Genomic DNA, 144,179 nt, shown 5'->3' on the forward strand with positions numbered 1-144,179 from the left:
GAAGAATATCTGCTAGTGGAAACTAGCTAAAGAAAAGTAGTCAATTTAGCAAGCTCATAGTATACATAATAAAAACAAAACACCAACCAACCAAAATCCCTACAAGAACTGCTGGTGACTCTTCCTGTTTTTTGTCACGTAGAGTTTCTTTCTCATCGCACAGGTGACAGCCTGGTGATTAAGAATTAGGAACAGTGTGAAAAAGTGACAGGAAAGTTTGGTTTGTAGCTTTATATTAAATGACAAGCACCTACCATATTCCTTTTTCCAATCAATAAATACAAATGCAAGTGGCTCTCCTATAACATTCTGAACTGTAAGTTTTGATATGCCATGTGATCACAAATTCAATACACTGTTTTGTTAAACATATTTTACTACTATTGAATGTTGACAAACACCATAAAAAGTGAAGCGCTTTATACAATATTTAGAAAGCTGATTCAAAGAACTAGGAGACATTTTATAGCTAAACAGTTTTATTGACTTTTGTTTCAAAATAAAAAAACAAATAACCACCAAGATTAAAGGCCATAGACGGCATTAACCAAATGAACCAGCCACTTGGTTATAGTAGCTGACAACTAATACAACTGGATATTATTGCATATACCCCCAGGTTCATTTATCTATCCATTACAGTTTGGCAAAATTACAATCATACAGAAGCTTTGGTTATGTAAAACCTAGTAGCAATACTTATTAAACATGATCTGTTAACATTTTATGACTGAACAGATATTAATTCCATCCTAGTCTTGATATTTATTCTCTCATTTTTTCATCCCTCCACAATTTACAATACTACTGGCCAGGAATTAATGCGGATACACTTGCAGCCATCCTTTCTCTATAGCCCTTCTTTATCACTGTACAGTGATAAATCTTGTAGGTGATGGAGTCTGTCACCTGTTTTCTTTACAGGAGTCTCTTCAGCACCCATGCTAAGCAGCTTCTACCACCCTAGGGTGGCATCTCCCAAGAACAAGCTCTGACTTGAAGCTGAGTATTTGGAAGTGTGTATGGCTTTCAGTCTGAAACCTTTCCTGACTCGCAGCACTGGGGTTTGAACTTACTGCCTTGTCTATGAATACAGGAAAAATAAAAATCAAAAGCTTTTCACATTAGTATGCTGAGCTGCCTGCAGAAAACAGCATTAACAAAACTGATAACATAATACTACCTCAATTACAGAACGGTGCCTGAGACACTTCATAGGCCTGCATATGCTCTATAGTATAATTTTAGAAGTGTTTTAGTTTGGTCTTTTCAAAGCACACCCAGCCTTATATTTTTCTAATGCAACACTGCAAGTTCAGAGTGACAGTTATTAGAAAATCATAAACCCAAAGGAAATTTCAAAACACTGGAGGTTTTTTCCCCTCCTACCATTTAAACAATGCTGGGATTTTTATTCACTGAGACTCCAGCTTTGTGCTTTCTTGGATATCTGCTTCCAGAAGGAATGTATAATCTAATTTAAAATATCATTCTTCATTTGCAAGCTGCTACATCAACAATAGAGGAATGTATCTATTTGTTTCAGCAACCTTTCATTTGCATAACTCCTGTAGAAGCAAAAAGGAGTTTTGAAAGAGGACTGACTGCAGAATTAGGCCCTCAAAGAGTAACCAACTATAATACAGTAATTCCAATACTACCAGCATGTCTGTTTTTTGAATTCAGATCCATACTGAGTTTGCCCTGGATAAAGATATAAATTAATAAGCCCTTCTGATGATTTTAAAATTATCCTCTTCAATCTAGACCTTTAAAACCTCTGAATACTTAGAATCACTAGATTTCACATGGCCCATATAACCAAAATTATATGCACTGACATGGCAAATATTAGAAATACATGTTCCTGCAGCTGAACAGGTAATTATACTGCCTATTATTCAGCTGAACAAAGATTAAATGCTCTATAACTTGCAGTTATTTGATCTTATTATAACCCTTTACTTTAGAAAGAAGGAATAGCCATCTATATATGTTATGAGTGCATGGAATGTAGGGACAAAAACTGGTTTCCTAGTAGAAGCTTTTTTTAATTAAGATGATAATTTTCATGGGGTAGTTTTAAACCGGTCACTTAAGACAGAAGGTTATCTATTACGAGGGGGTGTTAGTTTATATTTCACTTTCCACACATAAGAAAAATAGTTAAAATCTAATTACAAAGCTGCTATGTGGTTATTTTGTGGTTTGTAAAATAAAGTTATACCCAGAATTTTTATTTAAACAAAATACACAAGACAGTATAAAAATATTTCCCAATTTGGAGTTTGAAACATTAATGCTGGATTTGTTTTTGTATAAAAAGAAATGTAATAATGGTAGATGCTGATTTTGCTTACTAAGCAAAAATATACATATCAGTTTAAGGAACTATTCCAGGCTCACTATAGCTGAGCTTGTGCTTTTGACCCTAACAATGATAAATGCAAAACATGGAATAAAATCAGTGTCGGGGACCTGAACTACATCTTATTTCTAACAATAAGACTAATTTTAGAGCAGTGTTATAATTACACCGTTGAAGTGTTTACATGTATTTGCTTTGCTCAGGCAACTAGAGCGGAGGAATTCCAGAAGCACCACTTCCGTTTTGAATGATGTTTATTCAGTGCAATATCTTCCTTTTCTCTTTCCTTTTTAGCACGCTGGTAGTGATCTTCTTCCTTTAAGTACCATACAGGAGGCCAGCGATGTCTCTCAAAATATTCTTGATTATCTGATTAAAAAAAAAGTAGTAATAAGATACTTAGATACTAAAACTGCAACACAAATAAAGTAGGGCATGTCAGACATTTATTTACCCTGGTAAACTCACTATCCTTTCTGTGCCTCAGTTTAACCACCAACAAAATGGACAGAAGGACACTCACCTGTCTCAATGCAATAATGTTATGGATTAACTAAATGTTTGTAAAGTGCCTAGAGGCTCAAATGACAGCAATTTAAGCAAAGCACACTGATTATTGTTCTATGACAAAATAATGTAAAATACATTCAGACACCAAATACATTTTTCGAGGTGAAGCATGGAGAGTCATTCACGCCATTCTTAGTTCAGTTGATAGGAGTTATATATGTAACTCTTGGTCCATGAGGCAGAGGGAGAATTCTAACTCTTTGGTTATCTGATCAGAAGAACTCAGGATGGAGAGAACACTGGGTTTCCATCATAGTTTAGTTGAGCTAATTCGCTTGTTCATGTTCAAAGGACAGAAAGAAAAAAGGTCAGGAAAAGATGGGGGGAAAGTTGAAGATGGTCTTACCTGAAGACTTAGCTTTTATTTCTTTGCGGAATTTGGAGCAAACACTGTTGTAGTTGGTGCAGATGTAGTGCAAGCACCACGCTGCCAGCTGATTAGCATTGTGAAACTACAAGCAAAGACAGTCAGTTTACATTTCCTGATACTACTGGTCATCTTGCACAAAAGCTAAAAGTTAAGGCAAGCGTGATCCCTAAATGAATCTATCCTGTCATGCTTTCAGCATTGGGGATTATTGCATAACACTCAGCAGAGACTGAGCAGCTGCTCAGAGGAAGCTTCTAGCTGCACCACGTGGATTTAGAGTTACTGTTCCTTTTACACAAAAATCCACTGGCACACTCAGTGGCCAAAATGGGATTGTCAGTGGGAGTAGCCGAGTTAGGGTTCTTACTCTTTCTGCAATGTGCTGAGCACCTCCTGAGAGGTGTGAACAGCTCCAACTTTATTTCACTTCAATGGGAGTTTAAGGCCCTTACCAACTGGCAGGAGGGGAGAGATAGCTCAGTGGTTTGAGCATTGGCCTGCGAAACCCAGGGTTTGAGTTCAATCCTTGAGGGGGCCATTTAGGGATCTGAGGCAAAAATTGGGGATTGGTCCTGCTTTGAGCAGGGGGTTGGACTAGATGACCTCCTGAGGTCCCTTCGAACCCTGATATTCTATGATTCATAGGATTGGGCTCTAACTGTGATCCTATGCACTTAAATCTAGGTTTGCAGCTGCCATCAAGTTACTACAAATCCTACCCTGTAGTAACTCACTCCCCAGAGAAGTGTTCTCAATGAAAGAGCTAAGGCACTGTTGAAAGCATAGTACAAAACCTGGGACAGGCAGTCTGCTCAGAGGAAAGTATAGCTATAATGTGAGTCAGATTGGTAAAGTATGTGCATCTATTTGGCATTCTGATTGTTTAAAACCTTAACAGGACACAGATCAAATCATAACAGGATTTGAACTTATGACTTCTGTACCCAACCACCACCCCAACAACCCCCACAGTTTAGCAGAACTAGCATTCTTTTATCGGAAGAGATTCAGAACTGGGTTAGTAAGGGTGTTATGGGTCCAGACAGAGCTGAAAGCAGATGATGGGAAGCTTGCAGTGGACAGTAGGCGCTACATGCCAGTCATGAAAGCAAGGGTCTAATAGCACAGGCAGAAGCCAGACCTAGTCATTAGGGTGTTTTGAAGAATCATTTGTGGACTGTAATATTTTTTCTAACTTTGGCTAGGTGGTGTTAGTGGCCTGTGATATACAGGAGGTCAGCCTAGATGATCTGATGGTCCCTTCTGGCCTTAAACTCTATAACTCAATTTCTCATATAACAAGCAAAATATCTTGTACTACCGCATCCCTAAAGAAACCATATTGTAACATTCCTTTAGGAAAACTCAATCACATATTTAAAAACAAAGAGTCAACTTTGGACTCCGTCTCTCAGGGTCTCTGGAGCTCAGACAGAAAAGTGATGTGCATGAAAGTAAGGTAGCATGATAGGCAATTCACTCAGAGTCACAAAGGAATGGCTGGGTGTTGCAGAGATGTCCTCCTTGAGGGTGGCCAATTAGGCCATGTCTACACTGCACTTTTGTCGTTCAAACTTTTGTCATTCAGGCGTGTGAAAAAAAAAAAAACCCTCTGAATGACAAAAGTTTTGACGACGAAAAACACCGGTGTAGACAGTGCTTTGTCGGTTCCCGCTGACAAAGCTTCCACTCCTTGTTGGAGGTGGTTTTATTTTGTCAGCGGGAGAGCTTTCTCCAGCTGACAAAGAGCAGCTACACTGCGCATGTTACAATGGCATGACTGCAGCGGCACAGCCACACTGCTGTAAGGTGCGCAGTGTAGACATAGCCTAACTCTGCCCTCCCAATGCTGGACAGGTACTACTTCATTCCTAGCAACCTAATGGAGAAAGATTTAAGGGGCATAAAATGGTGACACCCACTGAGAATGCCCGAGGGTGAGAAAGCTAAAGAACTTTACTTCATGGCATTAGACACAAGGCTGGAGGTGCTAGGCTCTGCCACCTTACAGAAGCTTCCCCACAAGTAAAAACTGAAATATGTATTTGATAGACACAAAACTAAGCCTCAATATATAGAGCCTGATTTCTCAACTGATATGGAGAAGATAAATCTGTTCTACAAAGGACATTAAACATTTTAAAATATAGTGTTATTATCACAGCAATTAAGTTTTAAAAATTAAGATGCAGAAGCCTTAGTACAGTATGATAACTGTGGTCCCTCAATTCTTTGCAGTGGAAACAAGGGGTCCTTTGTTTGAAAGGCTTTATTCATGCAGGTATAATGCTCAACACCATCATTTTTCAGAGTACTGCAGTTGGGCAGAACGCCTTTAAAAAGGTTAAAAATCAGTCACTACTAACCTGGGCCAATTCCAAATAGGAGAGTACTTCACCATCTATGCCAACGCCATTCCCTGAGGCTTTAGTCAGCTCCTGCACAGCATGCTGCTCTGTTAAAGTAGAAAACTAATAACCGACACTGTAAAAATACATATTTCAGGGTAACATTTATAAATGCAGTTCATTTAGGGAATCAAGAACCAAAAAATGTGTGTGTTAGCATGAAAGATAAATACAGAAACTACTGCACCAGCAGCAGATCCATTCAGACTTCTGATCAGAGTCAGAGCTGGTGTAAGCAAGTGCAGCTTCATTATGGTCTCTGGAGTTGCCCTCATACATCTAGGAGCAGATCCCCAGCCAAGAGCGCTAGGACAGTTTACACTAGCTGAGGATCTGCCCCCTATGTGTTAATATGTCCCTTTGTACACACAGATCTTGCATGTGCTTATGTTTATGCAATAATCACTCCTGATTCCCTAGTAGTCACAACCCTTGGATTCCCTACAATGGATACCTCTGAGTAAGTGTTGTTCCCAACCTGCTCTAGAACAGAGTCCAGGTACTACACAGAATCAAAACCTTGCCACCATCTCCATTGTTATGGTTTGGCTCTATTAATGAAGAAATTAATAATGACAGCAAAGTTCACTTTGAGTCTTCTCAGGAGTGGCTGCTCCTATGGTTCCCCCCTTAGGGATGCTCAGCCTCCAGAATACACCCTCTCTCCTCAGAGAGAGCCACCCCTGGTTTCTTGTATCTAGGTGAGGTAAGCCACCTGCCTCGGTAAGTCAGCAGAACTCACTTACCCCTTTCCTAGAAGGATCAACATCGATAACAGGATGGAGTGTGCAACAGGCCCCTCTAAGATATATCGGGGTCCAGTGCACCATTAATGAGAGGTGCCTAGGCCTTATAAAAGGGTATGGGTACAGCTGCAGGTGGTTCTTGGCAGATGCCTGCAGACACTGCAGGGAGTAAGAAGGCTCCTTCTGGCCCTGAATTAGCAGGGGAAAGGGCTGTGGGAAAGGCCAAACTCCAGGCAAGAGGTGCTGGGAGAGCAGGAAGACAGACCCTTAGGAGAAGGGGGTATGCCCAGCATGGGACTGGGTTGAAAGAAAGGAACTTTAAGGAGAGGACTGACCCGGGGGTGAGGGGGGAGAGGACTGGGCGCTCTGTGATGAAACTGTGTTGATGACTTTGTAAGTTTGAATTCTGTTTTGAAAGACTTTGTGCAGGACTTAATAAATGAGACCCCAGAAGGGGGAGTGGTTTGAATATCTCAACAATGTGGACTTCTAAAAGGAGCCTGAGTGAACAGGGAACTGAGACAGGCCTCAGCAGAGCCACACTTGGCCAGAAGACAGTGCAACAGAGCAGACATTCCTTTTGACAGAATGTTAGAGACAACCAAAGGTGGCCTGATTCAACTCCATTATGTGCAATCATAGCAATGGGACAAAAAGTAGCCTTTGAGTTCACAATAAATATTTCACTAAATGAGACAGAATAAGATGTTCTTACCATTAAAAGCACATTTGTTCCACAAATGCTGAGAAGGATATCTGTACAAGGCCCCACAAAAACTTTGGTTGGAGCAGGGCCTAAGTTAGTTCTGTAATGCTGTCAACAATCGAATGTCTTGTTGCACAACTTAAAGCTACCTGAGGGCTTGGGTAAATGACAGTCAAGGAAATGACTAAAATTTATCTTGTGAATTTGTTCAACTTGGTCGTCCCATCTCTCAGAATCTCCACCCTACAGTATTTTGGTACGATACTAGGAAACAGAAAAAACCCACTATCTAGAAGTTTGTGCGTGTGGATTTAGTATTAAAGTATCCCATGCTGCTGTTCTGGTCTAACTTAAAGATGGAAAAGTTGATTTTCTTGAAATTATGCACGTGAGAGCCCCCCACATCTACAGCAGAATAACTAATGGACTCTAGTTTGGGCAATAAAAATAGATCTGAACAGCACTTCTACAAAGAGTTTGAATCAGATCAATTTTAAATTGGCTCAGTTATTATGCTCTCTAAATGGATTTTATCATGGAAAGCCTAGTTCATTATAATTGAAAGCTTAGTGTCCCTACTGTTTTGCTGTAAGTTAAGAATAATCGAATGGACATTATGAATTGTGACATTATATTAATGCTGAAGAGAAGGTTTTCACTTCCTATTTCTAAAGTATGGAACATTTTAAAAGAACTGCATTAATTTAGCACAAGTCCTAGAGAGTGGAAAGAAAAAGGCAAGTACATTTTTTAAAATTGAAAATACCACATTGTAATACAATTTGGCTTTATATAAAGGAATGGCATTTCTTTCCCTCAGCATTCACGGCAAAAAAATTGTATATGTTAAAAAAAAAATCACTAAGAAGTAATACAGCAGTCCATGAAAGCATTGCACCTGCAAAGAGTCAGAATCCTTACCTGCCAGTGTAACCAAGTGTGGGAGGCAAAATCTGTTTGCCAGTGCAATTAATTCAAGCATGTCCAACTCCTGACTTGATGATAATTGCTTGGTATACAAATAATCCAGAACTGCCTGCATAGAAGTCTTGTTTATGTTGGGAAGAACAACCTGAAAAAAGGTATTTTAAAAAATGTGCTCTAGTGAAAGATATGTAGTCAAGCACTTAACGCAGGCCATATGCTTCCTCTCCCACCTTGCTATCCTTTCCCCTTCTGTCATGTTTTAGCAATATAGTAAAATGTTAAAGAGAGTCTCCACATTAAATCTAAAAAGCTCAAGAGCTACCAACAAATCTGTCAGATTCTAGTTATGTATGTACATGAACTCAGCCAGTTTAAAATGTATGCAGCTCTACCTAAATTAATGTAAGTGCAATATAAATTGAACCAGCAGATGATCTGGGCCACACTTTTAAAAAGTGGGACTGTTTGATGTCGGAGCAGTTACCAGTAAAGATCAATGGCTGGTATGGTAATATTTCATGGCTATCAATAAAGCAACCACTTTTTCCTTTGTAAACAGTGCAGCTGGCACTGCTGTTTTGAATACTGTTTGGAATATCAGAATTGTTTCTTACTTGTATAGACTCAAGTGTTCAGGGGCAGGCAGTGGGTTATGGCCAAATAAGTCCCAGAGCTGCATCCCCATAGTTGATTGTGAAAACACATACACCTTGAATAATGAAGCCTAACTCTCCTTTCAATAGCAATCAGATAATAGCACTAAGAAAAGAAATGCCAATGCTTTCGGCAGACATATTTTGGAGAACATGCAGTAAGTCAACTAACAGATAGAAAAAAATCAGTAATACAAAAAATAGTTACAAACAGGCATTAATGTACTTCAGTCTGATTGATCAGAAGTGATCCTGGCTTATGGTTATATTTGTATAATCAACAGTGGTTAAAGCTTTCTATTTTCCTGTCCAAAGTCACATACGCCGAGGCACTCCATAAAAGACTCAAATATTGGTTAGCCTAGAGGATGGACAAAAATACACAGAAGCCTTATGAGTAGGTTGTTCCTTTATGGCTTTGTACCACTTGTCAGTATTAGCTAATTGGTGCTCCTAATATAAATACTATTGAGCTAAAAACAATTCAGAAAATATTCTTCTACTGCTAATTATTTTTCAGTAGCTAGCAGTACTTCTTTTTCTACAGGGATTGCTTTCGATAGCTCTAATTTGCATCTCCATTGCTCTTAACACTTTCAGTTAATTAGTAATGAATGAAAGCAGAGAACAGCAAGGGTGTGGCTGATGCAATACCGATGAATGTAGCCATAGCAGGTATCAAAAAGGAAGAAAGCCCAATTCCTCCCCCAATTAACATAAACATAGGCTGGAATTTTTAAGGGTTTAAGTGATTTGGGTGCCCAATTCCCTATCAAGTCAATGGGAGTTGGGTGCCTAATTCCCTTACTTTCCTTTAAAAGTCCCAGCAGTACTCTTAAACAGGCATTGAGAATTGTGTTTACTATTCCAACCTTTGTTAGTGATGGCATCCAAACCTTCTCACATAAAAGGGACTAAGATAAATGATAGAATAGGGCAAAGATTTTCACAAAATGACTAGTGATTTTGGGCACCTCAATTTTTAAGAGCTCCACTTGCAACACTTTAAGGGATCTGGTTTTCAGAAGGTGAGTGATGAGCATTTTCTGAAATTCAGGTACCTTTAAGGGTGTCTTAAGTTAGGCAACCAAAATGACACACACACAGAATCACTAGTTACCTGGAAAACATTAGTCCATGATTTTTTGTTTTTAAAGTAGCAAAACAAAATTAAATTCCCTTGTTTTGCTGTAGGTGAAGAAGAAAATACTCCTTTTCTATTTACTGGAGTAGATTATTTTGTGTACTTGTGGCACCTTAGAGACTAAATTTATTTGAGCATAAACTTTCGTGAGCTACAGCTCACTTCATCGGATGCATAGTGAGCTGTAGCTCACGAAAGCTTATGCTCAAATAAATTTGTTAGTCTCTGAGGTGCCACAAGTACTGCTTTTCTTTTTGCGAATACAGACTAACATGGCTGCTACTCTTACAATAGTGACAAACTTAATATGTCTGACCCTGCAGCCACTGGATCCAAAATTCACTGAAGTCAGCTGCAGCCTTTCAATAATTTCAATAGGGTTTGGATCAGACCCTTTATCATGTGTCATTTGACGAAGCAGCTGCAACATTGGATCTACAGTACTCACTTGTCAGTCCAAATGCAAGTTACACTAAGAAGAGTTGGTTTTGTAACATTGATGATTTTTTTGTTGTTAGCTTGCATATTGACCATTTAGTGCTTATCTTATAAAAATCTGTGTTCTACCTACAGAATTCAGGCAAATTTCATTGAGAAGCAAATCATTATGTTTCTGTAAACTAGACTGAGGTAATATGCTATATACACACATTCCAATTTATACTTTTAAAGTTCTCAGATCTAAGTACTGTATTTCACAAACTCCAGAAAACTAAAAGTTTAGTACATTTAAAATATTAAATTGCAAAAGATGAGCTAAGACTATTACATTTATCATTAGAAATAGGCTTGTGTAAAATGAATATATATTCTTATTGCTATGTATTGCTTACTACAATGGAGGTATGTATTTTTAATGACCAACTTGCTGAGTGTGCCTCTGGGGAGGGAACTGTGCTTATTGCTATATTAAAAGTAATGAGAACAATTTAAATAGGACACGGTCTTCTAGAATATTAAATACAAAAAAGTACAGTTATAACAACACTAAGGGGCATATTTTCCCCTTGACGTTAATGCAAGTCCCATTAATATTAAGACGACAACAACATGACAAAAATCAGGAAATCAATACATTTGAAAAAAGAACTCTGCAAAGACTGATCCAAACAATCAGCTTAATGCACACACAGCCCTTCCCACGTTACTGGACCGCCTAAAAGAGGCCTTTGCCATGATCTACTCCACTGTTGAGACAGTTTACACAGCATCTCATACATGCCCTACACAAGAGAACAAGGAGACTGCGTCAGTATTAAGTCCCTAGTTTTTGTTGATGTACTGTACGCCAGGTCCATTCTATTAGTTTAACACATTGGGTTGCATATATAGTCTTGTGACACTGACAGACCAGCCGAACTGTGTATGACCCATAACAACTTAACAGGCAGTATTACAATTGTAATCAAGACAATTTACTTGAATGTGAAAGATGCTAAAAGTATTTCTCTGTGTTTACAAATATCCTGTTAGAAGTTTAACAATGTAACCAAATTAGCTTGTAGATACTAATTCACTTTACTGTCTTAATTGCCTTATGTTAACGTATGCAAATGGTTCAGTTAACCTTAATATCAAAAATGTGAGATACTGCAGGAAAACTAATCATATCATCTACATTGTCTTCAGCTTAACTATCTACATTATAATGGAGGACCTGCTAATTGCCTTATGTGAATAAGTGTACTAGTTTAGCTGTGTATGCATAGGAAATAGAAGGTTAGCTTCAAAGCAAAGGTGATCTGCATTGCCTATTCCTCCTTGGGGAAAGGCACTACTATTAGGAATGTAATTAACTGGTAAGCATTAGTCTTACCAGTTAACCTGCCTTAACTGTTAACCCCCGGGCTGGCCGGCTATGCTGGCCCCAGCCGGATTGGCCCCAGCCCCGGCCGCACTGGCCCTTTAATCGGTTAACCGTTTAAATGAAATATTTTTAATCGTTTAAATGGTTAACTTTTTAAATGATATTTACATCCCTACCCGCTATGACAATTTCTGTGAGGAGCCTTGTCAGCCTGCTAGAGAGCTATAAAAGAGAAGCCTCAGGCCAGATCCTGTCATCTCAAGTCTGCTGAACTTTGAACAGGGAAAGTTTATGCCTTGAGACTGAGATCTTCCAAATAGTTATTTGGAATATTCTGGAAAATACATGGAAAGGCTTTACATCTTAGCTGCCTTTGGATTCTGACTTGTTGGGATGATTCCAGAGAGACTGTTATAAGCCAGCAGTTTATTCTATCATTGCTATGATCCTGAACTATGAACACCGACAATCACTTGTATGTATATGATCCTTTAACCATTCAATAACTCTCTTCTTTTCTTTCTTTTTTATATTATTAAACCTTTAGTTTTTAGTTACTTAAGGATTGGCATCAGCGTGATTATTGGGTAGGATCTAAGACTCTCATTAACCTGTGGATAAGTGCCCGGTCCTTTGAGTTTGGTGAGCTTCACATATGGTGAATCAGGTTTTCAGTAACCTCTCACTGTATTAGACTTGGCTGTCTAGATGGGAGCCAAGGGCTGGAATGCCTAAAGGGGACTGTGCTTGGTTCCTTGTTAACCAGTGTGGGATTGCAGAAGATCCTTTGTGACTGGCTTGGTGAATCTAATTATAGAAGAAACCACCAGTTTGGGGGAATTGTCTGCCCTATTTCTTGCAGTCTGCTCTGACTGTGGCATTCTCAGTGTGGCCCATCCAGGCACCCGGTCACAAGTCTATTGCCTTTTTTTAAACCCAAACCCACAAACCCTCTCAAAGGGCTAGCAGAATGATTTAATTTGTAATGGCCCTGATTATGCAAATATATATTTACCCAACTTTTTGAAACACTTTTAAAGAAACCCACAACACTGACTACTTGGGAGCTGTTATGCTGTCATATAAACACTTAGACAGTTTGGAGAAAAATATTCCTCCTGAAAAGCAGTTATGTGGGCCCAGGAGTTGTTCCTTAATTGGCAATGAAACACTTTTTTGAAGGGAGGCACTGAAGGAAAGATGGAGCAAACCCATTTAAAACAGAGCAACCAGATAGAACTTTTGCTTGGGGTGGGAGGGGAGGGAGATAAAGGCTTATATTTAAGTCGTTTCCCTCTCTTATAAGTTGACCTAAATTTATCTCCCCCCCCTTTTTAAAAATACTAGAAGTGATTAGATCATGGAAAAATAACTTAAAAATTTAATTTTGAACTCAAAGTTGTTTTCAGGTAACTGGATATAAGTCAAGAAGCCTCAAGACAATTTTTTACATGCCTAACTTTTAAAAAAAAGTTTTAATAAAAGTAGAGATCCATAAAACATTTTGAAGTTGCTGACACAGCAAGCAGTGGTGGCAACGTAACAGTACTGCTGAGGACAAGCTATTGTTCTACGTATTCTAACTTAATGTCCCAATAAATAAAGAACACTTCTGGTCTAAACATAAACACACAAAAGACTGCTAAGTCTTGAATAAATAATTGTTTCAGGAAATACCACAATGCTTAAAATAGCGACCCCTAAAACATACATGAAATACAATGATCAGAGTGGACAAATACCTCACTGTTTGAGCTTTCAACAAATGATCCTCCAAACATTGCAGACATCCATTCACAGCTACAAATCAGCAGTGGCTTGTGGGCATTTATGCTTCCATCATCCACCTTAAATGTCACATCTGCCATGGAATCAAGAAACAATCATAACTACAATAGTCAGTGCTTGAAGTGGAACCTATTACTAGTTCAAGACACAGAAAGCAGCACATACTTGTTAGTAAGGAATTGCTTCCTTTATGTTTCTCAGATTTTACAGAGGTAAGTGAAGAGCAATTATGAAAGCTCATAGGAGACGATGGGAGCTCAGCACTTTTGAGAATCTGGCCCCTTATTTAGCAGTCTAAATGTGGATTTTAGGAGCCTAACTTTAGGTTGCCATTGTCGAAAATGTTGGCCTTCAGTTTATAGTAAACTTTGGGCCCACTGCCCCTCTCACACTGACTTAAGTCAGGAATAACTATTGAAGTGGGTGGAGTTACACTGGCATAAGTGAGAGGAGAATTGTGGCCTTTTCTATGAGAGTTTATTTACTCACCAGAAAATGTCCCTTTGCAAAGACACTCTTTTATCCGGTTAGCTTTCCTGACATGAAAGGCTTTAGTAATCTCTTGATTCATGAAGGCTTCTTTATTCATAATATTTTCCACCATCATCCGCAAGTCAAATACCTCCAAGATTTCAGCAATCTGTGCTAATCTTGTCAAATCTTTTTCATTTTCATCCAGTTGCCCAGCATATAGAAATTGTAAAACAGTTTTAAAAGGCCCAGGCTGAACAGAGGAATCCATTTTGACCACAGTTACAGGACATTTCCTATTAGATACAGGGTTGATTTGTATTTCCTTATGCATACTAACAAACCCTTTGCCCAAGGAGGACAAAGCTCCCCTTGTAGAACTAGTTTCTTCAGTTTCAAGTTCTAGCATCTTTAAAGTCCCATCAGTTTCTAGTGTTGGAAGTTTGGCATCAGAGGTTTTTAAATTTGCTTCATCACTGTCACCATCTGTTTCAAGTTGACTTGATCTAGACAGGAAGTCCCTACTGGTCTTTTCTGTACTACACTGTATTTCACTGAAGTCTGGAGATTCTTCACATTCCATTAAAAAAAGGTCATAAAACTTTGAAGAGGAGGTAGCTAGGTAAATCTTGTGAGCAAAAATGTGATTCTGCTCCTGAAGAACAAACATAACATCTGCACACAATGGATTGTCTAACAAATATTCAGCCTCATTCATACTGGTTACAGGACACTCTGGGATTTTAATAACTGGAGGAGGTGCCTTTGGAGGTAGGAATGGAGCCTGAAGTAAAGGTTTTTGGACCTTCTTTAAATGTGACTTCCAGAACTGCAGGTGTCTCCTGGATATTAGTGCAGCCCTGATCGCATTATCAAAAACATCCTTAATTCCAAACTGGTCAAATACACTAGTTTCATAATATGGTAACCCAAGCTCCTTGGCAACCTCTCTGCCTCTTTCTGGTGGTAAAATATCTCCCCTTTTTATAGGCCTAGGATTAAAATAAAATAAAATACAATTCAAACAAACAACAAAAACAAAAAATCACACACAAAGCAGGGCTGTCATTAACCACAGTCCAGAAAATCTAGAGCACAAAGAAGAACATGTATTATCCATATTATTCAGTTCATAAAAATAAAAATGGTAGCTGGCATGGCTCATGGAGACCCCTAAAAATCTGCAACCATTGTACTAGACACTTCAAAAATATTACCTAATAGATGGGCTGGTAATAATGTTTATATTTGGTAGATACTTTGTAATATAACCCTATTACTTAAATATAGGTAGGCAATATTTCACAATGTGAAGCAAACCTTCAAATCCCATTCACATTTATCTGAATTATGAACTGTGTAGAAATCACTGTTCCCCTTCTGTCACTTATGCTTCACAAAAAAACCTGGCAGCCTGCTAAAATAATAGCTGAACATGTACATTCTGAGGAGCCAGGCCCATGACATTGCCAAAAACAGCAGCATCAGCATATACATTGACTGCCTGAGAACTGGCCGCGCAGCTACAGGAAAGGGTGGGAGGGAAAAAGAGAAGAAAGCTGGGCTTGGGTCCACTCCACCTGGCCGCATCCCCTTTCCCCAGACTCAGCATACAATACTAGCAGGTTACTCCCATTCCCGTGGGGCACATGGGGCAGGAGTGAACTGGACCACTCAAATGACCCAGGGGCTCATTCCCACTCTGGTTAAAGAGCCTTCTCCTGTTACCAGCTAATGTAGTTAGCTCCATAAGTCACGCAGTAAAAGTCTGTGCTACAGGTTCAGGGTTCAAATCTGTTGATGATGCAATGGTGACGGAGGACTGTTATACTTTAAAAAAAATCCTTTAAAAAAATCAGATTATTAGGAAATAATATTACAGATGTGAAAAGGATATTGTTTAGATTGGACAGTCAAGCATTTGAAAGTTAGGTAATGCCAGGATTTACAGGTGTTCATGAAACCTTAATTCAGACCCCCATGCATTATGGGACACTCAAAGTTACATGATCATATAGTATTTTTTCTACAGGTCCCAAAAATAATTCAATGCACAGATTGGATGCACAAAAGGGAGAGAATTAAAGTAGTATGGGCAACAGTAGACATGTACGTTCCTAACTTTTGCGTGCTTGACTTCGCAATAACTTTCTTTTAATGTGTTTTTTTCCCCATGTAAAATATATACCCACTTTGCTCTGTGCCGTGCTCTAGGGTTACATTTCCAAAAACCAAACTAACCCCCAAATGCCAAAGTTATGGTGTGTCTGGCTAAAGTGACAATTGGCAGGAATAATACATTATGGCATGATGCATATGTGTTTTGCCACTGGAATCAATGTCAAATCTCTGCTGCTCACTATTTAAATATTACTGTAATGCCCAGATGGCTCAACCAATATCAGGCTCTATTGTACTAGGCACTGTAAAAAATGCATTGTCAAACAGCATTTCACTTATTAAGAGCTTACAGTATGAACAGACAAGAGAACAGACAGGATGTGAAACAGTGTTATTTATCTTCATTTTATAAGATGGAAAACTAAGGCAAACAGACCATACTGGGTGATAATATTTCTTTTCAGAAAAATAGTATATTTGATTAAAACCCAGAACCTTTTAAAATGTGAATTTTTTTTAAAACTTTACCTTGCTAAAGGCCGTCTGGCTCGATTAACAGCTTCAAGATCAGCGTAACGAAGATCCAGCTGGCAGCCAACCAAAATAACAGGTGTGCGAGGACAAAAGTGCTTGATTTCTTGATACCACATTGTTTTCACATGATTCAAGGAATTAGGATTAGCAATTGAAAAACACAGAACAACTACATCAGACCTAAAATGAAATCAAGAAGAAAAAAAATATATATATATACATACACACACAATCAAAATTAATCTTTCCATTGTAGCTTCATGTATTTTCATTAATACTAACCGACACTGCTCAACCACACTTTCAAAAACACACTAAATCCCTGATATTAGGATACATCTTATTCATAAGATTGATAAAAGTTACACAGTCAATCACAACCGCATGTGAACACAAAATATCAGACACAGAAAGCTTCTTAATTCCAGATTCAATGTAAGTTATGTGCATGTACAAGCAGAGTGTTCGTCTATTCTGCAGAAGTTTACAGTAGCTAGAGTTTGCTATTCTCTATTTTGACTCTGCGGGATTGTCAACACCTGCAAAAACATTTCTGGTCACTGACACCAAAATTTCATATTATCAGGTCACTGTCACCCTAAGGGCATCCCAATGCCAGTTGGCACACTGTGGTCTTGATATATACTCAAAAGCTGGCATGTGATATACCACTAGAAAACTAATAGTTCACTGATCATTAATCTTCTTCCATGATGTATGTATGGTAAACCCACAAAATGACTTCACAGATATGTAATGGAAATATGTTCTTAACATGTATTTGTCAACAAGTGCCTAAGCCATGCCTGTTCCAGATAAAGGAATGTTGCTCCACCTGCTTGAATGTGTCTCCAATGTAAATTAAGCAAGGTATGACCAAGGACAAAGAAAAGCACATTTACACGCAAGGTAAGCAAAGCCCACAGGAGAGCACAGGGGAAATATGACCACTTAATCTTGATTGGGTGGTGGAGACTGCATCCTCAGGAAGCCTTCCTGACTCTTGAAGCAGGATCAGCAAACTTTGGCAGATATAAGCAGAGAGAAGAAAAAGCCATTTTGGCATCCTTCACCTAAAGAGATGAAGGAACCAAGCACTTTGAGCTTTGTGCAGGGTCCAGGCCAGAAAGTCTGGTCAGCCATGTTGGAAAAGAGACTTGGTGAAAAACACTTTGAACAACAGACTGTAATCTGTTAAGTCATGCTGTGAGAGCATACTGCTGGTGTCAGGCACTTGATACCAGTCAGCTCTGTATTTTTAGGGAACCAGGGCGCAGTATCTAGTCTGTCTGACTCATGAAAGACACCCCCCCACCACCAATCTCTGCTTGAACCAAAACTGATCAAAGAAAAGGCTTGCAGAGAGCAGTGAAGGGCGTTGGGAGACATACATAGACCCTTCCTGACAAGGGTGACAAGATTAAGACATCTCCATTAGCATAGAGAACGAAGAATAGAGACAACTCCCCTAGCCTCATCTGCATGAAAGATGGGACAGGGATTAGCATAAAGAATGAAGAACAGAGAACCGCACTGAACTCTGGGACCAGAAAAGCAGGGACGCACTGCATCATGGGAATCTCTGCTCCAGATGTTAATGAACCTATGCCTGCACACACCCAGCTCAGCAATTATCAGACCAATTCTAGTAATAAATTCTTGATAGATATCCAAAATACTGAAGGAGCCTAATTGCATTGTGAGCTCCCTGGAACACCACCCATAGCCAAGAGTGATCAGCTCCTATTTTCTAGCCTAAAGAAAACCCTTAAGCCATCAGTTTACCCATAAACAAATCTAGTGTTCTCCCTTGAAGCACTGTATTTTCTCTACAAAAACCCCTACCTATGCCCAAGTAAGTGTTCTGATGCATAGACTCAAACTCTGCATCAGTGCCACTGGGACTCCATCTTCTGACTGATCGTGTTGGGGTCTCTGCCTGTCTCCTGCACTCAGGACCCAGAGCTACCACCATCACCTGGGAATCCCGACCAGTTCATGCTTCAGGGCATGGTGAGATCCTTTTTTTCCCTCTCTCTCTGTTTTCCTTTCTACCTCAGGTATTAACTTTTAAAAATGTATGTTATGTTGGTTTAGGCTCTCCTTGTGTAGTTATCACTATTATTCAATAAATAACTTTTATGGTTAAGCTGGTTGCTTCTTTCTCTCTCTCTCTGAACTTTACTCTTTTGTGTTTTTAGCTTCCCCCATTTACTCTGCAGCAACACTTCTTTTATCTAAGCTAAAGATCCCTGTAGTGCCCAAAAATACTGTGGGGTTTGCTCATCAAGTGGGTTACTACCAGTACAATTGTGATGTGAAAGTGGGATAGGGACGTGTTAAACCTGTGGCACATCGGGGGGTGGGCGGGGAGGAGGGGGGGCAGCTGAAAGTGCTGCTCAGCCCAGCCTACTGAGACCAGGGGCACATAAGGGTGACAGCTTGAAGGTTCTGCTTAACCCAGCCCATTGAGTACAGGGACATATGAGGGGATCAGCTTGAGAGTGCTGATTGACCCGGTCCACTCAGACTTGCTCTGTTAGTGTGTGTGCGCGCACACGCTCATCGAGTTCTAGGGCTGGAGGAACCCAGTCCTGGGGAACCTAGGTCCTGCAGGATAGCCCCATTGGGAGGGGACTTGCAGAAGGAAGGAGTAGAGATCCATATGAACACACAAGTGACATAAGCAGTACATTAATAGAATTACAGAACCCCCTCTCCCCCACAGAAGAGTAACCCTAATAAATGAGCATACCCCAAAGTAACGGGCATATTTGGTAACACTCTGAAACAAGGTTGCACAGCATAGAGATGCCAGGGGTACAGGGCACAGCCCCTTACTGGTTTGGGTTGAACCCCAAAGCATCACCTAGCAGTTGAGTAAAAATGCGAAAGGCTTCAGGATAGCCAAATGAGCACACAGGTCACATTTCTGAAACTGTAATGAAGAAATACAACTACCACACACCTCTATACAATGATAAAATATTTGTTGTGTGGAGTGACTGCAAGGCAGTACCTCCAAGATCTTAAAGTCTTCAAAATTGTAATTGATGAAGAATTTCCAGTATTGACCATTTCTTTAATATGGACTAAACACCTCTCACCCCCCAAACGATATAATGGAACAGGTAAAAAAAAACCAAAACAAAAAACAACAGTGTTGGGAAACAATTAACAACTAAAATGAGATCTGATAAAATTCACTGACATTTGTAGCTATGAGGAAAAATACTTTATCATAAGACATTAAATTAGGCTTGAATAAAGACTGGGAGTGGATGGGTCATTACACAAACTAAAACTATTTCCCCATGCTTATTCCCTCTCCCCCCCACCCCCCGTTACTCTCACCTTCCTGTCAACTGTTGGAAATGGGACATCCTGATCATCATTACAAAAGTTTTTTTTCCTCCTGCTGATTATAGCCCACCTTAATTGATCACACATTAGAGTGTGTAATGGGTGGGAAACACCCATTTTTTCATGTTCTCTGTGTGTATATCTATCTATCTACCTACTGTATTTTCCACAGCATGCATCCGATGAAGTGGATTTCAGCCCACGAAAGCTTATGCTCAAATAAATTTGTTAGTCTCTACGGTGCCACAAGTACTCCTCATTCTTTTATCATAAGAGATTGTCAGTGTGTGTGTATGGGTCCATGAGCATGCAATTGTAAGGATCAAGATAATTTTTGGTAGCAAACAATTATCTATACAACTGTTTTGTTTCATGTACCACTCTTCTGCCAAAAACTAGGGGACCAATTCAGGAAAACATGTAAAGCACAATTTTAAGTATGCACTTACGTGTTTTCCTGAATTGGGCCTCAATCATTGTTCTGTTATTTGAGAGAGTGCTATTAAAAACTGGCTCCCAGCTCTTGGTCCCTCAGCTGACAGATGCTTGAAGCATCATGAATGTAATATAAGTTGCATACCCCTCTTAGGGAAAGGAAAGTGCTGAATAATAGCTTTAAGAAGAATTGAGAAAAAGGGGACTCATTTTTTTAAAAACTAGAGTTATCCCTAAAGAGTCATCAACAGAATAGTAGCAGCTAAACTCAGCAATAAGCTACTTGTCTCATTTCTATTAAACTTTAATTTAGCACAAATTTATTGTGTATGCAGTTTGTGTAATGAATAGATAAAGCAAGACCTGTGAATCTCAGCACTGGCCTTTTAAATCATTAATGAAACTGTTCAGTACTGCTGCTTTCTTCATTTCATTGAGGACACATATCTAGCAAGACTTACAGTTTCTAAAAATAGCCACATGCAATGCAGATACTGCTGAGAGCTTACATTTAATACAACAGAAGTGCTCTTGCTCTGAATTTATACCTTATATAAACTACAGCATATCCATAATATCTAGAGGAAAGGCATTTTACATTTTTTTAAAAAGTTATCAGTTAAACGAAGAGGGGTAGGTGGCATATACTCTACCTTTCCATATACTTTTGGGCGCTTGCTCCAAATTCAGATGGTCTCACGTGCAATAAGTTTGACAGAGCTAACCTAGTCTGTAGTGGGCATTTGTCCAGGTCACAAAACCATCACACAATTTGGCAGTTGACAATGAAAATAGTCAGGTGAAGTGATGGGGGCTGAGGAACATTGACAAAGTGAGAGAAAGGGGGAAAACTGTGTAGTGCGTACTCATGAAATGCCTGGCTTCAATCTCTGCTATTACTGTTTAAATTCAAATTCATTAGTGTTGCCAGAAAGAAAAGTGTATCTTACTGTATGAATATCTGACAGTTGAATCATGCTAACTGTAACTAAACATCTAACAGATTTTATAGTGAAACAGGACAGAACGTAAAGTCAGTCTCGGCTTGATGATCAGAGGTTACTAGGGCTGTCGATTAATTGCAGTTAACTCGCGATTAACTAAAAAAATTAATCGCAATTAATCACAGTTTTAATCTCACTGTTAAACAATAGAATACCAATTGAAATGTATTAATATTTTTGCACGTTTTTCTACATTTTCAAATACATTGATTTCACTTACAACACAGTATACAAAGTTGACAGTGCTCACTTTATATTATTGTTTTTGATTACAAATATTTGCACTGTAAAAATGATAAACAAAAATAGTATTTTTTAAATTCACCTCATACAAGTACTGTAGTGCATCTCTTTATTGTGTAAGTGCTCCTTACAAATGTAGCTTTTTTTTGTTACATAACTGCACTCAAAAACAAAACAATGTAAACATTTAGGAGCCTACAAGTCCACTCAGTCCTACTTGTTTGTCTGAGTGACTGGCTGACCAAGAAGTTCATTTACATTTACGGGAGATTATGCTGCCTGCTTCTTATTTACAGTGTCACCTAAAAGTGAGAAGAGACGTTCGCATGGCATTTTTGTAGCCAGCATTGCAATGCATTTATGTGCCAGTTATGCTAAACATTTGTATGCCCCTTCATGCTTCGGCCACCATTCCAGAGGATATGCTTCCATGCTGATACAGCATGTAGACCTGAGGTTGAAAAGGATTCTAAAGGGAGCAGGAAAGAATCCCCTAATTATCCTTCATGTGGGAACAAATGATACGGCTAGATTCTCGCTGGAAAGTATTAAGGGAGACTATGCTAGGCTGGGGAAGACGCTTAAAGATATAGAGGCTCAGGTGATCTTTAGTGGGATTCTGTCTGTTCCTAGAGAAGGGCAACAAAAGGTGTGACAAGATTATGACTATCAACAGATGGCTTAGGCAGTGGTGCTATAAGGAGGGCTTTGGGATGTATGGCCACTGGGAGGCATTCATGGACAGAGGACAGTTCTCTCGGGATGGACTTCATCTGAGTAGGGAAGGAAATAGACTTCTAGGATGGAGGCTGGCACAACTGATTAAGAGAGCTTTAAACTAGGAATTTGGGGGAGATGGTTGGGAGCTGTCCAGGTAATCTCCACGCCAGATTCTAGCATTGAGAGGAAAGAAAACGAAGTAAGAGAAGACACAGCCATGGGTAGGAGGAAGGGCAGCGTAGATACCAGTCTAATAGGTTATATACTGGCTGCAGAATGACCGTGCCTAATAGGGTACAGAATGTGAGCGAGGCCAAACAGCAAAAATTAAGATGTTTGTACACTAATGCAAGGAGCCTAGGTAACAAAATGGAGGAACTAGAGCTGCTGGTGCAGGAAGTGAAACCAGATATTATAGGGATAATGGAAACATGGTGGAATAGTAGTCATGACTGGACTACAGGTATTGAGGGGTATGTGCTGTTTAGGAAAGACAGAAATAAAGGTAAACGTGGTGGAGTAGCATTGTATATCAATGATGAGGTAGAATGTAAAGAAATAAGAAGCAATGAAATGGACATGACTAAGTCTGTTTGGGCAAAAATTACATTGGGGAAGAAAACTATTAGAGCCTCCCCTGGGACAGTGCTTGGGGTGTGCTATAGACTGCCAGGATCTAATTTGGATATGGATAGAGCCCTCTTTAATATTTTTAATAAAGTAAATACTAATGGAAACTGTGTGATCATGGGAGACTTTAACTTCCCAGATATAGACTGGAGGACGAGTGCGATTCCTAGATGCGATAGCTGATGGATTCCTTCAGCAAGTAGTTGCTGAAGCGACAAGAGGGGATGCCATTTTAGATTTGGTTTTGGTGAGTAGTGAGGACCTCATAGAAGAAATGGTTGTAGGGGACAGTCTTGGCTCAAGTGATCATGAGCTAATTCAGTTCAAACTAAACGGAAGGATTAACAAAAATAAATCTGCAACTAGGGTTTTTGATTTCAAAAGGGCTGACTTTCAAAAATTAAGGAAATTAGTTAGGGAAGTGGATTGGACTGAAGAACTTCTGGATCTAAAGGAAGAGAAGGCCTGGGATTATTTTAAATCAAAGTTGCAGAAGCTATCGGAAGCCTGCATCCCAAGAAAGGGGAAAAAATTCATAGGCAGGAGTTGTAGACCAAGATGGATGAGCAAGCATCTCAGAGAGGTGATTAAGAAAAAGCAGAAAGCATACAGGGAGTGGAAGAAGGGAGGGATCAGCATGGAAAGCTACCTTATTGAGGTCAGAACATGTAGGGATAAAGTGAGACAGGCTAAAAGTCAAGTAGAGTTGGACCTTGCAAAGGGAATTAAAACCAATAGTAAAAGGTTCTATAGTCATATAAATAAGAAGAAAACAGAAAGAAGAAGTGGGACTGCTAAACACTGAGGATGGAGTGGAGGTCAAGGATAATCTAGGCATGGCCCAATATCTAAACAAATACTTTGCCTCAGTCTTTAATAAGACTCAAGAGGATCTTAGGGATAATGGTAGCAAGACAAATGGGAATGAGGATATGGAGGTAGACATTACCATATGTGAGGTATAAGCAAAACTCAAACAGCTTAATGGGACTAAATCGGGGGGCCCAGATAATCCTCATCCAAGAATATTAAAGGAATTGGCACATGAAATTGCAAGCCCATTAGCAAGAATTTTTAATGAATCTGTAAACTCAGGGCATTGTACCGTATGATTGGAGAATTGCTAACATAGTTCCTATTTTTAAGAAAGGGAAAAAAAAGTGATCCGGGTAATACAGGCCTGTTAGTTTGACATCTGTAGCATGCAAGGTCTTGGAAAAAATTTTGAAGGAGAAGGTAGTTCAGGACATTGAAGTCAATGGTAAATGGGACAAAATACAACATGGTTTTACAAAAGGTAGATCGTGCCAAACCAACCTGATCTCCTTCTTTGAGAAAGTAACAGATGTTTTAGACAAAGGAAACGCAGTGGATCTAATTTACCTAGATTTTAGTAAGGCATTTGATACCGTGCCACATGGGGAATTATTAGTCAAATTGGATAAGATGGGGATCAATAGGAAAATTGAAAGGTGGATAAGGAATTGGTTAAAGGGGAGACTACAACGGGTCCTACTGAAAGGTGAACTGTCAGGCTGGAGGGAGGTTACCAGTGGAGTTCCTCAAGGATCCGTTTTGGGACCAATCTTATTTAATCTTTTTATAACTGACCTTGGCACAAAAAGTGGGAGTGTGCTAATAAAGTTTGCGGATGACACAAAGCTGGGAGGTATTGCCAATTTAGAGAAGGACAGGGATATCTTACAGGAGGATCTGGATGACCTTGTAAACTGGAGTAATAGTAATAGGATGAAATTTAATAGTGAAGTGTAAGGTTATGCATTTAGGGATTAATAACAAGAATTTTAGTTATAAGCTAGGGACGCATCAATTAGAAGTAACGGAGGAGCAGAAGGACCTTGGAGTATTGGTTGATCATAGGATGACTATGAGCTGCCAATGTGATATGGCCGTGAAAAAAGCTAATGCAGTCTTGGGATGCATCAGGTGAGGTATTTCCAGTAGGGATAAGGAGGTTTTAGTACCGTTATACAAGGCACTGGTGAGACCTCACCTGGAGTACTGTGTGCAGTTCTGGTCTCCCATGTTTAAGAAGGATGAATTCAAACTGGAACAGGTACAGAGAAGGGCTACTAGGATGATCCAAGGAATGGAAAACTTGTCTTATGAAGGGAGACTCAAGGAGCTTGGCTTGTTTAGCCTAACCAAAAGAGATTAGGTTGAGGGGAGATATGATTGCTCTCTATAAATATATCAGAGGGATAAATACCGGAGAGGGAGAGGAATTATTTCAGCTCAGTACCAATGTGGACACAAGAACAAATGGATATAAACTGGCCACCAGGAAATTTAGACTAGAAATTAGATGAAGGTTTTTAACCATCAGAGGAGTGAAGTTTTGGAATAGCCTTCCAAGGGAAGCAGTAGGGGCAAAAGATCTATCTGGCTTTAAGATTAAACTCGATAAGTTTATGGAGGAGATGGTATGATGGGATAAGATGATTTTGGTAATTAAATATTCAGGGTAAATAGGCCCAATGGCCTGTGATGGGATATTAGATGGGGTGGGATCCTAGTTACCCAGGAAAGAATTTTCTGTAGTATCTGGCTGATGAATCTTGCCCATATGCTCAGGGTTTAGCTGATCGCCATATTTGGGGTCGGGAAGGAATTTTCCTCCAGGGCAGATTGGAAGAGGCCCTGGAGGTTTTTTGCCTTCCTCTGTAGCATGGGGCACGGGTCACTTGCTGGAGGATTCTCTGCTCCTTGAAGTCTTTAAACTATGATTTGAGGACTTCAATAGCACAGATATAGGTGTGAGGTTTTTTGCAGGAGTGGTGGGTGAAATTCTGTGGCCTGCGTTGTGCAGGAGGTCAGACTAGATGATCATAATGGTCCCTTCTGACCTAAATATCTATGAATCTATGATGATGCTCGTTAAAAAAAAAAAGCATTAATTAAATTTATGACTGAACTCCTTGAGGGAGAACTGTATGTCTCCTACTCTGTTTTACTCACATTCTGCCATATGTTTCATGTTGCAGCAGTCTTGGATGATGACCCAGCATGCTGTTCGTTTTAAAAATACTTTCACTGCAGATTTGAAAAAAACCAAAGAAGGTACCAATGTGAGATTTCTAAAGATAGCTACAGCACTTGACCCAAGGTTTAAGAATCTGAAGTGCTGTCCAAAATCTGAGAGGGAAGGAGGTGCGGAGCATGCTTTCAGAAGTCTTAAAAGAGCATTACTCCAATGCGGAAACTACAGAACTCCAGCCACCAAAAAAGAAAATCAACCTTCTGTTGGTGGCATCTGACTCAGATAATGAAAATGAACATGCATCGGTCTGCATTGTTTTGGATTGCTACCGAGCAGAACCCATCATCAGCATGGATGCATGTCCCCTGGAATGGTGGTTGAAACATGAAGGGACATATGAATCTTTAGCACATCTGGCACGTAAGTATCTTGCAATGCCGGCTACAACAGTGCCATGTGAACACCTGTTCTCACTTTCAGGTGATATTGTAAACAAGAAGCTGGCAGCATGATCTCCTGCAAATGTAAACAAACTTGTTTGTCTGAGTGATTGGCTGACCAAGAAGTAGGACTGAGTGGACTTGTAGGCGCTAAATGTTTACATTGTTTTGTTTTTGAGTGTAGTTATTTTTTGTACATAATTCTATATTTGTAAGTTTAACTTTCATGATAAAGAGACTGCACTACAGTACTTTTATTAGGTGAATTGAAAAATATTATTTCTTTTGTTTCTTTTTTATAGTACAAATATTGTAATCAAAAACAACAATATAAAGTGAGCACTGTACACTTAGTATTCTGTGCTGTAGTTGAAATCAATATATTTGAAAATGTAGGAAACATACAAAAATATTTAAATAAATGGCATTCTATTATTAATTGTTCTATTAATCTTTTTAATCGCATGATTAATCTTTTTTAATCACTTGACAGCCCCAGAGGTTACCATTTAAAACTTAATATATAGCTGGATGAACCACCCAAGTAGTACAAGCATAATGTTGAGGTGTGGGGGAAGTTGGTTCCTTCAACTATATCAGTATGATACTGTGTTTGTTGGGAATTATGGGATCTAACATTTTCTGTTGTATTTCTAATGGAGTGCAAAAAAAGCATGAAGGAAAATACATATGTTACAGATTTATTCTTTATATTGCCTTACGGGCTAGCGTCACCAAGACTGGATCCCTGTTGTGCTTGGTACTGTGCAAACACACAGTAAAAAACAGTCCTTGTTATAAAGAGCTTAAAAGCTAAACATACAAGATAGATAAAGGACAGGAACAGAAACAGAGGCACAAGAGAGTTGCTCATGCCACACAACAGGCCAGTGGTGGTAGAGCTGGGAATAGGACTCAGGTCTGCTGGTTCCCAAGTAGACAGACAAATCTTGCTTACCATACTCATATGCAAGCAGCTTCACGGAAGTCAGTAAGGCTGGGAGGATTTCGACCACCAAAATAGATTTGTTGGGGTAAAATGCAGGGAAGAGGAATTGTCAACATAAGCAGAACATTGTTTGGGCACTTATTTTAAATGGGCAACTTTTCTTGTAACATAGGGGCTACACAAATTTACTCATTTATTTATACACTGAAGTACAACAGACACTTTTTTATTTTTGTTAATTAAAAGGGAAACTGGTTGAAAGCCATGCATTAACATTCCCAAACATTAAAATCCTTACCAAAGTTATTAAAACCACCTCAGACAATTAAAATGGAAAAAAAACATTTCCAAAGAGAAGTTAGATTTTATGTGGTTTGTTTACTTTGGCATCACTCTCAGCTTGGACAAAGAAAAAGGACTAGTCAGTTCCACTTTTATTTACAATCAAGTTTTATTCTACTTTCTATTGATGCAGCAGTGTGTGGATTTTAAACATTGTAAGTAAAATTTTATTTAAGACAAATAAGAGGGAAAATCTTTCAACTTTAATTTAAGAATTATAAATAGAAGCATTTCTATTTCCTTTAGCATTAAGGGCTAGTTTAGAACTTCTATTATGGAGCATTCTTCAAAGTGCATCATAAAATTTAGCTGGGTAACAAGTAACCAGATTTTTGTCAACTACTAATGATGGTGTATAATTAGACTTATTACATATACTGAGATTCAGTGGCAAAGACCACGGGATACAAAGTTAAGTGATGTCATTGACTCAAATATGAAATCCTTATTTTCTGGTGCTGTGGATATATCAAAAGTAAGAGTTAATTATTAATAAAAACCAAAACTATGTTAAATATGGATCTGAAATCCTTATCTGCCTTATGGTTTGGAATGTCTCAACCACATTAAATATTAGCCCAAACCATCCACACTGGCTATGGGTAGCACTAATAATTGCAAAATAACTGACATACTATGGTTGAAGGAAGGATTTTATACCTCAAAAAGAGGCAAAACAACTTATTTCCGCCCAACTCAGGCTGTTGGACAGGAGAGAATGGAACATAAATCTGAAAAAATTGATAGATCGAAATTATGAACATTTCTTTTAGATGGAGATCCAGCTACCATGTCACCTCCTCACTGGATGACTGCAAGGCATGCTACATGAGGCAACACATTAAAATTCTCTCTTCCTCTCCAGTCCCCTCAGTCTGAAATATCCCAATTTGTTGATCATTAGGGCATGCTGAAAGGCCCATCTCTTTCCCCTGACTTGGGGGGTGGGGGAGAAGAGGGGCATGCTAAAAACTATCTGTGGATTAGACAGGCTGCTGTTTAGGTTTGATTTCATCATGTTAGTTACTTTGTTTTTTAAGTGTGGGCTGCTGCTTTATTTTTTAAAGTTACTGTACTTTTAATTTTGTCAGAGGCAACTAGAGCTCTGGATAGGAGCTTTTCAAATACTGACTATGAAACGAGAGAAATAATTTTTAAGAGCAAAATGGGCATGTCTTAGCCTGTCTTTCTGACCCTAACCACAATCATGGACACACAAGATGTTGCCATGGACAAAGAATATACTTACTGAACTTTTAAAATACAAAATCCACTAATTTACATGGTTATTATATCAGTGTGTTTAGTGACAAAAGCACAGTATTATTTCTGGAGAACAATTTGCTCTTTCTAGAATGCAAAGAAGTTTTTCCTTCGACAATCCAACAGGTCCCGCAGCTATAAAATACTGTTATGGCGCCAGATGGTGCTGTTACACAGTCTTACAAGTTGTTCTCAGCATGCAAGCCATGTTCAGTCTTAGGGTAGATCTATAGTTCAAGCTGGGAGTGTGATTCCCAGTTCAGGGAGACGTACTTGTGCTAGCCCTCATTCGGCTAGTGCGATAAAAATAGAGTGTGGTTGCAGCCATGTGAGGGCTAGCTGCCTCAAGTATGCACCTAGAGTCTCAGTTTGGCACACACTCAGGGCCCCAGCCCCTCCCGTTGTCTGTGCTGACACTTCTACGCTGCATTTTTCGCTTGCTACGGCTTCAAGTGCAGGCCTACCCTTAAAAGAAATGCTGTACTGTTATTCTGTGATGTGTATTATTTCAGGGGGAGGTACTGCAAGTAGAAGAGCGTCCTCTTTGTATTAATCTAACTAGAGTCCATCCCTGAGGCAGAGTTGCCTCTGTAAAACTGGGCATTATTTTTGGGACTCAGATTTTTTAAAGAGGCATTTGCTTGCATGCCATTTGTGACCACCTCTGTTCATGCACTGGCATAACAACTTGTACTAAAAATATACCCGGACTCTCCATCACTGATTTCTCTTCCAAAGGGAAACCAACTGCAAGGCCCAGACATCTGCTAGTGACACAGAGGCAACACTATCCCCATTTGAGGCAGAATTTCAAGAAAACAGAGACATTCAATAATTTGTCATTAGACACTGTCATAAATATAAAGGGAAGGGTAAACACCTTTAAAATCCCTCCTGGCCAGAGGAAAACCCTTTCACCTGTAAAGGGTTAAGAAGATAGGATAACCTCACTGGCACCTGACCAAAATGACCCATGAGGAGACAAGATACTTTCAAAGCTGGAGGGGGGGAGAAACAAAGGTTCTCGGTCTGTGTGTTGCTTTTGCCAGGAACAGAAAAGGAATGGAGTCTTAGAACTTAGTAAGTAATCTAGTTAGATATGCGTTAGATTCTGTTTTGTTTAAATGGCTGAGAAAATATGCTGTGCTGAATGGAATGTATATTCCTGTTTTTGTGTCTTTTTGTAACTTAAGGTTTTGCCTAGAGGGATTCTCTGTGTTTTGAATCTGATTACCCTGTAAGGTATTTACCATCCTGATTTTACAGAGGTGATTCTTTTTACTTTTTCCTTTTATTAAAATTCTTCTTTTAAGAACCTGATTGTTTTTTCATTGTTCTTAAGATCCAAGGGTTTGGATCTGTGTTCACCTATGCAAATTGGTGAGGATTTTTATCAAGCCTTCCCCAGGAAAGGGGGTATAGGGTTTGGGAGGATTTTGGTGGGGGGGAAAAGACGTTTCCAAGCAGGCTCTTTCCCTGTTATATATTTGTTAGACGCCTGGTGGTGGCAGCAATAAAGTCCAAGGGCAAAAGGTAAAATAGTTTGTACCTTGAGGAAGTTTTAACCTAAGCTGGTAAAAATAAGCTTAGGGGGTTTTTCATGCAGGTCCCCACATCTGTACCCTAGAGTTCAGAGTGGGGAAGGAACCTTGACAGACACACTGCATGGAGACTTTGTCAAAGGGCTAAAACTGTACATGACTCTCAACTGCAAGGTCTGGGTCCCGTAGGTCAGACCTTTCCTAATGTTTGTAGATGCTTTGATTTGGGTCAATTTCTACCTAAAAGACTGGCTGAATTTGGAAATATACCTGTTGTAGAAATTAAAATAAAAACATGTTTAAGTATTTCTGCTTCATCACTTCAGCATTTAATTTATGGTCTCAAGACATTTTGGGGGGAATAAATGAAAGTGGTACATGCAAGACTTTGTTCACCTTGACAAAGCCCGGGCTGGGATCATTTAGTTGGGGATTGGTCCTGCTTTGAGCAGGGGGTTGGACTAGATGACCTCCTGAGGTCTCTTCCAACCCTCATCTTCTATGATTCTAGGTGATTTAGCCCCAAGCAAGGGGGCCTTGTATTGCTCTCTAGAGTCACCTGCCAACCAACCAAAAAGAAATATTGATGGGTTTGGAAGGGAGTCCTTTCAAGCAGAAGGCAGAGCTCTGATGCAGGAAAGGGGCAGAGAACTTGCAAGGCAGTAAAACGAGGAGGATCTGCCTGAGAAAAAGTCCTGCCTCTGTGGTACTCACTGATCTGGAAATCAATGCTGAACCACACTGGTGAAAAAAAAAAAAGAGAAAAAGTCTAGCACTACTGTCCTATTATCTTCTTTCCTTTTAGAAGGACAAGCCAAAAATACCAATTGTTTTTAGATGGCTTATAAAGAGATCCAAAAGCCAAATCTGACAGAATAATTTTATGGGTAGCTGAACTAAATCAGAAACATTTCAGTTTAACACAAAAAGTTATTGCACAAATTTACCCACAGCAAATGTTTTTTAGACTACATTTGACAAAAAGTTCAGGTAATTTCCCTCCTTTTATTTTTTTAAATTTAATTATTTATTTAAATTTCCCTACTTCTGAGCTTTCCCTGCAAGCAGACACAGAAATGCCAGATTTCAGTGAGGGAGGATGTTTTGTGAAACAGAGAATTCTGAATAATTTCAAACAAACATTCACATTCCTTAGAATTTATCTGAACTACTGAACCCTTTGAAGTCCATTAATCACCAATAGTTTTCCTTCCATTCCCTGGATCATTTTAGTGCCATATATAGAAATATCCCCACAAACGTCCCCCTCAGTTTTACCACATCCTTTGAAACCTGCATGTCAGCTGCAATTCTTCTGGCTGAAGTGGGACTGGAGGAGAATTATCCAAATAACACAACCATCTGAAAGGGACTCGTCTTAATTCAAATTAAGTCTATTCCTCAGCCCGGATTTAGCACACTAGCTGTACAAGACTCCCAAGCCCTGTCAGTTCATGCACTGACAGACTGAATACAAGAATTAAACCCAAGATCTCCTTTGTGGCAGCATAAAACATACTGCTATCAACTCAACTATGTAAAAGAAATTTTCATTCAGTTATAAAGGTATCTTTCATGCATGCATTTCAAAGAGCTGGAAAAAAACCCCAGCAGATAGATATAAGCAAGGCAGAGTTTTAAGTGGATTCAGAGTTTAGTAAATGCAATAGCAGCCTTCATATGAGATGGAAAGGAATTATAAGTGACAAGTAAGCATAACAAAATGACCCAAAGATGAAGGATCTGTGTGCACACGGACAACAGATGGAAGGCCTGATGAACTAAAATACAAGGAGTGCCCTGACGTGAAGAACTAAAGGTTTCCAAGTAAGGTAGGGCAAGACAATGCAGTGTCTTACAGGGGAGTGGGAGAATCAATTAATTCTATACTTTACTGATAGCAGTGAAGCTTCTTAAGTACACGTGTTATGTGCGAAACTGTCAAAATACCCTGAAATATATTCACAATTTGTAGTGAGTAGCACGCAGACCTATTTCTAAAAATTCTGTAACTTCAGGTTTTGTACAACACACCACCACCAAAAGAGTATCAACTATCTTTTTAAAAATTATAATGATCACATATTTCAAGACTATGTTTAAAAAGTGGAAAGAGCTTTTTTGCTCATTCCTTACCAACTATGAACACCACTTCATAAAATTACATGTTTTAAGCCTTTTCTATGTTTCTTCTGATGTACTCACGGTACATATAGAGAGAACCAAAGAGGACTGCAGTATCATAAAAATGACAAAAATATCTCATTTCCCACTGTAAAAGCTTGGAGATCTATTCTCCCTGCAGTACAAATAACCAACCAGATACAGCACTAATGGCAACTGGAAAGTTGTCTGGAACAAAATATCAAGGCAAAGCTATTTCTTAAAGTTTAAATAGACTGCTTACATAGTCATGGTATATGGTTAATTTTACTTCTGACTCTAAGAATTAGGTTTACTCATTATTACATCTTAGTCATTTACATAAGGATGAGATCATTTTAGCACCGAACACAGAGCATAGAAATGAACCAATTCACCTGGAAACTGCTTTAACTTTTCTCTCGGGCTGAATTCTACAGCCCTGAATTGAGTAAACTTCCACTGAAGTCAGTGGGCATTTTGCACAATTCAGTTCCACAGAACTGGGCTCAATCTATCTTTCTGTTTAAGGAACACAGAGCTTGTGTGGTCCGTTCCTAATTTACAAACAGAGATGCTGTGCTACATATAATTCCATTTAGTAGGAGTGCTTTGACACTAAAGAATATTTACAGGTTCTGTACACCATGCAGAAAGAAAGATTGGGCCTTCTGTTTCAACACAGAACGAAAAGGTGAGGAACCAAGAACAAATGGCATCCAGGAAGACAGTGGTTTCAGCTCTTGATGTAACAGACCATCTGAGCAACTTAGAGCAAACTCCAAAACTCAGGATGTGGTGGGAAGAGTCTGGTAAGTAATCAGATAATGTTTGTTTAAAGGTGTATTGTAATGGGGTGGCTTGTTCACTTTAAACAGGAGTGGGGCATAAAGCCTTGGACCGGCTAGCCCTGTTTCATGACACATCCCCTTTAAGGAAACAAGTGTTCGAAAGAGCAACAGACAACCTTGGAAATGGGACCAGGTATTAGTCTGGGAGCTACTTCCTGAGCATGATAAAAACCAGCAGTTGGGGAACTCCCAAAAGAAGAGAGGGCAGACAGCCTGGTGAATGAGCACTTTTAGACTAATTTTGTTACTTTTGCAAGCGGTTGATTCATGGATAGGAACAATATTTCAAAAGTCTCTCTCTAGATTTAATAGACTTTAATCAAATGCACAGGAGGAAGAGTAACAGAAAGACTCAGCAATAAATACACCAAAAAACCCAAGTCCACAAGCAGTGATCCACAGTAAACAAAATATTCATTTTTAAAGAGATGAAGAAGAGATTAAATGTCAAATCATTTGAAGCAACAGTATTAAGAAAGGGAAAATAACATTTTAAGATAGGGTCTGCAATGATGAGGAAAGTCAGGGAAGCAAAGAGAAACAGGAGTTCCAAAGATGTGGGAGTACAACAGAGTAAAGCATGATTTTTGTAAATGGCAACAGAATAATGAATTACATAGCTAGCCACAGTAGGAAGATTGTGAGAAGACAAAGAGGCCAGGATGTTGGAGATTAAAGGGAATAATGACTGGCTTCGGCACAATCACTGAGTGCAAGAGTGTGATTTTTACACAGGGATAGGAAGCCATTAAAAATGAAATTGGGGAAGACTTGAAAGCAAAGCAAAGCAAAATCAGATGAATTTAGTGGTAAGAAACCCTCATGTGACTGCATCACAGAACTTTATCTTTCTTCAGTAATGAAAAATCTTATTGTCTGGGCTATTGCCAACAATAGCTTTCTGAATCATTTATGACAGCTGAAGCCTTGAAATTTCAAATGGTGCACTGGTATCAAATAGCAATGGACATGTGCACTCAGTCTGAGGTGGATAGTTGTGTCCATATATATTTCTACTACCCTATACACCTCTGAGGAAATCTTGACCCAGAATCTTGGAGTCTTAGATGTCTAGTGGGTTTAACAGATCCTAATATTGCATCTTATCAATTCAGAGCTACTTATGGTGGCCAAAGTCATCTCTGATGTCCCTTCTCCGGTTTAGCATATTCAAAAGATATTTTTATCTCTGCTATAAATGAAGGCTTTTAGAATAAACCACTTTTATAAGAGCAAGAATGGAAGAGATGTACTAGCATAAACAAAGAAGGGCGTGTGTATGTGTGTGTATTTTATGTATATAAACATTTTCATTGCAGTCAAAGAAGCCCTGCACTATTGCAACAGAGCCTCTCTATTTTAGCTATGTTATACAAATCTCAAGATAAGCCACATCATACACTACTGACATTCATTTGGCACCAGGTCTTTTAAAAGGAGAAAGAATTGCTGATCTCTAATAGAAATTCCATAACAGATTTTCATAAAAATTCACTACTTACAGTAAGATAAGATACAGGTGTAATGTGGGGAGGACAAATAACTGGACTTCACCAATTTGAATGGTCTAGGTATTCAAACATTTCAGTGGACAGGTTGAGAGCCTCCAATTCTAATACATATGATGACAGAAAAGACTTTAATGAGTGTGTGCTTGTATGTACACACACAATATTAGACACAAAGACATAAATGAAAAATAAAATTTGATTTCAGAAGCTCATTTGAATGTCATCACCACTAAGCTTGATCTGTCTACTATGCAATCTTCCTTGGGTCCAAACTGAGCCCAATTAAAATAGTACAAAAAAGGATGACTGTCTCAAATGTTAAACACTTCTCCGTAGGTCTCCTACAAGACTACCTGATGAAGAACTTGAATGGCCTATAAAACACAGCCCTTTATATTTGGGTATTTTTAGTTTTTAAAATAGATTAAAGTAGAAGGGGAAGTTCACCAATTTTGTTGGCTGTCATCACATCTTAACATGATACAGTGATGCTGCGCAACATCATTTGTGGTGACGAGACATAGCAAGAGGAAAACAATGGGAACAAGAGATTAAATAGATCTAAAAGTAGTTTCTGTCCCCAGTAGCTGGCCCACTGCCAGACGAGCAAAAGAGTATCTGCTTGTGTGAAGCATTTACTGCTTTGAAGATGATCCCCAATTCCTCTAAAAAGACATATGGTATGTATACCTGTATGTAGTGTACTTTTAGCCATGTTGGTCCCAGGATATTAGAGAGACAAGGTGTGTGAGGTAATATCTTTTATTGGACCAAATTCTGTTGGTGAAAGAGACAAGCTTTAATAGCTCTGTGTGGCTTGAAACCTTCTCTCTCTCACCAACAAAAGTTGGTCCAATAAACGATATTACCTCACACACCTCGTCTCTCACATTTATACTTGATCAGAAGGAGAATCTGTACTGACGCAGAAATAAATATAGCTGGTCTGAGGTGCAGGAAGAGGCCTTAGCTCAGAGCATCTGAGAAACTCTGATAAAACTTCTCAGACTGCAGGCTGTTGCAAGACATTTTAAAACACACAGTAGAGTTTTAAGCAAAGTATCGATTTGTGGATCTGTCTTTCTTCCCCCTGAAAGGTGAAAGGGAGCTGGTGGCAGGGTTTCCCTCTTCCACCTTCCTCTGTGGGGGATAAGGAGCCAGAAGGAAGGATGTGAGACAGAGCTTCCTTCAGAGGAGGTGGAAGATGTGAACTCCCAGCTGGTCATTCACTCTTCTCAGGTGCTGCTACTGCTCTATTTACAGCTGGGAAGGCAGAGGGCCCCAGAAGCAACTCAGCCAGTCACCAGGTCTTGCTCACCTCACCAGCCAAGGTGGAGGGGATGCTGTAAGAGAGTAGTATGTATTAAAACAAGGAAATTGAGGTGATGTTGAGCCCTCCATCTCCTTGAAGCAGAGACAATGGAGCTGCTCTCCCTCTGACTTTAAGCATGGATAGGATATAATAGAGGGCAGTGATCAAACTAAAACACTCTGAACCAACATTCTGTGAAGGTGTTGGAGTGTTTATGGCAGGAACCTTTGCTCATTGCATGGGCGTGAAAAATTGTGGATTTGATAGCAACCACCACCACTTCCTTTATTTAAAGTCCCTCAGAACTAAAGAGATTGTTGGTGATGAATTCATCTGCCAAGGAATGCAGACTTACAATGCCAAGGAGATATGTTTCTATGGATTCAATTATGTTGAACTTAGTGGTAAAGGGAATCTTAGGCACCTAAGAGTTGAGTGAATGTGCTCCTATGACTGACTACATTCCAGACTTGGAAGACAGATGAAATCAGGTCACAGAAGAGGCAATATTGTCAACATATGTTTAAAAAGGTCCTGTCAGCAGCCTTGTAGTGGCCCATCCACATGTTCATAAATAAGTGGTGTGGGAAAAGATGATTTCCCACCATATGGTTTGAACAGATTTTGTTTGGTCTAGAACTTATACTTAAGTTTCATTAAATAAATTATCATGATTGAACTAGTTTACAGACCACATACTCATATGAAAGTAAATATCTGATTGAAATGGAATTAACTCCTTGCAGATGTGCATGTGCATACATGCTTTAGTGTTGTTTACATCAAATAACTGCAGGAAATTAATTGAATTTTAGTCAAATATATGTTTCTCTCTCACCTAAAAAAAAAAAAAAATCTGGCAAACCAATTCTTTTTCCATTTTCACTTCCAGCACTCTTTTTCAAAACTAGACTAGATAAGATGCTATAGAGTTATGAATGATGCCAAATTAAAAACAGTGTAAATTACTTTATTGTTATGCCTACATAAAATGAGTTAGGTATGTTTTAGGGACATTTGTACGTGGTTGCAGCTTGAGCTTTATCCATTTCTCCCATCCAGGCTGCAATCTTAAGTGACAGTACAGTACTGAGACAGAATCATTGTTGTTGGATGAAAAAGTGACAGATCTGGATATCAGAGTTTCTATGTTTATACCACACCTGGTATGGTCTGCTTATACCTCAGACCATACCATCTTACCATTTCTTCACCGGATTTTGCATAAAATTGAATCCTTCAGGACAATAGGAATTAATGAGTATCCATCACCACAAACTGGAACCTACTTGAAATGAAAGAACAGAAGCACCCCAGAGAAAACCCACCTATCCAGAGTTAAGAAATAAAGAACATTTTTAGAAATCTTTCCAACCAAGTTTTGTTCTCAGTCTTTTTTTCTTAATATTTCTATCGGTTTCCCTTTCCCCCTCCCAATGTCCTGTATGATTCTGATCTGTAATTAAACAACATGCAGTAAAATACAGGCTAGGATTGATACTCTGCCCCCCGACCCCTCATCTTTATAAAAAAAAAAAAAAGGATTAATTGTTCCATCTTTTTACTCATCTCAATGAAAAATGAAGAAGCAGGAAGAAATTCTCCCCAAGATAAATCCTATCACTTGTTCATCATGTCACCTACAACATAACCTATTTATATATAATTCTGCAAAATTAATGGAGCAGTCTTCCCCAAAGAGAGGCAGATACTTTGAGAACTTGATAGCGCTTGTTATGCCACAGTTAGGACAATTAAAGGTCTTGGCTGACAGACTCAGACCTCTCCATGCACCACGAGCATAACAGGATCTACTTTGCATAAAACAACAACAATTTTGAAGGGTATTTGAAGGGACATCTCATTAAACAATCTTCCAGGCAGAGAAGACTGGACACTTGTAGGTTTAGTATTAAGCGTTCTAGAACTAGCCAGCTTTTCACTGTTCTGCAAGATTTGACTTAATTATGAGAACACACTTCAAAGTACAGAAGATAATTTGAAAACAAATTCTGTAAATGAATATAAGCAATAAACTCACCTGAATTTATAAAGGCTCCTAGTTGTAAAAAATATTAAAAGAAACATACTAAATATGTTAACACTGTATTAAATCATTTTAGAACAGAATAGAAATGAACAGGGTAAGCAGACCCTGCTATTATAAAATTTGACCAGTGAAATTCCATTAATAAAATGGATCCTAAATGGTTTCCTTAAGATACACCAGTTTGCTATTACACACAAATGCATTAAGAGACTTGGCAGAAGGAGCGCTACTGCCAGCATGATAGGTTTCTAAGGCCTTGTCTACACTACAGGGAAAAGTCGATATAAGCTACGCAATTTGAGTTACATGAATAGTGTAACTCAAGTCAACGTAGTTTAGATCTACTTACTGCGGGGTCCACACTACGCGATATCAACAGGAGACGCTCTCCCGTCTATTCCTGTTACTCTTCTTGATCCGGTGGAGTACAGGAGTCGATGGGAGAGGGATCTGCGGTTGATTTAGTAGGTCTTCACTAGACCCGATAAATTGACCGCCAGTGTATCGATTGCCATGCATCGATCCCCCGTTAAATGTAGACAAGCCCTAAAACAGTTTCTTTCGGAGCTAAACTCTTTTCAGCAAACCTTGTTCCCATGTGTCTCACACGACGGGCCCAATCCTGCAAACATATGTGAGAGTCACTTTACTCATGTAACTAGCCCCACTGAACTCAAGGTCCCTTTGTGTGTGAAAGATTAGAAGTTAAGTATGTGGTTTTCCCCATTCACTCAGTAAATGTTGGATCAGAGTTCAGAAGATGCCTGATTTTGTTCTCCTAGTCTCTAGTAATCTGTTCAGTGACAAAGTGTCTGCTACAGAATATGACGTCTGTACTTCAGGGAGGAAAGGAAACGCAAGGTCCAACCATATTTACAAAGTCAGGCTTCATAAAGTTTTAAATATTAAAATAAAAATTGTTTATACCTGAAACCTTCATAAACACTTGAATGAGTTTGGAAAGTAAGGTCAATTTTATCTTAAATCTATAACTTATTGTTAAAATGGGCACCTTATATAATCAAGACATGCTATACTTTAGGTTCTGATTCAGCAGAGCACTTAAACACGTTTAAGTACTTTGTTGAAATGGGAACTTAACTGTCTTTCAAAAATCACACTGCTGGCCAAAGGACAACGTCTCTGCAACAGAACGCACTTTTTACTACACAGCTCTTGATAAAACATTCCTTTAAGATGACACTGGATATAAAGAAGGATTTACACATATAAAACTATAAACTTGCATATGGAGCTTTACAATGTGAAAATTTCAAGGGATGTTACCATTACTGGATTCAGCTGATAGACAATCTTGTTATGGCGATCTTGAGAGAGAGAGAGAGACACACACACACACCAGAGTAGGCTAACTCCCTTCACAGTTACTCATTTTATCTAGCACTGATTCACACAACTCTGGCTTCTCTATACGTCAGGTGCATTGAAAACGGAGCCACAAAGAAAGAATTATTTACAGACATGAAGTGCAAAACTGGTGCAGATACTATACATATAACATTTTTAACTGGAGAAAAGAGGTCTTTTGAAAAATATCAGCTGAAATAAGATAGGAGCAGATGTGACAGGGAAAAGAAAAAGGAAGTTTCAGAAGGAAAAGAAATACTGACATTTCATGCAAAAAATAAGGCCTTGTATGTGTCTCAATCATAAAAAAAAGTTTATGACATCCATTTTTAGTTTTATATGCTTTTTATATGCCTATTTCAGGTAGCTGATTCACATTATAATATACTTAATTTCCTGCTACTCAGCAGCGCTTCTGCTTGCATTGATAAAGGGCCAGATCCAACTCCCTCTGAATTAAATGGAAAGACTGTCAGAGACATTAGAATTAGGCCACATTTTGCATTTTGATAAAACCCTACTGATAAATTCTCAACATTTACAAGATTAATGTGTCAATGAGAACTCTGTGTAGACTTTGGTGTTCATGTAAGAGAACACTTCCCTTTTATTTTAATTAAGAAAACAGGAAAAAAAAAAAGACTCCTATCTTTTAGCGATTTGGGATTTAAATCCGGTCCTAAGAGAATGACCCACCCAACTCGGCAGATCACCCTCTTATTATAGTTGTTTATAGATATATTTTGCAACACAAGAGATTATGTTTTCCCAACACATCTGTTTGTTAGCTCAGTAATAAGTGAATTGATTATACTTCATGATGTTTACTTAAGCAAGGAAAACTGGTGTTCATTTTCATAAAATCACAGCCTCATTTTTGTGAACACTATAGTCTGAAACATTACAGTATTTGTTAACAGGGCTTAACATTTTTCTCAAGTAAATGTAGAATAGTAAAACTGTACTGCCTTTTAAATATGCATGTCTGTTTAATCCTTACAGTTATCTTCCTTGTAATAGGCAGAAATATGAATACCCTTGATGGTTATAAGGCCTCATGTTTCAAAATTCAGAGCTGCAAATTTCTCTCTACTAAATATTACTGCACCTATTATTTAAAAGTTAGACTTGGCTCATTTTACCTTCCATAAGCAAATCGTCTGTCTTTGTGATGGTCACCAAAAGTATCCCAAAGTCTGAGAGAAACGCTCACTTCATCAACAACATCCCGGGAGCGTTCAAGGACCTAAAATAGAATAGACATAATATTTTCCTCCCTCAATTAAAAAACTCACTACAGGTAAAATTGCTACTCTCCTTGTAAAAAAGATATGATGCCATGCTACACCAAACTAGCACAGTGTTAAACTTTATAATCGTAAGCGCAATATGAGTATTTTAAATATGTTCTTGTCACAAAAAAATTCGGAATGTAATTGTGGGCTTAGAGAAAAAGTGGATGCCTTGCATGTTAGATGGTAGCTGCAAATACTTTTTATTTTTGAGTTGCCCATTACCATATCTTGACTATTAAAGAGCTGATCAATAACAATACAAACTTATTGTGTGCACTACACATTTAATAAACTGGAAAATCCTTACCTCTTGGCAGACACGGTACTGATCAATTGCCCAGACGGTTGGTACATGAGTTGCCAGCAGCTGATACTGTGTCAAAGTAGTATTGCATGCCCTTGCGCAAATTAAGCGAGTCTTCCCCACTGCATTATCGCCAACTACCACACATTTTATGGTTTCAACGTTGGGTCTTTCGTAGTCCATGTCAGTGTCCATTTATCAAAAACTGCAACACAATAGTTACATTTGTTTTCTAATATAACAGAAGTTGTGTTATTTACAATAAGATCCTTCCACTTGCTAAAGACAAGAATGAAGTCTTAAGACAAAGCTTATGCAAGTTGTACTAAAATTGATGAACAGTTCCTTCATATAGGACACACAGTTACTGAAACATTTTTTACCTTGAATGGCTTATTCCAGTTAGCATGTTATTATCTCCTTGGTTTTCTGTAAACACAGACCTGCTTGCTCAAGATAAATCTTGGTGAAGCTAGGTCTGCTAGCACAAACTTACATCTCACTAACTATTTATGTTGAGAAGCAGAGGAGACTAGACTTCAGTGGGTTTGACCTTAGGAATTCTGGCATAAACCTTTTTTTGTACTACAAGTTTTGCCTTGCATTCTGTCCTTTCAAGTTTTGGATTATGAGAGTCAACCTAAAAAGACAAGTTCTAACTATATTCTTAAGTACGTAAAGCACGATGAAAACTGAATCACCCAGATATATACACAATATAAATTACAACTAAAAATGTGCAAATATCTTACTTGTAAGATGACAGAAGAGCTCTGACTTTCTGCACCCCATAATTTATATTGATCCAATTCAACTCAGTGATTACTGTATCCTGCATATGTCATATAAGATATATTTCTACAGTCAACAATTTTTCTTTTATGAAAGTAAACAACTACAAAAAACATTTTAGAACGTTTACAAACCAGATTAAAGTCTATATTAAAATCAAGCAGTCTAACTAGAACTTGTACATCTCATTAGAAAAATCTGTTTGTAAGATATTGGAATTGTTTTGCTAAAAAGCAGAAATATATTATTTGTTTTTTAAAAACACTGTCCTTGTGGAAAGTTGAAAATGGACAGATTTCCTTAATAAACATTTGTGTGTGTGTTAAATTAGCGAGTGGGTGGGAATATTGCTGGGAGGGTGGGGGGGAGCGCGGGTTGGGGGGGGGATCAGAAGGGGAGATATTATTTTTTAAAATGAAGTCCAATATGTCCCTTGGAAAATCTGCCATTTTTCCCTCAGAGATATAAATGAAGGATCATCGTTCAGAGTACCTGATTTTGCTCTCCTAATCTCTACTAATTTGTTTACTGACACAATGTCTGCTGCTGAATATCAATAAGGAAGGAGAATAAGAGAAAATACAAGGCACAACCATATTTAGTAGGGGTTGCCGAACAGATTTAAACAAACAAAACAAAACAAACGAGGAACCTACATGCAGATTTCATTAATTGCCAAAATACAGGTAATCTTTTATAGAGAGAATATTTTTTCCTCACAAGAAAGCATTTAAAATTAAGGAACAGATATAATTAAGATAGTGAATGATTCTACTTTACATGTTCTTTATTCTAAACCAGTTCATTCATCCAACATTAAATCATAACGCCAATTAAAAAAATAAATGCTATTTTGCTGTTCTTTCTTTGCAGTCTCAAATCCATTATTTTCTATGACACTTAAGAATAAGTACAACTTTTCAGTAACTATTGGACTGTGACTAATTTTAACTGTGCTTTTTCATTACTTCAGCTGATATGACCTACAGCAACAAAAGTCAGTGTTGGGACTAAATATTACCCAACCAATTAAGATACTGGATGTGCACTGTGGAGGCAGAATTTAAATAATGGTTACATTTTTTACCATATTTGTGTGTGTGTTGGGGGAAGGGGGGGGGGGAATAAAGGGATCTTCTGAAGTACAGACATTTATTACCAGATTAGAGTGAGGCTATGTCACTCTTCTGTCACATTGATCTCTTGATGTAGCTATTACCCTATACTAAATGTCTTCCAAAGTGTAACTTGTCAAAATATTTTGATATTGCACCAGCATATAGATGGTTTTCTCACAGTGAGGACACAATTTAGGCCCTCATCTCACACCTGAATGTGCACAGGCAGAGGCGGATTAATCTTTTGTGGGTCCCTGGGCCAGAGCAAATGGGGACCTGTCCACACCCCTTCCGCCTGCAGCCCCCCCCCCCAGCCCAGCCCCCCCACTCCTGCCGGAGAACTGGGGCTTGCCCTGCCACACCTTTCCAGTGCTCCTGCCAGGGAGCTTCCTCCACCCGCCCGGTGCTCCAGCTGGGGAGTGGCGTCAGGGCATGGGGGCTTCCCCCGCTTCCCGGCAGGAGCACCGGGTGGGCAGAGCGGGTCAGGGCATATGGGTGCCCATTTTTCCTGGGGCCCCCCAATTGGTTGGGGACCCTGGGCACAGGTCCCGTAGGCCCAGTGACTAGCCTGCCACTGGCCGAGGGTTTCTATATGGGGACAGGAATCTGTCTGAAAAGACAGTTGCAAGACTGGGGCCTTTGAGTCCAATAAGTTATTTGGGGCAGGGAACATGCTTTCACAGGTGTTTCTGCAGCACCTAGCACAATGGGGTGTCTTGGCGCAACTTTAACAACAGGTCTCCAGGGAATGGAAGAAAATGACACAGCATATGCACAGTTTGTACATTAGAGAAAATTAAGCCATCAGAATAAGTCCTAACAAGTGTGATCTGAATTCGAATCTACATTCCACCTCCACAAGCAGTAGGAAAGCAGCCATCTTAGGGAGAGTGACAGGGACTTTTGGCTAACTGGCCAATTGTGTCCCAAGTTAAAACTGCAAGCCATACTATCTGTCTGTTGCCCCACATACTTGAAAGAGTGCTTGCGTATTGGCTGCTTGGCCATTGAGCAAATCCCATACAAGACTCTGATCCTTTGCGTGAAGCCTTGAGCCAAAGCGGCTCCACCAGTTGCTAGGGTCTGCTCAAATGGATCTAAATGTAGGATCAAGGCCACAGTAAATAGCACTGGGAACAACGGGTCATTCAGTTCCTCAGCTGCCTCACTCTCCAGCTGTAGGGCTTATCTGCAAAGGAACCAATGGTTACCACCTTATCTACCCAAAATTACAGACAGTAAGCCATTTTTTCTTGGAATTATGTGTCCCAGCCTGAAAGACAGACCCAGGGCACTGAATGAGTTTAGAAAAAGCAAGCTAAAAAAAACACAGTATATGATTTACTTGGAAACATTTAAAAATACCTTTTCTTGCAGGTCTCAGTATAAGCAGTAACTCCTGACATCACAAGAAGTATTAAATTACTTCATATTTTATTCATGCATGGATGAGGCGTCACAGATGAAATGTAGAAATGTTTAAAGTGCTGGAAAGGAAACTGAAGAAGAACAGCTAGCCAGTGTGTCTTGTTGGTTAAAACTACAAACAGGGGTCTGTGCTAAAACAATGTTTCTCATACTGAAATTTTTATCTCAAATGCTGTTATTTGGATCACTTTTACTATAACATAATTTATTAAAAATGTAAATGACTGGTTTGGTGAGAATAAGCTAGAGCCTGTCACAAAATAGATGTTAAGTAAAAAAAGAGCCTATGATGTTAAAAAAAACCAAAACAAAAATAATTACAAGGTAGGTTTAAAATGAATAGGCAAGTCTAGATAAAAAATAATAAACCTACAAAGCACAAGAGAAATCTGAGAATCCTAAAAAGGAATATATGGGAAGAATGTCAATTAAATAAAAAAGTTCTTTTTATTTTTTGATATTTTTACTAACTTAATTAAAGCAAAGGTATCAGAGATTGGTCCCAGAAAACCTGAATTCTATGTAGTAGATCAACAGTAGCCTAGTGAAGACATTTTTAACTTGACTCAATACTGTACAAAACTGAGATTAAAATAAAATCAAGAAAAATTTTGCAGCTCTTTCAAATTCACTCCAGACTTCACTCAAGATGTATGAAGAAATGCAGACCATCTATAATGGCTATTTTCTAGATTTTAAAAAGGAATTTTTAAAAGGTTCCTAATTATTGGAAAGTTTTCAACAACCAGAAGTCTGAACAAACACTTAGAAACCTCCAATAAAAAAATAGGCTCCAGTGTTCAATTATACCATCCACAGTTACCAAAAGGTGTGGATTCACTACTTATAAATGCAACGCAAAGAACTTAAGGCACAGCTTTGACTAAAGCCAGGAGTATGTACAAGACATGAGATTTTGAAATTGTATAGTCACAGCTACAGTCTGTTTCAGCTAAGGTTTTCACCAGTTTAAACTTCAGATACAATTGTTACAGTGTAATAAATTAAATTATGTAACTATTGATATTCCTGTCAAGGTTCCTTCCCCACTCTGAACTCTAGGGTACAGATGTTGGGATCTGCATGAAAGACCCCCTAAGCTTATCCTTACCAGCGTAGGTTAAAACTTTCCCAAGGTACAAATTTTGCCTTGTCCTTGAACCGTATGCTGCCAGCACCAAGCATTTTAACCAAAGAACAGGGAAAGAGCCCACTTAGAGATGTCTTCCCCCAAAATATCCCCCCAAACCCTACACCCCCTTTCCTGGGGAAGGCTTGATAAGAACCCTCACCAATTTGTACAGGTGAACACAGACCCAAACCCTTGGATCTTAAGAACAATGAAAAATCAGTCAGGTTCTTAAAAGGAGAATTTTAATTAAAGAAAAGATAAAAGAATCACCTCTGTAAAATCAGGATGGTAAATACCTTACAGGGTAATCAGATTCAAAACACAGAGATTCCTCTAGGCAAAATCTTAAATTACAAAAAGACACAAAAACAGAAATATACATTCCATCCAGCACAGCTTATTTTACCAGCCATTAAACAAAAGGAAATCTAACGCATTTCTAGCTAGATTACTTACTAACTTAACAGAAATTCTGAGGCTGCCTTCCTGATCTCTTCCTGGCAAAAGCATCACACAGACAGAAAAGCCCTTTGTTCCCGCCCCCCCCCCCCGCCCCAGGTTTGAAAGTATCTTGCCCTCTCATTGCTCATTTGGGTCAGGTGCCAGCGAGGTTACCATAGCTTCTTAACCCTTTACAGGTGAACGGGTTTTGCCTCTGGCCAGGAGGGATTTTATAGCACTGTATACAGAAAGGTGGTTACCCTTCTCTTTATATTTATGAAAATGCCAAACAAAAAACAAAACAGGAAAGTGTCTAGATTTGAGTGTAGAAAGGTTGGTAATATCTGGGAATATAAACTGGAGTTAGGATAACTAGTTATGACTGACTTAGAACAACGCTTCCTTAGCTCTCGTCACCTAACACCCCTACTCTACTTGCGCTACATTGATGACATCATCATCATCTGGACCCATGGAAAAGAAGCCCTTGAAGAATTCCACCATCATTTCAACAATTTCCATCCCACCATCAACCTCAGCCTGGACCAATCCACACAAGCGGTCCATTTCCTGGACACTACTGTGCTAATAAATGATTGTCACAAACACCACCCTATACTGGAAACCTACTGACCACTATACTTACCTACATGCCTCCAGCTTCCATCCAGGACACACCACACAATCCACTGTCTACAGCCAAGCTCTAAGATACAACCGCATTTGCTCCAATCCCTCAGACAGAGACAAACACCTACAAGATCTCTATCAAGCATTCTTAAAACTACAATATCCACCGCTGAAGTGAAAAAACAGAGACAGAGCCAGAAGGGTACCCAGAAGTCACCTACTACAGGACAGGCCCAACAAAGAAAATAACAGAACGCCACTAGCTGTCACCTTCAGCCCCCAACTAAAACCTCTCCAGCGCAACATCAAGGATCTACAACCTATCCTGAAGGATGATCCCTCACTCTCACAGATCTTGGCAGACAGACCAGTCCTCACTTACAGACAGCCACCCAACCAACCTGAAGCAAATACTCACCAGCAACCACACAACAAAAACACTAACCCAGGAACCTATCCTTGCAACAAAGCCTGATGCCAACTCTGTCCACATATTTATTCAAGAGACACCATCATAGGATCTAATCACATTAGCCACGCCATCAGGGTCTTGTTCACCTCACATCTACCAATGTGATATATGCCATCATGTGCCAGCAATGCCCCTCTGCCATGTACATTGGCCAAACCGGACAGTCTCTACCCAAAAGAATAAATGGACACAAATCTGACATCAGGAATCATAACATTCAAAAACCGGTAGGAGAACACTTCTACCTCTCTGGCCATTCAGTAACAGACTTAAAGGTGGCAATTTTGCAACAGAAAAGCTTCAAAAACAGACTCCAATGAGAAACTGCTGAGCTTGAATTAATATGCAAACTAGATACCACTACCCTGGGTTTGAATAGAGACTGGGAATGGCTGGGTCATTACACTTATTGAATCTATTTCCTTAAGTTAAGTATCCTCACACATTCTTGTCAACTGTCTAAATGGGCCATCTTGATTATCACTACAAAAGTTTTTTTCTCCTGCTGATAATAGCTCATCTTAACTAATTAGCCTCTCAGAGTTTTTATGGTAACTTCCAACTTATGTGTGTGTGTGTGTATATGTATATATATATATATATATATATATAACTATATGTTCCATTCTATGCATCCGATGAAGTGGGCTGTAGCCCACGAAAGCTTATGCTCTAATAAATTTGTTAGTCTCTAAGGTGCCACAAGTACTCCTGTTCTTTTTAATTAGGGATAGATGAGAAAGCAAATGACATGGCAGAAAGTGGCATGCAAAAAAATTCCAGGACCAACAAATAAACTATGCTTCAATGCTATCTAGAAAGAAAATAGGGTTGAACAAAACAAAAACCCCAAAAGTTGTTGAAATGTGCCCAGTGGCAATGATAAAGGACAGAGATCACTTGACAGAAAAACTAGCATGAAGTGTAACTGTGATCAAACAAGTAGCATTTAAAAATTTATCAGAAGTAAGATACAGTGTCAGACTGGATAAAGATAGCTCTTTGCAAAGGACGCAATTTAAAATTCATCTGGCTAGTACATTTCTGAGGACAATGTAGCAGACTGATATCAATGATGAAAATATTGGGAAGGATCTTAGACACCACTTCGGATGTTTATATTTTCAAATCACCATCTGGGATTACTGGAAAACTAAGAGGAAACAGAGAGGAGAGAGCGCCAAGTTCCTAGATAAATTTATTTGACTTGTAGGAATGAAGTATGGTATGTAAAGCAGGTAGTGTCCAATAAAGCGTAAGGTTATAACTCCAGTTCATGGGCTGCACTAATGCTTATGGCTACCTGTTTCTTTCTCCTCTTCTATCTCTATTTGCTGATGGGATCTTTCTTACTTTTTCTCATTGTTGAATGAGTATCCTTTATTAACATGGAAACCAGAGCTGTTGCTACAACACGCAGATTCTTCCAACCAACTGGCCTTAATAAATAATAAATAATAATAATACAAGTTTACATTTCTAAAGCACTTTTATCCAAAAGCCTGTTAAAGAAACATTATCTTAAAATCTAGTCAAGAAAAGAGAAAACTTAAGCAGTTCCAGTTCCTACCCATGAACCCGTCTGCCAACAGCTGTGATTTTACAAGTGAAATTTCTTCTTTTAAAAAGTTATTCTCTCTCTCCTGTCACTGGATAAAAGACCCACACAAACAACAGAGGAGATGTACTATGGCCATGATCCTGCAAGAAGATCCTGGCAGGTGTGCTCCTATCCCCATGTGATGCACTACATGGGCACAGGAATTTGCCTCCATAGATCTCACTGCAGGATCAGGGGTTGATTGGCTAACTTCATGGGAAGAAATGCACGTTGTACACAATCTATAGAGCTAGTTATTTTTTTCCATTTGAAAACTTTTTCCTAAAAAACAAGAATGGCCTTTATTTAAAGTGAATATTTTTGTGGAAAATTTTCATTTCTTTCCAAATTTTCTCTTTTTAAAAAAATACATATTTTCAGTTTTCAGAAACCAAAAGCAACCATTCTTTTCATTTCTTCTGAAACTTTTAACAGAAAATATTTACCATTTTCCAACCAGAAATAATAACTAGTTTCCCTATCAAGTACACAAAATAGATGAACGAAAGAAAGGGGGGGGAAAAAATCTCTAAGCAATTTAATTTATAGTCATCTTAAACCATACATGAATCACAGGACAAAAAAATCAGATTGCAGTGTTTTTAACACTGATAGCATATCTTTAACTATGGGGAGGAAGTGTGGCCTAGTGGATAGGCGCTGGACAGGGACTCAGGAGACCTGGCGCTGTGTCTGCTTTGCTGAATGACCTCGCAAAGCCACTTCCCCCTCTGTTCCTCAGTTTTCCCCATCTGTAAAATGGATGTAATGATACTGATCTCCTTTGTAAAATATTTTGAGATCCGTGACCAGTTTATGATGATTATAAAGCATAAGTTAACCAATAAAGAACATACCCCAATTTTTCTTACAGCAGTAGCCAAATATGAACCCCCCCACACCAGCATAGAATACTCACCAACAGTCTAGAGTAGGGGTTCTCAACCTTTTCCTTTCTGAGCCCCTCCTCCCCCAACATACTATAAAAACTCCATGGCCCATCTGTGCCACAACTGTTTTTCTGCATGTAAAAGCCAGGACCGACATTAGGGGGTAGCAAGAAGGGCAATTGCCCGTGGCCCCACGTTACTGGGGGGACCCTACAAAGCTAAGTTGCTCAGGCTTTAGCTTGAGCTTTCTGCCCTGGGCCCCAGCAAGTCTAACGCTGGCCCTGTTTGAAATCTGCTTGTGACCCCCGAATTGAGAACCTTGGTCTCAAGCATCAACTCAGTGATTTATGTCGGATCCTGGCAACACTTACTAGTAGGGTTCGTACTTATTACTGCGAGGAGTCCAGTTGACTTCACCAGGCTGTCTCATGGCATAGTAATTACTAGGCTTAGTACTACGGACTTGCAGGATCGAGTCCTCGAGCTGAAGATTGCGAGTGAGGATTTGAAAGCCTCAGATGCTCATCAAAGAAGGCCCTGCCTTCCTCTCTCTCAAAGGTGAACTGTCAATAGTTCCAACCCTGTCTGACTCAACTTACAATTTTGGACATGGGGGACAGGGATACGCTTGAGTAAACAGATCCTCCATTACTGAGACTAGTGCTGGCATTTTCAAAGAAATCTAATGGAGAGCAACACCGGAATGTATGCAATTCAGTGGGAGATGGGTGCTTCACTCCCTCAGATGCCTTTGAAAATCCCAGCATAAGAAACAAACAAACAAAAAAACACCATAAAACCTATTGATGAGACGTTGAAAAGCACTCACTGAGAAACAGATACCTGGAAATACGTGAAGTGGCTTTATTTGTGGTTTCTCCCCCAGCAAGGCTGTACTATCTATTTTAAGGGTGTACTTTTCTTACTATGAGTCCTTTACAGAAGCAATATATAACCTGGTACCACAAAGGGTGATTAGGAAGTGCAGCAGAGTGTATATATTAGGGTGACCAGACAGCAAATGTGAAAAATCGGGACAAAGGGTGGGGGGGTAATAAGAGCCTATATAAGAAAAAGACCCAAAAATCGGGACTGTCCCTATAAAATCGGGACATCTGGTTACCCTAATATATGCATACCAAAGTGCAAACACAGAAGCTGGAGATTTAGAATTGATGCAAAAGCGCTAAATTCTACAGGAACTGAAATCATTGCATTAGATTGAAAACTGTTAGGGTATCAAAAGGCTGGCAAAAGCCTAAGCAGATATGCAATAGAGCCAGGGAAGCAAAGGAGTTGTTTTCACTTTGAAATATAAAACAAACCCTTTTTTGTTTTAGAAACTAAATGGATTTATAAGCATATGTGAAAGGAGAAAAAGAACTTATAGATATGGTACATCTGTTTAAAAGGCAGAAATCACAGGCATCTTCGATTCAAGGGGAGGAGCGGGAAGGAAGGGGCCATAAAACCAATTGCAGTCTGAGAAACCTGATACAATTCAGTTAATGATTTCAGAACTATGCCAAATACATTGGTGAAAGAAACCACAGCAGGGTATCAAGTACCTGACAGATGGCAGCAGCTGGTGAAAGACTGTCACAAAACCTTTTCATGAGGTGTAACCTAGAAGAGGAAAATTATCAAATGGCAGAGGGCAAAAGGGGAAGTAATAACAAATTTACTTCGTTAGCATCAATGAATCAGCCAGTACCAAAGACAGGCAACAAGGGATAGGTGTAATGAGGGTTAAATCACATGACAAGATAAGGCAAACAGTAATTTTGGGGCAGATCCACAGTTGGTATAAATTGGAATAGCTCCACTGGCTTCAGTGGAGTTATACCAATTTACACCCAAAGTAGGATCTGATTCATTTTGTACTGAGAAAAGGAGTACTGGTGGCACCTTAGAGACTAACACATTTATTAGAGCATAAGCTTTCGTGAGCTACAGCTCACTTCATCGGATGCAAGTCAGCTGTAGCTCACAAAAGCTTATGCTCTAATAAATGTGTTAGTCTCTAAGGTGCCACAAGTACTCCTTTTCTTTTTATGGATACAGACTAACACGGCTGCTACTCTGAAACCTGTCATTTTGTACTGAAGAAGAGACCAGTTAGAAGATATTAAATTAGGCTGTTGGGAAGATATGCTAGATTAATAATGGAATGTTTTATCTTATATCAACCCCATCTAATTGGCCCCTGTTAATACAACAGAGGATAGCAGTAGACAAAGCATGGAGTTTCTGAAGATCCTCAGCAGATTTTGAGCAAAATTCTGTTCTCAAATGCTAATTCACCCTTGTTGCTGAGCTCTAAGTGACATTTCTCATATTTTTCCTTTTGTTTTATAAGTAATGTTTTGGAAAAACCTTAGTTACTGTTTTATTCACTCCTGTTTTTAAGTGTATAAGAGAAATATAAATAATGAGCAATGCACCTAAATGATGGCAGGAATAACCCAATAGACCTGCGTAGTCATTGGAATATTTAGCACTTGGAAGGGTTTGTGATGGCTGACTTTAGGTCAATCATGTTACCAGGCTCAGGGCTACGTTGTGCACTTACACCCTGTGCAAACCCAGCAACGAAAGTCAGTGGACAATTTTGCTTGTAACGTCTAGTACAGTAACTCCTCGCTTAACATTGTAGTTATGTCCCTGAAAAATGTGACTTTAAGCAAAATGATGTTAAGCAAATCCAACTTCCCCATAAGAATTAATGTAAACTGGGTGGGGGAGGGGGGAAAGGTTCCAAGGAAATTTTTTTCACCAGATACACACACACAGAGTATAAAGTTTTAAACAAACAAACAATTTAATATTGTAAACAGCAATGATGATTGTGAAGCTTGGTTGAGGTGGTGAAGTCAGATGGTGGGATATTTCTTAGGGGATGTCTTATTGCTAAATGATGAACTAGCAATTGGCTGAGCCCTCAAGGGTTAACTCGTTGTTAATGTAGCCTCACACTCTACAAGGCAGCACGAATGGAGGGAGGGGAGACAGCATGGCAGGTGCCCCATCCACCACCCCCTGCTCCCCGCCCCGACTGCCCCCTGCCATCCCACCCAACCCCCCCCCCCCCTTCCTGACTGCCCACCCAGAACCCCTACTCCATCCAACCACCCCTTCTCCCTGTCCCCTGATCACCCCTGGAACCCCTGCCCGACTGTCCCCCGCCACCCCATCCAACCCCCCCTCTCCTTCCTGACTGACCCCCAGGACCCCAGCCCCCATTCAACCCCCCTGTTCCCCGCCCTCTGACCGCCCCCACCCCTATCCACACCCCTGCCCCCTGACCACCCCCTCGAACTCTCCTGCCTTCTATCCAACCCCCCCCTGCTCCCTGCCCGCTTACCACGCTGCTTGGAGCGCCCGTGGCTGGCGGCGCTATAGCTGCACTGCCGCACAGCACAGAGCACTGGGTCAGGCCGTGGCTCTGCAGCTGCGCCGCGCCAGGAGCTCGCAGCCCCCCAGCCCAGAGCATTGTGCCGGCGGCGCAGTGAGCTGAGGCTGCGCAGGATGGGGAAACAGTGAGGGAGGGACTGGGGGCTAGCCTCCCAGGCCAGGAGTTCAGGGGCCGAGCAGGAGGGTCCCATGGGCCAGATGTGGCCCGTGGGCCATAGTTTGCCCACCTCTGTACTATTGTGGTGGATCTCAACCTTTCCAGACTACTGTACCCCTTTCAGGAGTCTGATTTGACTTGCTTAATCCCAAGTTTCATCTCACTTAAAAACTACTTGCTTACAAAATCAGACAAATATACAAAAGTGCCACAGCACACTATTACTGAAAAATTTATTTTCTAATTTTTACCATACAATTCAAAAATAAATCAATTAAAATATAGTACTTAAAGCAGTATAAACAAGTCATTGTCTGTATGCAATTTTAGTTTGAAATGACTCTGCTAGTGATTTTTATGTAGCCTGTTGTAAAACTTGGCAAATATCTAGATGAGTTGATCTACCCCCTGGAAGACTTCTGTGTACCCCCAGGGTATGTAGTGTACCCATGGTTGAGAACCATTGTACTATAGCGAAGCTTGGGGTATTAACATGGCAGGAGTTTTACAAAACTAACTGAGGTGGGGCTAATTTCTCTTGAGATATCTATTTCTTTTTATATTAGTACTTTACTGTATCTCTATAGGACCCTGTGACAATTTGGGGAATCTACCTCTGTACAATTTATGAATTCCAGTTTGAGATCATGCATATATATTTCCTTAACTACAAACTCAATTTTGAATGAGGAGCTTATCTGCTTGTCTTTTTACCTCCATGTTTGACTGAAACTACAAGGGATAGTAAAAAACAATGAGGAGTCCTTGTGGCACCTTAGAGACTAAACACATTTATTTGGGCATAAGCTTTTGTGGGCTAAAACCCACTTCATAAGATGCATGGAGTGAAAACTACAGTAAGCAGTATATACAGTAACTCCTCACTTAACGTTGTAGTTATGTTCCTGAAAAATGTGACTTTAAGCGAAACAAACAATGTTAAGCAAATCCAATTTCCCCATAAGAATTAAAGTACGTACAGGGGGGTCAGGTTCCAGGCAAATTTTTTTCCACCAGACAAAAAACTATATATATCTCAAACACACACAGTCTAAGTTTTAAACAAACAATTTAATACTGTACACAGCAATGATGATTGTAAAGCTTGGTTGAGGTGGTGAAGTTAGAGGGTGGGATATTTCCCAGGGGATGCCTTACTGCTAAATGATGAACTAGCATTCGTCTGAGCCCTCAAAGGTTAACACATTGTTGTTAATGTAGCCTCACACTCTACAAGGCAGCACAAATGGAGGGAGTGGAGACAGCATGGCAGACAGAGATAAACACCCTGTGTGTGGGAGAGAGAGAGAGAGAGAGCGCGCGCGCACGAGAGAGGTACATTGCGCCTTTAAAAAAAAAATCAGGAAGTTGAGACAGCAGCTGCGGCCAGCAGTATCTCTCCATCCTGAGCCCTGTCCTTTCCCCACCCTACTCTATGAAGGGGTAAGCGGAGGGCAGGAATGGGGGGGGGGACACCCTGACATTAGCCCCCTTCTTCCCCCCTCCCTGCACAGCAAGCAGGAGGCTCCCGGGAGCAGCTCCAAGACAGAGGGCAGGAGCAGCACATGGCAGAGGGGAGAGAGGCAGTTGAACTGTCAGCAACTGGTAGCCTGCTGGGCGCCTGCTGCACAGGGAACTTAGGGGAGCGGGGAGCTGCTGGTCCACCCCGGTTCCAAGCCCCCACCAGCTCGCTGCAACGGGCTGCTCTTCCTGCAAGCAGTGGACAAAGCAGGTGGCTGCCAAACAACGTTATAAGGGAGCATTGCAGAACTTTAAATGAGCATGTTTCCTAATTGATCAGCAACTTAAAGAAACAAAGTCAACCGGGATGACTTTAAGTGAGGAGTTACTGTATATACAGCACATGAAAAGATGGGACCTACCAACTGGGGGGGTCAGTGCTAACGAGGCTAATTCATTTGAGGTGGAAGTGGCCTATTCTCAACAGCTGACAAGAAGGTGCAAGTATCAGCAGAGGGAAAATTACTTTTTGTAGTGACCCATCCACTCCCAGTCTTTATTAAGGCCTAATTTGATGGTGTCCAGTTTGCAAATTAATTCCAGTTCTGGAGTTTCTCATTGAAGTCTGTTTTTGAAGTTTTTTTGTTGAAGAGCTGCCACTTTTAAGTCTGTTATTGAGTGTCCAGGGAGACTGAAGTGCTCTCCTACTGGTTTTTGAATGTTACAGTTATTGATGTCTGATTTGTGTCCATTTATTCTTTTGCATAGAGACTGTCCAGTTTAGCCAATGTACATGGCAGAGGGGCATTGCTGGCACATCATGGCACATATCACATTGGTAGATATGCAGGTGAATGAGCCCCTGATGGTGTGGCTGATGTGGTTAGGTCCTATGATGGTGTCCCTTGAATAAATATGTGGACAAAGTTGGCAATGGGGTTTGTTGTAGGGATTGGTTCCTGGGTTAGTGTTTTTGTTGTGTGGTGTGTAGTTGCTAGTGAGTATTTGCTTCAGGTTGGGGGGCTGTCTGTAAGCGAGGACTGGCCTGTCTCCCAAGGTCTGTGAGAGTGAGGGATCGTTCTTCAGGATAGGTTGTAGATCCTTGATGATGCGCCAGAGAGGTTTTAGTTGGGGGCTCTACGTGACGGCTAGTGGCGTTCTGTTACTTTCTTTGTTGGGCCTGTCCTGTAGTAGGTACCCTTCTGGCTCTGTCCATCTGTTTCTTCATTTCACCAGGCACGTATTGTAGTTTTTAAAAACGCTTGATAGAGATCTTGTAGGTGTTTGTCTCTGTCTGAAGGACTGGAGGAAATGTGGTTGTATCTTAGAGCTTGGTTGTAGACAATGGATCATGTGGTGTGGTCTGGATGAAAGCTGGAGGCATGTAGGTAAGTATAGTGGTCAGTAGGTTTCCGGTATAGGGTGGTATTTATGTGACCATCGCTTATTTGCATTGTAGTGTCCAGAAAGTGGATCTCTTATGTGGACTGGTCCAGGCTGAGGTTGATGGTGGGGTGGAAATTGTTGAAATCCTGGTGGAATTCCTCAAGGACCAACTTCCCATGGGTCCAGATGTTGAAGATTTGATCAATGTAGCACAAGTAGAGTAGGGGGGCTAGGGGATGAAAGCTGAGGAAGCATTGTTCTACGTCAGCCATAAAAATGTTGGCATACCACAAGGACTCCTCCTTGTTTTTGCTGATACAGACTAACACGGCTACCACTCTGAAACCTACAAGGGATAGTGACACTGTGCTAACAATGGAGGGCTGTTAAACCTTGATGGTCCTCTATTCACACAGAAGCACCCTTGGACAAAGAATTGGCTACCACTCAGAAGAAACAGTTAGCCAGGTGAGCTGGTACCTAAGCAACAGATCACTTCTGGAAGACTCTGATCACCCAAGGAGGTGATTACGTGACAAAGTGGAGCAGAGGCCCTTGCCTCACTCCACACAAAATGGCTGGAGGAGAAACGATGTCCACCTGATAACCTCTAATTCTGTGGTTAGAGCTCTTACACCGGATGTGGGAAACCCAGGTTCAATTCCCCCCTCTCTGCCAGATGTGGAGAAGGGATATGAACAGGGGTCTCCCACCTATCAGGAGAGTGATCTAACCACTGAGCCACGGGATATTCTGATGTGGTGCTCCCTCAATCTCTCCAGCTGAAACTGTTGCACTCCGTATAAAGAAAGAGTGACTGGAGCAGGGGGACTAGATCCTGGGTCTCCCCCTCTCTGGTATGTGCACTGGACTATAAAATCATTTCCATTCTGGGATCCAAACACAGTACCCTGAGGCAGCAAAAGGAACTTTACCAGAGCTAGTAGAGGGCCCCAAGTTGATTTCCCCCCCCAAAATATTTACTAATCATGGGGAACTCCGATATATGAATTCACTCAGTTCACCAAATAAGCATTTTAAAAAAAGTTAATAGGCCCATTTCTGCATCCCTAGCATGAGTGCAATTCCTGATGAGGTTACTGGCAATTTGCACGTACAATGACTGCAGAAGCAGGCATACAGGAAGTGCAGAAAATATAAAGCAGAAACTAACCAATTCTCTTTCCATGGGTAATACTGTATGTCCACCAGCATCCCTACCCCCCGCAATGTAACTCACATTTAATAGGCTCTGTTCTACTAATCTTTATACTGAAAATAGTCCATGCTCGTTTTCCAGACCTCACACTATTTGGCAGGATTCTCCCCAAAAGCCTTTTTCCTAGAAAGAGTTCTGAACCTGATAAATATCTGAGAGCTTGCTGAACAAAGTAATTTCCACCTCAGGCTGAATGGTTGGCTTTGATTCAGCTGAATGTCCAGGAATTGTACACAAGCTGACGATGAAGAGAGCCATTGAGAAGACTTTGGCGTCACTTTGTAGTTCTCTCTGTAACCATATGTAGAACTTCAAGGATATTGCTGTTTAATAAGTAGTTGTGTACGGCCAGCTCCAAAGACACAGCTGGTGTTTTGACCAGCGAAAGTCAAGTCTGAACTCTCAGCGTGTCTACCCTGCACCAGTTCAATAACTGGACACTTCTTTAGTCTGGATGTTTGCTGCCAGGCTAGGTAGACAAACTGCCATAATGTTAACCTAATAATCAGTTTATAGCGGTACCTCTCCCCAGACCAGGCTCTGCCAGATCAGACACCAAATAATCTGTGCCGTGCAAGCCCCTCATGGCAGCCTCCAGCTGTTGTCACAGCAACCCACAACAGACTCCACAGACACAGCAGGACAAAACCACCCTTCAGCCCCTAGGCTGCTTAGCAAGCTACAGTTCATGTGCCAAGTGCAAGCAGGTGTTGCCCGCACTGCACCCCTCTGCCTATGCTTGGCACGTTCACTGGCGCGCTGGCCCTGGCGGGAAAGCGAGCCCCGCCGAGCCCTTCCTGCTCAACAGCAGGACCCTCTGCTATGGGGCAGCGCCTCCACTTCAAGCTGCCCGGAGGCCGTGCACCTGCGGGGGGCTCCCTCCCGGCGCCGGCCTGCCCCCGCCCCAGCCGGCTGCCGTGGGCAGGCTCAGGGAGCGACGAAGAGCGAGCCAGCCCTGCAGCCGAGGCTCCGTTACGCCGAGCCAGCCAGGGCTGTGCCCGCGCACGCTGGGGGGGGGCGGCCGGGGAGGCTCCGCGTGCCGAGAAGTTTAGGGCAACCGCGCACGGGGCGACTCGGCACCTACCCGGGAGGGGCCGCGCTGCCTCGCCGCCCTCAGGCTGGGCAGGGGGGACGGACGGACCCAGCGGCGGCTGTTCCTCAGGCGGGGCGCGCAGGGCGGGGGGCCACCGCGGCGTTGCAAGGAGGCAGCATGGCGCTGTCGCGCCCCTTTGTACCGCTGCTGCTGTCCGGCCAGGGCGCGCGCCGCTTCCCGCCCCGCTCCTCCCTCCCCAGCCCGCCCCACGAGGAGGCTGAGGCAGGAGCGAAGCTCCTCGCTCCGCGGCGGGAGCCGCTGCCACTCTCCTCCTGGTGACGTCTGTCCCCTCCGTGCTATTTATAGCGGAGCATTGGATTTCATTCATGAAAACAGGGCCGGGTGTCTGTGTGTAAGGGAGGAGGGAGGCTGGAGGCGCTCCAGAGACCAGTGCCTGCAGCCAGGGCCACCACCGGGCACAGCAGCCCCTCAACTCCCGGGCGCCTGCACCCACACCACCGAGCAGCAGCCGGCACCCCGCCCCCGGAGGGCGCCGTGCAAAGAACGGGGGCACCCCAGGCTCGCCTGGGTGCTGCAAGCATGGATCGTTGTACAGCCGCATCTCGCAACCAGCGCACGCACAACTGCACAGCCAGCTCCAGCTTAGTGAGCCCGCAACACCGCTGATTGTGCGGGCTCTAGTCTGTGTAACACCGCCCCTGTGAGCGCTGCACGCGCCCCTCCTTCTTAAATACAAGGAGGTGATCTTGTTTATAGTTTTATGCCCCGGTTCCTTACTAACCAGGGGAGGTCGCGCTATGTCCTTTCCTCACACGTGAGTTGAAAAGGTCAAGTACTGTCAGGCACAAACACCCGTAAGTAAAAAAAGAGTACAAGTCCCCGTGCTCTTTGGACCGGCCCTAGCTCTCACCCGATCATTTCATAGCAGTGCTCACCCTGTCTTAGTATTTGAATTTACCAGTATCGGGTCCGATGTTTTGGCCACATCTCTCCCCTTTAATTTTTATTAACACGTCACTTCTGCATTAAAAGTCTACAGTAAATTGTTCGCACGGTTAGCCCCAGCATATTAGAGAGCCAAGGTAGAGGAGATGAAAAACAAAAGCTTTTGAACTACACAGAGCTCCCTGTAGCTTAAAGTTTGTCTTTCACTAGACAGAGGTTGGTCCAAAGAAAGATAAATACCTCACCCACTTTGTCTCTATAGTAAAGTGGTTAGTTTAAATTTGAGGCTTTCTATCCAAATGAATAATATAAATGTAGGGCTGGAAGTGACCTCTTAAGGTCATCTAGTCCATTTCCAGTCCAGAAGGAGGACCAAATACACCTCTAAATGAGGCAATGTAATGAACTCAGGAAGACCCTGTTAACGTGAAATGATTGCCGTTACAAAACTAAGAGGCACCATGCTAACATGTGGCCCTCACACCTAATAGCTAATCATTTGCCCTCCACAAGCATGCAGCTAACACTTTCCCCTAGTAACAGGCATATGCACAACTATTGTGGCTAAATAACAGTTTCTCTATGTTGATGCAAATTTTACTAGAGGGAAGGAGACAATCTATTATAGCAAATTGGAGATTAATAGAAATGGAGCGCCCTCTAATAATGATACAATCAGTTTTAGAGAACAGCTTCTAAACTCCTTTTACAAAGACTCTTCACCTTAATAGATTAACAATACCTGCATTTGGCTTTAGTCAACTACATTTTTCAAATGCTCAGAAGCCAAACTCACATTAACCAGGTCAGGCTGTAATACTTTTGGACAGAGCACAGTTATGTCAAGCAGCTTTATAGTCTGCAATTCCATACCACAGGAGGCTGTAGTCCTAACCTAGAATGAAATGTTACAAATATTAATTATGTATTTACTGAAGGCTTGTCTACACATGGAGTTATTCAGGAATCACCACTGTGATTTAATTTCACACACTAAAACTTTCAAGTGTAGACAAGCCCCAACTCAGTACCTGACACAAATAGTAAAGAAAGATCCTTATGAATTAAAAAGAGGTCTAAATCCTACATACGATCTTACAAATCTAAACAAATATAATGGACTTGCAGTCAACTCCAAATGGTAAATCATGAGTCATAATAAAAAAAAATCATGAAATTGGTTTAAAAATGAGATTTAAACTAAATTTTTGCCTTTGAGTAATAGGGTTTACATTTGCAACCTTTTCTCTGCAAATGTAAGGGCTAGACAGTTACTCGTTTGAAATAAAATCTGAAGTTATCACATAGTCATACTATTCTGGGAGCTGGGGCTTGAAGAAAAAACACTGAGGCCCCGATCCATGTAGGGACTTTGGTGTTGCAGTGCTGAGCATTGCAGCACTTAACTTTTAGGTGCCTAGAAAAATCACAGGAAAAACACTGCAATCCATAAAGTCTGGGTATAGGAGCTGAGGTGCCTAACTATGAATGGGGAAGAGATACATGCCTTGGACTGCAATCTACAAAGCCAACATATGAGGTGGGGAACCACCTAACCTAGCCTACAGCAGATGCCATCCAGACAGGAGTGTGCTAAACTCCAACCCTCTCATGGAGATAGGTGCCTACCTTTGCTTGTGATCCACAAACTTGGGGAAGATTGGCATTCGACCACCTAAGTTGTGTGTAGGGGCCAAAATGAAGAGCTCCCTTATAACCTTTAGCCTACTGGGTAGGGTACTCACCCAGGATGCGAGACACCCGCTCTTCAAATCCCGCCTTCTTCTGAAGAACAGAAGGGATTTGAACAGGGCTGTGCCACCTCTCAGGTGAATACCCTAATCACTTGGCTACAGAGTCATACTAACTCTTTCACTGTCCCAATTATTTAATTATTCAATTATTGAAGTATTAAAGTGAAACAACTTCAATAGGAGAGATTGAGGGGAGCCCACCTCAGAATGTTCCAAAGCCTAGGAGCAGTCACCTGAGAGGTGGAAGAGCCCTGTTCAAATCCCTTCTCCCCCTCAGGAAAACAGTGGGGGGAAATCTGTTCTACATTTTAGATGTCTGTTCACAAATAGAGGGGTATGGGGAATGAACAGGAAGTCTTAGTACATGAGCAAAATTACTTAACTGGCATCACAGAGACTTGGTGGGATAAATCTCATGACCAGAATATTGGTATAAGTGGGGTACAGCTTGTTCAGGAAGGACAGACAGAAAAAAAGGGAGGAGCATTTTATATTAAGAATGTCTACACTTGTTCTGAGGTCCAGAGGAAGTGAGAGACAAACACATTGAAAATCTCTGGGTGAAAATTAAAAAAAAAAAACCACCAAAAATACCAGTAATGTCATGGTAAGGGGGTCTAATATAGGAGGAGGTGGTCGATGAGGCATTTCTAGAACAAACAATAGAAATATCCAAAACACAAGACCTGGTAGTAATGATAGGGACTTTAACTCCCAGACACTGTTGGAAAAGTAACATGGCAACACACAAAATGTCTAACAAGTTCCTGGAATGTGGTAGGGACAACTTCTTGTTTGACAAGACGAAGCAAGTAACCAGGGGAACAGCCATTTTAGACTTGATTCTGACTAACAGAGAGGAATTGGTTGTGAATCTAAAAGTGGAAGAGAACGTGAATGGAAATGATCACAAAATGATAGATTTCGTGATTCTAAGGAAAGGAAGGAGTGAGACTTGCAGAATAAGGACAATGGACTTCAAAAAAAGCAGACTAAAACTCAGAACTGGTAGGTACAGTCCCACGGGAAGAAAAGAGAATATCACTTGTGAAATTCACTGCTGCTCAGTATTGTAAGAGTTGAAATTCCTGTGAATACAAGGAGCATCTGCAGTGAAGTTAAAGATAAAAATGACAACGTGCTTCTGTGCATAAACATCAGAACTGGGAATTTTCCCTTTTGTTACCATGTGGTACGATTAGCCAGTGCATTATATGGGGTTTTCATCTCCCTTTGATAAATCTGGAATAGCCAGTGTGGTAGGCATGATACTGGATTAGGTGGACCATTGATCTGATCAATCTTACCTTATGGGTGACCCCCATTTACTCTCTAACACCTATTCCCCACAGGCAGGGCTAGTTCTCGGGGTGGGCACACAAGGCAGTAGCCCTGGATATCAGTTTCCAGGAGACGCAATAGCAGTGTGGTGTACTGTTTTGTTTTTTTTTTTTCTCTTCATTGTGATTGCCCAAATGTTTCTGCTCTCTAATTGCCCTCCCCCCCCCCTTTTTTTTTTTTTTTTAAAGCTAGGGTATGGGGAGGTGCTGAAAACCTTTTCCACCCTGGCTGGTGAAACTGCTTGGGCTGCTCCTGCCCACAGTCTTGAGCAAAAAGTGACTGAGATAGAAAGGAACAGCTGACAAAAGAAAACCCTGGCTATTGGTTAAAACACTCCGAGGTTATCACCGCTGGAATCAATGTGAGCCTTGGTCCTGTCAGCAGGTTAGATATCAGGATGTAGGTCTGCAGTGCTCAGTGGCGGTGTCCTAATGGCTGAACTGTGACTGAAGCACCTACCCATTCTAAAGGGGATTAATTTTGGAGCCGTTTGTAAGCTTGTTATGATGCCCTCCTAGAGGCATAAGGGGAAATAAAAGCCATTTATAAGGCACTAGAGCAGAGCCAGGTTTGACTGAATGTAACCATATGAGGTACTGGTAGGGATACTGTTTTGCTTTCTTGGAAAAGGATAAGGAATTTGTGAGCCGCAAGCTCCCCGACTTCCCCGTTCCTGCTACATCAAACTCTTATTGCAGCAATGGGGACCAAATATGTAAGTACTTCTGTGGCTGTGAAGTAGCTGCACATTTCTCTGTAATGCTGTGGTTTTTTGTATAATCATCTGAAGTGACTATTACCATTCAATACTGCATAAAAACATTATTCCATCACAAGTGGATAACTGCTTATCATACATGTCAATGGAGAGCCTCTACAACTGAGCAAAAAATAAAATTCCAAGACAGCAGGAGTCCCTAATGAAGTCACTACAAGTTTAGTCTTTCAGTGAATCCTAATGTACAGTATTTACATTGAACATTCAGACTTTCATATGACAGCACTGTTTTATCATAAACCGAGCAGCATACTTTTTGAGGAGGTAGAATGGCACTCAAACATTATACTGAAGTTTCTAGGCCCTGAGCCAACAAAGCATATAAATAACTTTAAGAGCACAAGTAGTCTCATTGAGTTCACGTGCTTAAACACACGTGCTTAAGTGCTTTGCTGGATTGCAGGTCTAGATATTAGTGGTAGATGATTTATTAGGTTTTTTTGGGGGGTGGGGGCAGAGATTCCATAAGTACATATAGTCCCAAAAGGCTAGGTATTGGACTGAGCTTCATATTTAACTCCAGAGCCTGATTCTACCAAATTTTTATAGACTTCCAAAACAGCGCTCATTGTACATTGCCACAAGTGTGAAAGTGCCATAATTCCTTCAGTATGCACTTGTAACAGGCTGTTAAAAAGTCAAATGATCTGTCCAGGCACCATTATATTACTAGAATAAATACTGATTTTCAGAGAATTGAAGGTTTGAATGCACGCCCACAGAGAATTCCAATTGTCTGCAAAGGATTTTTTGGTAAAGTATACAGTTCCCATTCAAACAACTTTTTAAAAATATCATCCTGTGTGGAAAGCTCTGTAAATATTTCCCAATATCTCTTTTGTGACTTTGGTGCTAAATGTAAACTCTTTGAGACCATGGAGTTCTTTGGGCAATTAAAAATCCCAAGAATTTCAGGTACACCTGAGTTATGCATGGCATGTAGATTGAGGGGGGAAGGTGGCTTTCCATAACCTTTTTGCCCCTCCCAGATCTGGGGGGCCAGTTTAGCCCAAGGCTGCTCTAATTTGCATTGGCTGGAAGGGCCCATCCTTAGGGCCCATCCTACCAGCTCAGAATCACTGGAACACAGTGCACTCTGGCCATGCCCTCTCCTCTACTGCTCATGCTTTCTTCGCACTCTTGACATGCCTTCCATGCCAAGGGGCAGGTGGCATAGAACTAGCCATGCAGGCGTAATGCCACCCAGGGATAAAAGCAGGTGGTTGATAAGAGGGGACCACAAGGATTTAGCCCACCATCTTTGTCAGCGGCAAAACTATTCAAGGAAACAAATATCCTCATTCTCTGTCTGGCAACAGTGAGACTGGTTTATGCTGCCAAACTCCAAGGCACTGGTGCTCCTTCATGAATCATAAGGGACTCCACCAATGCTAATTATTATTCATGCTACAGAGCATCTTACCAACCAGAAAGTCTGTAGTGCTAACTTGATGCCACTAGGAAATCAGGATCTCCTCATCTTTATCACACATCTGGCTGGCATTTATCACTGATTCCTCCTATTTGGTTAACAGAAAACATCCATCTGCTTTGGCCCCAGCCCCCTCCACTAACCCTACCTCCAGTTCTGGACACCTCAGAGGGCCTGAGATTACAACTTCAAAATGAAGGATGGGTTGGGGTCCCTCTTTTTCCAGTACCAGGAGGCCATGGGGAAGAGATCTTCCAGAAAAAGCCCTGAAAAAGTCAGTCTAAATTACAAGAGTTCTACAAGCTATGCTATCTTCATGTGCATGGAAACAGTATGTTTTGGGAGCGTGCTAAGAAGTTAAAATAAATTTACCTGCAAGTTCTGTCTAATATAGATAAAAGTCGAGATTCTGTGCTCCGCCTCAGTCTCATAATGATCGAATGTACCTACTGGGTTAACTGAAACCCACTCTCAGTGAAGATGATGGAATGAGATGCCTGTGAACATATTAGAATGATATGCAGCTACATATATCTCTAGGTTGTGATACTTAAGGACTTCATCATCATACTGTATATGTGATATACATAGCTTCAGCCAACTGCCGGTTTGTCAATTAAATAATCAGGCTGTTAAATATTTTAAATGAGCTGCGTAATTTTACTTACTTTTTTTTTGCAATTTGGCATTGAGGCTTTAACTATGTGGGTACATCAAAATCATTATTAACTACATTTCTTCCTGTGTTCAGGTAGTAGGTTGATATATTCTCCATTAGACTTTACCCATTAAAAAAATTATAAAGAGAATGAAAGCCCTGGATTTTGTTTAAATGTGTTTAATATATGTGTTTACATACATCCTTCAAGACTTTTCCTACCAATACACCTTTTGTATCAATTGGTTTGTATTTAGAACTCTGTCTTTCCTACAGCAAATGCTTACACATTCACAGTTAGCCTTCTTTGCAAAACAGTTCTGTATTGCATGCAGTCTGAATTTTCTCCTTTATTGGAGTCATAACGACAGAGCTCAGCATCTGATCTAAGGACACTGTTTTTATTCAGTGACGTCAATAGCTATTCTAAACTGATTACAAAACGAAGTAACCTGGTTAGATACAGTTGTATCCATTGTCTGAGTATAACATGAAATTCTTCAATTATCAGAGACATCAAAATGTGTGAGACATACAATGTCTTTTCCATTTATGCCAAGCTGCATAAATGGAAAAGACATTCTGAAAGAATAGTACATTCTGCAATTTATGGATTAGCAATTACCATATTATTTTTAGGAATTACTCAGTAAATTCTAAATAGAGTCCAAGATTGTGATGACTTGATTTAGAATTCAATAGTTCCTCAGACTCGTACCGGAATTGTAGCATCAATGACACAAAGTACCACTGTTTTCCTCTGAAGAGACTTTCATATTCCTTTCCACTGGTTTTCCATTCCAATCACCACATTATCTTGATAAGGGAGACTATTGGAACTATAGTTTATACTTAGAATGTGCATGCTGCAGTTTTGAACCTGTAGCAAAGGGCTGTGCTTTAATAAAGCTTTAAATGTTAGTCTATTCACCTCTAGCATGCCAGCTTTGAATTTTTTCTTATTTAAAAAACAGCTTTTAAAGGTGGGGCACTACATCCTCATTCCTCTTACTCACATCTTTTATGCCATCAGAACTTCTCCTGCCATCTACTCTTCTACGTTCCAGTTCTTAAGTACCCCCTACTGTTTTATTTCTAAATAAAGACTGGGATTCAAAGTAAGCCTGAGACTGTATTATGAGTAGGGCTTGCCAGGCAAGGGCTAAGTAGTTAGCCCTGGAAAGTCCACCCCATACAGAACTGGCAGATTTAACCACTTACCCAGGGCCCAAATGTCAGGTCTGTACATTGGGGCATTCTTACTTGCCCCAGTCCCATTTATTTCTGAGGGGGTTGCACAACCTGCTGCCAAGAAGGAAGTGGAGTAGTTTAAAATGGTCCAAGTGAGTATAAACTAGGAAGAACAGAATGAATTAAGCAAAAGACATTTTTGGCTGAATATCAGGAACAGCAAGAGGAACAGCTGAATGCATTATGTAATAGTCTCCCAAGAGAAGCGATGGAAGAGCCATTGTTCATCTCATTTAAAAACTAGACTGGATAAAGCACTGGAGAGAATACACTGTATGACCTAGTCTTGCATTAGTATTGGGTGTTTTGGGTAACAGGCAGTGGTGAGCTGGAGCCAGTTCGCACCGGTTCGTGCGAACCAGTTGTTAAATTTTCAAACAGTTTTAGAACTGGTTGTTAACCTGCTTCCCTGCAGGGGGCGCTGAGGCCTTGATTGGCTCCTGCGGGGAAGTGATGTAATTCTTCCTCCGGCCTCTGGGGGCGCTGCGCTGCGGGAGCCATGTGGGTCCTGGGCACGAGCCCTGTTGCTGCTGCTGCTCCCCTGGCCCTGGGGCTCCCGATGCTGCCTGGTGGGTCCCCGGCTGCTCTGCATCCTGCTGCTTGGGCTGCTCTGAGCCGCTTTGCCCATGAGTACCCACCACCCTGCCTGCAGCCAGCCCCTGTGTCCAGCCACCCCCTGCCCTGCCTGCAGCCAGCCCCTACCGCACCCCTGGTACCCCCTGCCCATACCAGCCCATCTCCAGCCACCCCCGCACCCCTTGCCTGCAGCCAGCCCCTGCCGCACCCCCTGCCCTGCCTCCAGCCACCCCCGCACCCCCTGCCTGCAGCCAGCCCCTGTCACTCCCCCTGCCCTGCCTGCAAAAAGACCCCAAAATCAGGGCTGTCCCTATAAAATCGGGACATCTGGTCACCCTAGCATACCCCCGGGGACCCACACATGTGAAACAGAGCTCATTTCTAGGTCAGGCCCATCTTTTTAAAAAAGAACTTTAGGCAGGGTTAACATACATCCGTATTTTCCCGGACAGGTCAGGCTTTTTGGTTCTTAAATCGCCGTCCGGGAGGAATTTTTAAAATTTAAAAATTCCTCCTGGGGAAAATACGGACGTATGGTAACCCTGTTGGTACAAAAAATACATACTGGGGCACATCCCTTAAATCAGAACTTTTATAGGGAACCAGTTGTTAAGATTTTGGCAGCTCATCACTGGTAACAGGTGAGCATTGTCTTTAATTTCTATTATTTTTTAAGTGATTAAGATGGAGACCATGCTGTACTAAATCAATTGTCCATCTGCGATATATCATAATAAAATACTATTTATCTTACACTGCACTATTACTTGATAATTCAAATATCTGCAGTTTTTAAACTGCAAAACAACACACTTGTATATTTTGTAATTATTAAACAAAAATCTCTAGTATCACAGTTAAAAATTTCTGTGTTCATGCCATGGCCATTTAGTACGTAAAGCATGACACTGGATGATTGCAAGCATCATTAGTTGATGGATCACGTTCGTTCAAGTTCTGAGTAACAAGCATCAGGTTAGTTTGAGTGTTTTCCACTCAAACATTTGTCATTTTGCCATCTGCCTGGGAGCAATGTTGAAAGTGGTTCCACCAAAGCATAGGGAGGCCATTCTAAATTTTCCAAGGGATGTCTATTGTATTTGTTTTCAACAGTTTCAGCGATTTTCATTGTGTGAGAATGTCAGATTGTGTTAATATTTTTATTACTGTATTGTGAAATAAAAAACTGTTGGAATACTGTATGCCTTGTTACATTAACTAAAAATAAGTCTAATAATATGCTTAACACAATAATTGAAGTTTGCCAGCATGAGAAGAATTAAATTAATTTCACAGAACTTTTTTCTTTTACCCAGTCTGTCTTTCAGCACTGTTCTTGTCCAGGGAATGATGTGTACAGCACTGATGCATTATAATAATTCTCTATTACCATTTCACAGGAAAACATGCACTTCTAATGGCTACATACATGTGAAATTATGATCCCAGTGACAATTTCTTACTCAGTTTAGATACAAAGTCAGTGGAAATTCTGCCTGTTATCCATTCATCTATCCCATATGTAGTGCTGGTAAGAAATAGCATTTATCATATACTTTTTTACCATCTACCCTAAACTTTGTTCACTCAGCCATCTCTGTCAGGATCTCTTCTAAACATTCCACACTTCTAAGCAATTTCTAATAGGTGTCTTCTTTAAGAAAAGAAGAACAAAGAACAATCTCTTAGAGAAGCACTTCCTTCTCCTTTGACATCCTTTATGTGGGCTGTCCCCACATAATTACACTAGCCAGGGGTGCTGGTATGTCAAAATTCAACTCCATACCAGTGGCAAGTTTAAAGGGCTGATATCTTGGTATCACTTTGGGCTGGAATTGGGAGTTTTTATATTACTGGAAAGGAGGAGCTTCCCAGTGCGCAACACAGTCCTTCTTCTAGCCCTTGATTCAAGATGTTGTGCTTTAAAACAACAACATTATGACTGGAAAAGCTCTTTCAGATAATTTTTTAGAGATAAGAAAATGAGTGAATTTTAAGTCTTCTTCAGACCTGCATACATGAATGCCTCATACTAAGAGAGCCTAGCTTTACAGGTGGATGGATATGAAATACTGTCAATACAAGATTTAAAAACTGAAATGTTTCTTGAAAAGTGTTCCTAGTAAAGTGTGTGCGCATGTATGCACACATGGATCTAGATAGTAATCTCTCTATACATTCCATATACATATACATGTAGAAATCTCTACATGTACATCCTGCCCAGGACTTGTTAGTATTCTGGTGCTGTATACAGATCACTAGCACAAATCTCCCATAGAACTCTTTATATGAAAGGGAGGGAGGTGGGAGTGAATGGTCTGTGAAAACTAATTTTGTGGGCTCTGTAACATTGTTTAAAAGTAAGATGTGGGGAAATATTAACTTAAAATCAAGGATGCCATCTTTTATGGCAAACATAATGTATTGTTATGCTGGAAAATGTTCATGGATGCCATCAAGTGGGTTGTTGATCTATAGGCCTGCTGAAAGCCGATGGGTAGTCTCGCTACCCTTCTTTTCAATCTAAATGGACGAAGCAATTAAGCCCATTAATGGGGAGAGATAGTAGGAGACAACTGAAGCTACTGCCCAAGGCAATTGACTGCAAGACAAAGCTTTAGCAGGGCTAAACTGTGTGGTTTAAGGTGTTTCCCTGGGATTGCTTGCAAATGCAGGGACTAAGGGTATGTCTACACTTGTAGAGTTTTTGTGCTGTGATAGGGAACTGCTGAAAGTAAAGCGCTGGTTTGTGTACTCACTCAATTCCTCAGGCGTAAGAGAGTGTTTACACTACTAGCACTTCCATCGCCGAGGAGAGCAGCGCTGTAGGGCAGCTATCCCACAGTGCAGCTCTCCCGATAGGTCTTGTGGGAAGGGGGGCGGAGTGAGCAGAAGGCATTCTGGATCCCTGCTAAGTGCGCCCTGCTTCATGTCCCAGCAGCCCCATTACTTCCTTGTTTCTTTCATGGTATTTTTTAAAAAAACAACCCTGCTGTCTGGCTGCTCTCTCCGCCACATCCACAAACAAAGGGAAAGGGAGCTTCAAACTTCCCGGGGTTTACAGGGGGAGGGGCAGACGTCCGTTTATCTTGCGTCAGAGCAGCCGAGATGCTGGCCAGAGTGGTCACTTTTGGAACTGTGGGATATCCTTCAGAGGCCAAAAGGAATTTACACTGGTAGAACATGTCTTCAATTTCACAAGAGCGCAAAAAGAACAGCAATAAGAGCTATATGCCTCTCGTGAAGGTGGTTCTCTTTTTGTGGTGAAACTTCTGAATTTCACTGCAAAAAGTCGTTAATTATAGACGCTCCCACGGTTTTAGTGCAAAAAAAAAAGGGGGGGGGGCTTTTTGCGCTTTAAATGGTAAGTGTAAACATAGCCTAAGATTGCTTGGCAAGCTGTATGTGTGTGAGAGGAAAAAGACAGCAAGAGAAACCAATCATGAGCTCCTTGTGGCACAGGACTCACTGGAAAGGCAGACTTGGAAGTTGTGAATAAAAACAACTTCACCTAAGAAATGCCTAACTTGTACCAATTTCTTCTCCTCAGGGAAGCAAGGCTCCAAATAGTAGCTTACCACTCAGGCCAAAGGGACAACAGTATGAAAGAAAAACTGCTCAAGCCAATTGGTAAGATCAGACAAGTTTTAGATGTCTAGATCTGATTTTAATTTAAGGCAGCTGGTTATAGCGTATTGTCAAGTCAGCTATTCTACAGCTACTGTATATACATCTAAATCAGGGTCTTAAAATACAGACTTAGTCCTGAGCTTATGAAGTAGGGATCTGACATACAGCCAATGTGGTGGAAGTGCTGTGTACCTGTAATAAAACTGGGAGCTGTGGAGATGTTTGGGGAGCTCATGCAAATGACTTACTTTATTCTGAGCCATTCTTGCACCTGTGGCATGAGCTGTAGAGGTTATTACATTCTTGGGGCTGCAGTAATACCCATGGAACTGCTGCAGGAAGAGAGGAGGAGACTAGGGTGGGTTTCTAAGTTCCGTGCACAGAGAATGTACCTTGTGCGCACATGGTCTTCCTCCCCTTCTGATAACTGGTTAATAATTACTGGAAAGGGTACGGTTTCTCTCCCACATTGATGCTGCCATTTTGTAGCCATCAGCCAAGTGCATTTCTCTTCCACTGTGCACATATATGTAGTCCCCCAGCTTACTGACAGCTGGGTGAAGACCCCGCTGCTCTGTAGTGCTGCCTTCATCATCATCTCAAAAGTGGGGGAAATGCAGATTAGGCAAGTGACTGAGTTTGAGAAGTACACTGCTACTTTGTGCATGTGGATGGCTGGGGTGTGGGGGCAGGCCTGGGAAAGGAAAGAGTTATCCATAGTTGGGTAGCTCCATCCTTAGCTCCACATTATTTAAGGCATGAAGCGTTACTGCAGCAACTATAGTCTGCTATTTAATTGTGTACTTAGGGACCTTTAACCAAATCACAATAAGTGCTCTAGCACCATTGCTCCTTTACTAATCAGTCCTTGGAAGTCACACTGACACATTACTCTGTATTATGCTAGTTATTTACTCCTAAAGTTACAGAATTTATAAAAATAAGCCCATTACAGTAGTCTCCAAGTTCAGTATAAAAAAACCCCAAAAGTAAACCAAAAATAAGTTAGCTACATTGAAAATATTTTTTTAAAAAATACTCTTAATAGCGCCATCTGCCCCACACCTGCGGGCAAAAATGCCAGAGAACAGGTATGTTTTACAATGTGTTTAAAAAAAAAAATCTCAAGAATGTCACTAGGTGCTTTTCTTTACAAAAAAGATATATTTGGACAAAAAATGCAAACAAACAGTTAATAGTAGTAATTGCCTGCAAAATTTTACTAAGCTATATTTGAGTCACAAGAGCAAACCAAACACTCTCCTTCCCCCCCACCCCCGGCCCCCCACCACTCTCTGACTTAAAATACTTGAAATGCATTTATTTTTCACATTAGGTTTCTAGCTGCAGTTCATGTCTGTGGCTGAAACACTATTGTACTGTTATTGTAAGAGAAATTTTGATAGTCCTTTATAGTGTTGCTAGTGGAAACCACTATTGTAAACACACAAAGAAAGGGGGATTAAAGGAGTCAAATTCATCCCTGGTGTATTTCCAGTCGAGACAGTGTTGTTGCCCCACAGATAAATTTGGTTCAGTGTCACTTTCCAAAGAGGACTGAAAAGCATTTATTGAAATGTTTCCATGGATTCCTCTTTATTTAGGGCCAAATTCTGCATAGAAATGTGCGTGCATGTGACACAGCCAGGAAGACGGATCTCCAATTGAAGACCCAAGCCTGGGGTGTGTCACTAGTGCGAGGAACCTGTGAAATCACAAGAACTGCAACAAGTGGCAGTATGAGAGGGCCACAGGACTGCAGCAAAGAATGTGAGCTATCTTCCTTTCAGACTGAAGAGAAATTGAAGGAAGCAATCAAGCATGCATGTGTGGCTGTAAGTCTTGAGTTGGACTTTTCAGGAGGTGCCATCCAGGTGAAAGCTATGAGCATCTGATTCTGGGCTCTTTTGGAGGTATGCCTGGCCTCTGGAATAAATGGTTAAGTCTGGGACCAAGGAGAAATGAGTCATGCCAGCCAAGCAATGTAAACCTAGGCTTTCAGAGATCTCCATTAACTGTGTGCTCCTCTTATTGTGAGTACCAGACTTGAGATTGCTAGTGTCTCATTTTTACAAGTGTTGAGTACTAACAATTCCAGTTAAAAATCAATGAGAGCTCTGGATATACTGTACCTTGGGGAGGCGTGGGTGGGGAATCTCAGCTGCTGGGTGTCTTGAGTTGGGCTTCCAGTTATTCAGATACTCAGAGTTAGTGGGACACTTAAAACTTGTAACCTTAGTGGAACTGAGGCACTGAGAGACATGTTTCAGAGTGGTAGCCATGTTAGTCTATATCAGCAAAAACAACGAGGAGTCCTTTGGGGTTAGTCTTGTTCCCCTACCTATCAGTGGTGTTGTGAAGGTAAAATTCAGTCTTGTTTGTGAGCTCAGATACTACAAGCATCATAGAAAAACCCATGAAGAAGTTAATTCTGTATTCAGTGCAGGGTTTGGATAGCCTGCAGTAAGGAAGGCCTGGGGCTATCCATCCAATGATGGGCATAAAGAAAAATACTGAACAACTTCACAAGCTGTCCTGTACACATAAGGAGGCAAAGGTCCCATATAACATAGAATGTGATCATGTAATTAAAGACTACATCATAATGCATGCCTGCAAAGGGCCAGAAATAAGGTTGCACAAAAAACCATTGTTCTGATATTTCCTGACTTGAATTTGTATTTCTAATGTTCTGTATAAAATGTAATATTTGAGATATGCTCTACAAACAGTAAAATCCAAAGATATGAATGAGCAAATGGACTATTTCTGCTCTCTGAGAGACAAGCAGTTCATGAGAATATACTGCTTAAATATTCTTCTGCATTTTGTGCAGCTAACCAAGGAGTCCTTTCAAGACAGAAAATGAGGATGGAGTGGAGAACCCAGCCATGAGTATGTATCTAGTAAGGTCCTTTGAGCCGCAGAAGAATTTTATAGGAAGGAAGAAATTACTACAAATTACGTCTCCCTTGCAGCACTATAATAACTAACTTTGTATTATTAGTTGAACCATTTGCCTTAATTTACCTTGATAACTAATTCCATAACATTGAGAAGGCTCTTATGATATTTTAATAATAATTCATACTATCATGTTATACATATATAAAAAAATACATATTGTTTGCAGGAACTTCAAAACATGCAGTAAGACTATTACAGATTTATATTTTCTAACTATAAAAGTGTCACCACGGATGTGCTGGGAGGGGCTCTCCGGGGCTTTAAGGTTAGATTTTAGCTACCGATTTGAGAGTTGAGCCAATGCATATTGATGACAATGAAAAGAATTCCATTTCCTTTAGTAGGCCCTGAATCAGGCCCTGAATGCTGGATTTCCCTGCTTCTGGTAGAGTGCACCTTGAGGGTGGCCAGGTGTCTGGTTTTCAACCAGAATGTCTAGTTGAAAAGGGGACCTGACAGTGTTCAGTCAGATCTACTGGTCAGACACCCACAGTCCGATTACTGTCGGTGGGGAGGCACTGGGTCATCACTGGCCCCAGCTCCTACTCAGACGGGGCTCTCTACCTGCCTCCTACCTGCGTCGGGTGGCTGCAGCGCCTAGCCCTGGCAAAGCAGGCAAGTCCCTTCTGACCTAGAAGGGGGGTAGAGGAGTAGATGGGGGAGGAGCCTTGGGGGAAGAGGTGGGGAAGGGGCGGGGCCTGAGAGGGGAAAGGCAGGGTAGGAGAGGTTCTGGCACTCCTGCTGGAGTGTCCAGTTTTTAAATATTACCAGGTTGGCAACCCTATATTGTTTCATCATTTCTGCCAGAGACCATTTATTCCTAGGGCTCATAAAAATACTGAAAAGCAGTTTTTTTGCCTTGGGAACACATCAAGTGTTGTGTGTCTGTGTAAAATGTCATGAAGGTAATAACCTCCAGACACATTCCTGTGCTGGATGCCCTGTGGAGGTTTTTCACTTACAAAAAAGTGATATAAATACATAACATAACAAAGTTAATTTTCTTGGTTCTATTGCACAGAATTCTTTTACAGTCTGATGAATTCAAATATTTTCCCTCCTGATATGTTTTAGTAATGTATGTTCTATTCATATCTGTTGTGCTCAAATATACAATAGAATATGATTTAAATCGCTTTATTACTATATATTTGTTTATTCTTTCTGAGCATATAACAAATTGAGAGGACTGAGGGACTGAAAACAATCTCGTTTTTTAAGTTTTGGGAACAGAAGAGGGTGGTTTTGGTTGACTAGCTCACAGACTGTATAAACACAGAGTGAACAATGTGCCAACTACTGGCTCAGTGTGCAAATGATCCCTATTCAGGAACGTATCTTGTGCTGAAGAGCATTAATCTGCTCGTGTGTGCTGGCTGGCTCCCCTCCCCCCAACCTCTCTGACAGATTGTTCATGGCTAGAAGCACACATCTGTACAGGGAGGAGTGGCTGCATCAGGGGGCATGTGTGGATTTAGATACCATGCTTGTCCTGACCCTGGTGCCCTCCCCATCACATGCCTCTGCAGATTTTTGCAAGGAAGCAAGTATTTCAGTGGACAACCCCACCCTGCACTACTTTCAAAAATGGGACTTAGGACCTTTAGAAAATTTTACCCTAGGTCAAAAGCCACTCAATTTGGGAAGCTGTTTATTGTGCTAACTTCACAATAATGCAGAACTCTTACCTATTTTTTTTCATTTAATGAAGAATTTAGAATGATACCAGTTTCTGATTTTTTTTTTTAAACTGAAAGAATGATTGATTCTGGGTTTTTTTGGTTTTTTTTCCTCCAGTTAAACTTTTCAGTATAAGCAGCTTTCCAACATAGGATCTATCTGTGTTTAAGACATCTGAACAAGGATTTGCTGGACCTAAATCTAATTGTAACAGACAGTGATAAATGAAATGAGAAGTTACTTTTTTCTAGTAACAAGTCTATACTCACCTCACCAGAAGAGAAAAGAGTGCTCATATCCATTGTAAGAGCTTGGTCAAAAGTGAACTTGTGTTAAGACAACTTTTCCTGTGTTTCTTTACTGTAGTTCCCCTAGGAAAAAAACAAATGCCATAACTTTTACCATGATCACACTAAAATAATAATATTCATATATTATACCAATAACCTTTCTTATGGTTAATTTTATCTTAGAAAAATGTCTGGTCACTCCTCTAGGTGAATAAACAGTCTTTCAAACACATTCAGTATTACAGGTTGACCCAATGTTAATGTTAAAGCACTTTAACCACTCACTCCACCTGCTCTGAATAAACCAGGGGTAAACAGATGGGCTTTGGAATGTGACCTGAGGGTTAACACACTCAAGCTCTGTTGAAACAAATTTGTTTCTATGGGAACTAAGTAATGAAGTGAGCATCTAGACTCTGGAGTATATGTTTCTCTGGATTTGCCTCTGGAATATTTATTGATATTAAAGAACTAAGAAGAGGCTAGACAATGTAAATTAGTGACATTACATTGCATTTCTAAACCAAATCAAAAGAAAGATATATGTAATCCATCTTAGCATTTTCTATGGAATCCATCACTGTAGCATCAAAGTGCTACATAGGTAATTAGATCTTTATAGGCCAATCTCTAGTGGACTTCATGGAGTTTTCTGTGCTTTATCCACATCTTTGTAAGGTGCATATATATTTAACTCAAAGAGGAGGTCTGGTATCATGCCCCAAAGGTAGCAAGGCACCATATTAGTCTCGTCTTCTCTGGAATTTGGCTCTGAGGAGATAGGCTGCTGACTGTTCACAAGCTCTTCGAGCATCTGTGTTTCTTCCACCTTTAGCCCTAGATGCAGTGAATTACAGAAATGTAGCCGAGAGGCAATAAACATATGGATTACTGTCGCCAGAACCTCATCCAGGAAGAAGAATTGAAATCTGTTAGACTAAATATAGAAGACATTTTTCACTCCAATGCTACCCAGTTATGAAGGTTCAATGGGTCAGCCAGAGGCTTCGTACCAGTTTGACAAATGAAGGTAAAGGGCAGACCTCTTTAATGGAAGGAGAGGACAGAGGCCTGCTTAATACTTCTAATCATTTCAACTATCTAATCTGCAACATTTCAATCTAGGTGAAGTTTGAGTCAGCTGTTTCTGATCCAAACGCTCATCTTCTGTAGGCAATGTCACATGCTTGTGAAGGCATTGGTTGTGTCCATGGAAAGTTAGGTATACAGCTGGATGTCCCTGGTGTATTATTGGCAGTGGAGCTAGTGGCATCCCACCACTCCTCCAAATAATCTCATGTATACCAACTGTGCAGTGTTCTGCAACCTCTCCTTCTCATGCCTCCTTGACTTTAACTTTCAATCCTGCCATCTCGCCAAAGCTCTACTCAAAATTTGCTCTCACATGCTTCTGTGAGGTGCATATTTGGCCCCTCTTAAACTCTCCACTGATACCTATTGTCTACAGATCAAGTTCCTCCATGTCTTACTCCTGAGGGAATTCTGCGCCAAAAATTAAAAATTATGTGCACAATATTTAAAAATTCTACAAAGTTCTGCAAATTTTATTTGTCAGTAAATAAATGTGGCTCCAGCATGGCAGTGGGGAGCACAGACCATTGGCTGCACTGAGGTGGGAGATCACCCTGAAGCCCCCACCTCCCCCAGTACAGGGATTCGGCAGTGAGGCTGCACCTGACCCTGACACAGTGCAAGGGCTGGGCCTGCCCCAGAAACACCCTGAGACCCTGCCCCTCTGCACCAGGTGTGGATGGACAGGCTCAGCCTAGCAGGATCCAAGTGTGGAGGGATCCAGGTGTGAGATGAGAGGTTTCAGTGTGGGGCAATCTGGGGGCGGGCGGTTCAGTGGGAAATCTGGATGCACAGAGGCTCATTGAGGGGTTCTGGGTGCTGGGGCAATGGGACTCTGTTGGGGATCCAGGTGAAGTTGGTTGGGGCTCAGTAGGCGGGGCTTGGTGTGGGGAGATGGGGCTCAGCAGGGGGTTCTGGGTGTGAGGGGCTCAGTGAGGGGGGTCCGGGTGCTGAGGGGAGTAGAGCTTGATGGGGTGGGGGTTCAGGTGCAGCTGGTTGGGGATTAGTGGGGTGAGGGTCTGGGGGGCTCATTGGAGGGGTCCAGATGTACGGGGGTAGGGCTTGTCAGGGTGAGGGTTTGATGGGCCTGCTTAATGGAGGACCCCAGCTGCTGCTAAGGGGATGCCGCATGCTGGGCTCCCATTTCTCCTGTGAGTCCCCTATCCCCTTTTTCTTCTCCATCCCCCCCCACTCCCACATTCCTCTCCCCCTGCCCTATTCCACCTCCTCTTCCCCCCACCCCTCACCCACTCTTCCCTCGTTTCTCCACCCCACCTTAGCCAGCCCCACCACAGGCACTCACTGTTGCACAGAATAGAAAACAGGAAGGCTTCCAGCACACAGAAGGGAAACACGACTGGCACTAGGACCCAGGAGGCGGCGTTCAGCTACAGAGTCAGGGGAGCAGAGACACAGAGCCTCCATCAGCGGAGCAGCTCTCCACTTGCAGAACGAGGGGGGGGCAGCGGCATGTAACCCCATGTGCCCCCCATGCTTTGCCTCTGTTTGGAGCGGGGCAAAAAGCTGCACCCATGGTTCCCCCCAGCTTCTCTTTGCTTCCCTGCCATTTTCTGCAGGGAAACATAGGAAATCCGCAGGGGGTGGGGGTGTTTTCTGTGAGTACGCAGTCCTGCAGAATCCCCCGTGGAGTAATCTCTTAGCTCTCTTCTGCACTCATCTCCTTTTGCTCCCTCTACCACCCAGGACACTCCTCTGACATGCTCTTTATATCCTTCCCCCACCGCTGCCTTCTTTCAGGTGGCTCCATTTGCCCAGAACCCCCATATACTCTGGCAACTACATTTCACCCTAGGTTTCTTTAAGTTCCTTCTCCAAACATGCTTCCCTTATTTAAAAACCAACCAAAGACAAACAACAAAAACAAGGCACAAAACACTTGTGTATGCATCAGTACCTCAGCAACTGAATTATCAGACAGTTGTCACACATAGTCAGCTGCCCTTTTGTAAATGCATCTTTAAGCTATGAATATTTTTTCCCCTTAATATAGATGTCAGACTTGCAGGTCTAATTTTCAGTCTCTTAGAGCTTCCCTTTTAAGAAGGGATTGTTATTGATTCATCTCAATCCTGAATGCATGTCACCTGTAGACTAACCCAGTGTGTCATCTGCTTTTATCTTATCCAAATTCGTGCTTATCACTGTTTCAACAATCTTTTCTCCAATTTGACCTCATTAGCACCCATAAACACATCCTTCACAGAAGCATTATCAAGGTTCTACGGACCCAAATAGAAGTGCAAAGTCCACCCTCTTAAAACAATTAGCTCATTCATAATTTCTTTTTCAGGAAATCAATAATTATTTACATTGTTGCCCTCTGATTTTTCTCATTGACAACCCTACCCATAAATACTCTTGTCTTAATATTATACCTCATGCTGCTTCCAAGATCCACAGATATTCCCTTCCTGTATGGAAACAGTGGCTCTGCCCCTCTGTGGTAGCAATACCTGTGGACCCCGTGGAGGGTTCTCTGCAGTCTGGGAATCAGCCTGAGGAAAGGAAGTAGGCTGGACAATGGAGTGGGTAGGTAGGCATGGAACTTACACTCCCTTTACCCCTTGCTCTGTAGAGCTCAGGATGGGAAATAATTCAGCTAGGGATATGTTACATGGCCCACTTGTCCCTAGGGAATCTTCTTTTAATTGGGGAATCTTGTTCCAGCTAGGTTGAGGCAGCCACTGCCAAGGCAAATAGGACCAGAACTGATGCAGAGGGTCTCTGTACAAAATGCCTGGCCTCTGTAAGATTCCTCAGTCAATGTGTAATCTAGGAAACCTGCTGGGTTTGTGGGCAGGCCCCCAGCCTCTTATGCAGTGGGCAATCTATTCCCTTGGTGGAAGAATAGTAAACTTCACAAGGAAAGCCTCAATGTGATTTTTCTCCTCTAATTTTCCTCCCCCTACCGGATGCGGTGAAAGGGTCTATTTTTCCTCCACAAAATACCATTTACATTTCCTATGTTCTTCCTCTTAGCAAACTAAAAATTCTGCAGAATTTTACTCTATGAATCCATAGGATCTGCTTTTTACTCCAAATTTAAAAAAAAAACACACAATGTGGATAGGTGACAAGTTAAAGTTTTCTGGAACATTATACATGCGCTCTGTGCCATTTCTAATACCTCTTCAATAAGCTTTAGTCAATTTTCATCTATAGCAACCCTTGCTTATAAACAATCATCAATTTTGCTTAATACTTTTATTTTTATCAAATTTTGCCTTTAAAATTATTTTAACCTAAAATTCCTCCAATGGTTGAAGTGTGGAACCTTATTAAAAAGTGATCACTATCTCCCAAGCTATCCTTAATAAAGACCTCACTTATTAAATTCTTCATACTGGACAATAGCTTGTTGTCCTCTAATTGCGTATACCGAATGAAAAAGTGATCCTTCACTAAAGTCAATGAAGCCCCTTCCTCTGGCACTTCCTTTAAAAATACAAAATTTATGCTTTAATATTCCAGACCTGTGGCAAATTAAAATCTGTGGTTAACACTGTAGTGCTTAATCTAATGGTTACCTACTGCATCTCTCCCCTACAATTTCAAAGAATAGTTCGTTATCCTGATCCAGAAGGGGATAACTACTTCCTGCAAAAAATACTTGGCTCCTTGCCACTCAGGATTTCAATTTCAACAATTTGTGCCCATAACTGAGGATCCCTTTTCAAATAAAATGTAAAAAGAATCCCCAAATCCACATATTTGATTACATGTAATGTAGGGGTTCCTAATACCCACTAACAAGTTCCTACAACAATCCTTTGGTGAGAAGCCCAACTCCCCTGCAACCAGTTACTTGGAAACAGGAAGGTGTTGGGATTTCTACCAATTGCTGTTCCTGCACAGTGACTCAGTCTTTCATATCCACATCTGGCTATTTGGCATTTTATAAATTTGAAGCTCCACCCCCCCTCAGCTCCTGTAAGAAGGAGCTTTGCCTCTTTATTCTTCTACCTACTGACAGCTGCAAAAGGAGAGAATATACACTACATTTCTCCTTCCTCATAGCTTCCTAAGAATAGGAGAGGGAGAAGAGAAGGTCTCTCTCTCTCTCTCTCTCTCTCAAGAGAGAAACAGTAGAAAGAGAGAGATCCTCCTTAGTCAATAACTCTGCAGCTCATAACTTTCCTAAGAATCAGCAGCATTAAATGGATATGATTCACGATAGTTTCTTGCCAACAGGATTCAGAACAGCAATGGTCAAACTGACCAAAGTCTTGTAGATTTCACGCTGCAGTTTCCTGAAAAGCTGTGAGCTGCAACTGCTGATTTGGAGCAGTCTGTTTGCAAACTCAGGAAGACAGCAGTGCGCCAGTTTGAATTTGAGAGATTATTGTCACAACTGTAAGTGGTAGAGGGTCGGGGTGTGTGTGTATAAAATGAAAACTCAGATTCCGTAGCAGTTGATGGTACAGATCCTTTCACTCACCAGGACAAGGCTTCTCCTCATCCAGAGCAAATGAACTTTCTACTCTATACTCATAGGCGTAACCCTGGATCTCCACTAACTCATCCATGCATTCTATCTGGGGGCAGCACAAAGATCTCTTGTGCACTTGCTCTGTCAACTACTCACCTTTCCCCCAGATTCTCTGAGTGGTATTATTGAAAGTTTTGAGCCAGCCCTCTACACCCATGGGATCTTTCATTCATATAGTGCAGTGATCCACCAACAGTTTTAGGCTTTGAACTTTTTTTTCCTAAACATCAGAAACAGACCTTTTTTGTTTATGCAATGAATGCTATTCCAGTAGTGTGTAAACTCACATTATCTTTGTGCATGCTAAGTTAAAACAATTTACTGAGTTTCACACAAAGTGCATTTTGTAAGTGTCTGAGGACCAACAGGAGTGCTTAGTTTCCATTATAATGTCTCTTGACTAATATGGTGAAACAAAATATGAAGAGGTTTAAGTTTTGATAACTGAGTTTGCAAGATATTTGTACTAGCTAAAAAAATATAATATGGGAGTGCCCCCCACAAACCATTCCCTTTTTCTAATCAAGTCATGTGTCAGGGTAATTAATAATTTTTAATATATAAAATTTAAACAATGTTTAACTGGAATAACTAAAACTACTTAAGACAAATTCAAATGTGCAGTTTTATAGTAGAATAATTATTAATGCAATTTTATAGTGGAATTACAGTTCAGCCACATTGTTTGATTTGTTGGCTTTACTGCTGAAAGGAACCTTGACAATTAAGTCACAACCTCATAGTAAAAGGCATACTTTGTTCTTTGAGCAAGATGTATATTTACATTAAATTCCTAGAATGTTTATTGATTTTATCAGCTGAGTTACCAAAGTTTGCCAACTTCTCAATAATGTGAATACAGTTTTGTCCAGAACCAGAAGTTAAACTGTGACAAAGTCTCCCCAGTGCACAGGGATACTTTTTCACTAAACACCATGTTTCACTGCAAACTCAATATACATTACTTCAGTAGAGTTAATTTAGCTTAAGCCAGTTTTAGAATAGTAAACTGGAAAACAAACTGTAAAAGGTTAATTCAAAAAATTTAAGTTACCATTTTTTCATATTTCACACTGGTGTCTGCTTATGCCTGCTATTGATACTTTCAAACGTGTTTTTTAGAGTCATGCTTTAACTTTTCCTGTTTAAAAAACAACAACAGCCTGTTCTGAAGCCACTGACTTCTAGAGACTAGAGAAGGCAGAAAGCATTAAGGAAGAGTAGAAAACAGTGGGAAAGTGGAACTAAATAAATACATTTCTTTTTCGGAGACAGGTCATCTACTGAATACTAGATACATACTAAATAAATGGAAAATATTCCTGAAGTCTGTTTTATATTTTCTCTTTGCCCATTTAAGACAAGAAGTTATTTCCTAGATTCCTAGCTATTAGCTATCACAGCTGGTTACATCCATTCTTACTAGTGGTCTTCAATACATTTTTGAACCGTTTTTAAGATACACTGTCTATTTCAGATGAATATAGGGTACAATGGAGCAAATTAGAATTTTTGTGACAAAAATAAAGAAGGGCTCAAGGGACTTTGTGCAAGTACGAATACACTCAGACAGACAGCCTGGGCTCCCAGAGATCAGTATCTTTCTGAGCTGTGCGGAGGGAAAGCTCAAGAGGTCACTTATCCCAGGGTTCCCTTTGCCCAGGGACGGGGATCAGCGGGAAGTCCCTCCATAGGTGCATATCACATCCCCCTGAACTCCAGAAATACACGGGAATCTGCTACCCAGCGCCGGGCTCGCTCGCTCGCTTCCTGCCGCCCTTCGCCTGCTTGGCTTAGCTCCGCACCCGAGCCCCAGTCCCAAGCAGGCAGCTGAAGCCCGGCCAGGCAGGCTGCCGCAGCCCGCGTCTCACCTGCTAGGAGGCGTCAGGATGCAGCCCGCAGGCGGGGAGGGCAGCGGCCAGTCACGGGGCGGCAGGAGCTTGTCAGCCGCTTTTGTAAACTGCGGGCGCAGCAGCACCTCCCAGTGCCGGAGAGTTCGCCGCCGCCGCCGCCGCGCGCCCGGTGCGGCTCAGCCAACCAGCCCCAGGGGCGGGGAGCCGTCACGTGCCCCGGCGGCCACCTGGTCCCGGGGCTGTGCTTGGCAGAACAGCAGCAGCTGCTGAGCTTGCTCCTGAGCTGAGGACGGTTCTTGAGTTCTCCCTGTCCCCCTACTCCGGCATTCAGTCCCCCATCGCTCTGCAGGGCTGGAGGGGCCTCTGGTCAGACCTCCCCCCATTAGCCACGCCGCCCTGCCGAGAGGAAGGAAAAGGCTGGGGCCCGGGGCAACCCCTTCCCCTGGGGGCATGAGAGAGGGGCCAGTGTCTAGACAAAACCGCCTCATTGTCTGTCTGCACCAGAAGCGACTTGCAGTAGCACTGAGAAGGTTAATTGTCATCGCTAATTAATACTTGGCTGGAGAGTGTCCTGGAGGTGCCAGGTACCAAAGAGCGTCACACCCCGTTTGGCGGCTGATTGTCATGAATTTAACATGGATCTTAATTTTAAAGGCCAGAAAAATCATATGCTGCTTCTTTAAATAGGCTGCTTGTAACTAATTCAAGAACAGTCACTAGGGTAATTGTTTCAGGGGATTTGCTCAGCCTCAGCTAATCCATTTATTCCTGACGGAAAAGCCAAAGGAAACTTCTCCCCACTTTCTTCCCCAAAATATCTCCTCCCCTCCCATGTTCAGTAACTTCCAGTGCAGGCAGCAGCTCCAAGGGTTTAAAAATCAGGATTCAGACTGCTCCCAAAATCATGAGTGAGTTGGAATGAAGAGATTTAGAAGAATAATTCTTCTACTTTTTTTGTTTTTGTTTGTGATCCTTTGAGATTCACATTACCAAACTTTTCATTGCAACTATTTGAGCTAACAAATTTATTTGAGCACAAACTTTCGTGAGCTACAGCTCGCTTCATCGGATGCATGTAGTGGAAAATACAGTGGGGAAATTAATATACATAGAGAACATGAAACAATGGGTGTTACCAGACACACTGTAAGAAGAGTGATCAGGTAAGGTGTGCTATTACCAGCAGGAAAGGGGGGTGGGGGGGGAACCTTTTGTAATGGTAGTGAAGGCGGGCCATTTCCAGCAGTTGACAAGAACGTCTGAGGAACAGTGTGTGTGGGGGGGGGGGGGGGAAGGGGGGAATAAACATGGGGAAATACTTTTACTTTGTGTAATGACACATCCACTCCCAGTCTCTATTCAAGCCTAAGTTAATTGTATCCAGTTTGCAAATTAATTCCAATTCAGCAGTCTCTCGTTGGAGTCTGTTTCTGAAGTTTTTTTGTTGAAGAATTGCCACTTCTAGGTCTGTAATCAAATGACCAAAGAGCTTGAAGTGTTCTCCAACTGGTTTTTGAATGTTATAATTCTTGACGTCTGATTTGTGTCCATTTATTCCTTTACGTAGAGACTGTCCAGTTTGGCCAATGTACATGGCAGAGGGGCATTGCTGGCACATGGTGGCATACATCACATTGGTAGATGTGCAGGTGAATGAGTCTCTGATAGTGGGGCTGATGTGATTAGGCCCTATGATGTCCCCTGAATAGATATGTGGACACAGTTGGCAACGGGCTTTGTTGCAAGGATAGGTTCCTGGGTTCGTGTTTTTGTTGTGTGGGGTGTGGTTGCTGGTGAGTATTTGCTTCAGGTTGGGGGGCTGTCTGTAAGCAAGGACTGGCCTGTCTCCCAAGATCTGTGAGAGCGATGGGTCGTCCTTCAGGATAGGTTTTAGATCCTTGATGATGCGTTGGAGAGGTTTTAGTTGGGGGCTGAAGGTGATGGCTAGTGGCGTTCTGTTGTTTTCTTTATCGGGCCCGTCCTGTAGTAGGTGACTTCTGGGTACTCTTCTGGCTCTGTCAATCTGTTTCTTCACTTCAGCAGGTGGGTATTGTAGTTGTAAGAATGCTTGATAGAGATCTTGTAGGTGTTTGTCTCTGTCTGCTACTCTGAAACCTATTTGGGCTAGAAACTTAATTTTTTAAAAATGAAAGCTGAGCTCATAGTCACATAATTCCCGTAACTGGGGTTTTAAGAAGAGCAAACTTGAAGAAGTTTGTAAGAAAAGTGAAATCTCCAAATTTTTGCCAGATAGTGCCCTAGGGCAATGGAAGTTCCTCTCCTCCTCTTTAAGGTTCCCTCCCTTGCACCTGACAGAGCCCTATGCGCCACACAGAGGTCCTTACTATGGGATCTGATTGCAGGATCAGGGCCTATATTTTTCTGTGTTTAATAATATTATCTGCTAAATATATTACATCATGCTCTTCATCTCAGTCTGTAGCTTTAAGGAGATTTTGCATGACTTCCCCTTTCTGAAGGCCTGAAGAACAGCTCTGGAGCTCGAAGGCTTCCACCTTCCTCCAACGGAAGTTGGTCCAAGAAAAGATATTACTTCACCTACCTTGTCTGTCCTTTTCACTAATGAATCACATCACTAAAGCCATTTACACTTTTCTTGATGATATCTTACAGCTGCTTATCTATAATATGTTAAACCCTCTCTTAAAGGGGCCATCTGTGTGCAGGTATAAGCACTCTGGTAACTACACAAATTAAGAGCATGGAAAGTGTGGGCTGTACAGCATGTTATCTGCTGAAATGAATCATAGAATCATAGAATATCAGGGTTGGAAGGGACCCCAGAAGGTCATCTAGTCCAACCCCCTGCTCGAAGCAGGACCAATTCCCAGTTAAATCATCCCAGCCAGGGCTTTGTCAAGCCTGACCTTAAAAACCTCTAAGGAAGGAGATTCTACCACCTCCCTAGGTAACGCATTCCAGTGTTTCACCACCCTCTTAGTGAAAAAGTTTTTCCTAATATCCAATCTAAACCTCCCCCATTGCAACTTGAGACCATTACTCCTCGTTCTGTCATCTGCTACCATTGAGAACAGTCTAGAGCCATCCTCTTTGGAACCCCCTTTCAGGTAGTTGAAAGCAGCTATCAAATCCCCCCTCATTCTTCTCTTCTGCAGACTAAACAATCCCAGTTCCCTCAGCCTCTCCTCATAAGTCATGTGCTCTAGACCCCTAATCATTTTTGTTGCCCTTCGCTGGACTCTCTCCAATTTATCCACATCCTTCTTGTAGTGTGGGGCCCAAAACTGGACACAGTACTCCAGAGGAGGCCTCACCAGTGTCGAATAGAGGGGAACGATCACATCCCTCGATCTGCTCGCTATGCCCCTACTTATACATCCCAAAATGCCATTGGCCTTCTTGGCAACAAGGGCACACTGTTGACTCATATCCAGCTTCTCGTCCACTGTCACCCCTAGGTCCTTTTCTGCAGAACTGCTGCCTAGCCATTCGGTCCCTAGTCTGTAGCGGTGCATTGGATTCTTCCATCCTAAGTGCAGGACCCTGCACTTATCCTTATTGAACCTCATCAGATTTCTTTTGGCCCAATCCTCCAATTTGTCTAGGTCCTTCTGTATCCAGAAGGGGTGCGATGAGTGGAATGGTGACCTTGACTGTTATGTGGAAGACCTGGCTTTGATTTCTGGTCTGTTTCTTGTTTGTCAGCTCCGCAGGAGCTTTGAGGACTGTGGAGATAGTACACTAACCCCCTCATGGAGGGTGGTTGTGCTTCACCTCACTCAACGGTGACAGTTCAAGCTGAATGAGGACTGGCGCTTCCAGGCTCAGTCGGGAATCTTCCCCATTGCTTCTAGGCAGGAAAGATGATGTTGTGATGTAGGGCCAGAGAATGGAAGCCATAGCAATCTGTAACAGGGATGATTTAAAGTTAATGCAGATTTGATCTAATGCTGATTTCCATGAGATTAAAATAATGATACATGATTATCTTTTATCAATAACATGATTATCAATAACATGATTACCAATAACAATGATTACCATGTTTACCAATGATTACCAATGATTACCACAAATCAATAACAATGATTACCATGTTTTTATCAATAACATGATTACCTTTTGAAGTGATAATCAAGGTGGGCTGGAAATGGCCCAGCTGGAAATGGCCCACCTTGATTATCACTTCAAAAGGTTTTCTCTCCCCCCACCGCACTCTCCTGCTGGTAATAGCTCATCTTAAGTGATCACTCTCCTTACAATGTATATTTTTTCATGGTCTGTGTGTATATAAAATCTCCTCACTGTACTTTCCACTTTATGCATCCGATGAAGTGAGCTGTAGCTCACGAAAGCTTATGCTCAAATAAATTGGTTAGTCTCTAAGGTGCTACAAGTACTCCTTTTCTTTTTGCGAATACAGACTAACACGGCTGCTACTCTGAAATCCATCCATAGAGGTTTTTAAGGCCCGGCTTGACAAAGCCTTAGCTGGGATGATTTAGTTGGTGTTGGTCCTGCTTTGAGCAGGGGATTGGACTAGATGACCTCCAAAGGTCTCTTCCAACCCTAATATTCTATGATTCTGCCTTTGAGGTGGGGAGCTCCCACTGTGACCCATACACTTCCAGCATTGTGCCATTCCAATTAACACAAATAAACAGTGTCCAAATTCCCCTACCTTGTGCTGTAAATGTGTTGCTAATTATCATTAGTGAGGCAATTCTAGACAGACAGCTGAGTTCACAGGGTTATCTTTCCTGTCTGTTTAGAAGGTATACTAAAACCTTTCATTGGTCTAATGTTTTCAGGTTTGCTAAGTTAAACCTGTGTGAGATAAAAATCAACCCACTAAGCAGGTCATGTGCTGTACTTTAAACCAGCAGCTTTATGAACATTTAATGACTTATTTTTCATTTAATTGCTTTAGCACTTTAAAATGAATTTAGTGCATGTGAAAGGTGCTTGACTGACACCTAGAAATTGAACTCCTGTGTTTACACACATAAGATGCAACTCAAGCAGTAGCAGTGCAAACTTCTCCTTGCTACCCCATCAGTATACCTCCTCCCTGGAAGAAGCATGGCCAGCTAGAAGGCCATCCAGTCTCCATGCCCATTTGCCTCTTTGCTGAGATTGTCATTCGTTCCAGCACAGCAAGAGTGGTAGTTTTTTGGGATGTGAGTACTAGTATATTTGAATCTGGACTGACATCACCAACCTATTTCACACCTGCCACAAACACAGCTGGGCCAGACTGGATGTAATGAATTATTCAACAATAGTGAGACCTATCTGAGCTCAACAAAAAGTTTGTTGTTTCACAGTAGTGGCAGTCTAGGAGCAGAACCATCCACTCAACATTAGAATACTTTGGGTCAGTCTGGTAAGATTGGAAATTGCCTTGAGAAGAATAGGCCTCATAGGTTTCACTATAACTATCAATCTCTGTTTTTCTAGAGAACTATATTTTTAGGGTAGATCAGGATTTTATGAATAATAGAAACGGTAATGTACGTTTTCTTTACACACACACCCCCATCATCTCTTATTTTTTTCAAGTTAATATAATGTGCTTTCTTTCAGACATCTTTTTTGAATGTTAGGCTGGTTGCATTCTTGCTTTATGAACAACCTTCAGGTTTTCCTGTTGATAAATCAACAAAGATTAAAGTTTACTAAGTTTCATTCTTGCTGGCAATCTGAAAAACCCTAGAGAAAGAGGACTAGCTGTACTTAAAATATATATATGTGCGCCCCATGTTGCTACTAGAGTCCATGTTGCTACTGGAAGTGTCAAGGTTCCTTCCCCACTCTGAACTCTAGGGTACAGATGTGGGGACCTGCATGAAAACCTCCTAAGCTTACTTTTACCAGCTTAGGTTGAAACTTCCCCAAGGTACAAACTATTTTACCCTTTGCCCTTGGACTTCCACTGCCACCACCAAACGTTTATCTGGATTTATTTTATTTAGGAAAGTGTTGTTTGGAAACGTCTTTCCCCCCAAAATCCTCCCAACCCTTGCACCCCACTTTCTGGAGAAGGTTTGGTAAAAATCCTCACCAATTTGCATAGGTGGCCACAGACCCAAACCCTTGGATCTTAGAACAATGAAAAAGCATTCAGTTTTCTTACAAGAAGACTTTTAATAGAAGTAAAAAAGAATCACCTCTGTAAAATCAGGATGGTAAATACTTTACAGGGTAATTAGATTCAAAACATAGAGAATCCCTCTAGGCAAAACCTTAAGTTACAAAAAGACACACAGATAGGAATATCCGTTCTTTTCAGCACAGCTTAATTTCTCAGCCATTTAAAGAAATCATCATCTAATGCATATCTAGCTAGATTACTTACTAAGTTCTAAGACTCCATTCCTGTTCTGTCCCCGGCAAAAGCATCACACAGACCAACCCTTTGTTTTTCCTTCCCCCAGCTTGTGAAAGTATCTCGTCTCCTCATTGGTCATTTTGGTCAGGTACCAGCGAGGTTATCCTAGCTTCTTAACCCTTTACAGGTGAGAGGATTTTTCCTCTGGCCAGGAGGGAATTTAAAGGGGTTTACCTTCCCTTTATATTTATGACAGGAAGCAATAAGGGACGTGAAAACAGTAAGTAAAGTAAGTTTTAAGCATTGAAAGCTTTACCTTTCTGACAAGTAACAGGAAAAGCCTTTTGTAAATGATCAGAAATTAGCGTTGCTTTTTTAGTGGTGTTGGTATTATTCAACAAACATGTTGTTTTTCCACTGACTGTTGAAACAGAAGACTTTTGATACATGAGAAACTTACGTTGGACCCCTCAGAGAAATTCAACTTTAAATTAGACAAAGAAATTACTTTGTGAATTTCGTTTTTTAATTTTATTTTAAAAAATTCTTCTGCTTCAACCCTTAAACCTCAGTTAAATAACTGTATGGAAAGTTGGGACTCTTTCATAAAAATTGTTTTTCCAATTTTAATTTATTTACTGATTTCCCAAACCATTTAAAACAATTCTAAGAAGCAAACTTTTTTTGCCTAAGATTATTAGATATTGAAGATGTAAATGAAAAATGTTGATCAAAGAAGTCCATAGATTTCTTTTACTGTGAGTCAGTGTGATAACTTACAAAACAAGCAGGGAACAGCTGAATATAATTGGGATAAGTCCTAGTTGCTCAGCATTTTGTTACTCATAATGATTGTCTAATGGCTGTGTAATTATTTTTGTTCTCTCTGTTATACTGTGATCTGGTGTGACGGAGTGGCACCAGTCATGATGTCAAGATTGTGCTTATGTTATTTTACCCCTGTTCACAGGAGATTCTATGGTGACAAAACATTTATGGTCATGAGGCTTTTCATTGTTCTACTATTGTAAACGAGGTGCATTTATGTTATAGTTGCCGCATTAGTTCAGGATGACTCGGGTCTTCCATTATAAATCTCAGTTGTTAAAGGTTAATAGATAGAGAGAGGATTTGGCTCTGTACAATAGCCTAGTAAGCACTGTTCTGTGGGCACGGGGTCTATGTCCGATTCATCCTCTTCCTCCACTCAGAAACTACAAATAAACAGTGGAGCCAAAGTGCTCAAAAGCACTTATGTCCTAAGTCATTTTTGAAAAGGGGACTTCAGGTGCATCAGCAGATGGTCTTGCCAGGAGTGCTCTTCTGCTGACAGCTGCTCTAGTTCTTCTGTGATCCACCTCTTCCCGTGACTCAGCCCTCCAGCCAGGTCAGGATTTAAGTTCACCTCTTTTGGGATATTAAAGACCAAAAATAAAAGAATATTATGATTTCAAAACCAGTGTTGTCTAAAGAGGGTTCAGCAGGAGTCCATCCTTCTATCTGGGGCTTGTTTTCACACAGCCAGTGTTCCTGGGCTTGGTTGTCTCAGACTCCCATCCACTGGGAAGCTCATCAAAGCTCTAGCCTCTTGGCCGAAACCAGATTCCCTCATCAAGAGAGAAGCAGAGCTGTGCTTCCCTTCCTGGTTAACCATAAACTGAACCACGTCTCCTCCTTTTAACTCTTCTCTCCTATCTGCTACAAGTGTAGCTGGCCAAGGCCAATTAGGTCCACATATCCTCATTAACCCCTCCTTGCCTGTGTGGGGCCTGTATGACCCATCATGAAGTGCTGTTTGAAATTTTACTCTCTCTGACCGCTACTGCAGTCTCATTGTTGCAACAGCCACTGTGGTTGCTGTGTCCTCCCCACTTAGAGCTAGGACGTAGATTGTGACCCAAACCTGTTGGGTGGGACTGTGACAATCTTATGTGGGTAAATAAGCTTGCTCAGACATAGGAATACAGAGAAGAATTATTTAAGTGACTAATTACTGTACAGTGTATGGTTTAGGCAGGCCAGAGATTTCATGTAACTTGTGCAAATGTGTAATCTTCAGTGATACACACTACACATAATCCAGAAGGGATTCCATTCCTGATTTAGGACATAACTAACAGTTAACTGAATTCACCAGAACTGCCAATGATAGTTGGTATAATTAAAAAATGGCAAGATTGTAATTACAGTAGAACTTCAGAGTTACAAACTGGCCAGTCAACCACACATCTCATTTGGAACTGGAAATACACAATCAGGCAGCAGCGGGGGAGCCAAATACAGTACAGTACTGCATTAAATGTAAACTACTAAAAAAAAAAAAAAGAGGGAAAGTAGCATTTTTCTTCTGCATAGTAACATTTCAAAGCTATATTAAGTCAATGTTCAGTTGTAAACTTTTGAAAAAACAACCATAACATTTTGTTCAGAGTTCCAGACGTTTCAGAGTTCCGAACAACCTCCATTTCCGAGGTGTTCATAACTCTCAGCTTCTACTGTACAGCAGAGTGCATGAGATTTAATAGTTTTAGTGGATAAACTTGTATGGCATGCACTATAGACAGAGAACTACGTATTCCACACCGTTCAAAGTTGTGTCCTTAAACATGTAGTTCTTTTTACATGTAGTTATAACTCGACTGGACAAACTAATTAAGAATATGGTGCAGAGTATTCTCTGCATTGACAGGGGATAAAGAAGATGACCTGTAGTCTTTTTCTTCCCTAACTTCTATGGCTGTATGACATGCAGTCAGTTAATATGTTATGCAACAGTTAAATAGACTTTTCTAAGGGTCCAAAAATTAGCATCAGGCAAGGACTTCTTAAATGATTTCGTTACAAAACTAAATCCAGTCACACACAAGTAAAACACAATCTTCCACTGTCTGCCAGAAGGTGCTGGCTTCACACTATTTCTCAGTGTCAATAAAAGAATTAGACCTGTGCAAACATAAATCCACTCTGATAGTAGCACTCCAAAGCATCCCAAGAGCACTGGAGAAAGTTCCAAACAGCCCCAGCTATTTGAGTTAAACATTTTTAAATCAGCAGGTCTGGATAACTTACATCCAAGAGTTTTAAAAGAGCTGGACCACTGTGATGTAGATATTCCGTAAGTCTTGGAACACTGGGGAAGTTCCGGAAGACTGGAAGAAAACCACTGTTCTGCCAATATTTAAAAAAGGGTAAATGGAATGACCCTGGTAATTATAGGCCTGTCAGTCTGTCACTGATCATGGGCAATACAATGGAGCATCTGATACAGGACTCAATTAATAAAAAATTAAAGGAGGGTAATATAATTAATGCCAATCAATATGGGTTAATGGAAAATAGATCCTATCAAACTACATTGATTTTTTTTGTGAGATTACAAATTTTTGTTGATAAAGGTAATAGTGTTGATGTAATCTGCTTAAACTTCTGTTAGGTGGTTGACTTGGTACCACATAACATGTTGTTTAAAAACTAGAATGATATAAAATTAACTTGGCACACATTAAATGGATTAAAGTTTGGCTAAAGAATGGGTCTCAAAATGGTCAACACGGAATCGTCATCGAGCAAGTGTGTTTCCAGTGGGGTCCCACGCGGATCAGTTCTTGGCCCTATGCTATTTAGCATTTTTATCAATAACCTATAAGAAAACATAAAATCACCACTGATGAAGTTTGCAGATGACACAAAAACTGAGGGAGTGATAAATAATGAAGAGGACAGGTCACTCATACAGAGCATTCTGGATCACTTCGTAAGCTGAGTGCAACCAAACAATATGCATCTGAATATGGTTAAATGTAATGCAGGCATTTAGAAAAAAAGTATAGACCATAGTTAGAGGATGTGGGGGATTCTATCCTGGGAAGCGGTGACTCTGAAAAAGATTTGGGGGTCGTGGTTGATAATCAGCTGAACATGAGCTCCTAGTGTGAGGCAGTGCACAAAAGGGCTAATGTGATTCTTGGATGCTATACAAGGGATTCTTGAGTAGGAATAGAGAAGTTATTTTATCTTTGCATTTGGCACTGGTATGATCCCTGCTGAAATACTATGTTCAGTTCTGGTGTCCACAATTCAGGAAGGATGTTGATAAATTGGAGAGGGTTCAGATAGGAGCAATGAGAATGATTAAAGGATTAGGAAACGTGCCTTATAGTGATAGACTCAAAGAGTTCAGAACAAAGAGAAGGTAAGGGGGTGACTTGATTACAATCTCTAAGTACCTACATTGGGGACATATAGCTGATGTGCTCTTCAAAGCAGAGAAAGGTATAACATGATCCAGCTGGAAGCTGAAGCTAGACAAATTCAGACCGGAAATAAGATGTAAGTTTTTAACAGCGAGTAATTAACCACTGAAATAATTTACCAAGGATCATGGTGGATTCTCTATCACTGACCATTTTAAAATCAAGAATGAATGCTTTCCTGAAAAAAAAAAAAGAAAAAGCTCTAGGGATTATTGTGGAAGTTCTGTGTGACCTGTGTTATACCGGAGGTAGACTAGATGATCACAATGATCCTTTCTGGCTTTGAATTTATAGGTGGGTTTCCAACACAAGGAGTTGGAAACTCTGTAAGCGTCTCCTTTTTGGGTTTCTTCACAATCCTTCTATAAAGGGGTAGAGTTAGCCCCTTCTGTGGAATTAGTAAAAGTGTAAGCCCCCAAACCTGTGGATATTGGGACACACATGGCAATCAGAAGCATCAATGTTGAGGCCAAGAGCTTGGAATTCCAACTGTCCCATGGCAAAACTGGTTTCCTTTGGAGCTGCATTGTCAGGCTATTTCCAGTCAGGGCTGCAGTAAAATCTGCCCTCTTTGTGGCAATGGGGATCAATCTTTGTAAGGGATATTCCTGCCATTTTGACTAGCATGCACTCCATGGTGGATTTCAGCTAGGAAATGAATCCAGATTAAAATTAGCTACCACAAAATGCCAGTGACTTGCGAAAGAGGGAAAACTACCTGTGGCCACATGCCCTGCCTGTCCCCAAACAGGTCTCCCAGGAGGAGCTTTCACAAGAGTCAGGGTGGAGAATGCAGTATAGGCACTGATGCTGCCCCAATGCTGATTTGGGGATTCTTCAAGGAGATTTTGCTACTCTCTGCTTTGAGTATCAGAGGGTAGGATGTAAGAACTGAGTTACCAAGAGATCAAGGGACCTTCCTAAGGTCACATAAAAAGTCTGTAGCAGAATAGGGAATTGAATGTGGGTTTCCTATGTACCAGGCTAGCCCCCTAACCAGGGAACCATCATTCCTCTCGTTGTTTCCACCTTTTCTATACTACCAGCTGGTCGGTCAAATCCTGCCTGAATGAGCTCTTGTCTGCACAGGGACTTTGCTCCTATTACAACCACTGATGCCCAGACAGTGGTGTAACTGCACTGCAGCAAACCTGTAGCGTAGGTAGACAAAGCTGCTGTTTGCACTGATAGAGTTTACCCCTCCTTGAACCAGCATGAAATGCACAGTGTAGAGTGCAGCTTACAGTTGTTTGCTCTGCTTATACTGGGAAATCCCCCGGATAACTAGCTAGCCAAGGCCTGTGATGCAGTCCGTTATATACAGCTTGGGCCTTGTTTTTCACATTCTTGTGTAAACAGACCTCTCAGAGTAAGGTTATTGTGTTATAATTTGATATACATCTGTGACGGGATCCCCAGGGTACAACCTGGAACTGGGGTACTGCTGTGTACCCTTAGGTCTCCAGCCTGGGCTGTGTCTCACAATGCTTTGTTAGTGACAAGTAGCAAACCCCTCCAGGCACTGTTATCACTTAGCACAACAGCATGTGGAGCCCCACACTGAGCTCTATTGCATGAATGCTACCTGAGTCACTCACAAATCACACAGAGAAAGGCACCAGCATATCTCCCAAGCTTCCAGCCTTGCTCTCCAGAACTGTACCGTCTTGTCCTGGTCAGAAGCTTGACCAGTGTCTTAGTTTATTATCCAGTCCACCCCACCCTCGATGTGGAGAGGACACATACTAGCCTTCGTAAACTGAGCTGAGATTTCCCAAGCACTTAACCAAAACACACTGTTTTAGATAAAATATAAAACAGATTTATTAACTTAAGAAAGATTGATTTTAAGTGATGAGTGGTAGGCATAAAAGGTCAGAGATAGTTACCAAAGAAAATGAAAGAAAGCAGTCTAAATTTTAAACCTTATTTAGACTAAATAATATTTGGATCAAGCAGTTTCTCACCCCACTGGATGTTGCAGATGAGTTACAATCCTTAATACACAGGCTTACCCTTTAAACCTGGGACCAGTCTCCTCAGTTCAAGTCTTTGTCTTCCCAGTATTTTTGTTGCTTCCGTTGTGTGATGCTTCTCTTACAGAATTGTAAATTCCTTGTTTACAACTCCCCTGCTGATTAATAGTCATGTAACACTCACCTGGGAGTGGATCACCTCCTTTGTTGTCACTGGAGAACTGGCAGTGGATGACCCTCAAACTTACAACATATTTCAGTAACATACAGCAAAATCTCATAACTTTATACGCACTTGCGATATACATATTTTGACAGAACAATGGGTTTCAGCAGATCATGACATTCCATATGATATTTTACATGGCATGCTTTGTATGAAATATATCATAATTATATGATGGGGTGAATATGGGAATGCCAGGGTACTACTCTGAAGTACAGAGTGTCAGAACATCCAGGGGGCACCCCCTTCCAAAACCATTGGCCAAGATTTAGTAGTGGTTCGTCAGTGGTAGTATACTTTACCCAGCAGGAGAGAGCTGGTGTGGAGGTGGGATTGTTACACTCTGATAAAAGGTTATTTAATGGTAGCCAAGGTAATACAACTGGTTGTCAAAAAACAAAACAAAACATAAGAGGGATTTTATTTAATCCGGAATAAACAGAACTGGATTCCACTTACTCACAACAACATTAAATAGATGAATATACAGTACATAATAAAAAAAACCTCAATAGTTCAAACACTCTCTTTCTCTCTAACTTACTACTAAATGTACCCAACTAAATATAACCCCCTATCATAAATATAAAGGGAAGGGTAAACACCTTTAAAATCCCTCCTGGCCAGAGGAAAAACCCTTTCACCTGTAAAGGGTTAAGAAGCTAGGATAACCTGTATGGGGTTAAGAAGCTAGAATAACCTCGCTGGCACCTGACCAAAATGACCAATGAGGAGACAAGATACTTGCAAAGCTGGAGGCGGGGAGAAACAAAGGTTCACTCTGTCTGTGTGATGCTTTTGCTGGGAACAGAAAAGGAATGGAGTCTTAGAACTTAGTAAGTAATCTAGCTAGATATGCGTTAGATTCTGTTTTGTTTAAATGGCTGAGAAAATATGCTGTGCTGAATGGAATGTATATTCCTGTTTTTGTGTCTTTTTGTAACTTAAGGTTTTGCCTAAGGGGATTCTCTATGTTTTGAATCTGATTACCCTGTAAGGTATTTACCATCCTGACTTTTCAGAGGTGATTCTTTTACTTTTTCTTCAATTAAAATTCCTCTTTTAAGAGCCCGATTGCTTTTTCATTGTTGTTAAGATCTAAGGGTTTGGGTCTGTGTTCACCTATGCCAATTGGTGAAGATTTTTATCAAGCCTTCCCCAGGAAAGGGGGTGTAGGGTTTGGGGAGGATTTTGGGGGGAAAGACGTTTCCAAGCAGGCTCTTTCCCTGTTATATATTTGTTAGAAGCTTGGTGGTGGCAGCAATAAAGTCCAAGGGCAAAAGGTAAAATAGTTTGTACCTTGGGGAAGTTTTAACCTAAGCTGGTAAAAATAAGCTCAGGGGGTTTTTCATGCAGGTCCCCACATCTGTACCCTAGAGTTCAGAGTGGGGAAGGAACCTTGACACCCCCTAAATAAAGAAATGTATTTATCTCTATATATGTAGGCCATCTTAAAGTTTGTTGGTTTTTTTTTTTAGTTCAAGGTTCTCCCTTCCCCAAATCTCTCACTGGGTGCTGTCTAACACCCAAATCAGTCTTTAAGCCTCAAATGCCTCTTATGACTTCCTGAAGAGATGGACTCAACTCCAGTGGTGCCTGCTTACAGGGGTGTACATGAGACCAGACCCCCTGGATCAGAAGGACCTTTGATTCTCTTGTTCTGGGTCTCTGGGACCCCACAAATCAATGATAGGAGAAAACTGGAACGGATGACCAGGAACAAGCCATCAAACATGGACTAACTTGATCAGACAGCTTTAAACCAAAGGGACCCTCTTTTACACATCTGTCTGTCCTGCTCAGTCTATCCACTTACTCTTGGTTTCTCTCAGTCCTGGTTTCCCTTCATCCCTTTCTGGCTGCCCTCTCCCCTGGTCCTGTTTTCTCTTCATCCCTCTCTCAGGCTCTGGACCGCCTTCCTCTGTTCCTCCCTTCCCCTTTTATGCCCCCTTTGCACAGGTATAAATGGCACCAGGTACAAGCCAGTGGAGAATCAGGCCCTTTATGTTTTCCACAGATCCAAGTTATAAAAAGTTTAAAAAGGGTTTAATTGAACTAGTTGCTCAGTTACCTCATGACCTGCTCATGAACTCACCACTCCTTCCAATGTAATGTTCCAGGACAAACACATTCTTTTATTTTCCTTCAATTGCAGGTAAAGTACATTGAAAATCTCACTGATTGTTTTATGAATCTTCACTCTTTACCTTGAAATGCAGGATAAATGTATCTTCCTCAATCCATAGATGTGTTAAAGTATTGCTGCTAGAGCACAGTTCCTCAATTCACTGTGCTCGACCAGCAACACTTTAACAAGGGCTTTAATGTAGTTTAGGTTCAGTGATCTTGTATAAGCCTCACCTCTTTTTGCTTTCTTTAAATGCTGCTCACTACAAACCAACCCTTTAATGTATTTCAGAGCTGTGGTATATCCAGACACTCAGCCCATTCATGGCATAGAACAAACAGTTAAGGATATTGAACATGACTTTGTTCCTTACCTGGCAAGCAGAGCCCACAATACCTTAGGCAGTTGGCCAAAATAAGCCAGTCTGTATAATTATAGGAGAAACCATTTTTTACTATCTTAGAACATGTAACAACACACTTAACCAACAGATTGGAAAGAGCAGTGTCTGTCTTTCTCAGTAGTGCTCAGGGTGATGGGATATGTTATTCAAACTGCATGTTGGTTGCCAAGTCTACGTACGTACCTTCCCAGACTTGATAACAGGCTAGTTTCCCGACAGGAAAAGCACTATAAATAGTATTCCTTGATGCTATGTAATCTTCTTACTGGCTGTTTTCACTTGTTCATTCACTTGTCTCCCGTTTGTTTGGTGAGGTAAAATTAGAAATACAGGGAAACTTATTAAAATATTTTAATGAGGAAAGATATAAACACAAGTCCCTGCACGGGGCGGCAGGCTGGGACTACTCAGAAGCCAAAGCTAGTGCAAAATGCAGCTGATACCCTTTGAGCAGTGTGGCACACAGGAAACATAACCCCACTGGATTTCATTAAATGTACAGGTGGAATTGCAGGTGTTGGTCCAACCCATGAAGCTCTACATGATTTGAGATGCACTTATTTCAGAAGCCATCTCTCCTTGTGCAGTCAGATTAGGATCAGCGGATAAACTGGAGTTGCCTCACTATAAACAATATAGAGAGCTGCTAGTGTGCCAGTCTCAGGGTGAGTTGGTACAACTTGGATCTGGAATTTGATTCCTTGTGCCCCACTCCCTTTGTTCTGAGTAGGGCTTGAAGTTGTTTATCAACTTCACACACATGTAGGTGGGTGTGACTATGTAGGCACTCACACACATGTAGGTGGGTGTGACTATGTGGTGGAGCAAGAGACCGAAGGAGGATGTAGTAAGGGTCTTTGGGTACTGGGTGGTTGTGGTGGGTCCCTTTTTCTATATCTTATGGGTCAGATTATTAATTGAAGGATGAAATTTGATGATTCAAGGTACTGTAGTAGGGAAATGTTTACATTATCCACTTGTGTATTAAAATAAAAAGCACCTAGAGACCTACAGATGCAGAGAAATCTGAATAAATAAAAAATATATGAAGAAAAGGAAAATGAAGTTTGACTTTTAAATTTACAGATTTATGTTTAATGGAAAAAATATCAAAGGCTAGATTCACAAGGGGAATTTACGTGTCTGAGCTCAACATTTAGGTGCCACTGGCATTCACAGCCCATTGCTCAGCTGCTGTCTTGCCTTGGCAGTGCCTGAAGTCCCATAGGAACCTGAAGCCCCCTGAAGTATGGGGAATACTAAAGTCCCCATAGTACCTAAATATCTGCTTGTGGGTATATGCAAAGCCACCTAAATCCTGATGCCACAAAGCAGCTTAGGACCTATGCCATGGTGGGACTCACAAGCTAGGCATTTCCTAACTTGTTTGTGGGGCCTATTCTGGTAGGTGTGCTCTGAGCATGTTTATCCCACACAAAAGGCAGCCAGAGGTGGTACCCCACTTATACTTCATAGCCCAATGGTTAGGGCATTCACTTAAACTATAAAACAGCCAGGTTAAAACCCCCACTTTGCCTGATTTGGAGCAGAGACTTGAACCTAGGTCTCCTACCTGCCGGGTGAGTGCCCTTGCCACAGGGTTATGGGATATGCTGGGGTGGAGCTCTCACAGTCTCTCCTGTTGAAGCTGTTCTACTTTGTATAAACAGAGACAGTGACTCTATAGACTAGTGGCTAGCACATTCACCTGAGAGACCAGGATTCCAGTTCCTGCTTCAATGAGCATTGCAACACCTAAGTCCCCAGTGTGAATTTAACATAAAATGGAAAATAAAAAAAGGCACTTACACTTATATGAGAGGCTTCCATGTTGTGATAGCTGTAGAAATGCCCACTTCTGAACTCCCTGTCTGGCTACTGAAGACAGCATAAGGAATAGTTGTTGATTTAAAAAAAATAGGATATGAAGTTGTTTCTATTATAGATAACTGTTTCTCCTAGTTGGGGACATCTCTCTTCTTCATAGTCCAGTGGGTTACACTTTCAGAATCCAGTCCTATGCCTACTGAAGTCAAGGGAAGTTTTGCCATCAACTTCCCAATCAAGAATCCATTAGTCTTTCTAAATGTCTGTCAAGCAGTTACTGTTCCTTTAGAACTTTCAGGTAGCACAAGAGATTTGGAAGTTAAGGGAGTGTAAATTACTTGGAATTTTTTTAAAAAAAATTTCATATTTAGATGAAAGTATTTTGAAATATACCTGGAAAATTCAGATCCTAAAATACTAGGAGAGACTGTTGAGGGAGGGCGGGTGTATTGTGTGTCTCATATCGCCACTAGGCAGTACTGCCGACCTCGGACTATGTCACCTAGTAGCAAGAGTCAAGGACCGCCTTGAATAGCTGCTACAGTTCAAGTCAGTGTTGCTCAATGGCAAGAGTCAAAGGCTGCCTTGCCTAGTGGCTACAGTCTGAAGGGCGGGGGATAGGGAACTCCAGCCCATCCTGCTTCACTGGATCCTGGGTCCTTCAAAACAATAGATCATACATGTGACTTAGGGACTGGCACCCTTATTCCAGTTCCCTGGGTCACTTCTTACCCTTGCTTCTTTTCCTCTGTCAGCATCACCAAGGGGATCCCTCTTGGTGTCCTCTGAGGTCAGTCTCTGGAGCATCCTTTCCTGCCAGTGACAACTCATCACCCTCAGTCCCCATGGTTGAAGGGTCTGCAGCAGCTTGACTATGAGCCCCAGTCCCAGGAGCTTCTCTGCAGGAAGCCACTGTACCCAACTGCTCTCCATCCTCCCAGATTCAGCTGAGCTGCCCCCTTTTGAATGCTCCCTCCTCTGGGAGCATACCCAGCAGAGGTGAGGGGGCATGGCTTCCTGTTTCCAGAGCAGCTCCTTAACCCTCTCCTCACCAGTGTAGGGTTGGTATACCCCATCACAAAGGCATAAACGTGAGTGGCACAGGTAATGCTTTATCTACTTGGATTCTACACTGGATAAAATATACCAAATGCCCAAGAGGTTACACTTCATATGAAGGTACATTTTTATAAACAGTTTATAAAGGGTTCATACATGTTTTAAGAAATGGTTAACCAATAGTTAGGGTCCAACAGATTAATAGGCTCCTTACAGTCAACTATCTGCAACTGATGTGGTTGTAACCATCCATAACTCTGTACTTAGGTCTGTAACATGCTTTAAATATCTGTTAATCATTCACTAACCCTTCATAAACTACGTAACAAGGTAGCCTTTATGTATTAAGTGTTACCTATTTTGGTTTGCTTTAAAATGTTTCAGAAATTTAGTGGCAGGTTGGCTGGAACATTTTTTGTCACTTTAATCATAGTTTATAGCAAAGAGTATCTTTTCTAATTTCTCCTGATGCACTGCTAACAGTGTAATGCTTCATGCCCTGATCTATGAGTCTCAAAATACAAATTATGTAATTTGACAGACATGTACAGTTTAGAAATATGCTGTAATGTCTCAATAACCTGAGATTTGAAAACAAGGCATTTTGATAGAAGACAGAGAGGAAAAAAATCCTCTTGAAAAAGCCTCTGAAATATTTCAATATTCTGAAAATGTGGAATAATATTTACAAACTGATTCATTATTATTTGTATAGTGGGATTTACTTGTCAGTGGTAAGTGAATGTAAATTCCCCCTCCCCCCCCACTCCTCTCCTATATACAAAGGATCAAGAGGAAATTGAAGGATTTGAAATCTGACCTTAAACTCTGAAAACACAAAGTAAGCTGAAAGAACAGCCCCACTATCTTAGCCAGTTTAGAACAAGATTATGAGAGAACGAGGAGTATTTGTGGCACCTTAGAGACTAACAAATTTATTTGAGCACAAGCTTTCGTGGGCTAAAACCCACTTCATCGGGTGATGCAGTGGAAAATACAGGAGGAAGATAGATAGATAGATATACACACAGAGAACATGAAAAAAATGGGTGTTGCCATACACACTATAATGAGAGTGATCAATTAAGGTGAGCTATTACCAGCAGGAGAAAAAAACCTTTTGCAGTGATAATCAGGATGGCCCATTTCCAACAGTTGACAAGAAGGTGTGAGTAACAGTGTGTGTGTGTGTGTGGGGGGGGAATAAGCATGGGGAAATAGTTTTACTTTGTGTAATGACCCATCTACTCCCAGTCTTTATTCAAGCCTAATTTAATGGTGTCCAGTTCACAAATTAATTCCACACAGATTATGAGAGAGTCCATCATAACCATCCTGTTCAGCATGAGTTTTTCCCAAGCTTCCAGAAAAAAGTTATCATCATGCCAAGAGAGAGAATGTTGGAGGTTGTATGTGTGAGTTCAAGTCAACAGGAGGACACCATTCTTCAGTGGTCGACGGCTTGCAAACACACAGTAGCATCATTGTTAACCGACCCCACAGATCATCAAGATTATACAATATCAAAAGGAATTTGAACTTACAACTTTAAGCTCTAAAATACAAATCTTCTAGCGAGTAAGTAGAAGGTACAGCTTTATAAGTTGGGTCTTATTTTAGGGCCAACTGTTCCTACTCAAGGTAATAGACAATTATTCCTAGTAACAAGCTAGGTGCCCATTGAAAGGCCCAGGGTCCACCCCTGCAAGCACTCAGTACATGAAAAACTCCAATGTCAATACCTCAGAGTATAGAGAGAAGAGTTCTCCCCTCCAAAAAAACCCACAACAGCAGCAACTCCCTTCCCCCCCACATCTGTTTTGGCATTTTTCAAGATAACACATGCACATTCTGCCGTGTCACTCATGTTGTTATACACTGTGGTTCATGAGCCTAGGAAACATAAGATGCTTTTCCAAAATCCATAGTTTATTTGAAAAAATAAATGTCTTTTGGGAACAAAAACTATTAGTATTTCTATTATCCTGTGGCAGAAATATGAGAATTTCTCATATTCTATGAGAAATAAACCTAAAGTTCTTCTGATGTGCCTGCCTTTCTGCAGTGTTTGGCAAAGTGATTGCAAAAGTGTGAATAATCTGGGTCATTAGAAAGAGTATAAAGCAAGTTGTGTGTGGTAGGACACTATAATAAAGGCTAATAATGAATATGTATTCAGCCAAAGAAGTTTAATTTTTAAAGCAGTATTTCTGCACTTCAAAGCACTCTCTGAAAATTATTCACTGTTAATTGATTCTGCTGGGAATTAAAAGCAGACATCAGTCTGCCAAAAGAGTAAGCAACACTAGTATTGCATATTCCTATATATTTTTTAACTGAAGAATGAGCCAGTGAAATGAAAAATGCCTAAACCTGTGACACAAAGTACTCAAAAGATGAGACATTTTGAAGCATGTCTGTTTGGCAAGGATCCTTTATATAGTCTTAGGGTGTGTTCCCAGTCTTTCCATTGGCTTCAATGGGCATTGGACCAGCCCCTTAGAGAGCAGTGCTATCCTTTTGGCAGCGAGAAAATTACAAAACAAAGAAGGAAGTTAGCACTCTGCTGGGTCTTAGTGCATCTTGTCCAATTTGTCTGACTCTTAAACTACATGAAGAGGAACAGAGCAGGGACCACCTGTTTGTTTTACCATTGACTTAATTGGAGCCGCAGGGTGAGGCTAATGCTGAGTACTTTTGAATTCCCATTTTACAGGCCTTTGGTCATGTTGGAGAGCACTTACGGCCATAGCCCGAACCTTCAAAAGTGATTCACTGGGACTACTCCCAGGAGTACAGCCTTGCCATTGTGAATAAATGCAACCTGTTTTGGCTCTAAGAATTCACCTCAAAAGATTTATAAATGAGACATTCCAAAGTGGTGAGGTAATATCAAGTCCTTGGGGGTTGAAGGGAAAATAAGTTGTCTTCATAAACAAGGACTTTGCTGTTTAACAAGTGGCAGTGGGTGTATTTAGTGAACTTTTCAGGTCAGCACATTTTAAACTCAGTATTTACTTTGCTTGTTGGTTGTTTACTTTATTTCTTAACTAACTAAAAATCACTAGATCACTGTTTGAAAGAAGATCATTTGTTTCACAGTGTGTAGGTGCATAAATATGAATGAGAGGGTTAAACATTTTTACTGGATTTGTGGTAAATCTACAATTATACAATCAATCCCAAGGAGATGGTATGCTGTATGCAGAATGAAGGGGGACAGGGGAGGTGAGAAGGGTGGAAAGGGGCAAAGTGAAAAGGAGAAGGCATGGCTTCTGGAGTGTTCAGTGAATTTAATCTTATATTAGAAAATGTGCAAGGAAGAGAAACACTTTAAGCTTGGCAGCAGCCAGTCCCCCAGCATAAATTAGAGCAGCCTGAGGAATCATCTAAGCAACCAGTAAGGCATTGAAGCACAGGAAAGTCCCCCTTTCTCATCTGTCACACGTCTGTGCTGACCACAAGAAGGTGGGTGGTGTAAGAGCCATTACATTGCCTTTACGCTACCCGATGATGCCCCTCTACTGGGGTGATTATACTATAGCTAGACATGCTGGCTTTATGGCCACTTTTCCTGGGCAGCACAGAGCAAAACAGCCCTAACACAAAACTATGGCTTTTTATGTGATATGAAACTCTGAAATGTGTTGGCCTTTTGTTTTTGTCATTTGAGGCCTGTTGGGGTTAATGTGTCCAAGATTTGTTCCTTGGGGAATAAACAAGGTCAGACATAACTAAGGTTTGGAAAGTCCAAAGGTGCTGCAAAGGCAATTTTGACAATCCTTGCTATTTAGAGCTCTAAGTCCATTGGGCTCATCCCACTGTCAGTATGGATATCATGGCACAATAACCAGAAGAAATTAATTTCCCCATTAACTAGCTGACAGCCAAGGAATCCTATGTGCCTATCTTCTGTTCTAATTTCAGTCAATGAAACACTCTCAGAATGGGTTCTACGGACATCAGTCCTCTTCCACTGATTTTGACAAAAGGTGGGGTCCTGCCCCCAGGATTTGAAATAAATTTCCTTTCTGTTGGGAATGATTGTCCTGAAATGTTCTTGAGGAAAGCCTCCTCCAAACTAGGAGTTCCTAAAATCAACCCAGATTTGGGTGCTGGCCATCCTGCACAATTTTTTCGTGTGGTACTGTAGCACTGGTTTTCTGAAAGTGATAGATAGAAGTCTGATCCCTGCACATGCCTTAATATCCTAGCGGGGAACAATATTTTCTCTGATGTTGGGGCAGAGTCCTCTTTACAACCTTACACAATTAAGACACTCAGCTGAATGCTTAATTCTATTTCCGAGAACCTAGGGATGTAGAAGTTCTTGCATGTTCAACTTTCTTCACCTGGGAGGGGAATGTCTGGTAGACCTACAGGCAGGGACTGTAGGTTTTTTAATTAATTATAAGGAATCTGTCACCACAGTGTTTAGGTACTAAGGCTTTATTTGGGGAGACTGGCTAGCAGAAAGCGCTTCCCTTTAGGAAGGATGGCCTGGGAAAATAGAGTTGATTGCATACTCATGTCTAATATGCTTCTGCAAGATTTTCTTGCCTTCAGACCTTGTACCAATGAAAGAAATCCTCCTGGGAAAAGAGGAGGAAGTCAGGGGAGTCTTTGGGCATGCAGTACTCTTTGTCCTGTCTCCATGTGCCTCTGCTGGGTTCAAAGTTGGTGATCCAAAGGCACTGAGGCAATATTGTGGAGTATAACTCATCCATGAGTAATTCCATAGCTGACTCATGACAATGAGTCGAATGTAAAGTCCCCAAAGGTGGGTTCCTCTACCATGCCAGCAAAAGCATCTCTAGGTTGAGCTGGCTGGTGATGTTGCTACGGGGCCATGTTTAGGAGGAGGTGCTCCTCCAGCCAGCTGGATGTTCACACATGAAACTACTCCCCTCCCCAAACCGTGGTTGGTTATTGGGAGACCCCTTGTAAGAAGAGGGGATGCAAACGTTTTGGGAACAGGATCTCTGTCTCTGATATAATGTCATCTTAAAAGTGAAGGTGAAAAATAAGAGGCACTATTGGTCAATGGATACATAGCTGCAGCTGAGAGCATAGCAATCTGTGTGCCTATGCTATTGTAAAGCAGAGCCAATGACTGCTTACTGACAGAACTGCATGGCTCCAAGGTCATGTAATTTGCAAGGCCTGGACCATGTAAATAAAAACTTACCTTATAAACAGATTAACAATGGTTTGCATCCACCATTCCACCTCCCCCTTCCTGCCCTACATGATTCCAATAAACCACACACAGACTGCCTTGTAAATAAAGCTGTAGCCTTTAAATGCCAAGTAAAAATCTGAAGGCCTTTAAATACATTCATTGTCTGGCTATACATAATAATTGGGTCCAGCTTGTCAGAAGGCAGCCTTAGCCTAAGTAGGAGAGAAACATACCCAGCTGGGAATTACATCCAGAAACAGAAAGATATTTGTTGTTATATTCCCTTACAAGAAAGGTGCTCTGTGTTCAGCCTGCATAATGAGGAAGGCCTTTTCCTCTGAGTATAGGATCTCTGTGCCAGTAATGAAGAACCCTCATGTTGAACATAAGCCAGGACTGAATAGCCCCCAATTCCAATACAGCTGCCTCTTCCCAATGATTCAGTGAAAAGCAGATGTACTTCAGATACTGGCAGGCTCCTCAAATGCCTAATGTGAAAAGAATGAGAACAATTTAGCCCATTTTAAACAAACACCACTTTCAGTCTATAGCACTTTCTTCAAGGACAGTTGGCCAAGATTTACAAAAGTGATGAGTAATTTTGGGTGCCCTAAAACTAGCCCGAATTTTGGAAAGTGCTGAGCATCCACCCTACGAAAATCAGGTCCCTTTAAGGTCCCTTAACTTAGGCATCCAAAAATGGAGGCACCCCAAATCACTAGTCACTCTTCAAAAGGTTGTTACAAGGAGGAGGGTGAAAAATTGTTCTTGTTTACCTCTGAGGATAGGACAAGAAGCAATGGGCTTAGATTGCAGCAAGGGAGGTTTAGGTTGGACATTAGGAAAAAATTCCTAAGTGTCAGGGTAGTTAAGCACTGGAACAAATTGCCTAGGAAGGTTGTGGAATCTCATCATTGGAGGTTTTTAAGAGCAGGTTAGACAAACATCCTGTCAGGGATGGTCTAGTTATTACTTAGTCCTGCCTTGAGTGCAGGGGAATGGATTAGATGGGTCTATTGAGGTTCCTTCCAATCTATTGAGGTTCCTTCCAATCCTACACTTCTGACTCTATGAAAATCTCGGCTATTGTTTTTATGTTAACTTATAGCTCTGAGAGTGGCTGTTTGGGAAATGTATTTACCATGGAGAGATGATGAATCCCCAGTTAATATTTTGGACTTTCTATTTAAACGCTGTCAGGCAGGGATATCAATATCATTACATCCTGTGACATATCCAAAACTGGAGCCCACATAGGTCAGCTCAATGCAATGCTCATGGATCCAGTATGAACATTATGGGCTTACTCTTGCAATCACTAAATTCAATGGCAAAATGCACACCACTTCAGAGGGTGCAGTATCATGCCCTATTCCGAGAAGAAGAGGAAAAGGAAAATCAGAGAGAAGCCTTTGTAACAAAGATGAATTTACAATCCAAAACCTTTTGTTCCTCCCCCAAATGACACTTTATGAAACTCTGTAAATTCATTATTCCATATTTGTAGTAGTTTGTACATTATGGTCTTGTGTAAAATTAATGATACATGGAATGAGGCAATAATAGAATCATTATCATAAAGGAAGCTCTTTTCAGTGATGGGTCGGAGGGCACATTCAGTTCTGATGAGAATACAGTATCTAAACTGAACCTTATTTAATTCTAGTAGATTATTTAGATAAAACTATTTACATACCATATGTGGAATTGGGATATCTATTTGATCAATTGCATTTATTAGGCATCTTTAGCTGCCTTACATGCCCCTGCCTTAACTTAGAAAATCTCTGCATTGATCACTTAACAATCTCAACCCCTTGAGCAGCTCCACAGACATAATTTTTAAAATTCCATCCTCCCAAAAAAAGTCCCCCCCCCCGCATGTGGAATTTCTTCTCCCAAATTACTCAATTCTCAATTACTCATTTGAATCCCAAATTGATTCCGAATTAGCAAAATTCACGTCTGTTCCAGTGTCACATAAGGACTGATCTGGTGTGACCCATCAGAACTAAGAGCAGGAGTATTAAACCAAGAAGGCAAGACTCCCAACTTTTGATAAGTCCAGAAATGCTGGATCTTTTATCCACCGCATTATTGTGCGCAGGAACTGCTATTGTAGGTAATGTTTAGAGGTTACTAAAATGTAATAATTATAATTCTCCTTTCCTGCAAGGCCTGGTGGTATGACTCATGCTATTATGGCTTGATGGGCAGAGGGATACTAAAGTAGTACCAGTACAATGTCATAAAACTCTTTCAAACATTTTACAAATAGTTTGCCTACATAATGTGGGTGATATGCAGAATGAATAATGGCATGGGGGATAGGTTTTTTTGACACTTGTCTGGGATCACCTGCTTTATGCTATATAAAGTATTGGTATTGCTATATACGCAGATTTGTGTGTGTGTGCACAGACACACGGCACAATCACAAAGACATGAAGCCTGTGGGAGAAATCATACATATCTAGACGGTCATGGGTCAATAAAAAGGGAGTAAAAGAGTGAGAGATTCTATCAGTTCATAATCAGGATTCTGTGCTAATATGCATTCATGTGTGCATGTGGTATGTAACTATGGATAGCCACTTCAGCCAACATGCTCCATTTAAAAGTAGTTAAGTTTAAAAAAATGGTGCTCATGCTGTGTACCAATTGCTTCCTGGGGAAAACATCAGCCTTGTGCCAGTGTTCAGATGCAGATTTATATCACTACAGCCTTGCCGTGCAATCAAGCAGTAAAAAATAACTCCTGACATTCTCATCTAGTTGATAAAGCCATTGTAGTGCAAACAACAAAGGAGAACTGGTCTCTTGTCAATATTCACAAATGTCTCCTGAGTCCCCAAAAGACAAGATCCACAGCTCCAGCTGAGCAGTGCGTGGCCCAGCTGAGAGGTATGGGGTGGTGAAAAGATGTGCTGTGTGGTTGCAGTCCTGGAGTTGTTCGAGCTCAGGTTGCTCTCTGGAGTAAATGATATCAGCTTTATTTTATGAATGCTGCCCATGGCCTCGAGACCATAGCAGCAGGCAGGGCATGTCCTCTTTCCCTAGCTATGCCCCATGCACTGTAGCACTGCCAGTGAGGGAGTGGCATCGGAGACACTGTGGCAGCTGAGGATTTTGGGCACAGAGGGGAAAGTAGCCAAATTAAGCAAGCTTAAAGCTGCTTTGTGCCCCTGTGGTACAAAGCAGCCCCAGCATACCAGATGATCGTTGACCCAGGGTATTCCATTACATAGACTCTGTCTACTATTCCTTGGTTTAACAAGCAAGAATCACTGATGCCAAAGAGTCAATGGAATTGGATATAGTGGAGGTGAAATAATAATATTTGACTTAAAAACTTTAAATGTAGTGCTAAGTAATGAGAAATGCTTGATGCCATTCTGCCTAACTCTGCTTCCAATAATAAGCTTGAAATAAAGATAATATTTGGTCTTCACATTTTAAATGGAAAGATCTTATTTAAGTGCTCTAATATGAAGTAAAGTACATAGAGTGATTTATTATATTCAAAGCATGCTATGTATGCAGAGTGGTGAACAATAAGGGGGCTCTGCTAGACAAATAACATGTTCTCTGTCCTAACAGGCTTAGAAATAGAATTCTGGAACAGTCCAAAACAAATAGCAGAAAACAATCCACAAACGGATCAGTGAGAGGACACCGTTGCTGGGGGGGCATAGTTCAACAGGTGAGCTTAAAGGGTTTGTTTTTTTCAAACAAGGTGCCCAAGGGAGCTTTGCACGTGCGTAGGGCCCTACCAAATTCGTGGTCCATTTTGGTCAATTTCATGGTCTTAGGATTTTAAAAATAGTAAATTTCATGATTTCAGCTATTTAAATCTGAAATTTCACAGTGTTGTAATTGTAGGGGTCCTGACCCAAAAAGGAGTTGTGGGGGGGAGGGGTCACAAAGTTATTGTGGTGCGGGTTGCAGTACTACTACCCTTACTTCTGCTCTGCTGCTGGTGGCGGTGCTGCCTTCAGAGCTGGGCAGCTGGAGAGCGGTGGCTGCTGGCCAGGAGTCCAGCTCTGAAGGCAGAGCTGCCGCCAGCAGCAGCATAGAAATACGGACGGCACGGTATGGTATAGCCACCCTTACTTCTGTGCAGCTGTCTGCAGAGCTGGGCCCTTAGTCAGCAGCTGCCACTCTCTGGTCGCCCAGCTCGGAAGTCAGCAGGGCAGAAGTAAGGGTGGCATGATATGGTATTGCCACCATTACTTCTGCACTGCTGCTGGCGGGATGCTGCTTTCAGAGCTGGGCACCCGGCCAGCAGTCACCGCTTTCAAGTTGCTGAGCTCTGAAGGCAGCGCAGAAATAAGGGTGGCAATACTGTTGACCCCTCCCTAAAATCTTCTGACCCCCCTGCAACTCCCTTGTGGGCAGGCCCCCCAATTTGAGAAACACTGATCTCCCTCATGAAATCTGTATAGTATAGGGTAAAAGAACCTAAAAGACCAGATTTCACAGTGGGAGACCAGATTTCATGGCCTGTGACGTGTTTTTCATGGCCATGAATTCAGTAGGGCCCTACACATGTGTGTTAGTTGATGTTCATATTTATTGTCATGTTGAATTATACATTCACTGATTTGTTGCTAATACCTCCATGATTTCTCTCTCATTAGCCCTTATGCACTGTTCATGCTCATGGGGCCCCTACCCTCCCTACTTTTAAATTTATCTTAAAGTAATTTTCAGCTGTGCTGTGCATAGTGTATCTCATTCTCTTTCCCCGACCCATTTCTCTGCCTGTTTATTCCTCCATCCTTAGACTGTAACATCCTCAGCGCAGGGACCATCCATTTTTGCACATCTTGAGTGCACTTAGCACATTATAGGTGCTACTAAAAACAAGTATGAATAGAAACCTCAATCCTTCGAATAGTTGAGTAACCTTATGCACACAAGTATTCCAGTTGGGAGGTGGGTAATAAGGATTCCCTGCCGCCTAATAGGGTTACTGTGAAAAGTTACTCATGTGTCTGTTTGTATGATCAGACTCACAAGCCCCACTCCCAGCTTTGCCAAAAAGTTCAGTAGTCCTACTGTAAAGGGTTAAGACTGGGTATTATTTTCTGCAACACTCACTGAAGCAGTTTGGAAGAGGTTTGTCAGAAAGGCTTGTACTGTGTCATAGGTATGTACAAAATGTTATACATCTACAAGTTTCAGATGATTAAATTTAACAAATGGAAAGTTGGAAAATGAAGATTAACATCTAGTTATTCACAACTGTTCATTGTTGTCAGAACTGCATCCATATATGGCTTGCAGGTTCTCTAATTCTTGTGGCCCTATTCATGAATGACTTATGACTCAGACTGGAGCAATTACCATGTACAGTAAATTATGTAAGAAGATTGCACAATATGCCTCTCTCATGATGTAACTTACATTAAACTGTTAATCATGAACCTTTGCCTCCTCCTCATGTAATAGGATACAGAGCTGAAATGCAGCCGGGGAAGTACAAGTTGAAAAATCTGGCAAATCTGCTCAGCTTTCACTGACTTTAATGAAAGTCACAGGGTCAAAGTCCACACAGAAACTGAGCATTAGAGCCTGTAAAAGTGTTGTTTTAAAAATAAAGGTTTTGTTTGTGTGAGTGCATGTGGGGCATACACAGGATTTTAAGATACTAGTTTATTTTACGGGGGGGTGGTGGGATGTTTTTGTTCTCTGCTGAACAGTAAAACAGTCCAAACCAAAGTGAAATAAGGCTGGGGGATGGTGGTCTATTGTATTACTCTGACTGAGAGTTTGTTTGCCAATTTTAAGAGCAGTTTGTAAATGCCTCACAAAGTGATCAAAACAGAAATGGTAAGAGGCTGTTAATCTTCCACATTTGTTGCAACAGATTACATTTTACAAAATTCCTCCTCCCCTTTCGTGAGTCTCAACTTTCATGTATCTTCCCTAGGATGACAGTCAAGTGCTATAATAAACTTTTAAGTTGATATTGCTTATACTGTGTGAATAACTGAGTCTGACCATTTCCTATGGTGTAAGGAAGCGATCTTAAACTCCTACACAACACTCAATGCTCCATTTCACTGCACCGGCTATGCTTCCCATCATGCTACTGTTCTGCTTTTACCTTCTGCTCTTTAAGTATTTAGGCTTGTCAAATAAGTTTGACCATTTCATTTTAAGAGTCCTGTTTATTATGCCATATTTTTTCTGCTCTGTTTTAATCATGTGTATTTTTGTCCTACAGCAGGTATACTGTGTTGTGTTTTATAAAGACAGACAAACCAAACTGTGTACTACTTTAAATTAATACTGTATATATTACTAGTATTGGAAGGTGTGAACCACAAGTGTTTCAAAGGGTTGGTTTAAACTAGTCCCCAAAGAGTTTACATGCCAATCTGAACTTTATTTGAACAGTATCCCAAGCTTTCGGCAGTGTCCCTTTTCCCTAACTACTTCGTCTACATCTTATTGCTCTCCTTTCCTCTTCCCAACCCAATTCCCTTCCTTTCTCTGAGGATCAGCTGCTTATCCAAACTATATTGAATCTGACTCATAGATTTGGCTTCAGTTTACTTTAAGATTTATTAATGAGTTTCTGGGCAGTTCTTTCTGAACTTATTCACTGCTAAGTATCTTAATACCAAACACTTTAAAATGTTCTGGCTCATTCCAAACCCCATCAGGGCCATTCCTTATGTCAGCCAAAGAGACACTAAAGAATGATGCAACACACACCCTTCTGCTCCACAGTGTCTGTGCATGGTCCCAACGCCCCCCAGCCTAGGACTAAACAGTATGAGACTACATGCAGACCTAAGTACTGATACTAAGCCAGGGGGTAAGCCAGCAGCTCATGCTTTTAAGGAAAAAGAAAAGGAGTACTAGTGGCACCTTAGAAACTAACCAATTTATTTGAGCATAAGCTTTTGTGAGCTACAGCTCTCTTCATCGGATGCATTCAGTGGAAAATACAGTGAGGAGATTTATATACACACAGAACATGAAAAAATGGGTGTTATCATACACATTGTAAGGAGAGTGATCACTTAAGATGAGCTATTACCAGCAGGAGAGCGGGGGGAGAGGGGGGAAGAAAACCTTTTGTAGTGATAATCAAGGTGGGCCATTGCCAGCAGTTAACAGGAACGTCTGAGGAGCAGTGGGGGGTGGGAAATAAACATGGGGAAATAGTTTTACTTTGCGTAATGACACATCCACTCCCAGTCTCTATTCAAGCCTCAGTTAACTGTATCCAGTTTGCAATTTAATTCCAATTCAGCAGTCTCTCGTTGGAGTCTGTTTTTGAAGTCTTTTTGTTGTAATCGTGCGACCTTTAGGTCTGTAATCGAGTGACCAGAGAGATTGAAGTGTTCTCCGACTGGTTTATGAATGTTATAATTCTTGACATCTCATTTGTGTCCATTTATTCTTTTACGTAGAGACTGTCCAGTTTGACCAATGTACATGGCAGAGGGGCATTGCTGGCACATGATGGCATATATCACGTTGGTAGATGTGCAGGTGAACGAGCCTCTGATAGTGTGGCTGATGTGATTAGGCCCTATGATGGTGTCCCCTGAATAGATATGTGGACACAGTTGGCAACGGGCTTTGTTGCAAGGATAGGTTCCTGGGTTAGTGGTTCTGTTGTGTGGTGTGTGGTTGCTGGTGAGTATTTGCTTCAGGTTGGGGGGCTGTCTATAAGCAAGGACTGGCCTGTCTCCCAAGATTTGTGAGAGTGATGGGTCGTCCTTCGGGATAGGTTGTAGATCCTTGATGATGCATTGGAGAGGTTTTAGTTGGGGGCTGAAGGTGATGGCTAGTGGCGTTCTGTTATTATCTTTGTTGGGCCTGTCCTGTAGTAGGTGACTTCTGGGTACTCTTCTGGCTCTGTCAATTTGTTTCTTCACTTCAGCAGGTGGGTATTGTAGTTGTAAGAATGCTTGATAGAGATCTTGTAGGTGTTTGTCTCTGTCTGAGGGGTTGGAGCAAATGCGGTTGTATCGTAGAGCTTGGCTGTAGACAGTGGATCGTGTGGTGTGGTCTGGGTGAAAGCTTTCCATCATCTACAGCCAAGCTCTACGATACAACCACATTTGCTCACCATTAAAAATACTTTTATTAAAGATAGAGGAAAGAAGGGAAAACAGTTAAAGCATTTGAAGTGTAAAGTGTTTCATTTTAACAACAGCCTAGTTCCCTTTCCCTTTAAAGGGAGAGAGTTTTTAGAAAGAAAAAGCCCTTGTTTGAGAGTCTCTTAGATGGCAATCACTGTCCTTTTAGGGAATTGAGAAAAAGTTAGTTGAGTGGGGCTGGAATTTTTGTCGTTAAAGTCCAATCCTATTTCATCCTAGGTTTCATCCTAGTTGGGATTCAACTGGAGCCAGTAGAGGTAGCGATGTCATCTGGGTCCCTCTCTTTGGTCTGGTCTGGTCAGGACATCTTTCATGATCAGGAGATGGTGGGGGTAGTGGCCATAATAGTGAAGCCTTCTTCAGTAGCCAATTTTTCTCCCCAAAGTTTCTCCTGAAGGACCCACAAGGGGAGTGGTGGTTGGAAGAACTCATCTCCTCTTTATTTTGTTCTCCAATTAGGCCTAGTTTTTGACACCCCAGTTTTGGTTCACTGACTTCTGGTTCCACACTTTTCTTGTTTACCAAGCATGATCTTAATATAGTCCTTGAGTTATATCAGAAAGCCTTTTTGTTGAACTAATTCAGTCTGTCTTGCTTTTGCACCTTTTCCCATCACCATTTATTATAGATTATTGTGACATCTTATGAATTTACACATACTTTTCACAGTTGAGCTCACAAGTAGGGTACATTTGTAGGCCCAATTATCACAATGCACCCTGTCCGTTTACTCCCTGCGGGGAGTATCTGGCAGTGCGCAGCCCCTGAATTTCCCCCAGCACCTGGGGTTAAGATCCAGGTAGTCCTAATACTGCCATGCAAATGGTGGGGAGGAAGGGACAGGACAGTACTTAGTTTCCATTACTCCCCTCTGTGTTGATCTGAAGGCTACTCACAATCTAGCCCTAATAAAAAGTGACCAGAATAAAGTTTATTATTACTAGTATGACAGCACATTATTTTTCTTTGTACCAGCCTATGAATGGTGTCACCATCAAACCCTAGGACAGAGCATCTCTTATATGCTACTGAAAAAATATCAAGTTATTGAGAGAACAATAAGCAGAATACCTGAAATAAAAATATTTTTTTCTGCAATTTGTGTGTCCCTTGGCATGAGTGTAAGTCGCTGACCTATTGTTTCCAATAAACCTGCTTGCTGGTTGCCTCTCCTGTATCTCCATCCCTCTTGCCTCAGCATGCCCCTTGCCATGATTTATAGAATCACAATCCATCTTAAACAGGAGGCATTTGTTAAACAAACAAAAAAAAATGCATCGATGCAAAAAGGTTCTACACAGCTTAAATTCCTGCTTTGTTCCCTGCTTGTTTACCAGGAATCACACCCTGCCTGGAGCTCCAAATCCGGGACAGCTAGTGGCTGAGTAATATGCTGCAAGTAAACACTGCACCTGTGCAATAACAGAGTTGCTGTAGGTTTCACTACCCGAATTGGGAACATAGGAAAAGCGGTTCTGGATTAGACCAATGGTCCACCTATTCTGCTTACTTACCATGGCCAGCCCCTGATGCTTCAGAAGAAGGTGTAAGACATTTCATGATGAACAATTACGCCATTAAGGGAGGTTTCTTATTAAACCCTGTTAGTGGTTGGAAAGTGAAGGAGTACAATTTATTTATTTACTAAGCACTGACTGTGCTCAGTGCTGTACAAAATAGGCAAAAATGCACACCTTGTCCCTGGGGGTTTTCACTGTAGTCGACACAGATTCTCTATCCCAAACTGTTCCATTACACTTACATGAGACGCAGACTGCAGGACAAAATTTCATGCAACCAGTGATTTTTCCTAAAATGCATATTCATTATTTGGTGGGTTATTATTAAAAAGCTTCAGGGAATAAGTGTTTTAAATATCAATTAAAATAGGAGCAGCATTAAGTTACATGGAGTTTTCAGTCAAAAATTAACCACGTTCAATAAGGAAACACACTACCCTCTCAGTTCTTCCTGCTTCAGCTTATCACAGTCCCTAGATATTAAGCACATGCCTGAACGTTGATTGTCTATGTAGATAGAACTACTGCTGCTGACTCAGAGATGGATGAACTGGGGGAGCGTGCTGGAGAGTCATTCTGCACTTTCCAGCCATATTTGGCAAGTATTTGTGCACTTCTGCTGCCCCTGTGCAATGCAGAGGTGGCTCCTTTGTGATGATGTTGTTGAACTACTCTTGGTGGATTATACACAGGTGTTGCTGACAGATGGACTAGTTATTTAATGTTAGATACAAGCCATTTAAAATTCAGCAAGTATGTTTAAAATATTGTGAGGGGTACAACTGTCCATGTGTTATTTAGTGCCAGTAATTACCATAAATTAATGTGATGGTGTGACGGGGGCCCCTGTTTGGTGAGCCAGGCTGCCTCTGTTGGCCCAGTGCAGGGTTGGTACACCCCATCACCCAGTCGATTCCCTGTTAGATCAGGTAATTGCAGTAAGGTAGGCTCCGGACCCTTGGCGGGGGCAAGCAAACAAACAGTCAGTAGCCCCATAGTCTCTGGGCTGGGACCGACAAGAACAGTTGGAGTTCTGTACCTCTGGGTTGGATGGAACAATGGTCAGCCTGTAGCTCCAGTGCGGGGCTGGGCAAACAAATAGTCTATGGCCCCCAAGCCTCCTGGCTGGGGGCAGGCAGTAAAAACTGGGGTTCTGGCCATCTGGGTGGGACAGAACAACAATCAGTCTGTAGCCTCCTGGCAGAGCAGAGCAAAAATTAGTCTATAGCCCCCGAACCTCCTGGCTGAGGTAGGCAGTAGCAGTTGGTCGAATCAGCCCCTTGGGCAGAACAGAACAGCAATCCATCTGTAGTCCCTGGGTGGGGCAGAACAAACAGTTTCTGGTCCCTGAGCCTCCAAGGGGGAGCAAGAGCAAACAGCAGTCACCCTTAATGGTCCGTGGGGCATGATAGGGGAACCCAGCCCCTCCCTCTCCACAAGGTTCTGACCCAGGGCCCTATGAAGCTGGGAACTTCCCCATTAAGAGTTTAGGCATCAGCTTCTACTACATCCCCTGGGTCACTTCCTACCACAAATTGAGTCCCAGGCATCTCCTCAGCTGGCGATGGCTTGACGCCCCTGTCCGTCTCCGCAGTTGGTGAGTCTCCTGCAGTGTAGTCTGGGTCCGCAGGCTCTGCCACCTGGAGCATCGCCAGCACCTCTGGAGGAGCCTGCAGTACATTTCCTTCCTCCTCTGCAGCCACCCTCAACTGAATGGAGCTGTCTCCTTTTATCTGGCTCTTCCACCTGGAGCATGCACAGCAGAGGAAAGGGGACATGGCCTCCTGGTCCCACAGTGATTGATCTGTCCCCATTGGTCCTGAGTGGGGTTGGTACAGCCTGTCACACACCCTCCCCATCAAGCCAGGACTGGATGATGGTCACCCCTCATCCCTCTCCCCTCCTACCCAGGAAAAGAAGTCCACATTTGTGTGGGCTCGGCCCGGGCGGTGAAGTACCTCAAATTCGTAGGGCTGGTGGGTAAGGTACTATCTCACAATCCTGGCATTCGTGTCCTTCATGGAATGAAGCCATCGAAGGGGCGCATGATTTGTGATAAGCTGGAATTGATTTCCCTGCAGATAGTACTGTAGGGCTTCAAAGGCCCACTTCACAGCCAGTGCCTCTTTTTCTATTGTTGAATACCTTGTCTCGCAAGGGAATAACTTTCTACTCAGATAGAGCACCGGGTGCTCCTCCCCCTCATGCTCTTGTGATAGGACCGCTCCAAGGCCTATCTCTGAAGCGTCAGAGTATAAACCTTTTTGAAAAATTTGGGTGAAAAAGGTCTGGCTCCTGACATAACCACTCCTTCAAGGCCTGGAATGTATATTCACAGTCCTTGGACCACTGCACTCTCTTGGGTTGGGAGTTTTTCGTCAGGTCTGTTAGAGGTGTTGCTAAAGTGGCAAACTCTGGAACAAAGCGTCTGTAGTAACTGGCCAAACCCAGAAACTGTCTCACCTGCCTCTTGGTCGTGGGGTTGGACAGTCTCTCAGGGCTTGGAGCTTATCCACGAGTGTGCGCAGCTGCCCCCACCCCACCGTGTATCCCAGATATGTTACCTCCTTTTGCCTTAGGTGACACTTGGATGGTTTTGTTTTGTTAAGAACATGTGAGTGGTGATACTGGGCCAGACCAGTGATCCAAATAGCTCAGTATCCTGTCTTCCAACAATGGCCTGTGCCAGATGCTTCAGAGGAAGTGAACAGAACAGGGCAATGATTAAGTGATCTAATCAATGAAACAGAATGGATTCATTTTGTCTGGAAACAGCAGTTGGGTGAGGGGGATCTTCATTCACATTGAATCACTTCACTGATGGGATGACCACCTGTACAAGGGTTTCCAAAGTCAACGTGGTTTCTCAGCAACCTTCTTTCTCCCCCTAGAACAAAGTACCAGAGCTATGATTCAAACTGGTCTGGTCCAACTTCATCTTCGGAGACAGAATGAGCATTTAGAGGCAAGTCTAAATTGGTGTAATATTTCTTATGTCCCTCAGAGCACACAGGTTATGCCAGTTGAAGCCTGGATTGGTTTGATTCTTCAGCTAGGGTTCACACACACACTCCCTGATGTAACTACACCCTGTATGTACCATTTCTGAATTTGGCCCTGCAAATCTAAGAGGCCCAGCTACTCCAATGCATTAAATCTGCTTTGTGACATTCACCTGGTGCAAAGCAGACTTAAAATTAGCCAAGTCCGCCTGTGAGGATTCTCTTAATGTAAGTGAGGGTTCATGGGTGGTGTAGAGTCACTGTGCGGCTCCTTTGCCACCCTTCGATATCTGCTGGCATGTGGGGAGAGTAGGAAGAGACATGCCTGGGGCATCCCGACTCTCTGATGATCCCCAGCTGCTGGAATAGTTGCTAAGGGCTGCTGCTGCAAATTAGCAATGCCCTAAGTATGTTCTAATGTATGCTGAAAACATGGCCAGAGGTTGGGTGTCCTTGGGATTTGGGATGAGGAGGGTGCAAAGGTGGTTTATACCTTCTGAGCTGTGCACAGCTAGTTAAATTAAAATAAATACCTTCATTTAAAGTAAATGCTATTTGGGTGGGAGTAGCTGTAAGCTTTGGAAAGTGGCTTAATCATCTTCTTTCCTCTTCCCTGATTTCTAAACAATCGTTTGTGGTTCATATCTGTTTTATTTACTGTCTGTTGGATTTCCTGCTATCTTGTCAATTACTAGAAAAAACCAAATATCTTGCAACAGGCACAGGGTTTTTCAAATAGAGTTATAATTCCAAGGCCTTCAAATACCTGTGTTGTAATGAATAGGAGCAGACATTCTAGAACCATTTTGCAGGGCAGAAGTGATTGCTACATGGCTCATACTAGTCATACAATACAGTGTAATTCTCTCTTCTGTTCTCTTACTATTAAATGCATGTTTAGTAATGAGCACAAACCATGAATAAAAAGTTCTCAGCTCTTCCAAAAAAATATACTGAATGAGGCAAATTAAAATCTAAGCATCCCTCCATATGACATAAACTAGTCTTAGAAATCTGACTTTTTAACCTTTTTTGAGTTTAGGCGAAGAGGTAATTTCAACAAGGTACACTGCTGAAGTACAAAATGTAAGCTCTGTTGCTCAGTGTGTCTGCTGAAACTAAATCTCTGCATTCATGACTGGTACATTCATTAATTTTTCAAAAAGAGAATCTAATGTCTTACTGTTAGAGGCCAGAGGGGATTCAGGATGCTGAAGGTTCAAACGATGGATGTTATGATTTTGTAGAATCCCACTTTAAGAAAATAGCTTTGGAAGGAATTTCCAGTGAAGAGGTAAGTGTGTCTTATTAAATATTAATCTTGTGTAAAGTTAACTGATTAAGAATAATTATAAACATTTTCTCCTCTGTGGCAGAAAGCAGGGCCTCATGAAGGCAGCTGGGTCTCAGGGAATGTGGAGCTGTTTGATACTGCCTTTAGTGACAATGAAGCAGCTCCAGGTCACACAATCAAGTTTGTTCCAACCCACAGAGTTCTTCACAACCTGAACACGAACCTCATTTCACTGCCAAGAAACCAAATACAGTCCTTTGCATTCAAATATTTACTGTTTGCTCTATTTCAGAGGTTCCCAAACTGTGGGTTGGGACCCCAAAGTGGGACATGACCCCATTTTAATGGGGTCACCAGGGTTGGTGTTAGACTTGCTGGGGCCCAGGGCCAAAGCCAAAGCCCTTGAGCCCTGGGCAGCAGGGCTCAGGCTACAGCTTCAACCCTGGCCAGCAGGGCTCAGGTTACGGGCCCCTGCCAGGGGCTGAAACCCTTGGGCTTTGCCCTGCCCCCCATGGGGTGATAGAGCTCAGGCAGCATCAGGCTTTGGTCTCCCCTCCTGGGGGGGTATAGTAATTTTTGTTGTCAGAAGCGGGTCATGGTGCAATGAAGTTTGAAAACCACTGAGTGGTTAAAGTAGAATGAAACAGAAAGGGGCACTGCCAATAGCCAGAGAGGGGAGTTTTTGGGGGTACTGCTCTCTCAAGCCAGGGAGCCCCTAGAGTTCAGAGTGGGGAAGGTACCTTGACATGGTGGCAGAGCGGTGGGATTAACTTGAAATCATTTTGAGATCAATTTGAGAATTTTTTGAACCAGAAGCACAGATTTTTTAAAAGGAAATATTTTTTTTCCTTTGGGCTGCTGGAAAGCAGGTTTTAATCTGAAAGCAGTTAGAGGTTTGTCTCTGCTTGGGGGCCAGAGCAGAGACAAAAGGGAATTGTCTTTTGTGAGCTGGAGTTTTCTCTACCTAAAGGCAGGGTAGTTAACCTCCTGCAGGGAATTTCACAAGTCTTCACAGACCTGAAGTTGTTTTTTACCTAAGAGCAACTAGAGGGGTTTTCTGTCTATTTGCCTAGAGACAAAGGTGTTAGGTTTTTTTTGTTTTTTTTTTTTGTTTGTTTGTTTTTTTTAAGGATTTTTCTGCAGGCTGACAACCACTATCAGAGAACATAGGTATCCGGTTACAGCACAACCTATTTTTGTTTTGACAAGCCAAGTTTTTTTTGTTTGTTTGTTTTTAGTTCTAACTCTCGGGTGTAAAGTTAGTTAAAAACAGAGAGGCAAACATGACAGAAACCAAGGAAACAGCCAAAGAGGCTGCCCACAGAGGAGCTATGGAGGCAAAGGAAAAAGAAATGGAGGAAAAGGAAAAAACACAAGGTTCCTTCCCCACTCTGAACTCTAGGGTACAGATGTGGGGACCTGCATGAAAAACCCCCTAAGCTTATTTTTACCAGCTTAGGTTAAAACTTCCCCCTATTTTACCTTTTGCCCCGGGACTTTATTGCTGCCACCACCAAGCATTTAACAAATATATAACAGGGAAAGAGCCTGCTTGGAAACGTCTTTCCCCCCAAAATCCTCCCAAACCCTATACCCCCTTTCCTGGGGAAGGCTTGATAAAAATCCTCACCCATTTGCATCAGTGAACACAGACCCAAACCCTTGGATCTTAACAACAATGAAAAAGCAATCGGGTTCTTAAAAGTAGAATTTTAATTGAAGAAAAAATAAAAGAATCACCTCTGAAAAATCAGGATGGTAAATACCTTACAGGGTATTCAGATTCAAAACATAGAGAACCCCTCTAGGCAAAACCTTAAGTTACAAAAAGACACAAAAAGGTGATATGGAGGGGGGGTGTTCAGCTATTGTGACCTGCACTGGATGTGCCATGTTTGTCTTTCTTCCACAGGACAGAAGCGACTTTGTCTGTACAAAGTGCAAGCTAGTATCCATATTGGAAGAGAAGATTGAAGGTCTGGAGCAACAGATATCGACCCTGCGTTGCATACGAGAATCTGAGGATTTCCTGGACAAAAGTCAGGATATGCTTCTACAAGCACAAAGCTCTAAAGATTTAGAGCAGGTTGCACAGCGGAGCCAAGAGGTCAGTGAAGAAGCTTGGCAACATGTGACCTCCAGAAGAAGAAGGGGGAATGTCCGGGTACCAGCAACGCAGACAGAGGTAAGTAACCATTTTCATGTTCTCTCCACAGGTACCATTGCGGAGAGTGGACCAGATGATATGTCTGGGGGGAGAAAGCAGAAGGAGACTGCGCTGGTTGGAAGGCATGAGATGCGCTGTCCTGAGGTTGGGGGTTCCACGACCACCACTCCCAAGAGAAGGAGGCGGGCGGAGGTGGTCAGGGACTCTCTCCTCAGGGGGACTGAGTCATCTATCTGCCGCCCTGATCGGGAAAACCGAGAAGTCTGCTGCTTGCCAGGGGCTAAGATTCGTGATGTGACCGGAGAGACTGCCGAGACTCATCAAGCCCTCGGATCGCTACCCCTTCCTGCTTCTCCACGTGGGCACCAATGATACTGCCAAGAATGACCTTGAGCTGATCACTGCGGACTATGTGGCTCTCGGAAGAAGGATAAAGGAGTTTGGGGCACAAGTGGTGTTCTCGTCCATCCTCCCCGTGGAAGGAAAAGGCTGGGGTAGGGACCATCAAATCATGGAAGTCAAAGAATGGCTATGCAGGTGGTTTCGGAGAGAAGGCTTTGGATTCTTTGACCATGGGATGGTGTTCCATGAAGGAGGAGTGCTGGGCAGAGACGGGCTTCAACTAACGAAGAGAGGGAAGAGCATCTTTGCAAGCAGGCTGGCTAACCTAGTGAGGAGGGCTTTAAACTAGGTTCACCAGGGGAAGGAGACCAAAGCCATGAGGTAAGTGGGCAACCAGGATACCGGGAGGAAGCACAGGCAGGAACGTCTGTGAGGGGAGGGCTCCTACCTCATACTGAGAATGCGGGGCGATCAGCAGGTTATCTCAAGTGCCTATATACAAATGCACAATGCCTTGGAAACAAGCAGGGAGGACTGGAGGTCCTGGTGAAGGCAAGGAATTATGACGTGATTGGAATAACAGAGACTTGGTGGGATAACTCACATGACTGGAGTACTGTCATGGATGGTTATAAACTGTTCAGGAAGGACAGGCAGGGCAGAAAAGGTGGGGGAGTAGCACTGTATGTAAGGGAGCAGTATGACTGCTCAGAGCTCTGGTATGAAACTGCAGAAAAACCTGAGTATCTCTGGATTAAGTTTAGAAGTGTGAGCAACAAGAGTGATGTAGTGTAGTGATGTAAAGGTCAGCTCCCAGACTGCTGTGCTGGACAACACAGCATGGGGAGTAGGTGGCCAGCCCTCTGTGGAGAAAGAAGTGGTTAGGGACTATTTAGAAAAGCTGGACGTGCACAAGTCCATGGGGCCGGATGCGTTGCATCCGAGAGTGCTAAAGGAGTTGGCGGCTGTGATTTCAGAGCCATTGGCCATTATCTTTGAAAACTCATGGCAATCGGGGGAAGTCCCGGACGACTGGAAAAAGGCTAAAGTAGTGCCCATCTTTAAAAAAGGGAAGAAGGAGGATCCTGGGAACTACAGGCCAGTCAGCCTCACCTCAGTCCCTGGAAAAATCATGGAGCGGGTCCTCAAGGAATCAATCCTGAAGCACTTACACGAGAGGAAAGTGATCAGGAACAGTCAGCATGGATTCACCAAGGGAAGGTCATTCCTGATTAATCTAATCGTCTTCTATGGTGAGATTATTGGTTCTGTGGATGAAGGGAAAGCAGTGGATGTATTGTTTCTTGACTTTAGCAAAGCTTTTGACACGGTCTCCCACAGTATTCTTGTCAGCAAGTTAAAGAAGTATGGGCTGGATGAATGCACTATAAGGTGGGTAGAAAGTTGGCTAGATTGTCGGGCTCAACGGGTAGTGATCAATGGCTCCATGTCTAGATGGCAGCCAGTATCAAGTGAAGTGCCCCAAGGGTCGGTCCTGGGGCCGGTTTTGTTCAATATCTTCATAAATGATCTGGAGGATGGTGTGGATTGCACTCTCAGCAAATTTGCGGATGATACTAAACTAGGAGGAGTGGTAGATACGCTGGAGGGTAGGGATAGGATACAGAGGGACCTAGACAAATTGGAGGATTGGGCCAAAAGAAATCTGATGAGGTTCAACAAGGATAAGTGCAGCGTCCTGCACTTAGGATGGAAGAATCCAATGCACCGCTACAGACTAGGGACCGAATGGCTAGGCAGCAGTTCTGCGGAAAAGGACCTAGGGGTGACAGTGGATGAGAAGCTGGATATGAGTCAACAGTGTGCCCTTGTTGCCAAGAAGGCCAATGGCATTTTGGGATGTATAAGTAGGGGGATAGCCAGCAGATCGAGGGACGTGATCGTTCCCCTCTATTCGACATTGGTGAGGCCTCATCTGGAGTACTGTGTCCAGTTTTGGGCCCCACACTACAAGAAGGATGTGGAAAAATTGGAGAGAGTCCAGCAAAGGGCAACAAAAATGATTAGGGGTCTGGAACACATGACTTATGAGGAAAGGCTGAGGGAACTGGGATTGTTTAGTCTGCAGAAGAGAAGAATGAGGGGGGATTTGATAGCTGCTTTCAACTACCTGAGAGGTGGTTCCAAAGAGGATGGTTCTGGACTATTCTCAGTGGTAGAAGATGACAGGACAAGGAGTCATGGTCTCAAGTTGCAGTGGGGGAGGTTTAGGTTGGATATTAGGAAAAACTTTTTCACTAGGAGGGTGGTGAAACACTGGAATGCGTTACTTAGGGAGGTGGTAGAATCTCCTACCTTAGATATTTTTGAGGTCAGGCTTGACAAAGCCCTGGCTGGGATGATTTAATTGGGGATTGGTCCTGTTTTGAGCAGGGGGTTGGACTAGATGACCTCCTGAGGTCCCTTCCAACCCTGATATTCTATGATTCTATGACACAAAAACAGGAATATACATTCCATTCAGCACAACTTATTTTATCAGCCCTTTAAAGAAAACAGAATCTAACGCATATCTAACTAGATTGCTTATTAGCCCTTTACAGGAGTTCTGACCTGCATTCCTACTCTGGTCCTGGCAAAAGCAACACACAGACAGAGAGAACCTTTGTTTCTGCCCCCCCCCCCAGCTTTGAAAGTATCTTGTCTCCTCATTGGTCATTTTGGTCAGGTGCCAGCGAGGTTATCTTTAGCTTCTTAATCCTTTACAGGTGAAAGGGTTTTTCCTCTGGCCAGGAGGGATTTAAAGGTGTTTACCTTCCCTTTATATTTATGACACCTGTTTACACAATTTTTAGTGGAAATCTGAAAAACCCTACAAACACTGGTTAATTATCTCTGAAAACAAAGCAGTTCAGTAATTACATAAGTATAAAATGGGACAATTTAAATTAAGTTCAAATAGTCATTTTAGATGCACTTTAGGAAGCACTGGAGATTGAGCTGAATAAATCATCATATAAATTAAAGGTAGAAATGAAAATCGGAACTCTAACATATTATTTCCCCAGTGCATTAAAAAGTGATTAAGGAGTAATGGAAAAGCTTTTGATTTTAGTAGCTTCTAGTGCATTTCAACACTGCTTAATCAGTTACTGAGGCAGATGAACTATGTTACTCAGTATTGCCCAGAAGATCGCCCTCAGTTTTAAAATGTGACTCAGAAGTTCTGAGATGGAAAATTACTGTCTGTCATCTGTCTACAAGAATGCGGAACTATTCGGGATGAAATAAGCCAGGCAAGAGATGACTGCAAAAGATTAGAACACAATGTATAACCTTTAGGACAATTTCTCTCTCTCCAATAGAAATCAAAATAATAATCAAACTATTTAATTGACTTTTAAAAGCAACAAGGCTGGTAGCAATATATTTTGGTGTGGTTCCCTGTTGGAATTCGAGGTCTGGTTGAGCTGTGCTCAGCACAAGTCCCATGATGGGAAACTATTATGTATCCATTATAATCCCCACAGACTGTCACAAAGCACAGAATGCACACATGTCCCATACAAGGCAGTGACCACTCATCCCATGGTGCCAAACCAAGCCCGTGTTCATTTCAGAAAGTTTAATACTAAGAGTATGTCTACACTGAACAGCTAACCCAGGTGGTAGGCACCCAGGTTTGAGCACTCTGGTTAGTTTAACTAGAGTACAAGCCTTCCCACAGCAAAGCCTACCCACTTTTGAGTGTCCTCACTGTTTCTGCACTTGGCCATCTGTGTCTGGGGACCCATTCCATGATTCTGTGCTGACACACTGTAGGAGTCTTTCCTGGTCAATTCTGTTAACTGTGGGAGAACTTGCCCCTCAGAGGAAATTGTGGAAAGGGAACTGGAGAACTGTCAGCGCTCAAATGATCTTGCCTGCATCATCTCTGCAAATGTGTGTTTTCCAGTCCAACCTAAAATACAGTTGTGCAAGCAAGCACAGGTTCAAAGCACAAGTAAGCACATTCTTGAGTGTGGAGAGAAGGGGGATTTGGGCAAAAAGGACCATGGACCAACGTGTAGATGTACCCTGAAAGAACAAAGAAAAACAAAGTCCACAGCACTTCCCTTTCACACGAATATGCATAAACTTTTCCTCTTTCATACAAATATTCATCTGTGGGGTGCAGTTTTATATTACCTCTGATTGCCCTTTTAAATATTTACAGCTCAAAATGAAAACTTATTGAGAGAGTACCACATTTTTATTGCAATCTGGCATTTATTAAAAAAATCCCAAAGTATGTCTATACACAGTCACTATAATAAGCAGTCAAAATAAATAATCTAATGGCTGACTTGTGGAAAAGAACAAATAGATCCCCAGTGGTCTTACAGCGATGTAGTCTGGAAAACTAAGGCTATTAAAAACATAAAATATTTAAGAATCTTATTACTCTCATCAATTAAAATTTTCTCTATTATTGTTACAGACTCGATTGATTCTGTTTTTAGTTTGCAATATTTCTGGGGCAATTTATCAGTTAGAAGCAAACATATATATTTCTTGACTGGATTTAAAATCCACTTTAGAGTCAGATTTTTAAATTTCAACAGGCAGCTGAGTCACCAGCTGTGGGGATTAGTTCTGCCTCAAAGGGCCTTATCCTGCACCACTGAAGTCAATGAGAGTGTGACTTGTCATGGCTGAATTCAGTGCAAAGAGCCCTCACAAAGCTCTTTGCACCACTTATGCCCTAAAGACAGAGTTTAATCAGAGTTTAGGTGGTGCAGAAGGTCTTGTGTGAGCTCTGTACACCAGGGTAATTTTCACTCTGTTAGTCACTTTGCACATTGGTATTTTAAATATATGCAGTAACTTGGTTACTTACTTAATAATTATTAGGGCTGTCTATTAATTGCAGTTAACTTACGCGATAAACAAAACAAAAAATCGCAATTTAAAAAAATTTATCTCGATGAATTGCACTGTTAAACAATAGAATACCAATTGAAATGTATTAAATATCGTGGGTTGTTTTTCTACATTTTCAAATATATTGATTTCTATTACAACACAGAATACAATATGTACAGTGCTCACTTTGTATTATTATTTTTTATTACAAATATTTGCACTGTAGAAATGCTAACAAAAGAAATAGTATTTTTCAATTCACCTCATACAAGTACTGTAGTGCAATCTCTTTATTGTGAAAGTGTAACTCACCAATGTAGATTTTTTTTTGTTACATAAACTAAAAATAAAACCATGTAAAACTTTAGAGCCTACAAGTCCACTCAGTCCTACTTCTTGTTCAGCCAATCACTAAGACGAACAAGTTTGTTTACATTTACGGGAGATACTGCTACCTGCTTCTTATTTACTGAAAGTAAGAACAGGCGTTCGCATGGCACTTGTGTAGCTGGCGTTGCAAGGTATGTACATGCCAGATATGCTAAACATTCATATGCCCCTTCATGCTTTGGTCACCATTCCCAAGGTTATACTTCCATGCTGATGATACCCGTTTAAAAAAATAATGCATTAATTCAATTTGTGAGTGAACTCCTTGGGGGAGAATTGTATGTCTCCTGTTCTGTTTTACCCACATACTGCCATATATTTCATGTTATAGTAGTCTCGGATGATGACCCAGCACATGTTCGTTTTAAGAACACTTTCACAGCAGATTTGATAAAACGCAAAGAAGGTACCAATCTGAGATTTCTAAAAATAGCTACAGCACTCGACCCAAGATTTAAGAATCTGAAGTGCCGTCCAAAATCTGAGAGGGACAAGGTGTGGAGCATGCTTTTAGAAGTCTTAAAAGAGCAACACTCTGATGCAGAAACTATAGAACCCGAACCACAAAAAAAGAAAATCAACCTTCTACTGGTGGCATCTGACTCAGATGATAAAAATGAACGAGTGGTGAGCTGGAGCCGGTTTGCACCGGTTCACGTGAACCGGTTGTTAAATTTTGAAGCAGTTTTAGAACGGGTTGTTAACCCGCTTCCCTGCAGGGGGCGCTGAGGCTTTGATGGGCTCCTGCTGGGAAGTGATGTAATTCCTCCTCCGGCCGCCAGGGGCGCTGCGCTGCGGGAGCCATGTGGCACGAGCCCCGTTGCTGCTGCTGCTCCCTCGATCCCTGGCCCTGGGGCTGCCGCTGCTGCCTGGTGGGTTCCCGGCTGCTCTGCTGGGCCTGGGCTGCGTCTTGCTGCTTGGGCTGCTCCGAGCCGCTCTCCCCGTGAGCACCCACCACCCTGCCCGCAGCCAGCCCCTGTCTCCAGCCACCACTGCACCCCCTGCCTGCAGCCAGCCCCTGCCGCACCCCCTGCCTGCAGCCAGCCCCTGCCACACCCCCTGCCCTGCCCACACCAGCCCCTGTCTCCAGCCACCCCTGCACTCCCTGCCTGCAGCCAGCCCCTGCCACACCCCCTGCCCTGCCTCCAGCCACCCCTGCACTCCCTGCCTGCAGCCAGCCCCTGCCGCACCCCCTACCCTGTATCCAGCCAGCCCCTGTCTCCAGCCACCCCCTGCACCCCCTGCCTGCAGCCAGCCCCTGCCGCACCCCCTGCCTGCAGCCAGCCCCTGCCGCACCCTCTGCCCTGCCCACACCAGCCCCTGTCTCCAGCCACCCTGCACCCCCTGCCTGCAGCCAGCCCCTGCCTCCAGCCACCCCTGCACCCCCTGCCCTGCCCACACCAGCCCCTGTCTCCAGCCACCCCTGCACCCCCTGCCTGCAGCCAGACCCTGCTGCACCCCCTGCCCTGCCCACACAGGGAGCAGAGAGCAGCTGGGACCCACACATGTGCACACCCTAGGGTGAACATACAGCAAGTTTGAAAAATCAGGACAGGGGGTGGGGGGTAATAGGAGCCTATATAAGAAAAAGACCCCAAAATCGGGACATCTGGTCACCCTAGCACACCCCCAGGGAGTGGCGGGGACCCACACATGTGAAACGGAGCTCATTTCTAGTTCAGGCCCATCTTTCTAAAAAAGAACTTTAGGCAGGGTTAACATACATCCTTATTTTCCCGGACAGGTCAGGCTTTTTGGTTCTTAAATCGCCGTCCAGGAGGAATTTTAAATTCCTCCTGGACGGCGATTTAAGAACCAAAAAGCCTGACCTGTCCGGGAAAATATGGACATATGTTAACCCTGTTGGTATAAAAAATATATACTGGGGCACATCCCTTAAATCAGAACTTTTTATAGGGAACCAGTTGTTAAGATTTTGGCAGCTCATCACTGAAATGAACATGCATCAGTCCTCTCAGCTTTGGATCGTTATCGAGCAGAACCCGTCATCAGCATGGACGCATGTCCTCTGGAATGGTGGTTGAAACATGAAGGGACATATGAAACTTTAGTGTATTTGGCACGTAAATATCTTGCGACACCATCTACAACAGTGCCATGTGAACGCCTGTTCTCACTTCCAGGTGACATAGTAAACAAGAAGCGGGCAGCATACTCTCCAGCAAATTGTAACCAAACTTGTTTGTCTGAGTGATTGGCTGAAGTAGGACCAAGTGAAATTGTAGGCTCTAAAGTTTTACATTGTTTTATTTTTCAATGCAGGTTTTTTTGGTATATAATTCTACATTTGTAAGTTACATTTTCACAATAAAGAGATTGTACTCCAGTACTTATATGCAGTGAATTGAAAAATACTATTTCTTTTGTTTATCATTTTTACAGTGCAAATATTTGTACAGGAACTCCTCACTTAACGTTGTAGTTATATTCCTGAAAAATGCGACTTTAAGCAAAATGATGTTAAGCGAATCCAATTTCCCCATAAGAATTAATGGAAATGAGGGGGTTAGGTTCCAGGGAAATTTTTTTCACCAGACAAAAGACTATATTATATAAGTTTAAGTTTAAAACAGTATAAGTTTTAAACAAACAATTTAATACTGGTACACAGTGATGATGATTGTGAAGCTTGGTTGAGGTGGAGGAGTCAGAGGGTGGGATATTTCCCAGGGAATGCCTTATTGCTAAATGATGAACTAGCAATTGACTGAGCCCTCAATGGTTAACTCTCACACTCTACAAGGCAGCAGGAAAGGAGGGAGGGCAGACAGAGACAGAGACACACACCCTGTGTGTGAGAGAAAAAATTCACATTTCCCTTTAAATAGCTGACCCCAGGCTTAAGTACACTGCCTTGTTAATTAAATCAGCTTGTTGAACCTGAGCCTAGAAGCTCCCTCAGTTGTGAGTCCCTCCTGCTCTATGGAAGATGGGGTAAGCGGGGTGCAGGAGCAGGGGGGAGGGGGAGACACCCTGACATTAGCCCCCCACTTCCTCCCTCCCCTGTACTGCAAGCAGCAGTCTCTGGGAGCAGCTCCAAGGCAGAGGGCAGGAAGAGCACATGGCAGTGGGGGGAGGGACAGCTGCTGCACAGGGAATTTAGGGAAGTGGGGAGCTGATAGGGGGGCTGCTGGTCTACCCTGGTTCCAACCACGCACCAGCTAGCTGCAACAGGCTGCTCTTCCTGCAAGCAGTGGACAAAACAGGCGGCCGCCAAAAGACCTTAGAAGGCAGCATTTCACAATTTTAAACGAGCATGTTCCCTAATTGATCAGCAACTTAACATCTAAACGTTAAGTGGGACGACTTTAAGTGAGGAGTTCCTGTACTAAAAATAATAATATAAAGTGAGCACTGTTCACTTTGTATTATGTGTTGTAACTGAAATCAATATATTTGAAAATGTAGAAAACATCCAAAAATATTTAAATAAATGGTATTCCATTATTGTTTAACGGCATAATTAATCGTGATTAATTTTTTTAATCACCTGATAGCCCTAATAATTATTAATAATTTGCTGGGGTCTCACTTTATGCAAAAAACTTTAAATCAACTGATACATACATTAGTGCTGACCTCATGACCAGACCACATGCACGCTCAGGGAAGACTGGAGAATACAGTTGGCTTAAAAAAAAAAAAGAAAAAAAATCAGTAAAAACCGAAATGTTGACCAAAGATTTTGTAACATATATGTATGTATTTGGTTGTCTTGGAGACATTTGAGTTTTTGTCAAAAAACAACATTTAAAAGATTTCACTCATTTCTACTGGAAAATCATAGATGTTGGATTTACTCACTTGGCATCCTGAATCTCTGAGCATTCAATGGGCTGCTCTGGGGACCTTGCTTAGAGAAGGATCCCTGTTGTGGAAAAGACGGCAGAGCCCCAGGAGGTATGTTTTGTTTCCATTTCAGCTCAGTGCCTCTGATATGTATTCTCCGGCTTGGCCATTCCTTTTTCCGTAGCCCCACAGGAACACCAGACCCATGAAAAACCATTTGTAGGATCCAAGGGACGGATGACACACTTTTACAGGAAGGCGGGGAATTTGATCCCACAGACCTCTTCCTGATGATGTCTCTCCCCTGAAGCCTTTACACAGCCAGCTCCAGGTTAGAGGTAGAAGGGAAGAAGTGCACAGCCTGAGAGGAGGTAGGTGAAGAGCTGGGGAGGCCAGCAGCAGGCATGCCGTCTAGAAGAGGGGAGCTAGTTCATGAGCACCACTTGCTACAACTTGCACTTCTCCAAAGGCACCAAGAAGCCTGTGCATGCGAGCGGGGTGGGAACAGAACAGTGGCTACAAACATCTCTATCCCAGATTGTAAATCACATGCTAACGGAAACATTCCAGGGCATGTATTGTCAGGGCAGCAGAACATCATTCCCACTTTTCTGTAGTTGGGAGATGGCGCTTTAGATTACTGATACTTTATACATTTGTTTTCTCTTCAGTCAGAGTAATTTACCTGACAAACAGGTAAGAGAGATGGGCTCAAATTAGACCACCCTCGCCCTCCCCCAACCCCTTTGGAATACTCCTGACTCTGGGAAAGCTTGGATATGAATTTATACGCAGCCACTCAAACAAGGCTTCCCAGGAAAAATCTCTCCACACACCATTCATGGGAACTGACACTATGCAGCCTTCCTATTCCTCCTTCAGCTGCTGGCATTTGGGTTTCCCCGAGAGGTCTCTGAGCTGAGTAGTGACTATGCCTGATACTGCTTAGTTTATGAGATGTGATAAGCTTTCAGCCTGAGGTAATGTGACTGCAGGCTGCGGGTTATTGTTGTTGTATGTGACCCAGAGTGGCATAACCCTGAAAGATCTGACACTAATGTCTAAATATATTAAATCAGCTATTCAGGCAGGTTAAACACAACAGGCAACTGGCATTTTACTTCATATCTATTAACATTTATCAGATTTTAATTGTTCATACTCCCCCCAATTACACCAATCAAGCAATTGTGGAGTTCCTGTTGTCCACATGGATGATAGATTGCTGAAGTAATTGAAATTTACTTCGCTTGGGAGAAAGTCATAAATTAGAACTGAGGTCAGATTATTGTAACACTTACACAAAAATCGGGCCCTTGCACTGCAAAGAGTTACTCTGCTACTTAACCAATGCACTGTGAGTAGTCCCACTTAAATCAATGGGACTATTCATAATGCATAAAGTTAAGCACATGTGTAAGTCTTTGCAGGATCAGGGCCTAAATCACATAACTATGAACATATTTTAAACATGTAGGAATTTTAAAAATGTTTTAAATTTCTAACTCAATATCTATTGCCTTGTATGAATATTACAATCACTGTAACTCTTCATTGTTGTATATTACCTCTCTGGGATGCTGGTAGAAATTAGATATTTATCTCTCATTGAGATTTTTCTATTAACATATGTGTCATCTAAATAATAGCTGAAGGTACACAGGCTTTTCTACTGTCCATAGTATGTATGCTAGTAAAACAGTTTTCTAAAATATGAATGCTGCTATAGTGATTTTCCTTTCACAGTTGGAATATAGATCCCAAACCAACATTACAGGATCTCCGTGGGGCTCTAGATATAACTTTAAATATATTTAACTTTGTGGGGTGGAAGACGGTGTAGTGATATTTACAACACTAAGTGTGATCCAGAGATTTTCCCTTATCTATCTAAGGAACTTGAGCACTGGCATCTCAAAGCAAGAGGTTCTACCATCTGAGCTAAAGGACTAGGCATATTAGCATGGAGGCAGCAGCAGAAGTATAAACCTCCATATGTGGTCCTGCCACTAGAGGGAGACACATATCCACACTGTGTCACCATGGGTTAAACAGGCACATAAATTGAGTCACTTCTTCTGACAAGCAGGGTGGCAGAGTGGATGAATGTAGAGTCTGTCGTATGTGAGACCAGGGTTCCATTCTTGCAGAACTATTGCCCAACTACTCAGTGATCTTATCTGTAAAAAGGGTGAGTCAATAGTTGCCTCCCGTAAGGTAAAGGTATGAAGCTTTGGTTAATAAGGGTTGTGAAGTACACTGAAATATTAAGAGCCGTCAATAGAAGAACTGGGATTACAACTTTTGTCTTGTAGCTCTGAGCACCTACCCCTAGGATACAGTGTGGGAAAGTCTTTCTCTCACACACATATTTTACCGTTACGCGTGACAGACCTTGACAATGTGTAAGTGGCACATCTGCTGCTGCACCCATCTAAGTTGGGATTGCTCAGCAGCCAGCATGGATGTTCTGGTGTGGCAGACCAAAGAAGGAGATACAAGTCAGATATTTAAATGTGGCTCTAGATAGTCAGTTTGGTTTAGAAGGGTTACTCTAGGTCCCAAGGTCTAGTAAGTCCTTGGGCAAGTGTGTTCAGCAGAAGGACTTAACCATTCATAGATTTCAAGGCTAGAAGGGACCATTAGATGGTCTAGTCTGACCTGTGTAGAATGTAATCCAATTACCCCTGTATTAGAATCATAGAATCATACAATATCAGGGTTGGAAGGGACCTCAGGAGGTCATCTAGTCCAACCCCCTGCTCAAAACAGGACCAATCCCCAATTAAATCATCCCAGCCAGGGCTTTGTCAAGCCTGACCTTAAAAACTTCAAAGGAAGGAGATTCTACCACCTCCCTAGATAACGCATTCCAGTGTTTCACCACCCTCCTAGTGAAAAAGTTTTTCCTAATATCCAACCTAAACCTCCCCCACTGCAACTTGAGACCATGACTCCTTGTCCTGTCCTCTTCTACCACTGAGAATAGTCTAGAACCATCCTCTCTGGAACCACCTCTCAGGTAGTTGAAAGCAGCTATCAAATCCCCCCTCATTCTTCTCTTCCGTAGACTAAACATTCCCAGTTCCCTCAGCCTCTCCTCATAAGTCATGTGTTCCAGACCCCTAATCATTTTTGTTGCCCTTCGCTGGACTCTCTCCAATTTATCCACATCCTTCTTGTAGTGTGGGGCCCAAAACTGGACACAGTACTCCAGATGAGGCCTCACCAATGTCGAATAGAGGGGAACGATCACGTCCCTTGATCTGCTCGCTATGCCCCTACTTATACATCCCAAAATACCATTGGCCTTCTTGGCAACAAGGGCACATTGCTGACTCATATCCAGCTTCTCATCCACTGTCACCCCTAGGTCCTTTTCCACAGAACTGCTGCCTAACCATTCGGTCCCTAGTCTGTAGCGGTGCATTGGGTTCTTCCGTCCTAAGTGCAGGACCCTGCACTTATCCTTATTGAACCTCATCAGGTTTCTTTTGGCCCAATCCTCCAATTTGTCTAGGTCCCTCTGTATCCTATCCCTGCCCTCCAGCGTATCTACCACTCCTCCCAGTTTAGTATCATCCGCAAATTTGCTGAGAGTGCAATCCACACCATCCTCCCGATCATTTATGAAGATATTGAACAAAACCGGCCCCAGGACCGACCCCTGGGGCACTCCACTTGACACCGGCTGCCAACTAGACATGGAGCCATTGATCACTACCCGTTGAGCCCGACAATCTAGCCAACTTTCTACCCACCTTATAGTGCATTCATCCAGCCCATACTTCTTTAACTTGCTGACAAGAACACTGTGGGAGACCGTGTCAAAAGCTCTGCTAAAATCAAGAAACAATATATCCACTGCTTTCCCTTCATCCACAGAATCAGTAATCTCATCATAGAAGGCGATTAGATTAGTCAGGCATGACCTACCCTTGGTGAATCCATGCTGACTGTTCCTGATCACTTTCCTCTCGTGTGAGTGCTTCAGGATTGATTCCTTGAGGACCTGCTCCATGATTTTTCCGGGGACTGAGGTGAGGCTGACTGGCCTGTAGTTCCCAGGATCCTCCTTCTTCCCTTTTTTAAAGATTGGCACTACATTAGCCTTTTTCCAGTCATCTGGGACTTCCCCCGTTCGCCACGAGTTTTCAAAGATAATGGCCAATGGCTCTGCAATCACATCTGCCAATTCCTTTAGCACTCTCAGATGCAACTCGTCCGGCCCCATGGACTTGTGCACGTCCAGCTTTTCTAAATAGTCCCTAACCACCTCTTTCTCCACTGAGGGCTGGCCATCTATTCCCCATGTTGTGATGCCCAGCGCAGCAGTCTGGGAGCTGACCTTGTTCGTGAAGACAGAGGCAAAAAAAGCATTGAGTTACATTAGCTTTTTCCACATCCTCTGTCACTAGGTTGCCTCCCTCATTCAGTAAGGGGCCCACACTTTCCTTGGCTTTCTTCTTGTTGCCAACATACCTGAAGAAACCGTTCTTGTTACTCTTAACATCTCTTGCTAGCTGCAGCTCCAGGTGCGATTTGGCCCTCCTGATTTCATTCCTACATGCCCGAGCAATATTTTTATACTCATCCCTGTTCATATGTCCAACCTTCCACTTCTTGTAAGCTTCTTTTTTATGTTTAAGATCCGCTAGGATTTCACCGTTAAGCCAAGCTGGTCGCCTGCCATATTTACTATTCTTTCGACACATCGGGATGGTTTGTCCCTGTAACCTCAACAGGGATTCCTTGAAATACAGCCAGCTCTCCTGGACTCCTTTCCCCTAAGCCTAATTGAGCCTAATAACTTGTGTTTGACTAAAGTATAGCTTCCACAAAGGTATCCAGCCTTGATTTGAAGACACAAGACATGGAGAATCCACCACTTCCCCTAATAGTCTGTTCTGATGATTAATTGTGAAAAATGTGTGCCTTACTTCTAATTTGAATCTGTTTGGCTTTAACTTCCAGTCACAAGTTCTTGTTATGCCTTTCTCAGCTTGATAAAAGAGCCCTTTAATATCTGGTGTTTTCTCCCTGTGAAGATACTCAGACACTGTGCACAACCTCCAATTTTTCAATATTATTTTAAAAATGTGGACACCAGAACTGTACGCAGTATTCCAGGATCAGTCTGACCAGTGCCGGATGCGGAAGTAAAATCACCTCCCTACTTGCCTACTCACTGCTCCACTATTTATCAGTGACGGGCTGAGACATTTTTAAATTAGGCATGCAATTCTACACTTACATGCAAAATGTTGTTCTCCATGTGGTGTGACCTCACATTTAAGATCCATATTTTCTACAAAATGGCATCCTCCATGTGTGTTCGGCAGCTGAGTGGAATCGTCTTGCAGGCACAGCTGGTCCTGCATACACAGATGGCACACCACTGCTATTTATACAGGCAAGGATAGCATTCGCTCTGTTTGCCACTCCACCATGCTGGGAGCTTGTGTTCAGTTGCTCATTCACTATGACTTCTAAATCCTTTTCTGAGTGTTTTCCAAGATACAGTCCTCCATTTGGGGAGAAAATATTGGGTAACAAAGGGATTTTTAATTTAGTGGAGAAAGGCATAATGAGAATCAATGGCTGGACACTGAAGCCAGGCAAGTTCAAAACTAGAAATAAGGAACACATTTTTAACAGTGAGGGTGATTAACCATTGGAACAACCTACCCAAGGAAAGTGATGGATTCTCTGTCTCTTGAGGTCTTCCAGTTAAGGCTATGGATGGCTTTCTGGAAGCTATGCTTTAGTCAAACACGAGCTATTGGACTCAATACAAGGCAAATGGGTGAAATTCAGTGGCCTGTGATAGACGAGTCAGACTAGATGATCTAATGGTCCCATCTGGCCTTAACCTCTGTGAGTTCGGTAGGTACTGGAGAGTACAGGCAGTGGTAAATCCCCGTTGGCAAAGTCTTGGACCTTGGTGTTCACAATGATTCCTTAAATGTTCACAAGCCTACCCAGCCACCTATCAGGCCTACATTTTCATTGGGGATGTCTGTGTTTAAGGAATATATGGTTTAACGTATTCTGATATAGTTATGAAGTGCGAGACCATCCCTCTAGCCTTGATCGGGGATACTAAAATCCACACTCAAGGAATCTCGTGTGGTTTAGAACTAAGGAAGCAAATAACAAATCTGCTTCGTTGTCTGCTTAGATGCTTCTAGAAAGCCAACATCAGCCATAAAAAACACACACTGTCATCAACAGGCAATGTGGTAGCAGTGGGCACTCTGCACATTCACAATGGAGTGTTCCAGACTGGTGTCACCAGATGCTGCTGCACACAAAAGGGATAGGATTAGCGGGAGTAACAAAAACCTGTCACAGCACAAAAGCATGGCCTTTTGGTCATGACAAATAAAACTGCCTGCTATGACTAGCAGAACATATGAATCATACCCTCCTTTCAGCTCTGTCTGAGAGATAAACAACTGAGTTGTCCTTTAAATACAGCCCCCATACAGACAGCGCACACACAAAAAAGCAAATTTAGCTTCTTAAACACCATGCAGACATCACGAATAAAGACAAACTCTTCTATACAAATGATTATCTCTAGGCCACTCATTTCATGCTGCACAATACATGGCAGCAGTACATATGTCCTCCATTTGTCTTCATCAAAGCTTTCACATGCTTACATACTTACATTAAATATAGCAGATTGCTGGTTTCATTCCTATAAGGGTATATTATGTCTTTGCATGTACGGTCTACATTTTTTCAGAGTGGTTCCATTTCAACAGTGACATGAGGAGTTTTTTGTATTGACCTTGCTCCCTCTCTACTGCCAAGGAGGTGGTTCTGAATACAGGTGTAAGGTCAGCTGGTTTTGTGTCCCATTCTACATCTTGTCATTGGGCTGGGGGACCTGAGGTCTTAAAGTGATGGTAATAATGGGGAAGTACTGCACCACAAAATCTAGTCTATTGTGTTGCATGGAAGCTTGGTGGTTGCATCTACCCATGATGCTTGTATGGGTGGGATTATGAGTTCAAGATTTGTATAGTAATAAAACTTCCCAATGTCTTAAAATAAATTTTCGCTAACAATGAGTCCAAACACTTACCTTTATTTAATTCTTCTCTGGAGGGAAGGCTTGGAGCTGGAGTGAAGAGCTTATGGGAGTGCATGATTAGCTGATTTGATTGCTTGCATGTGTGGTTTTCCTTGGCAGAAACCAGAGTGAGGCCTAATACTCAAAAAGTGCAGGTTTTCCCATCCTTTTTATTTTTCATTTCCTTGCAAATAATAGGCTGCCTGCAACAGACTGTGTTGAAGACTAAACAAATCCTGCACTAGTTTTTAAAAAGCCCAAGGGAAATGCTAATAATGGAGTCCCTGAAGAAAAGTTCCTATTACTTTAATAGCATTTCCACAAAGTGCCAATCTATATTGTTGCTGCGCAACCTAGCTAACTTGGCTATAGGTTGTAGAAGCCGACATTAGTTGAGCACGATGCCAAGTATACTTGAGAGAATTATTCTGTCTGAGGGATCCAGCCCTTTATTTATATGCAGCACTTGAAACTGACTTTCATATAACAGGCCAGAGAGTAAAATGTATTTTATTTCTCTGATTATTCTTCTACCATAAGGTACTAGAGATAATATTTACACATTTGCGTCATAAAAGTGTTTCCCCTTTTTCCTGTTAAATAGCTAAGATCCAAGAAAATACCTGATAAATATATTACAAGCCCACTGGTTGCCAACCAAGTTTTGCTTAGCATTATGAATTCATAATTAATTCCTAAAGCTTAGAATTCACTGCAGTGCAATGATCACACTTTATTCAATGTTCACGATGTTCTCTTTGTATTTCATTTGTGTAGATTATAACAAAAAATGTTTACCATATCATTTAAGATCTTAGAAATGCTAAAGAAAATCATGCCTACATTATAACTTTTTGTGTCATAAAATAGATTATTGTATTGCCAATATCCCATATTATGAAAATGGTGTGTAGTACTTAGGTGGCTGCTGCTGCTGGAATTACTCTGAACAGATCAAAGGATGACTGGCTCAGGTATCAGCTAAAGGGAAAACAAATGTGTCTTAGCTAGCAGTGCATTTTGGAAGAAAATAATATTAGTATTGGCCTTTGGTCTTTCATTTATTTAATCTTGTTTCATCAGAGAAAACAGATCAGAGAGGTTCCTTCAATGCACCATCTGTTTCTTTGCAATTGGGAATGGTAGAATAATTTTCTGAGGAACTGCTGACAAGATGTGGCAAGGGAACAATAATCCAGAAGGACCAGATTTCTCATTAAAATCACTAGCTCAGCTGTGCTATAGCTAACCCTTGATTTACGCTGGTCACCCTGTGGTGTGAGGGGGACAGGGAAGGGGCATTGTTTTTTACTGCCTGTCCTAGTGCTGAGGCTCTTGACAGTACCTAGAATTGTTGTCACGTCAGTTTTGGCAGCACAGACTCCCTTAGGTCAGTAAGATTATTCCAGACAGTCAATCTGCCACGATAACAGAAATAACCATAGTCACTCCATGACCGTCACCTAGTTGTTCCATGAATTATTCAGGTTGGTTGACTGTTGTCATCTCATCCTGTAGGTTCTTACTAGGAAAGAAAGATGGAGTGCTCAGGGCTCCTCCTGAATTAGAAAGGGGGACCGCCCCTCATCCCTCTTGCCTCTGGAGCAGAGGTGATTATTGACATTGAATAATCTCCCCAGTGTGGCTGTGGTAGGTTTCCCCCATACAGAGTCTGGATTACAGACTCTTAGCTTAGGTCTCCTCCGCTACCGCCACTGAGATGCCTGTTTCTGGGATGCTGCCTCAGCTGGATATGTCAGTCTGCTGACTGAAGTGACAGCAGACAAGCTAAGCAGCTTCAGGACAGTGTTAAAAGTAAAAAAACTACCACCAGGGTGCAGTGGGGTGGAAATGAGACATACTAGGAGGATTAAGAACACAAGGAAGCAATGGAAGAAACAAATACGGGCAAAGAATACCTGGACTACAAGCGGTTGCTAAGAGTTGAGCAGGGGAGAATCTTCTCTACAGACTGAAAAATCATTGATGCAGACAGTCAGTGAATGACGACAGACATATGGAGGGATTTTAAGCAGCAGCAGCCCACAACTTTATTAAACTTAAGTTGGGCAGGGGCTCTACTTGTCACCCCGACTCTCACATATTAGGGTGGAGATAATAGGGCTCCTACTGTATAGCCCAGGGTTGACTCTCCTCAGCCTAACCCCAGGCTTCAGCTTGTTTTTCTGAATCCTTTCATTCCTTTCCCCTCCCCCAATGAGGAGGACAGAGGGTTCTAAAAAGGGGGAACTTAGCAGGTGAAGACTACCAGAGTTCCTCTATCCCATGCCACAAGGCCCATCAGCACAATCCCAGGTCTCTTACTTCTGGGAACTGGCCCTTTTAGCCTTCTAACTGCACTGGAAACCAGCTGCAAATTGTGATAAATTAACATCCGTACCAAGTACCACAAATTACTAAATCCTACTCCTATTTAACCTAACTGTGTCTCTAGGATGCTGCAAGAAAGGGGAAAACCCCACCAGGCCTATGCCAATTTGGCCCCCATTGGAAGAAAAAATTCCTTCCTGACCCCCTAAAACAAGCAATCCATCAGACCCTCAGCATCTGCAAAACATATTTCTGATACTACAGTTAAGGGTGGAGTTGAGGGGGGCTGCTGAAATGGAGCAGGAAGAGGCTCCCTAAACAACCCCAGGCTAAGGATTAAATTAATGAAAGAGGAGAGGGAGGGACCAATCAGTTCCCTTCCTCCTCTGGCTGTCTAATGGGTGGAGAGAGGTTGGTGTGACCCATATTGGGATTTTCTATTTTGTTTTCTGGCAATGCAAGCTCTATTTGTTTTGTGGTTTGTTGTTTGTTGTAAATCTTGCTCTCCAAAGACCTTCCCGAAATAGAAGCTTCAAGAAAGAACATGATTGGCTTGAAAGATTATTTTGTTTTGATTGTTAAACCCACTGCACCATTCCACCAGCTCACAATATCAGTTTCACGTAGGCATGCTTCAGTACATTACCACACTTTAAGTTGCTAAATTCAGCCAACCGCCTCTCCACTTCTAAGGGGCCAAGACAAGGAAGAGAGAGTTGCAGACTTTAGAGGAGTGGACTAGCAGTTCATAGAAAGCCAGAATAGCTGCTGAGCTCTGAATCACTAGTCAGAACCCCTTTGTACTCCCTCCACAGTTTAGTAGGGACTAAAACATTGCTGAGGAAACATCAGGTGTCCATTTCTCCTAGACTGGAAACTTGAGATTCTAGAGGTGCCACTGCAGAACTCCTCCACTGCCCTATCACAGAAATAAGATATAGGAGCAAAATATGACCCAGGCATAAATTCAGTACAACTGACTTCAGAGAAGACAGACTTTCACTTGACATAGGCAGGTGCAAATTTGGCTTTCGACTCCTACAGAAGCAGACCTTCCCCTCTCCCAGGACATGCTGTCTGATACACTACCCTCTCTTGAAAAAAATTGCAGGGGAGAGAGAGAGGAAAAGTGGCAATCGTTTACGCGTGCCCAGTTTGAAACACTTAGGGCCTGATTTTCAGAGGGGCTGAGCACTGACATCTTCCATTGACTGCAACTGTAGGTGCAAATGCTTGCACCTAACTGGCATATAAGTAATTGTTCATGCAAACTGTTTGCAAGTTGCACATGAACATTGCTGAAAATCAGATTTGCTGTGCATTCCAATTCACAAGCATGAGCAGTTTTTACTGCTGCTAATGTTGTCGGTTGAGGAACACTTTCTCTAGGACAGTGGTTCCCAAACTGGGATTCGTGAAATGTACAGGGGGTTCTCAGGAAAAAATTTCCTAATGGCGGACAGAGCTGTCCCTATGGACCCCAGGCAGCATGGGGCTAGCAGCCCAGAGCCCCTGGACTTCCAAGAGCTAAGCAGATCAAAGCGAGCGTATCTATCACTCTGAGAAGATTTAAACTTCAAGATTCCTTATAAGAAATGGAAAGGGAGGTGGATATTTTTTGCTGTTTTTAAAATTAAATAGGCAGCTAGTATTGTTTTTAAAATTATAATGAAGAACAAGTTTAAGCTTTGTTGCAACGTGCATTGTTTGCCTGAACTGCTCAAGACCTGAATGCTTGTGTAGGAGGAACTCTTTGAGTTGGCTTCTTAAATACCTTCATGCTGTTTCACATCTGATACTCCTTGATGAAACCTAGGAGCCTTGTCTTATAACAGGCTTATTCAAAGTGATACAAGCTACGAAAGTGAGATCTTGGAAGAGTGTTGCCATTTTCATAATGTATTAAAAATACTGTAATGATTAATAATTAATAGTGTGTAATAAGCATGTCATAAAAACAAATTTTACATTTCCAAGATCACTGCTTTTATAATTTATACTCAGATAAAGGAGAAAATCCCTGGAAATATTCATTTTTAGGAGGGGGTTTGCGAGACTTGACATTTTAGTGAAAGGGGTTCACAGATTGTTAAAGTTTGGGAACCACGGCTCTAGGAGATAGCCTTGCTACTTTCAGATTTGAATTAAACTGCAAAATATTGATATATTTTTAAAAATTTGAGCTATGCTCCACACCACTGAAGTTTAACTATCTTCAGAATTATTTAATAAACTCTGTGAATTTTCTATTAATTCTTGGGTGGTCACAGCTCTGTGGCTAATTCTCCATGGAGTCAGCAGGAGCCTGGGGAAAAACCATGGAGGGAAAGTTTAAAAAAAAAATCTTGGTGGTCACTGAAGACCCTCACATCATCTTGGATGCAGCTGGGTTTTTTTCACCTGCATTGCCAGTTATGTACAGGCAACGTATGGGCTCCCCCACCAGACCTTAGTCCTATAGACTAGTGGTTCCCAGACTTGTTCCGCCGCTTGTGCAGGGAAAGCCCATGGCAGGCCAGGCCAGTTTGTTTACCTGCCGCGTCCGCAGG

General features: G+C 41.8%; 1 protein-coding gene across 3 annotated transcripts; it reads right to left on the bottom strand.

The window, feature by feature from the left end:
• Positions 1-333: 333 nt before the first annotated feature.
• On the bottom strand, positions 334-83,476 carry RHOBTB1 (Rho related BTB domain containing 1). Of its 3 annotated transcripts, XM_074958842.1 has the most exons (12): positions 83,350-83,476; positions 75,856-75,957; positions 51,449-51,506; positions 41,381-41,582; positions 40,921-41,024; positions 16,608-16,793; positions 13,977-14,950; positions 13,442-13,560; positions 8,090-8,240; positions 5,675-5,763; positions 3,285-3,390; positions 334-2,737 (listed from the first exon to the last, which is right to left on the bottom strand). In XM_074958842.1, exons 4-12 carry the CDS (start codon positions 41,570-41,572, stop codon positions 2,568-2,570), a joined length of 2,091 nt encoding a protein of 696 aa, XP_074814943.1. In that variant the 5' UTR covers positions 41,573-41,582; positions 51,449-51,506; positions 75,856-75,957; positions 83,350-83,476; the 3' UTR covers positions 334-2,567. The 3 variants fall into 3 exon arrangements, with proteins under 3 accessions (XP_074814943.1, XP_074814944.1, XP_074814945.1); XM_074958843.1 differs by lacking the exon at positions 51,449-51,506; XM_074958844.1 differs by lacking the exons at positions 51,449-51,506; positions 75,856-75,957; positions 83,350-83,476 and adding an exon at positions 58,602-58,829.
• Between the last annotated feature and the right edge of the window lie 60,703 nt (positions 83,477-144,179).

Source organism: Natator depressus, chromosome 7 (genome assembly GCF_965152275.1).
Source record: "Natator depressus isolate rNatDep1 chromosome 7, rNatDep2.hap1, whole genome shotgun sequence".
NCBI lineage: Eukaryota > Metazoa > Chordata > Testudines > Cheloniidae > Natator > Natator depressus.

What these genes read in the sequence shown, in the direction of transcription:
- RHOBTB1 (XM_074958843.1), bottom strand. Translation starts at nt 41,572, where the DNA reads ATGGACACTGACATGGACTACGAAAGACCCAACGTTGAAACCATAAAA. An exon ending in AGACGATTTGCTTATGGAAG is followed by an intron (nt 16,794 to 40,920) that starts GTAAAATGAGCC and finishes ATTTCATTTTAG; the next exon opens with GTCTGATGTAGTTGTTCTGT. An exon ending in GCCAGACGGCCTTTAGCAAG is followed by an intron (nt 14,951 to 16,607) that starts GTAAAGTTTTAA and finishes TTTTAATCCTAG; the next exon opens with GCCTATAAAAAGGGGAGATA.